Below are 144179 nucleotides of genomic sequence, written 5' to 3'. Positions count from 1 at the left end.
CAGAGCACCTTCTTCCACATGTTTGGTGTGTCTCCCAGGTGGCTTGTGGCAAACTTTAAACGAGACTTTTTATGGATATCTTTGAGAAATGGCTTTCTTCTTGCCACTCTTCCATAAAGGCCAGATTTGTGCAGTGTACGACTGATTGTTGTCCTATGGACAGACTCTCCCACCTCAGCTGTAGATCTCTGCAGTTCATCCAGAGTGATCATGGGCCTCTTGGCTGCATCTCTGATCAGTCTTCTCCTTGTTCGAGATGAAAGTTTAGAGGGACGGCCGGGTCTTGGTAGATTTACAGTGGTCTGATACTCCTTCCATTTCAATATGATTGCTTGCACAGTGCTCCTTGGGATATTTAAAGCTTGGGAAATCTTTTTGTATCCAAATCTGGCTTTAAACTTCTCCACAACAGTATCTTGGACCTGCCTGGTGTGTTCCTTGGTCTTCATGATGCTCTGCGCTTTGAACAGAACCCCGAGACTATCACAGAGCAGGTGCATTTATACGGACACTTGATTACACACAGGTGGATTCTGTTTATCATCATCAGTCATTTTGGACAACATTGGATCATTCAGAGATCCTCACCGAACTTCTGGAGTGAGTTTGCTCCACTGAAAGTAAAGGGGCCGAATAATATTGCACGCCCCACTTTTCAGTTTTTTATTTGTTAAAAAAGTTTGACACATCCAATAAATTTCATTCCACTTCACAATTGTGTCCCACTTGTTGATTCTTCACAAAAAATTTGAATTTTATATCTTTATGTTTGAAGCCTGAAATGTGTCAAAAGGTTGAAAAGTTCAAGGGGGCCGAATACTTTCGCAAGGCACTGTACATGAATTGCAAAAGACTTTATTAAAAAAGTCACTTTGATTTGTATTATTACCCCTGCATAATTTTCAGATGGCTCTTGTTTTTTTGTTGATTTAGTTAATTTATAACAGAGTGAAACAAGGGGCTGTGAAGATCCTAAAGGTTAATCCCGCTGTTTTACCCACAGTAAATAATTGTGCATGGTTTTTATTTTTCCCTTTACATATTCCTGATGGCTTATTATCATTTCTTTAAAATGTACTTGTTTATTATCTTTTTATTTTATTCTCAGCCATTAAATGTTCAAAATAATGTTTGTGTTCATAGATATAAAAGTATAACACTGTACATAAAATACACTGAAGGGAAATGCCATTTGTTTGATTCATTTTTTAACAACTTAACCACTAACATATGACCTTTTTGAACAAAGTTAAATCATTTTTGGTAGCGAAAAATAATAAATAAACCAAATATCAACATTACATATCATCTGACTGAATTATATCTGTGTTTACATTCCACCCAATGTGGAAACCCAGCGGCAGTTTAAAGATGATGTGCCGGGAGTCGGCTGTTCTCTCCAGGTTTAACGCACTTCAACCACCCGGTCAGCTGCGAGGGGAACAGGCTGTTGGTACAGTGGGAGCTGACATGTCTGAACACGTCAGAGCACTTTTGCAATGAATCCCTATATTGATAAGCTGGTCATATTCTTTAGGTTTACACAGCTACATTCTCGTCTAAAAACATTGTAAAAGTTAATTTCATTTTACAGAAAGCCTATTGTGTATAACGTTTTTCACAGCTTTTCTGTCTCCTCCACCATTGCTACTTCCGTTTGATCAATCCACTTCGACCCACAATGAATTATGTCATCTTCCCACAAATACGGCCTTCAAAGGTTGCAGCCCATAGACATTAATACGTAGACACCCTATCGAACCCTGAATGGCGTTCCGATGTCGTCGCCATATTTGTGGAGTCCAGTTGGAGAGCCAAAATGCCTCTTACATGTGCAAATTCTTACTTTATTCTTGTAATCTGAAAAAAAAATTCTCTTAGCCTTTCCCTAATTCTCTGTTGTACCTACGAACATAAGTGTGTGTGAATAAACAAGGTGGGGCATTAACGTAAATCTCTGTTAAATGTGCTTTATGAAATAAAGTCCCTTTATTTGTGTTAGTTCATATCACAGCTTTGCCTTGAACAGTATGGCGGACACACGGTTACTTGTCAGCAGCGGGCAAACCCAGTCAAAGAGACGTCTACGTTTTAATGTCTATGGTTGCAGCTCCTAAGTCTCCATTGTCCTCAACATGGCGGTGCTTGTATTTCCAGTTGTTGCAGATTAAGTCTACTGAGTCTGGAGCAGGCAGCACCCTCTGGTGTACAAGCATATGAATTACCCACAAGTCGCAGATTGTTTTGGTAGTACGTTTAATAACAATTGGAGCAAAACTGTGAATGTAAGAAGTTTTTGATGTGTAACTCAAATTTGTGCACTTGTACTGAAGAATCTGAAGAGGTGTAACTGCTGTTTTGTATTTGTGAATCAGCCTTTTTATTTTCCTCCTCTCTCCTCTTCTATTAGACATTCACTATTCTAAAAGAGACAATATAATCACAATCCTCTCAAAAAACATTAGCACGTATAACATACTGAAAATTACAATTTAACAAATAAAATAGGATTTTTGTTTCAGATACCCTTTAGTAGTTGGATATTTGTAGATACCACGAAACTAGGATAATCCTTTAAATGTTAACTTTTCTTTAATTATTTAACTATTTTCCTCAGTTGATAAAATACCAAAATTGCCGTATTTAGCAAAGAGAAAAAACAACTATTTTTACTTGGAGCTACAGGCTCATACAACAGAAGAAATGTACATTTAACAAGGTGATTCACTCTGCCTTCTCATCATTCTCAGTTCATGCAGTTCTTGCCTCATTCACTTTCCCTGTTACTGACTCCTTTGGTCATGGCAGATGGCCGCTCACACTGAGCCTTGTTCTGCTGGAGCTTTCTTCCTGTCAAAAGGGAGTTTTTCCTCTCCACTGTCGCTACATGCATGCTCAGTATGAGGGATTGCTGCAAAGTCAACACCAGTGAATGTCCACTGTCTCTACATGCTCATCCGGGAGAAGTGAATGCTGCAAGTCACTGACTGGATACAATCTGCTGGGTTTCCTTAGACAGAAAAACTTTTTATCCAATTTGAATAAATAACTAACCCTGACTGCACTGTTCAATGGTTAGGATTAATTGGAATGTATGTACCTGACTGTTGTGAAGTGCCTTGAGACAACATGTGTTGTGAATTGGTGCTATACAAATAAAACTGAATTGAATTGAATGTCCAAACTGAGGGGAAAACACCGCTCAGCCTAAGTTCACAAATCACTATAATAAATTTGCAAAACAGCTAATAACTAACTCGGGAAAAACAAACTAAAGGTCACCAATCAATTCTAAATCATCCTACTTTGGACTAATCCTTGTTGACATTGTAGCTCCATATTCCCAAATCAGGGAGTTGTGCTCTTGCCTTCCTATTTGCTGTTCTGTTAATTCATTAAAACTTGGTTTATTAGCATCCTCACCTTTAATAATAAAAAAACACATCCAAGCCATTTGTTTCTTTTTTACCTTTTTTTTATGTTGACAACACTAGTAACGTTTCCTACCACGAAACAAACCATCACGGCCAGAATCAGCCCAGTCCAAGGCGGCACACTCATCTCTTCTTCTTCTACTCTGTCTGTAACGTTAACAGCAGCGCAAACCAGCTACCGTCACAGTTCTTGTTGCGCGCAACATGATCACTCGCGCTTTCTACCCCTGGCTACTGTAGTAAATCTACACATAACATTTCTCATTCACAAAACTCTAAAATCGGGGACATTTCCGGGGACAGCTTTAGCAGAGGACAGGTTGTCTAAATCTGCTCAGCCTACACTACAAGACACTTGGTTTTATCCAAAACGCAGTCATTTTCAAAGTAATCCCTATTTGGCGATTTATCCCAAGTTTTGCTGACATGACGCTAGGTGTGGATGGACAGCTCTGATGACTTGACTGACTCACCCGCCATCTGCTGGCGTCATGCAGCACAGCAAGAAAAAAAAAAAACTAAGACTAGACTTCATACTTATGCATGAGACACACAAAGGAAAACTAAGCACATTATCTCTATAAATTCAGTTGATTTTAGTTAGTTTTGTGAACACTCATTACAGTTTCAGTTAATTTTTGTTTTTTGCAAAGTCTTGTTTTTATTTTTATTTTAGGTAATAAAAATGTTTTTTTTACTTTAAGTTTTCGCTATTTCGTTAGTTGTAGTTAACGATAGGTTCAAAAGTGGTTGATATTTGGCTTGGTTTTTATTGTGGTGGGCAGGTTTTATGTTGTGTTTGGGCTGGAAACCGTGAGTGAAATCTAACTTAGACGAAAAGGCCGCTTTCCCCTTTGTTTTAATTAGAGCAAGGGGCAGCTCAAGTTTGTTGTCTTACTGTGCCTATGATTGTGATTTTCTTATTTAGGAGCTCCTGACAAAGTTCATGAGAGGAGAAGATGTTGTAACATGTCACATTGTCTCTTAGCCCTTCTGTTTATCACCAAGAAAGCTCATTTGCCATGTTTCCTGTGTTTTTCTGTCTTCCATTTCTGTGTGTAAGTCAATGAACTCAAGTTATAATTCATCTGAAACCTAGAAAAATTTGCATTTCCTGCAAAAATGCAGTGTGAATGCAGTTTGCTGAATTTTTTAGCTGAAAGCTGGCAGAAACAAGCTGAAATTGACTAAAGTAAATCTGCTGAAATCTGATAAATTAGTAGAAATAGCAGAAACTTTAGCAAAGAAAAACTGTCATCTGATCTGTTTAAGCAGGAAGACTATAAGCTATAAAACAGCTTAACAATGTAAAGTCACCTCAAAACTACTTGTTGAAACAGTTGTTGAAATGCAAGAACTGACAAAAACTAAAAAAGCAGGAAAGAGCTGCCCATAGATGAGCTGAAAAAGCATAGACTGAAGCAAAAATATAGCCCAAGAAGTTGAAGTCAGTGCTAAATTACGTAAACAATAGCAGAAAATTCAGAAAAAAAATGAACTAACAACAAATACGCTGAAGAAACACAAAAACAAACAAGAAATTGCCTAAAAAAGGCAAAACTATTCTTCAGTTAAGAGAGAAGACAGGAGAAAGAGAAGCTAAAATGCTAAAATTAGCATATTGGCTATCATGTGCATGAAGGCTGATATTAATTTAACCCATCTACTATGCAAAAAGCAATGTATAAGCTAAAATTAGCTAAAATGCTAATGCTTACTACAGCCTATATTCAAAAGTCTATTAAATTGTCCTTTAAATTATTCACTCCTGTTCAGGTATTGGAAGAACAGTAGAAGCTGTTTCAGTAACTGACATCAAATGGTCGCTGTTTTGATGCTCCACTGGGACCGATGGAGATGGTCTTATGGCATCATAAGTCACAGAGTAGTGGTTTCATTCTGGTTCTGATAGAGATTGGAAGTGGTTCTGATGGGAGCTGGTTCCTGATTCTGACAGAGGGTTCCTCCTGGATCTGGTGAAGATTTGTAACTGATTCTGATAGTTTGGACTTGTTTCTGATGGATGCTTGTACATGGTTCTGGTGTAGATTTGTTTAAGGTTTTTATGGAGATTTTTGCTAGGTTCTGGTGGAGTTTGGACCTGATTTTGATTAAGATTTCTTCCTGGTTCTGATGACGATTTGTAAAAGGTTCTGACGGATGTTTCTTCCTGGTTCTGATAGGTTTGACCTGGTTCTGATAGACTTTGGACCTGGTTGGGATGGAAGTTTGTACATGGTTCTGATGAAGATTTGTACCAGGTTCTGATGGAGTTTGGGTCTGGTTCTTATAGAGGTTTATTCCTGTTTCTGATGGAATTTGTACCTGGTTCTGATGCAGGTTTGTACCTAGTTCTGATACTGGTTTGTACGTGGTTCTGATGAAGATTTTTTCCTGGTTCTGGTGGAGAGTCCCTAACTGGTTCTGATGGAAATTTTCTCTTTTACTGATGGAGTTTGGATCCGGTTCTGATAGTGGGTGACTAAATGGTCCTGATAGAGAATTCCTCCTGGTTCTGATGGAGTTTGGGTTTGGTCCTGATGGAAATATGTATCTGGTTCTGATGGAAGTCTGTATCTGGTTCTGATGGATGTTTCTCCTTTGACAGAGTTGGAACCTGGTTCAGATACAGGTTTGTACCTGGTTCTGATGGAGTTTTATTTTCCTGGTACTGATGGAACTTTTTGCCAGGTTCTGAAGGAGTTTGGACCTGGTTCTGATAGTAGGTTCCTCCTGGTTCTGATTGAGTTTGGACTTGGTTCTGATAGTGGGTGACTAACTGGTCCAGATACAGAATTCCTCCTGGTTCTGATGGAGTTTGGGTCTGGTTCTGATGGAGGGTTCCTAACTGGTTCTGATGGAGTTTGTGTCCGGTTCTGATGGAGGGTTCCTAACTGGTTCTGATGGAGATTGGATCTGGTTCTGATGGAGTTTGTGTCCGGTTCTGATGGAAGGTTCCTAACTGGTTCTGATGGAGATTGGATCTGGTTCTGATAGAAGGTTCCTCCTGGTTCTGATTGAGTTTGGACTTGGTTCTGATAGTGGGTGACTAACTGGTCCTGATACAGAATTCCTCCTGGTTCTGATGGAGTTTTGGGTATGGTTCTGATGGAGGGTTCCTAACTAGCTCTGATGGAGTTTGTGTCCGGTTCTGATGGAGATTTGTTCTTGGTTCTTCTGGAGTTTGGACCTGGTTCTGATGAATGTTTCTCCTTGGCTCTTATAGAATTTGGACCTATTTCAGATGGAGGTTTGTACATGGTTCTGATGAAGATTTGTACCTTGATCTGATAGAGTTTCCATCTGATTCTGATGGATTTTGGATAAGGTGCTGATGGAGTTTGGGTCTGGTTCTGATCTAGATTTGTTCCAGGTTCTGATGCGCTAACAGCCTATATGCCAAAGTCTATGAAATTGCCTTTTAAATTTAATCACTGTTGTCCAGCTGTTAGAACAGCAGTACATGCTGTTTAAGTACTCAACACAAAATGGCCGCCAGTAGTTGCCTCCTATGAAGATGATCAAAGGGTTAGGGGGTCGGGTCAGGTTTAGGCCATAGAAACGAATGAAAATGAATGGAAGTCAATGAAAAGTCCTCACAAAGATGGTAATCCATGAATGTGGGTGTGTGTGAGCGTGTGTGTGTGTGTCCGAGTATCAGACACGGAGTGAATGGAGGCAGACACAAAGACAGAATCATATACAGACATAGACAGTAGGAGATACACAAAGCTATAAATAGAACAATGAGGAATGAATCAGCCAATCAGCAAAGAGTGTCAGTGTAACTTGACACCTGCAGCATTTCTAATGCAGCACCTCACTATTGTCTCCCCCTGGCCTGGGCTTTTAACATGGAGGCGCATGCTCCCGAACTACCGCCCATAACTCGGAAACCGTAAGGGCTATCGACGTCATTCTTGGACCGTTTTTCTCAGAACGGACAGGGGAACGGGAATATTAACACGTTTTTGCTGAAAATATAATATTAAAGGCAAAACACAAGGTGAAAAGAAAGGGAAAAATGGAGAAAAATAGAAAAATGCCTGAACATGATCTCAAACAACGTCTAATAACTCGGAAACTATAAGGGCTATCGATTTGATTCATGCACCGTATGAATCAGCAGGCCTTGCTGAACAATCATGGAGCTTCTTAAGTTTCTACAAAAATCTGTCTGAGAGTTGTGACCCTGTGAAAAAGTGGATCATTTTGACCATTTTTAACCCGAGTGAAGGTGAATTTTTCACTCTCACACAAACCTACTTCACGCAAAAACGATAAAAGGTATCCAAAAAATGTTTGGACCGTAGGTATCAGCAGGGATCGGTGAACAATCCTGGAGATTTTCGTGTGTCTACATGAATCCATGTAGGAGCTATGACAGTGTAGAAATATGGATAATTTTGAAATTTTGAAATTTTAAGCGATTTTGGGAAGGATAGATTTGGTACTCCTAAACAAACCTTCTTTATGACAAAACGATAAAACTTATCAAAAAAATTCCTTCACTGTGAGTGCCAGCAAGGTCTGAAGATAAATCTGCACAAAGCTCATATCTCTACCTCGAACGGTTTACGAGAGGCGGCGATTCGAAAACATGTGACTTTAAGGATTTTTGCTCTGATTTTTTCTGAAATCCCTATAGATTTCCTATAGAGGGTGTGTTGACTTTGTGTTGCTTCGGGGCGTGTTGCCGGAAAACTATGTGTCCCACATCAATGAGGGTGACATTTTCTTAATCGCGAAAGAGATTCCTACGTTTTGATGTATAATTTGTATAGGTAGATTGAAAATTGAGCGAGTGAAGAGAGTTTGTTCGTTCTTTTTCAAGTTATTCAAAAACCTAGAGCATACACTCTAGCGACACGAACATTCCGTCATAGGATTACATTATAAAACTGAAAATCTGAAAAAATTGTAATAAAGTTTGAAACCAAATTGTAGAAAAACTGTAAAAGATATCACAAAGTTGAATTAAACAGTAATAGCAGAAGGTTGTGAAAGCATTTTAAAAGTTGAATGGTGTTTCTAGCTGAAAGTATGCGGAAGAAGTTAAATGGCAAAAACAGTGAAGTTTTAGCAGAATTTTTCCCATTTTCCATTCATTCCTATGGGAGCAAAAAATTCATAAAAAGCTGAATATTTTAAAAAGTATAAAAGATATAAATACCAAAAGATATAGCCGGATTGTCCTGAAAGGGCTGAATATTGTGAAATTTGAATGGTTAAAATAGCACAAAGTATGCAGAAGGAGAAGCGGTTCAAAAAGTGTACGGAAGCAACCAGAATAAGAACTAGAAAAATTTGCATTTCCTACGAAAATGCAGTGTGAATGCTGTAAGCTGAATTTTTTAGCTGAAAGCTGGCAGAAAAAAGCTGAAATTGACTGCAGAAAATCTGCTGAAATCTGATAAATTAGTAGAAATAGCAGAAACAGCAAAGAAAAACTCATCTGATCTGTTTAAGCAGGAAGACTATTACCTATAAAACAGCTTAACAATTTAAAGTTACCTCAAAACTACTTGTTGAAAGAGTTGTTGAAATGCAAGAACTGACAAAAACTTTGAAAAAGCAGGAAAGAGCTGCCATAGATGAGCTGAAAAAGCATAGACTGAAGCAAAAATATAGACTAAGAAGTTCAAGTCAGTGCTAAAACACATAAGAAAATAGGAGAAATTTCAGAAAAAAGGAAATAACAACAAATACGCTGAAGAAACACAAAAACAAACAGGAAATTGCCTAAAAAACGCAAAAGTGTTCTTTAGCTAAGAGAGGAGAAAGAGAAGCTACAATCCTAACGTTAGCATATTCTTTCTGGTTCTGATTGAGTTTGGACCTGGTTCTGATAATGGGTGCCTAACTGGTCCTGATGGAGAATTCCTCCTGGTTCTGATGGAGTTTGGGTCTGGTTTTGATGGAGATTTGTTCCTGGTTCTGATGGAGTTTGGGTCTTGTTCTGATGGATGCTTGTACATGGTTCAGGTATAGAATTGTTCAAGGTTCTTATGGAGTTTTTTGCCAGGTTCTGGTGGAGTTGGGACCTGGTTCTGATGGCTGTTTCTTCCTGGTTCTGATAGACGTTTGTACCTGGATCTGATGAAGAATTGTACAAGGTTCCGATGGAAATTTTTTCCTGGTTCTGATAGAAGTTTCCTCCTGGTTCTGATGGAGTTTGGGTCCAGTTCTTGTGGAGATTTATTACAGGTTCTGATTCTTCTTGGAACTGGTTCTGATACAGGTATCTTTCTGGTTCTGACTGAGTTTGGACCTGGTTCTGATAGTGGGTGACTAACTGGTCCTGATACAGAATTCCTCCTGGTTCTGATGGAGTTTGGGTCTGGTTCTGATGGAGGGTTCCTAACTGGTTCTGATGGAGTTTGTGTCCGGTTCTGATGGAGATTTGTTTCTGGTTCTGATAGTAGTTTCCTCCTGGTTCTGATTGAGTTTGGACTTGGTTCTGATGGAGGGTCCCTAACTGGTTCTGATGGAGTTTGGGTCCAGTTCTTGTGGAGATTTATTCCAGGTTCTGAAGGAGTTTGGACCTGGTTCTGATAGAAGGTTCCTCCTGGTTCTGATGGAGATTGGATCTGGTTCTGATAGAGGTTTCCTCCTGGTTCTGATTGAGTTTGGACTTGGTTCTGATGGAGGGTCCCTAACTGGTTCTGATGGAGTTTGGGTCCAGTTCTTGTGGAGATTTATTCCAGGTTCTGAAGGAGTTTGGACCTGGTTCTGATAGAAGGTTCCTCCTGGTTCTGATTGAATTTGGACCTGGTTCTGATAGTGGGTGAATAACTTGTCCTGATACAGAATTCCTCTTGGTTCTGATGGAGTTTGGGTCTGGTTTTGATGGAGATTTGTTCCTGGTTATGATGGAGTTTGGGTCTTGTTCTGATGGATGCTTGTACATGGTTCAGGTATAGAATTGTTCAAGGTTCTTATGGAGTTTTTTGCCAGGTTCTGGTGGAGTTGGGACCTGGTTCTGATAGAAGGTTCCTCCTGGTTCTGATTGAGTTTGGACCTGATTCTGATAGTGGGTGACTAACTGGTCCTGATACAGAATTCCTCCTGGTTCTGATGGAGTTTGGATCTGGTTCTAATGGAGGGTTCCTAACTGGTTCTGATGGAGTTGGTGTCCGGTTCTGATGGAGGGTTCCTAACTGGTTCTGATGGAGATTGGATCTGGTTCTGATGGAGTTTTTCTTTCCTTGTACTGATGGAGCTTTTTGCCAGGTTCTGAAGGGTTTGGACCTGGTTCTGATAGAAGGTTCCTCCTGGTTCTGATTGAGTTTGGACTTGGTTTTGATAGTGGGTGACCAACCGGTCATGATACAGAATTCCTCCTGATTCTGATGGAGTTTGGGTCTGGTTCTGATGGAGGGTTCCTAACTGGTTCTGATGGAGTTTGTGTCCGGTTCTGATGGAAGGTTCCTAACTGGTTCTGATGGAGATTGGATCTGGTTCTGATGGAGTTTTTCTTTCCTTGTAGTGATGGAGCTTTTTGCCAGGTTCTGAAGGAGTTTGGACCTGGTTCTGATAAAAGGTTCCTCCTGGTTCTGATTGAGTTTGGACTTGGTTCTGATAGTGGGTGACTAACTGGTCCTGATACCGAATTCCTCCTGGTTCTGATGGAGTTTGGGTATGGTTCTGATGGAGGGTTCCTAACTAGCTCTGATGGAGTTTGTGTCCGGTTCTGATGGAGATCTGTTCCTGGTTCTGCTGGAGTTTGGACCTGGTTCTGATGAATGTTTCTCCTTGGCTCTTATAGAATTTGGACCTATTTCAGATGGAGGTTTGTACATGGTTCTGATGAAGATTTGTACCCTGTTCTGATAGAGTTTCCATCTGATTCTGATGGATTTTGGATAAGGTTCTGATGGAGTTTGGGTCTGGTTCTGATGGAGATTTGTTCCAGGTTCTGATGCGCTAACAGCCTATATGCCAAAGTCTATGAAATTGCCTTTTAAATTTAATCACTGTTGTCCAGCTGTTAGAACAGCAGTACATGCTGTTTAAGTACTCAACACAAAATGGCCGCCAGTAGTTGCCTCCTATGAAGATGATCAAAGGGTTAGGGGGTCGGGTCAGGTTTAGGCCATAGAAACGAATGAAAATGAATGGAAGTCAATGAAAAGTCCTCACAAAGATGGTAATCCATGAATGTGTGTGTGGGTGTGTGTGAGCGTGTGTGTGTGTGTCCGAGTATCAGACACGGAGTGAATGGAGGCAGAAACAAAGACAGAATCATATACAGACATAGACAGTAGGAGATACACAGAGCTATAAATAGAACAGTGAGGAATGAATCAGCCAATCAGCAAAGAGCGTCAGTGTAACTTGACACCTGCTGTTTCTCACTCACGCAGCACCTCACTCTCTGTCTCCCCTGGTCTAGGCATTATAACATGGAGGCGCATGCTCCCGAACTACCGCCCGTAACTCGGAAACCGTAAGGGCTATCGACATCATTCTTGGACCGTTTTTCTCAGAACGGACAGGGGAACGAGAATATTAACACGTTTTTGCTGAAAATATAATATTAAAGGCACAACACCAGGTGAAAAAAAGGGAAAAATGGAGAAAAACAGAAAAATGCCTGAACATGCTCTCGAACAACGTCTAATAACTCGGAAACTATAAGGGCTATCGATTTGATTCATGCACCGTATGAATCAGCAGGCCTTGCTGAACAATCATGGAGCTTCTTAAGTTTCTACAAAAATCTGTCTGAGAGTTGTGACCCTTTGAAAAAGTGGATCATTTTGACCATTTTTAACCCGAGTGAAGGTGAAGTTTTTCACTCTCAAACAAACCTACTTCACGCGAAAACGATAAATGGTATGCAAATAATTTTTGGACCGTAGGTATCAGCAGGGATCGGTGAACAATCCTGGAGATTTTCGTGTGTCTACATAAATCCGTGTAGGAGATATGACAGTGTAGAAAAGTGGATAATTTTGAAATTTTTCAATTTTAAGCGATTTTGGGAAGGACAGATTTGGTACTCCTAAACAAACCTTTTTTATGACAAAACAATAAAAGTTATCAAAAAAATTCCTTCACTGTGAGTGCCAGCAAGGTCTGAAGATAACTCTGCACAAGGCTCATATCTCTACCTCGAACGGTTTACGAGAGGCGGCGATTCGAAAACATGTGACTTTAAGGATTTTTGCTCTGATTTTTTCTGAAATCCCTATAGATTTCCTATAGAGGGTGTGTTGACTTTGTGTTGCTTCGGGGCGTGTTGCCGGAAAACTATGTGTCCCACATCAATGAGGGTGACATTTTCTACATCGTGAAAGAGATTCCTACGTTTTGATGTATAATTTGTATAGGTAGATTGAAAATTGAGCGAGTGAAGAGAGTTTGTTCGTTCTTTTTCAAGTTATTAAAAAACCTAGAGCATACACTCTAGCGACACGAACATTCCGTCATAGGATTACATTATAAAACTAAAAATCTGAAAAAATTGTAATAAAGTTTGAAACCAAATTGTAGAAAAACTGTAAAAGATATCACAAAGTTGAATTAAACAGTAATAGCAGAAGGTTGTGAAAGCATTTTAAAAGTTGAATGGTGTTTCTAGCTGAAAGTATGCGGAAGTAGTTAAATGGCAAAAACAGTGAAGTTTTAGCAGAATTTTTCCCATTTTCCATTCATTCTTATGGGAGCAAAAAATTCATAAAAAGCTGAATATTTTAAAAAGTATAAAAGATATAAATACCAAAAGATATAGCCGGAATGTCCTGAAAGGGCTGAATATTGTGAAATTTGAATGGTTAAAATAGCACAAAGTATGCAGAAGGAGAAGCGGTTCAAAAAGTGTACGGAAGCAACCAGAATAAGAACTAGAAAAATTTGCATTTCCTACGAAAATGCAGTGTGAATGCTGTAAGCTGAATTTTTTAGCTGAAAGCTGGCAGAAAAAAGCTGAAATTGACTGCAGAAAATCTGCTGAAATCTGATAAATTAGTAGAAATAGCAGAAACAGCAAAGAAAAACTCATCTGATCTGTTTAAGCAGGAAGACTATTACCTATAAAACAGCTTAACAATTTAAAGTTACCTCAAAACTACTTGTTGAAAGAGTTGTTGAAATGCAAGAACTGACAAAAACTTTGAAAAAGCAGGAAAGAGCTGCCATAGATGAGCTGAAAAAGCATAGACTGAAGCAAAAATATAGACTAAGAAGTTCAAGTCAGTGCTAAAACACATAAGAAAATAGGAGAAATTTCAGAAAAAAGGAAATAACAACAAATACGCTGAAGAAACACAAAAACAAACAGGAAATTGCCTAAAAAACGCAAAAGTGTTCTTTAGCTAAGAGAGGAGAAAGAGAAGCTACAATCCTAACGTTAGCATATTCTTTCTGGTTCTGATTGAGTTTGGACCTGGTTCTGATAATGGGTGCCTAACTGGTCCTGATGGAGAATTCCTCCTGGTTCTGATGGAGTTTGGGTCTGGTTTTGATGGAGATTTGTTCCTGGTTCTGATGGAGTTTGGGTCTTGTTCTGATGGATGCTTGTACATGGTTCAGGTATAGAATTGTTCAAGGTTCTTATGGAGTTTTTTGCCAGGTTCTGGTGGAGTTGGGACCTGGTTCTGATGGCTGTTTCTTCCTGGTTCTGATAGACGTTTGTACCTGGATCTGATGAAGAATTGTACAAGGTTCCGATGGAAATTTTTTCCTGGTTCTGATAGAAGTTTCCTCCTGGTTCTGATGGAGTTTGGGTCCAGTTCTTGTGGAGATTTATTACAGGTTCTGATTCTTCTTGGAACTGGTTCTGATACAGGTATCTTTCTGGTTCTGACTGAGTTTGGACCTGGTTCTGATAGTGGGTGACTAACTGGTCCTGATACAGAATTCCTCCTGGTTCTGATGGAGTTTGGGTCTGGTTCTGATGGAGGGTTCCTAACTGGTTCTGATGGAGTTTGTGTCCGGTTCTGATGGAGATTTGTTTCTGGTTCTGATAGTAGTTTCCTCCTGGTTCTGATTGAGTTTGGACTTGGTTCTGATGGAGGGTCCCTAACTGGTTCTGATGGAGTTTGGGTCCAGTTCTTGTGGAGATTTATTCCAGGTTCTGAAGGAGTTTGGACCTGGTTCTGATAGAAGGTTCCTCCTGGTTCTGATGGAGATTGGATCTGGTTCTGATAGGGGTTTCCTCCTGGTTCTGATTGAGTTTGGACTTGGTTCTGATGGAGGGTCCCTAACTGGTTCTGATGGAGTTTGGGTCCAGTTCTTGTGGAGATTTATTCCAGGTTCGGAAGGAGTTTGGACCTGGTTCTGATAGAAGGTTCCTCCTGGTTCTGATTGAATTTGGACCTGGTTCTGATAGTGGGTGAATAACTTGTCCTGATACAGAATTCCTCTTGGTTCTGATGGAGTTTGGGTCTGGTTTTGATGGAGATTTGTTCCTGGTTATGATGGAGTTTGGGTCTTGTTCTGATGGATGCTTGTACATGGTTCAGGTATAGAATTGTTCAAGGTTCTTATGGAGTTTTTTGCCAGGTTCTGGTGGAGTTGGGACCTGGTTCTGATAGAAGGTTCCTCCTGGTTCTGATTGAGTTTGGACCTGGTTCTGATAGTGGGTGACTAACTGGTCCTGATACAGAATTCCTCCTGGTTCTGATGGAGTTTGGATCTGGTTCTAATGGAGGGTTCCTAACTGGTTCTGATGGAGTTGGTGTCCGGTTCTGATGGAGGGTTCCTAACTGGTTCTGATGGAGATTGGATCTGGTTCTGATGGAGTTTTTCTTTCCTTGTACTGATGGAGCTTTTTGCCAGGTTCTGAAGGGTTTGGACCTGGTTCTGATAGAAGGTTCCTCCTGGTTCTGATTGAGTTTGGACTTGGTTTTGATAGTGGGTGACCAACCGGTCATGATACAGAATTCCTCCTGATTCTGATGGAGTTTGGGTCTGGTTCTGATGGAGGGTTCCTAACTGGTTCTGATGGAGTTTGTGTCCGGTTCTGATGGAAGGTTCCTAACTGGTTCTGATGGAGATTGGATCTGGTTCTGATGGAGTTTTTCTTTCCTTGTAGTGATGGAGCTTTTTGCCAGGTTCTGAAGGAGTTTGGACCTGGTTCTGATAAAAGGTTCCTCCTGGTTCTGATTGAGTTTGGACTTGGTTCTGATAGTGGGTGACTAACTGGTCCTGATACCGAATTCCTCCTGGTTCTGATGGAGTTTGGGTATGGTTCTGATGGAGGGTTCCTAACTAGCTCTGATGGAGTTTGTGTCCGGTTCTGATGGAGATCTGTTCCTGGTTCTGCTGGAGTTTGGACCTGGTTCTGATGAATGTTTCTCCTTGGCTCTTATAGAATTTGGACCTATTTCAGATGGAGGTTTGTACATGGTTCTGATGAAGATTTGTACCCTGTTCTGATAGAGTTTCCATCTGATTCTGATGGATTTTGGATAAGGTTCTGATGGAGTTTGGGTCTGGTTCTGATGGAGATTTGTTCCAGGTTCTGATGCGCTAACAGCCTATATGCCAAAGTCTATGAAATTGCCTTTTAAATTTAATCACTGTTGTCCAGCTGTTAGAACAGCAGTACATGCTGTTTAAGTACTCAACACAAAATGGCCGCCAGTAGTTGCCTCCTATGAAGATGATCAAAGGGTTAGGGGGTCGGGTCAGGTTTAGGCCATAGAAACGAATGAAAATGAATGGAAGTCAATGAAAAGTCCTCACAAAGATGGTCATCCATGAATGTGTGTGTGGGTGTGTGTGAGCGTGTGTGTGTGTGTCCGAGTATCAGACACGGAGTGAATGGAGGCAGAAACAAAGACAGAATCATATACAGACATAGACAGTAGGAGATACACAGAGCTATAAATAGAACAGTGAGGAATGAATCAGCCAATCAGCAAAGAGCGTCAGTGTAACTTGACACCTGCTGTTTCTCACTCACGCAGCACCTCACTCTCTGTCTCCCCTGGTCTAGGCATTATAACATGGAGGCGCATGCTCCCGAACTACCGCCCGTAACTCGGAAACCGTAAGGGCTATCGACGTCATTCTTGGACCGTTTTTCTCAGAACGGACAGGAGAACGAGAATATTAACACGTTTTTGCTGAAAATATAATATTAAAGGCACAACACCAGGTGAAAAAAAGGGAAAAATGGAGAAAAACAGAAAAATGCCTGAACATGCTCTCGAACAACGTCTAATAACTCGGAAACTATAAGGGCTATCGATTTGATTCATGCACCGTATGAATCAGCAGGCCTTGCCGAACAATCATGGAGCTTCTTAAGTTTCTACAAAAATCTGTCTGAGAGTTGTGACCCTTTGAAAAAGTGGATCATTTTGACCATTTTAAACCCGAGTGAAGGTGAAGTTTTTCACTCTCAAACAAACCTACTTCACGTGAAAACGATAAATGGTATGCAAATAATTTTTGGACCGTAGGTATCAGCAGGGATCGGTGAACAATCCTGGAGATTTTCGTGTGTCTACATAAATCCGTGTAGGAGATATGACAGTGTAGAAAAGTTGATAATTTTGAAATTTTTCAATTTTAAGCGATTTTGGGAAGGACAGATTTGGTACTCCTAAACAAACCTTTTTTATGACAAAACAATAAAAGTTATCAAAAAAATTCCTTCACTGTGAGTGCCAGCAAGGTCTGAAGATAACTCTGCACAAGGCTCATATCTCTACCTCGAACGGTTTACGAGAGGCGGCGATTCGAAAACATGTGACTTTAAGGATTTTTGCTCTGATTTTTTCTGAAATCCCTATAGATTTCCTATAGAGGGTGTGTTGACTTTGTGTTGCTTCGGGGCGTGTTGCCGGAAAACTATGTGTCCCACATCAATGAGGGTGACATTTTCTACATCGTGAAAGAGATTCCTACGTTTTGATGTATAATTTGTATAGGTAGATTGAAAATTGAGCGAGTGAAGAGAGTTTGTTCGTTCTTTTTCAAGTTATTAAAAAACCTAGAGCATACACTCTAGCGACACGAACATTCCGTCATAGGATTACATTATAAAACTAAAAATCTGAAAAAATTGTAATAAAGTTTGAAACCAAATTGTAGAAAAACTGTAAAAGATATCACAAAGTTGAATTAAACAGTAATAGCAGAAGGTTGTGAAAGCATTTTAAAAGTTGAATGGTGTTTCTAGCTGAAAGTATGCGGAAGTAGTTAAATGGCAAAAACAGTGAAGTTTTAGCAGAATTTTTCCCATTTTCCATTCATTCTTATGGGAGCAAAAAATTCATAAAAAGCTGAATATTTTAAAAAGTATAAAAGATATAAATACCAAAAGATATAGCCGGAATGTCCTGAAAGGGCTGAATATTGTGAAATTTGAATGGTTAAAATAGCACAAAGTATGCAGAAGGAGAAGCGGTTCAAAAAGTGTACGGAAGCAACCAGAATAAGAACTAGAAAAATTTGCATTTCCTACGAAAATGCAGTGTGAATGCTGTAAGCTGAATTTTTTAGCTGAAAGCTGGCAGAAAAAAGCTGAAATTGACTGCAGAAAATCTGCTGAAATCTGATAAATTAGTAGAAATAGCAGAAACAGCAAAGAAAAACTCATCTGATCTGTTTAAGCAGGAAGACTATTACCTATAAAACAGCTTAACAATTTAAAGTTACCTCAAAACTACTTGTTGAAAGAGTTGTTGAAATGCAAGAACTGACAAAAACTTTGAAAAAGCAGGAAAGAGCTGCCATAGATGAGCTGAAAAAGCATAGACTGAAGCAAAAATATAGACTAAGAAGTTCAAGTCAGTGCTAAAACACATAAGAAAATAGGAGAAATTTCAGAAAAAAGGAAATAACAACAAATACGCTGAAGAAACACAAAAACAAACAGGAAATTGCCTAAAAAACGCAAAAGTGTTCTTTAGCTAAGAGAGGAGAAAGAGAAGCTACAATCCTAACGTTAGCATATTCTTTCTGGTTCTGATTGAGTTTGGACCTGGTTCTGATAATGGGTGCCTAACTGGTCCTGATGGAGAATTCCTCCTGGTTCTGATGGAGTTTGGGTCTGGTTTTGATGGAGATTTGTTCCTGGTTCTGATGGAGTTTGGGTACAGTTCTTGTGGAGATTTATTACAGGTTCTGATTCTTCTTGGAACTGGTTCTGATAGAGTTATCTTTCTGGTTCTGACTGAGTTTGGACCTGGTTCTGATAGTGGGTGACTAACTGGTCCTGATACAGAATTCGTCCTGGTTCTGATGGAGTTTGGGTCTGGTTCTGATGGAGGGTTCCTAACTGGTTCTGATGGAGTTTGTGTCCGGTTCTGATGGAGATTTGTTCCTGGTTCTGATAGTAGTTTCCTCCTGGTTCTGATTGAGTTTGGACTTGGTTCTGATGGAGGGTCCCTAACTGGTTCTGATGGAGTTTGGGTCCAGTTCTTGTGGAGATTTATTCCAGGTTCTGAAGGAGTTTGGACCTGGTTCTGATAGAAGGTTCCTCCTGGTTCTGATTGAGTTTGGGTCTGGTTCTGATGGAGGGTTCCTAACTGGTTCTGATGGAGATTGGATCTGGTTCTGATGGAGGGTTCCTAACTGGTTCTGATGTAAATTGGATCTGGTTCTGATGGAGTTTTTCTTTCCTTGTACTGATGGAGCTTTTTGCCAGGTTCTGAAGGAGTTTGGACCTGGTTCTGATAGAAGGTTCCTCCTGGTTCTGATTGAGTTTGGACTTGGTTCTGATAGTGGGTGACTAACTGGTCCTGATACAGAATTCCTCCTGGTTCCGATGGAGTTTGGGTCTGGTTCTGATGGAGGGTTCTTAACTGCTTCTGATGGAGTTTGTGTCCGGTTATTATGGAGATTTGTTCCTGGTTCTGCTGGAGTTTGGGTCTGGTTCTGATGGAGGGTTCCTAACTGGTTCTGATGGAGATTGGATCTGGTTCTGATTGAGTGTGGGTCTGGTTCTGAGGAATGTTGGACCATGGTTCTGATAGAAGGGACCTCCTGATTCTGAAGGAGGTTTGTACATGGCTCTGTTGAAGATTTGTACCTGGTTCTGATAGTTTCCATCTGATTCTGATGGATTTTGGACAAGGTTCTGATGGAGTTTGGGTCTGGTTCTGATGGAGATTTGTTCCAGGTTCTGATGCGCCAACAGCCTATATACAAAAGTCTATGAAATTGCCTTTTAAATTTAATCACTGTTGTCCAGCTGTTAGAACAGCAGTACATGCTGTTTAAGTACTCCACACAAAATGGCCGCCAGTAGTTGCCTCCTATAAAGATGATCAAAGGATTAGGGGGTCGGGTCAGGTTTAGGCCATAGAAACGAATGAAAATGAATGGAAGTCAATGAAAGGTCCTCACAAAGATAGTAATCCGTAAATGTGTGTGTGGGTGTGTGTGAGCATGTGTGTGTGTCCGAGTGTGAGACACGGAGAGAATAGAGGCAGAAACATAGACAGAATCATAAACAGACATAGACATTAGGAGATACACAGAGCTATAAATAGAACAATGAGGAATGAATCAGCCAATCAGCAAAGAGTGTCAGTGTAACTTGACACCTGCAGCATTTCTAATGCAGCACCTCACTATCGTCTCCCCCTGGCCTGGGCTTTTAACATGGAGGCGCATGCTCCCGAACTACCGCCTATAACTCGGAAACCGTAAGGGCTATCGACGTCATTCTTGGACCGTTTTTCTCAGAACGGATAGGGGAACGAGAATATTAACACGTTTTTGCTGAAAATATAATATTAAAGGCACAAAACCAGGTGAAAAAAAGGGAAAAATGGAGAAAAACAGAAAAATGCCTGAACATGCTCTCGAACAACGTCTAATAACTCGGAAACTATAATGGCTATCGATTTGATTCATACACCGTATGAATCAGCAGGCCTTGCTGAACAATCATGGAGCTTCTTAAGTTTCTACAAAAATCTGTCTGAGAGTTGTGACCCTGTGAAAAAGTGGATAATTTTGACCATTTTTAACCCGAGTGAAGGTGAATTTTTCACTCTCAAACAAACCTACTTCACGCGAAAACGATAAATGGTATCCAAATAATTTTTGGACCGTAGGTATCAGCAGGGATCGGTGAACAATCCTGGAGATTTTCGTGTGTCTACATGAATCCATGTAGGAGCTATGACAGTGTAGAAATATGGATAATTTTGAAATTTTTCAATTTTAAGCGATTTTGGGAAGGACAGATTTGGTACTCCTAAACAAACCTTTTTTATGACAAAACGATAAACGTTATCAAAAAAATTCCTTCACTGTGAGTGCCAGCAAGGTCTGAAGATAAATCTGCACAAGGCTCATGTCTCTACCTCAAACGGTTTACGAGAGGCGGCCATTCGAAAACATGTGACTTTAAGGATTTTTTGCTCTGATTTTTTCTGAAATCCCTATAGATTTCCTATAGAGGGTGTGTTGACTTTGTGTTGCTTCGGGGCGTGTTGCCGGAAAACTATGTGTCCCACATCAATGAGGGTGACATTTTCTTAATCGCGAAAGAGATTCCTACGTTTTGATGTATAATTTGTATAGGTAGATTGAAAATTGAGCGAGTGAAGAGAGTTTGTTCGTTCTTTTTCAAGTTATTCAAAAACCTAGAGCATACACTCTAGCGACACGAACATTCCGTCATAGGATTACATTATAAAACTGAAAATCTGAAAAAATGTTTAAAAAGTTTGAAACCAAATTGTAGAAAAACTGTAAAAGATATCAAAAAGTTGAATTAAACAGTAATAGCAGAAGGCTGTGAAAGTATTTTAAAAGTTGAATGGTGTTTCTAGCTGAAAGTATGCAGAAGTAGTTAAATGGCGAAAACAGTGAAGTTTTAGCAGAATATTTGTGGTTTCCCATTCATTCCTATGGGAGCAAAAAATTCATGAAAAGCTGAATATTTTAAAAAGTATAAAAGGTATAAATACCAAGAGATATAGCTGGAATGTCCTTAATGAGCAGAATATTTTAAAACTTGAATGGTAAAAATAGCACAAAGTATGCAGAAGAAGTAGCGAATCAAAAAAGCGGAGAGCAACTAGAAGAATAATAATAATAACTAGAAAAATTTGCATTTCCTACGAAAATGCAGTGTGAATGCTGTAAGCTGAATTTTTTAGCTGAAAGCTGGCAGAAAAAAGCTGAAATTGACTGCAGAAAATCTGCTGAAATCTGATAAATTAGTAGAAATAGCAGAAACAGCAAAGAAAAACTAATCTGATCTGTTTAAGCAGGAAGACTATTACCTATAAAACAGCTTAACAATTTAAAGTTACCTCAAAACTACTTGTTGAAAGAGTTGTTGAAATGCAAGGACTGACAAAAACTTTAAAAAAGCAGGAAAGAGCTGCCATAGATGAGCTGAAAAAGCATAGACTGAAGCAAAAATATAGACTAAGAAGTTCAAGTCAGTGCTAAAACACATAAGAAAATAGGAGAAATTTCAGAAAAAAGGAAATAACAACAAATACGCTGAAGAAACACAAAAACAAACAGGAAATTGCCTAAAAAACGCAAAAGTGTTCTGTAGCTAAGAGAGGAGAAAGAGAAGCTACAATCCTAACGTTAGCATATTCTTTCTGGTTCTGATTGAGTTTGGACCTGGTTCTGATAATGGGTGCCTAACTGGTCCTGATGGAGAATTCCTCCTGGTTCTGATGGAGTTTGGGTCTGGTTTTGATGGAGATTTATTCCTGGTTCTGATGGAGTTTGGGTCTTGTTCTGATGGATGCTTGTACATGGTTCAGGTATAGAATTGTTCAAGGTTCTTATGGAGTTTTTTGCCAGGTTCTGGTGGAGTTGGGACCTGGTTCTGATGGCTGTTTCTTCCTGGTTCTGATAGACGTTTGTACCTGGATCTGATGAAGAATTGTACAAGGTTCCGATGGAAATTTTTTCCTGGTTCTGATAGAAGTTTCCTCCTGGTTCTGATGGAGTTTGGGTCCAGTTCTTGTGGAGATTTATTACAGGTTCTGATTCTTCTTGGAACTGGTTCTGATAGAGGTATCTTTCTGGTTCTGACTGAGTTTGGACCTGGTTCTGATAGTGGGTGACTAACTGGTCCTGATACAGAATTCCTCCTGGTTCTGATGGAGTTTGGGTCTGGTTCTGATGGAGGGTTCCTAACTGGTTCTGATGGAGTTTGTATCCGGTTCTGATGGAGATTTGTTTCTGGTTCTGATAGTAGTTTCCTCCTGGTTCTGATTGAGTTTGGACTTGGTTCTGATGGAGGGTCCCTAACTGGTTCTGATGGAGTTTGGGTCCAGTTCTTGTGGAGATTTATTCCAGGTTCTGAAGGAGTTTGGACCTGGTTCTGATAGAAGGTTCCTCCTGGTTCTGATTGAGTTTGGGTCTGGTTCTGATGGAGGGTTCCTAACTGGTTCTGATGGAGATTGGATCTGGTTCTGATGGAGGTTTCCTAACTGGTTCTGATGTAAATTGGATCTGGTTCTGATGGAGTTTTTCTTTCCTTGTACTGATGGAGCTTTTTGCCAGGTTCTGAAGGAGTTTGGACCTGGTTCTGATAGAAGGTTCCTCCTGGTTCTGATTGAGTTTGGACTTGGTTCTGATAGTGGGTGACTAACTGGTCCTGATACAGAATTCCTCCTGGTTCTGATGGAGTTTGGGTCTGGTTCTGATGGAGGGTTCCTAACTGGTTCTGATGGAGTTTGTGTCCGGTTCTGATGGAGATCTGTTCCTGGTTCTGCTGGAGTTTGGACCTGGTTCTGATGAATGTTTCTCCTTGGCTCTTATAGAATTTGGACCTATTTCAGATGGAGGTTTGTACATGGTTCTGATGAAGATTTGTACCCTGTTCTGATAGAGTTTCCATCTGATTCTGATGGATTTTGGATAAGGTTCTGATGGAGTTTGGGTCTGGTTCTGATGGAGATTTGTTCCAGGTTCTGATGCGCTAACAGCCTATATGCCAAAGTCTATGAAATTGCCTTTTAAATTTAATCACTGTTGTCCAGCTGTTAGAACAGCAGCACATGCTGTTTAAGTACTCAACACAAAATGGCCGCCAGTAGTTGCCTCCTATTAAGATGGTCAAAGGGTTAGGGGGTCGGGTCAGGTTTACGCCATAGAAACGAAGGAAAATGAATGGAAGTCAATGAAAAGTCCTCACAAAGATAGTAATCCATGAATGTGTGTGTGGGTGTGTGTGAGCGTGTGTGTGTGTCCGAGTGTCAGACACGGAGAGAATAGAGGCAGAAACAAAGACAGAATCATATACAGACATAGACAATAGGAGATACACAGAGCTATAAATAGAACAGTGAGGAATGAATCAGCCAATCAGCAAAGAGTGTTAGTGTAACTTGACACCTGCAGCATTTCTAATGCAGCACCTCACTATTGTCTCCCCCTGGCCTGGGTGTTTAACATGGAGGCCATGATATAAGTATCTGTGGTGCTGATTATAGAAGAAATGTGAATGTTAAGTGTTTTTGCTGATATTAAACGGGATTGACTGTGAGGAACGCAGACTGACTGACTGTGGGTGTGTGTGTGTGTGTGTGTGTGTGTGTGTGTGTGAGTGTGTGTGTGTCTGGTTGGAAGCCAGGCCCACCATTGCGTTGAGTAAAAGCACTGTGTTGTTAACAAAGGACAATACAGTGATAAGTGGGTTTTATATGCATATTGTGAAACGTGAATTGAACATTAATTTCACAGGATTTTAAACAACATGAAAGAGGAATTTCTGGAAAAACCAGGATGGTTAGATTTAAACACACAAGTAACTAACATGCAAGCACTGGTTTTCCAAACGAGAGGTAAGGAGGACGGTGATAACATGAAAAACAAAATCGAAAAAAAAGGTAAGACAAACAATGAAGGCGGATGGAATTAATTTGACGGACAAGTGGAATTTAGGTGATTGGTTTAGAAAGAAAATGAACACAGCTAAGAAAAACAGATAGGACGCACAAGGAAAGTTGAATGAAGCTACTGTTTGGTCCAAAGGTAGGTACAAGACCAACATACATAAATATGAAAAAGAGGAACGCTTCTAGGGAGACATAATTTTGATTTACCAAGGAGGACTTCACACAATGCAGCGGAAACAACCCAGGGGAGGAGACAAGAAGGAGGGGTCAAAATCAGCTCAGGGGACGAGCCCAGAGGAACCGCCCCCATATAGAGCCTCCTCCCCATGCAGCTCCCTCACTGGTGCACCCTCACCGCCCCCTGGTGGATTGTACCCGATATTGGAAGTAAAAAATGGAACACTTGTACTGCATGGCTTAGAGATTCCAGAAGAGGGGAATGAATCTGTCAATGGAACTTCAGGATTATCTATGTCAGCATCTGCTAGGTCATTTCTGCATACAGAAAGAGCAGCCTTTCAGGACAGAGAGGTAAGAGAAAGAAAACAACAGCAACAACAAAGAAGCCTGAGCAAAACAAATCCCTTTCGCTCACCCCCGCAACAATCCTCCCAACCTGCTTCTCTAATTTCAGAGGCTGGGGCATAGGGGCCACCCGGGACACCCGGCCCAAGCTCTGGCTTACAAGTAGCAGGGACTGATCCGGTGGGATCAGTAGGTTTACTGCTTAGTGGATCCTGGAGGCCAGATAGGGTTTTGTGTCCCAATCCTTTTCTCACACCCACACCTTGTTACACCTCTACCCCAGCTGTAGAGCTGCTGAAGAACAGGCATTGCATACCACAGGAAGATGGAGAAGACAGAGCTGATCCGCAGCAAAACCATCCTGAGGACGGATCCCCAATACGAAGGCAGACAGTTGGACAGTTATGGGAACATTTAACCCGCAAAGCTGCAGCTAAACCAGAATTCTTTAGTTATGCCCCAAAAACCAATTATCCCCTTTTACAGCAACAAGGCTCTGGAGCCCCCCCTAAGTATAAATCTTTCTCTCTGGGCGACATTACGGCTCTCTGTGACAAACTGCCCCCCATAACTGAAGGAGCAGCAGTGTGGCTCCAGACTTTAGACACCCTGACGGCAGGCACCACACTAGGATTGGGAGATTATAGAGCAGTGGCAGCACGTTGCATGCCACACCACACATGTAGAGCTAATGAGGGGGCACAGCGAGACCGGTTCAGAGATGCTGTCCTTAAGGGACTGCCTCAACAGGTGAAGGCCAGTATGGACGACAATCCTGACATGCTTGGAGCGGACACTGGAACTTGGGATCGCCATCTGATTCACCTCCTGTCCAAAATAAGAGAGGACCATAAGAAAGATGAGGAGGAACTTAAGACCCTGCAGACCAAATTGTTAAAGATGCAGTTAGCTGAAGCAAAGCAGAAAGTAGGAGAAAAGAAAAAAGACAGTAAAACCCCCAAAATAATGTATGAAGGTGGGGTTTCTCAGGTTCCCCAGACTCCTCCCTTTCCTGGCCATCAGGACACGATTGCACCGAGGTCTGCAACCTCTGGTCCTTATCATGCCCAACCAGGCCGGTTCAGGGGCGGGCCGAGGGGCCGTGGATTCCGTGGAGGACCACCAAGGCGATGGGGGGTTGCTGACATTTGCTACTACTGTGAGGAGCAGGGTCATTGGAGCCGAGAATGTCCGTACAACCTTGAGGCATATGGGCGTATGTATGGACCCAGAGGAGGCCCAGGGTGACGCCCGTATCGAGGACGGGGTGGTCCACCACGTGGAGGTCAACAGCAGCAACCTCCACTTCAGCTGCCAGCCTGGGATGAACCCAACTTCGGGCCAGACCACTACTGAGAGCCCCAACAGAACCCCCCGGACAGAGGGACTGAGGACCCCTTACTGTCCGTGACAGTGTATGGACAAACTCTTCCTTTCTTGGTGGACACTGGGGCCACATGCTAAACTTTTCAACGAGCCCCTCCTACCACCCTCTCCACAAGGACTACCACTGTCATGGGGTTTTCTGGGGCTAAACACCAAACCCCTAAAAACCGAGATAGGGGGACAGACTTTGAACCACAGCTATTTGGTGTCAGCGGACACCCCTGTCAACTTATTGGGCAGAGACATGTTGATTAAAATGGGAGCCACCATTTTATGTGGACCTGATGGACTGTCTGTGCATCTGCCCAATGGAACTCAACTAGCCTGTGGCAACAATTCCCGCCTCTCTCACGGACAGTATCTCATACAACCCCTGGCTGACCCTATGGCTGACATATATTGGGCCCTCCTGCATCCAGAAACCACAGCGGGCGGAGGCATCCTCTCGTCCTTCCTTCAGTGGAAATCCGGGATCTCAACCCTGGTGCCCTTCGTCTCTCCCCCTGACCCGCCACATGTCACCCTCTTCTATGACAGGAATAACTGTGAGTGTTATCAGGAAAGCTTTGCTGAGGAGCTGGAGGGGACTTCCTGGGAGATCGCCACCGTAGACATTTATGTAGCCCCTGAAGGTGTCGTAGCCTCCGTGCAGCTGTCTACAGAACAGGAAAACTGGTTTAAAATGTGGTCTGATGGTGTACCCCATGTTTCACTGGCGCTCCACCCTGCTCACGAAGCCCGCAAGCTGGGAGGAGTGTTAAAACGCTCCCTAGCTCTCACTGACTGGCATTCTTTATCCACACCCAATCTATCTTATTCGCCCTCACGTAACACCTACCGCATTACTAACATGTCCACAGACGTTAGCACCTTGGAACATGTGCAACTTGAAAGACATCATGGGAGAGAAAAAACAGATCATCCAATGGCTGCAGCTGTAGTTCAGAGCATGACATCTTCACTTTGGGCTGAGGGCCCCACGGATGTGGGACTCATTCAGTGTTCTCCCATCACTTTCCAGCTTAACACTGACCGACCCATTTGGAAATCCCAGTACCCTCACAAACCAGCAGCCAAAATTGGAATTTCTGACACCATAGAAGGGCTGTGGAATGCTGGGGTGCTGGAACCAGCTGACTGCTCTTCTTGGAACACACCCATCTTACCAGTAGAAAAGAAGGGCACTGGGAAATGGAGAATGGCCCACGACTTGAGAGCTGTAAATGCAGCACTTTCCACTCCTACAGTTCCAGTGCCCAATCCTTATGTTGCTCTTACCAATCTAAACCCTGAACATGCATGGTTCACCTGCATCGATCTGGCCAACGCTTTCTTCTGCCTGCCTCTAGCTGAGGAGTGCAGAGACATTTTTGCATTCACATATAAGTCAAACAGGTACCGCTACACTCGTTTGCCGCAGGGTTTTGCTCTGTCACCCGGGATATTTAATCAGGTCCTTAAGGACTCCCTCCAAGACTGCCCCCTCCCACCGAACACCACATTCATTCAATATGTGGATGACATTCTTTTGGCGACACCAACTGTTTCTGAATGCTTGGAGGCCACGGCTGTGGTGCTCTCACACCTAGCTAAAGCTGGGTACAAGGTCAGCAAAGCCAAACTACAAATTTGCCGGAAACAGGTGGATTTCTTGGGCAGGGTAATCTCTCAGCCCGGGACAGGAATGTCCCCTTCACATCAATCTGCTGTCCTTTCTCATCCAAAACCGGTGCTGGTGAAGGACATGCTTTCCTTCTTGGGACTCACCGGATACAGCAGGTCATTTATTCCAGGATACACTGACCTAACTGCCCCACTCCGCGACTTAGTGAAGAAACAGGGCATGCACCATTTGACAGCGCCTCTAGAATGGACAACAGAAGCAGAGGAAGCATTTATTGCTCTTAAAACCAGCCTTTCCCAAGCTGCTCACTTGGCACATCCAGACTACACATTGCCCTTTCACCTGGATGTTTCTGTAACAGCACACACCGCGAACGGAGTGCTGTTCCAGAAAAAAGGGGGAGTAAGAACAGTGCTAATGTATATTAGCGTGATGCTTGACAACATGGAACAAAGACACCATGAATGTACCAGACATGCAGCAGGGTTGGCAAAAATAATTCAAAAAACAGTCCACGTAGTGATGGGACATCCACTACATATTTTAACATCACATGGGGTAGGGGCATTTGTCAATTCCAAAACTTTCACACTCACCATTGAGACAACAGAGATTGAGTAAGGTGCTGGAGGCGCCAAATATCATCTACAGCCATGAAGGGATCAACATGGCAGACAGAATGACAGAAGGAGAGCCCCATGTATGCGCCAAAAAAGTTGAGGTAAGTGAGAAAATCAGACCAGACCTACAAGGAGAACCACTGACAGAAGCAAGAAACTTGTACACAGATGGCTGTTGTTTTAGACATGACACAGAGGGTCTGAAAGCAGCCTATGCGGTGGTGGAAGACACAGGAACGAACTTTGTGACTCTTAAGGCAGAAGGGCTGACAGACACCCAATCAGCACAGAGAGCAGAGGTGCTAGCAGTAATAGCAGCCCTAGAACTAGGGGAAGGACTAAAAGTGAACATCTACACAGACTCAGCTTATATCACGGGAGCAGCGCACGTGGAACTAAAGCAATGGATGAGAACAGGGTTTAGAACAGCAGGACAAAAACCCATTAAACATGAGCCAGAAATGAGAAGATTAGCTGAGGCTTCCCCAAGACTTCCCCAAGAAGTAGCGGTCATAAAATGCAAAGGACATGATAACAGCTACACTAGGGTGGCTCAAGGAAATCAAGCTGCAGACCAAGCAGCCAAAACCAAAGCTGGATATCTGCCCATACACATCTTGATGAACTCTGAAGTTGAATGGAGACCAGAACCGACTCTGGAGGAGGTGAGTAGACTGCAAAAGGGGGCCTCACCGGAAGAGAAATCAGTCTGGAAGGCAAGAGGGGGAAGAAAAGACCAGGATGAACTATGGAGAAGTCCAGACGGACGTCCCATCCTACCCCCAGGGCTGACCACAGCAGCGCTGGAAGAAGCACATGGACCAGGACATGCAGGAACTGCACAAATGATGAAGAGTCTTGAGCACTGGTGGCATCCATACCTGAAACAGATGGTAGGTCATTGGATAAGCTCGTGTAGCACCTGCCAACAATTCAATGTGAGACCCACTCTGAAGCCTGCACCAGGTAAGTTCCCTGTGGACCCGGTAGCAGGTAAGGAAATCATCATAGACTACACAGACATGACTGAGAGAGTGAATGGGTTCAGATATCTTTTGGTGTGTGTGGATGCTTTCACCGGTTGGCCAGAGGCTTGGCCAGCAAAAAAGGAAGACAGCAAAACAGTGGTGAAGTGTCTGATTAATCACTACATCCCCAGGCACGGGTTTCCTGCGAAAATCAGGTCAGATAGCGGCACACACTTCAAAAATTAAGAACTTAGAGAGGTTGAAAAGTTCTTGGGACTGAGACATTCCTTTGGAACAGTGTACCACCCCCAATCCCAAGGGAAGGAAGAAAGGATGAACCAGACAATCAAAACCAAATTGGCTAAAATCTGTGCACAGACCAAAATGAATTGGGTGACAGCATTACCTTTAGCTTTGATGTCAGTAAGGAGCTCAGTGAGCCAGAGACATGGGTTGACGCCCCATGAACTACAGACCTTTTCCAGGCCCAAAAACCAGGTTACCTTTTCTGACTGAATGTGAACAATCTATGTCTCACCGTGATTACTATAGATCTCTCCACAGCTTGGTTGCAACATTCTCAAAACAGGTGGCCGCCCAACCATCCGAGGCTCGAGCCACCACCTCAGACGCGGAGTGGATCCTTCTGAAAGTCATCAAACGGAAGTGGTCAGAGCCCAGGTGGACGGATCCATTCCAGGTCACAGAGAGAACCTCACTTGCTGTGAGGGTCAAAGGCAAAGGAGACACGTGGTATCATTGGAGCCAGTGTGCAGCAGCAGAGGCACCACAGAGATCGCTGTCAGAGGTCCAGCAGAACCTGAGGGACAACACCAGCACACCAGAAGACCTTCCTCACCCAATTCAAGGGGCAGAATAATCCCCTAGGGTGAGAAAGCGTTCATTTACACCTAAAGGTTAGTCTACACCTTAGGTGCACCGTCAGATCAGTGGTCCCACCATTAGGGGCAGAAAAATCCCCTGGTGAGACCACTTAGCTCCAGGTCAGTCTACACCTGTGAGTGAAGACCAGGACATCACACAGAAGAGGCGGATGTGATTGAGCTTTCCTCTCTTTCACTGGTGGTCGTAGCTGCTCTCCCACCGAAGAACTGAACTGAACACTCTGAACTTTTCAAAAAAAAAAAAAAAAAGAAGTATTTTGTGTTTCACCATATTGTTAATCCTTATCTTCCTTTGCAGGTACCTTTGAAAAGAATGGGAGGTAAAAATCTAGGACCCAGGCCCCTTAAGGGTTGGGTCACGGGAGGTATAGGTGTTTTATCATTTTTTATTGTCACATTGATTCTAGGTTTGTATTGTGAACTTCTATTCCAGACAGGCTCTGACAGCCGCCAAACTGAGCAAATGTTCAAATGCGCAACCAATAAGGGAAAAGCGGACTGGTGCATGGCTAAATACGAGGGGATAGAGCTCAATTATGTTTGTGGGGCCACCACCACCTTTTCTTTTTACCTCTGTCTGGTGGTGGATTGCGGGAATGGCAGAACCGGGTGGGAAGGTTATGCCATTTATTTATGCATGGACGAAAGATGGTCTAAGTACTGTAAACAATGGGGGGACTCCTGGCCCATACCCCTACCATGTGGCTCTTGGAACGGGGTGACTAGTTGGACGGGCTCTGGATGGACTCCTGATAAAAAGGCAGTACCCGGTAATTTGACAAATATCCAGCACGGCACTCTAGGTGGAGCCATTACCAACGGACGTAACCCCCTTATGCTCTCCATGAACGTTAACTGCACTCAACCCTTTGTAGAGTATTTTACTCTTGCAGTATGGCAGTCAGGAACAGACACATGGGGACCAATAAAATTCATTTTCAAACACCGTCTGTGCACCAAGACAACACAATTACCGTCCCACCGACAGTCAGGCCAAAAAATAAACCCCAGGTGATGGAACTTGATTACTCCAAATTGAAACCTATAGAGGTAATCCAAATGGCCACAGGATATACCGAAGATAACCTTTGGCTTCAGTGGATAACACAAACAGCAAAAGAACAAAGTAAAGCTGAGTGTGTGGCCTGTGCCTCGGCCCGACCACATCTTACCACAGATCCCGCCCCTCTGTATCCAGAGGACACGTGGGGTTACAATTGTATGATACAACTAACCAAGGAGGCCACACCAGCTAACTGCACCATACTAGCCAGCATTTTTCCTCCCATCCCCAATAACACCAAAACAGGACAATTTACCCCTCAAAAGGGGAATGGCACTTATACTTGTTTTAATTTTACTGCTCAAAACCCTAAAATCAATGTGGGACAGATCCCCTTAGATTGGTGTAATAGGACCGCTTCAGGTGCGGGCATTGGACGTTGGGCAAGATCAGGACTCTACTATTATTGCGGACACCATAGACTGCTCACTAATATCCCACAAAAGACCATAGGATTGTGTGCCATGGTTAGGCTACAGGCACCACTGATCCTGATAGGACCTAATCTAACATCTGCCACGACCACTCATGATAAGACCAGGGCGTTAGCACGTAGAAGAAGAAGGCACGTCATAAAAAGGAGCGCAGGAACCTTTGACCTGAGTCTAGGCTCCCCCACTTACATTGATGCCATAGGAGTACCTCGGGGAGTGCCAAATGAATATAAAATCGCGGATCAAATCTCAGCAGGTTTTGAAAATATCCCAATAATTGCAGCCTTTTTTCCGGTGACCCCAAATAAAAACGTAGACCGCATCAACTACATCCATTACAATGTTTTACATCTAGCTAACCTAACTAGGGATGCAGTAGAAGGCCTGTCCGAACAATTGGCACCAACCTCCCTCATGGCTGTGCAAAACCGAATGGCATTAGATATGTTGTTAGCAGAAAAATGGGGCGTCTGTTCGATGTTTGGGGATATGTGTTGCACTTTTATTCCCAACAACACTGCACCTGATGACGGGAATGTTTGGACACTGGAAAGGGTTGATTATGTCATTGTTTATATCCATTGCTGTTTTTGTAGCTATTATGGTTACCTGTGGATGTTGCTGTGTACCATGTATAAGATCTTTGATTGTTCGCTTTATTACTACAACCATTGAAGGGAAAACCGCACCTCCACCTTCCCATATGATGCCTTTGCTTGCGGTTGATGCTAACGAGGAGGAGGACGAAGATTAACCCGTAAGACTAATTGACAGGGCGCCTGATGTGTATTACTGTCCAGGGAGCAGAAGGATGGTACATTACATTGGCATATTTGACAGACTATGGAATAAAGCACGGATAGACACCCTCCAGTTAGAGGGGTCAATACTCCCTGTCAAGACTTAGAAGGTTGTAAGCATCCTTGGGACTACAAAGGCCAGACAGGCAATAGTCCTTGGGCACATGGCAAGGCATTGGAGGCAGGGTCAAAAAGCATGATGACAGACATTTCCTTCTGCTCCACAGGTTGTAGTGATTGTTCAACTCTTTTATGAAGCATCTTCAAGTAGTGGTGAAGTCTTAGGAGACTTCAAAAGGGGGAAATTGTGGAGATATATTATGTGTGTGCATCATTATTATTATCATGTTCATAACCATTGTGTGGCCTGCAGAATTGTTATTGCACAAACTTGGCCTTGAGTGTGATGAAGCAGAAAAATACTGAGAACTGTAGGGATGTTAAAAGATTAACTAGCAGAATACTCCCTTCTCATATCAGTAGAAAACAGGGTGCAGGTGCAGGACAATGACTGTCTAAATATGGTAAGCCGGAAAAGTGTGTACGTGACTACATGTGAGAAAAAACTGTAAACAGGGCGCTGCCCATTTTAATGTGTGTTTTAATAAAAGCAATGAGCCCAGTGAGAAGCTCCGTAGTCGTCTTGGTGTGTGTCCTGATCACATGAGAGCTTCCACTGGGTCCAGGTACTTTGAATGACATACAGCTGTCTCCGTGTGATTTATTCTAATGTGTTGTGAATATCTCCAGGTTACGGTGAATAAACGAACGCGCAGAAGGCCCCTTTAAAGGAGAACTTCAACAATGCCTAATTCTCAATGGTGTCTAATTAGCTGCCTTCATTTATTGAAATAATATTTGAAGAAATATTATTAAGGGGATATTTTGGAAATGAGCCAAATCTTTCTGGAGAAATGGGCTTAATGGTGTTTACTTAGTTATCAAATCTAGTAAATGATGTTTGGGGACTATTATTTACTAGCTTCAAAACTAACAACCTTTCTGTTAAATACTCTTTAGTAGCAAGCACGCGTTCTTACCGGTTAGCAGTTGAGCTAACAAAGAAGCGGATAGCTTAGCACCAGAAACAAACACATACCTTTAAAATACCTCGGTTAATATAAGGGTTAAAATGCATAAGCGCGGACGGCGCATTATGATTAATGTTCTGTTTAAAAATCACCCTTTAAATAACGTTTGTCTTAACTTTCAAAATATACAAAGAACAAAAACTGGCACATGTGCTGCAGATAGCCTGCTAGCACTAAGGTAGCCGAGTTTCACACAAACAAAACTTCATAAAATGAAAAACGTTTATATCATTTCATTCTAAATCTGTCTCTGCCCAAAACACTTAACCTCATGAACCGTGGTGAGGAAACATTGTCCAAGGGCGAAGTGTGAAGAAGGTATCCACAGTCAACTAGCGGTTAGCTCGGTAGCTTCGCGGGGGGTTGAAGGTGCGTTCTCTCTGTCTTCCTTCCAGACTGGGAGACCGCGACTTTGCAGGGGGGTTCTCTCGAACACCGGTTGCTCCTACAGGGCTCGGAGAGACAGTCAAGCAATGCTTGTACCTTAATTACCCCCTTTCATGAGTGAAAATACCGGATACACAGACAGTATTTCATTCGTACTTAACTTTGCATATGATCGATGATTGTATGACATCCTTGGATCCAGTTGAAGAGTTTATGTCTGTTTGCCAGCAAAGAGACATCAGCGCGCTTTGTTCCCCTCCTATCCCAATGAACACCGGTGTGGAAAGAGGGCGGATGTAGCAACAGCTGTGCTTTTATTTGGGTCGTGGCATCACAGGAAGTCCGCAGTTATCCCGTTTCCTGGCTGTGCCGGAAGAAGGTCAATGCACTTTATTTTGAAAGTTCCAGAAACGTCCGTACCGGAGTTTAATGTTGAAATCCATGGCTGTGGGTCCCAACAGTTTTATATGTAAGGATGAGAATTTTAAATTCTATTCTGGATTTAACAGGGAGCCAATAAAGGGAAGCTAAAGTAGGAGAAATATCTTTTTAATTTTCATCAGAACTCTTGCTGCAGCATTTGGAATCAGCTGAAGGCTTTTAACTGCATTTTGTGGACATCCCGATAGTAAAGAATTACAATAATCCAGTCTTGAAGTAACAAATGCATGGACTAGTTTTTCGGCGTCACTCCTGGATAGGATATTTCTAATTTTGGCAATGTTCCGGAGGTGAAAGAAGGAAAATCCTAGAAACCTGTTTAATATGGGATTTAAGTGACATGTCCTGGTCAACAATAACACCAAGGTTTTTTACGTTATTACAGGAGGTCAGTTTAATGCCACCCAGGTTAAGTGATTGAGTAAGCAGTTTCTTTTTTAAAGATGGCAACTTCTGTCTTGTCTGAATTTAGAAGCAGAAAATTTTAATTCATCCAAGTTTCTATGTCTTCAAGACATGCTTGTAGTCTATCTATAATAAACTAAGTTGAAAGTAGTGTCATACATGGCATGATTAATGTCAGATTTTTAGGGGTTATGTGACGAACTTAAATGAGAAGTGTCTACCAAAACCCATGGTTGATTTGCATTAAATGCATTCAGTTACAATTATATCCAGCAGATGTCACCAGGACACAACACATCATGAATTACAAACATCAGAAACATGGTTTAAAAATCACCTTAATGCCATTTTCTAATTAAAAAAAAAACAAAAAAACAGAAGTTTATATTTTTCCTCCATTTTTATTTTAAGTTAAAACCAATCGGACCTTTATGTCTGATATGCTTAAACTTAGAAAGTTGTAAATTGCTTTTGTCATAATCAGCAAATGAAACGATCAAAAGAAAAAAATTAAAACTGAGGAGGCAGAAAGTTTGCACAAAAACTCCTGACCAAATTGTTTGCACATGTCAGATCAAGATCATGCCTATGAATTTGTGTTGTTGGGTTCTAATAATGCCTCAAACATCCAAACCATACAGAAGCACAAATGCTGTCTGGTGTATTTTTGCAGGAGTCGAGAAGCAGTGTGTCTGTGTGTGTACAGCTTAAGTGGGTTCCACAATGGTCAAACAAGACTCTGATGTCTTATTTAGTCTAACAAAATAAGTAATCAAGCCCAAATTGTTATTTTAATAGACATTTTTACAGCTTACTTTTGTAGATGTTTGTGGTTTTACTATTGTAATCACTGAAATTATAATCTATAAGGTATATTTTGATTTACGAGAAGGAAAAAATTTGTTTTTGCTTTTATTTCATTACTGATAATTAAAATGTTTCTGGTTGGATGTGTGTAAATTCTTAAATTTCTTATGAGAAAGTTGAGGTGTAGATGTGTGAGCGTGTTTGTCACAGTTATGGTGACGCAGTTTGGACAGGTCTAAGGCCTTGGCATTCTGATTGTGAGACAAGCTTGTCAGCATTCCAGACAGCAGTGTTTTGACTGCATGGAATGTAGAAGCTGATGTTGTTGAGTTTTGAATTGCAAACTGTTGTGTGTTTAACCTTGGTTAAACACAATTTTTATTCATGACATGTTCTCACTTATTTTCTTGTAGTTGTCCCAACATTAAAATAAATCATATTTATTCTACGTTTTTGGAGAGTATCTTAAATACAAAGGCATTGTACTGTTATAGTTCATCTAACCTAAAATCACATGAAATTAGGAGGTTTTCAGCCATACGACGAGATCATTAGCAAGCAAAAACTGAGTTTGTTTTACTGTCCTCTTCAGTTGGAACGTGATGGAAATGCCATGCTGCTGGATACAATCTGAAAAACAATGAACAAATTAATGTGGTGCATGATTAAATGAAAAACAAGAAGAATAAAATATAATATACAACATAAATTGCAATATACACACTTATATATGTTGTGTTCATTTCCAGCTGAAACATCTGGACATATGAAACAGTGGGAATGCATGAATTCAAGCACATTTCGGTTGTACATAATAGTCAACATCCCCCGTTCACACCCTCTCTTTTAAATATAAAAATAGATGTAAATATGCCCTATATGTGATTCTCTTCTCTGAAAAAACAAATCATAAATTATGTCTGCCTGCTGGAAGAAGAGAATCCTAACTACTACAAATGTAGAGACAATCTTGGTAGAACACTCTGAAACTATTTAACCAGCAAGAACATGTAGTCACTCACTTGAAAGACTGACAAGTAATGATGTCATGGAGACAAGTTGAGTTCTTAAGCATCCTCCTGATAGTCCCTCTAAAAGGAGGATTTTAACGCTATATTCTCCCTGCTCCAGAGCAGGTTAGACATTAATTATAGTATTTTAACAAGTCACCTTTTATCTGGGCTCTATTTGTATAATCAAGCTGAGTGGTTTAAAGTATTTCTATAAAGCAGGCAAGATACTAACTATTCACGACGTCTATACGGATCCCTTCTTCCAAACTATTCTAACAATTCTAACAATTCTAACTATCCCTATAAGTTGGTTATTTACTGGCTCTTTCCCCTCTTATCCTAAATACAAACAGGTAAAATGCAATGGAAGTCCCGGAAAGTCATGTAAGAGACAAAAACCAGTCCTTCAGCAACGCCACACCCACTCAAGTACCTAACCTGCCCAATAGCTGGGACATACCACATAGTAGACACGTTGAATGGACCTGAGATCACACACCTCACAGAAAGGGACATGTGACTTATAAAACACTATTCTTTTTTATTATTTTACTCTCTCAAGACTTTTTAATAAACATTCTGTTACAACTTGTTTCAGGAAACTCAAAGATAACTGGAGAGGAAAAGACAAAGAGGCAAAGTGAGTGGCTCAGAAACACATATAAATGATTATACTAAAATATATAAATGATTGTACTAAAATGGTTTTGGTTATGTTGCCATTTCTTTCGGTCAGTGGGGATCTATAAAATGCTACATTAACCCCACCCACACATCCACCATCCAGATGATGATACTGGTCTGTCTTGTTTCTGTCATGACCAGTTCAGGAACAGCTTTTGGATCACAAGAACCATTTTGAAGTACTTATTTTTATTAGACTCGGTTCCCTTTCGGTTTTGCTTTTGTTTTAGAGGAACTATGATTGGTATTATTTTACATACCTGCTTTTGTAGGATTCATTAGTTTCTACATCATAGGAGTTTTCATCTCTTAAACAAAATCCAGCAATTAGCAAATGTTGATTGGTCAAGCAAGTTCCAACCTCTATCACAACACACTATCAACAAGCATATTTAAAAGTGTATTTGCACTGAGAATAACAGCTTCTTGCTGTGAATGAAGATTTGCTTTTAAACAAAAACTATTAAAATCCAAAGTAACTGACTGAGAAGTCATGTAAATTGACTGAACTGATATTGTGCTTTTCTAGTCAAACTGATCACTCAAAGTGCTTTCACTAGAGCCACATTAACCCAATTGCACTCACAAACACACACACATTCATACACTGAGACACAGATCAGAGTTTAGCTGCCTTGCCCAGGAGCACATTGACAATTGGCAGGAGGAAGCTGGAATTGAACCCACAACATTTTGGATTTCAAGACAACTACTTTTCCCAATGAGCCACTGTTGCCTCTTGTCCATACATAGCTTACAGTTTTATTTTTGATAAAACAAGCAAAACTCCTATAAACAAGTAATAAATTAAAATGTAAATAATTAAAGTGAACTGGGCAACTGGGTTTAGGTTTTAATGAATCTGACCCTGAGGTAACAGAGGCCCTGTTTGCAAATAACACAAGCAGATCACAATTAAAGCTCATTGATTTGATGGTTTCAACATAGATAAATTACAAGATTTTAAATGGTTGAAATTTAAGATGTAAATTAATTGACAAGTTTACTTTGTAAAAGTGCAAAAAATAATCTTGCAACAGCTTTAATCTTTTGTTTGAGCTTTAGTTTGTTCACAAATACATCTCAGCAAATAATAACCAATTGTCTGTGATTGCTTTAAAGCTCAGCCAGTTAAACATAATCCCCTCTCCTAGATTCCACCGAATCTGTATTAAAACACTGTTAGTGGTGATAAACAGGAGCCCCAAATCAAATTTTGTTTAAGGCCCCATGGAGCCTTGGTCGAGTCCTGGTCATTGGTTAAACTTAACAACAGTTTTTAGGGCCACACCCCTTTTTTGGCAGTCTATAAAACTAGGTAAAACTCCACCAATTTTTTTTTCTTAAACATATCGCAAGAGGAGGCTTTAATTTTCACAAAACAATACCCCAATTGAGCTTTGAACAAAGACCTTTTAGTTTTACAGCAACTTAAACAGAGGCAATGACATTTTAAGGTCCCTCAGACATTGCTGACTCTGTAAACAAAACAGTACAAAAAGCACCTTTCTCTTTGCAACACCCCCACGTCTCATATCATAACAAACTAGGGACACACCTTTCTAACAAGGCATAAATAGTCTTTCTAGAAGCTTCCCTGGTTATGTGGTTTGCTTGCACATTACAGTCTGCTGGTTGCTGTCCACCAGCTGCTAGCTTGCACACTATTCCGTCAGCTTCCAGTTATGTTTGCAACTGTACATTTTGATGATACACAGGGTAAATGTCATAACCAAAGGCTACATCATATGCAGAAGGACTCCTACAATGGAAATCAGTACTTTTATTTGACCAGATTCCCTTTTATTTCCCTTTTATGAGGTGAAAACCACATTTTGGGAAGGTTTTGGGGCACCTTTTGCCTAACTGCCATTTCCACCTGGCACATTACTCTCTAAAACTTTTGTGGAACATATATGCTTCAACTAAGTCAGTCCAAATTTGTTGCAGTTATAGTGACGATGTGGTTGTATGCAACCTGTAGGTTCTATAAAATCCAAAGGATTTCCATAGTGTTTTGCAATGTTCATTCAGAAAAAACTTTTGTCAAGGCTCAAGTGTTTATTTTTTCTTTGTTTAATCACAAATAAATCTGACATAGTAACAGTTACAATAGTGGTTTCACTGGAAAAAGTATTCTTTTACGTCTTACCTTTACACAGGTACCAAACGTTTGCATGAAGGCCTTATAACTGTGGAGCTATACTTGATGTATTTAAGGTATGTAATTTCAGGTGGAAATAGTTCTAAAACCCCCTAGGGCTTAGCAGCTTAATGAGGAATCAAAAGGCAAGGTCAGCAGCAATGACTACTACTACTACTACTCGCCTACTGTGGAACTTAAGATTTTATCTCAGTTGCTTCTATGCATTTGATACCTATAGTGTGAAGTAGTGAAATTAGATTTTTATCCAAAAACAACCAGGATAAGCAGGTTAAACAAACCAGTGGATGAATTGTGAATGATTACAAAGAACAGTTTACTGTGAAATCTGAAAATACAGGGGTTGGACAATGAAACTGAAACACCTGTCATTTTAGTGTGGGAGGTTTCATGGCTAAATTGGACAAGCCTGGTAGCCAGTCTTCATTGATTGCACATTGCACCAGTAAGAGCAGAGTTGAAGGTTCAATTAGCAGAGTAAGAGCACAGTTTTGCTCAAAATATTGAAATGCACACATTATGGGTGACATACCAGAGTTCAAAAGAGGATAAATTGTTGGTGCACGTCTTGCTGGCACATCTGTGACCAAGACAGCAAGTCTTTGTGATGGATCAAGAGCCAAGGTATCCTGGGTAATGTCAGCATACCACCAAGAAGGACGAACCACATCCAACAGGATTAACTGTGGACGCAAGAGGAAGCTGTCTGAAAGGGATGTTCAGGTGCTAACCCAGATTGTATCCAAAAAACATAAAACCATGGCTGCCCAAATCACGGCAGAATTAAATGTGCACCTCAACTCTCCTGTTTCCACCAGAACTGTCCGTCGGGAGCTCCACAGGGTCAATATACACGGCCGGGCTGCTATAGCCAAACCTTTGGTCACTCATGCCAATGCCAAACGTCGATTTCAATGGTGCAAGGAGCACAAATCTTGGGCTGTGGACAATGTGAAACATGTATTGTTCTCTGATGAGTCCACCGTTACTGTTTTCCCCACATCCGGGAGAGTTACAGTGTGGAGAAGCCCCAAAGAAGCGTACCACCCAGACTGTTGCATGCCCAGAGTGAAGCATGGGGGTGGATCAGTGATGGTTTGGGCTGACATTTCATGGCATTCCCTTGGCCCAATACTTGGGCTAGATGGGCACGTCACTGCCAAGGACTACCGAACCATTCTTGAAGACCATGTGCATCCAATGGTTCAAACATTGTATCCTGAAGGCAGTGTCGTGTATCAGGATGACAATGCACCAATACACACAGCAAGCAAGACTGGTGAAAGATTGGTTTGATGAACATGAAAGTGAAGTTGAACATCTCCCATGGCCTGCACAGTCACCAGATCTAAATATTATTGAGCTACTTTGGGGTGTTTTGGATTAGCGAGCCAGGAAATGTTTTCCTCCACCAGTATCACGTAGTGACATGGCCACTATCCTGCAAGAAGAATGACTTAAAATCCCTCTGACCACTGTGCAGGACTTGTATATGTCGTTCCCAAGATAAATTGATGCTGTATTTGCCGCAAAAGGAGGCCCTACACCATACTAATAAATTATTGTGGTCTAAAACCAGGTGTTTCATTTTCATTGTCCAACCTCTGTATATATATACAATAATCGATAGGATGGTCAAGTCCATGCATTCTGATGCATTGGTTCCATGCGTTTCATGATTAAGTAATTTCATTTTTCCAGTTCTAACTAAAGTTCACCCTTTAGTTTAAAATTTTGTGTTTTAAATATTATTTGTAACTCTCAAAAACAATCTTTACAGTAGATTTTCCATTAAATAAATAAGCAACAGGGTTTTAATAAATTATAAGATAAAGAAAACAATTTTTTCAGTTTCCCTCCCTTGAATAAAGGGAAATCCGTGTCTTACATAAGGTGTTGAGCTCTTTTTATGGTACACCCGTGCCCTGGTGTTGACTGGTACCGAGATGATTAGTACCAAGAGTGCGCTGCAAATATGGAGAAAGCAAACTGAGCAGGGAAAGAAAAGAGAGAGGCAAGCAACTTACACACCTCCTTTATTCAGTACACTCTGCTAATATTGGGTTGGACCCCCTTTTGGCTTCAGAACCTCCTTAATTCTTCAATGCATAGATTCAAAAAGGTGCAGGAAACATTCCTCAGAGATTTTGGTCTACGTTTGCCACAGATTTTTCAGCTACACATCCATGATGCCACTCTATCAAGGCTTAAAGGTGCTCTGTTGTTGTGGTTCCCAGAGGAGGGTCCAAATAAGCAAGTGTGTTTTGGATAAAAAGTGTATTGGTTAAAAAAAATAAATCCATCATTCATCTAGGCAAAACGATACATTTATACTTTCCCCTCCATTGTACCAACAAACAGACACAGCTGTCGTATCTGAGGAGCAGAGGAGCTGTGTCTACAAAGCTCAAATAACTGACCTCCTGTAAGTACCTTCTTAAAACAGAACACATAACACAATTTATTTACTTCCACTTCCTAAAAAATTAATTAGACCCCATATATATATATATATATATAAAATATTTAACCCTTCAAGTGATAGGTTTTCAAGAAAGAAAGAAAGAAAGAAATGCCAATTATGATTCAGATGGTAATAATTACCCTTTGGTGACTTGCAGTTTTTTAATTAGAGAATTCTAATATTTAATATTACTATTAATATGATTGTTAAATACATTCAGCCATGTCACTTCAACTACTGCAATTGCCAATTATTTACTATATTGTATACAAAACTAATAAAGGTTCCATCTATACATTTTACAACATTACATTTCTCTGTAACTTTGGCACCCCCCAAATTGCTTGAGAAAACTGTTTATTGTTCCTCCCAGCAATAAAATGGAATTCCTGCCCCTGTGTGGAGCACATTTTAGCTGCAGTGTTGCTGTTGTGTTCAAGAAACCAGTTTTACATTATTATAACTTTGTGACTTCGTTATTATCTTGTCGGAAATAGCCATAAGAAGATTGGTACACTGAAGTCATAAAGGGATGGACATAGTCAGCAACAATATCATGCAGGTTTTGATGTTTCAGCTACTGTTGCTTTCTATCATCTCCTACCAGTCTATGCATTCCTCTGACATCATCAAGGTGTTGTCATTCACAGAACTACGCCTCACTAGAGATTCTCTTTTTCTGTCTATTCTCTGTAAAGCCAAGAGATACTATATTCAAAGTCATGTATATTGCGTTTCCCATCCTTCCCCCTAGCTCAATAAAATGAGTTAGATAAAAAGTATTTAACTTATCCATAGGTCAGCATACCAAATTCTATGTATTATGTTGTCCTTGTTGCTGGGATCAGCCCTAGCAGTTTCCTCCTCTGACGTGATGCTTGTGGGACAAAGTAGAAACTCAGGTCTTTCAGGTATGTTTAACAACAGGCTCCAAATGGTTTTAATTCTTGTCATGCCTGTAGTAAATGAACAAATGTCACCAGGTTAGAGTGAGAATGACAAGTGCAGGTGAGCTATAATTGTGACATAGTTGTAGAGCTCCACATTGTCTTCACTTGGGTGGTGGTGGAGAGGGTTGCGATTTTTTATAATTAGAACACCAAAAAACATAGGCTAACATTAGCAATGATGTGTGTAGTAATGCAGCCAGCACTGCAGCTGACATTTATGGGATAGTAGGGCTGGCTGGTATTTTGTTATTACCCTGATACCATGTCCCTCCCCCTCTGCTGCCTCCTTCTGTCTGGCCTTGGGTGGGGGTTGGAGGTATGGGGCAACTGGCGACTCGCGTCCCCTACCGGATCCACTAGACTCCACCTGTCAGGATGGCTGCTCTCTTTTCTTTTGCATACGCGTGCACGTTGGTGTGTGCGTGTGTGTGGTTAGAGAATAACACTGGCGTGTGCTGACTCAGGACGAAGAGCAATGCAGCAGCTAACCGCAGCTGATTTCTGCTTCTCTTTTTAACCTGGACCAACAGGAATACGAAACACGACCTTGCAGGTGAAAGGACCGTTTTGGCTCTCGGACTCCACTCTATGCTCTGCTTTCATTTTTTCTACTCACAGGCAGACAGGAAGAAACAAATATCCCCAAGTCCAGTAGATGTTTTTATCCGCAGTGCCTCAGTCGAGCGGAGAACCAAGAAGCAGGATGTCAAGACAGCCACAACAGCAGCACCAGACGCCCATAAAACACATTGATAACACGGTGGAGGTCAAGAGCAAAGTGAGTGCTGTCTTCTATCGTTTTTTACTGTACGGTAAGGTGAGGGAGCAACGCCGTTTTTGTCGTGGCTCCGTCAGCGGCAGAACCCTGTGGTGTCGTATAGGTGAAATTCATGACGTCTCCTTGGTGCCTTGGTTGAAACCGGCCGTTGTTGTAGCGCTGGAAGGATAAAAATAGTCGAACATTGCCGCTTCCTGGGGTAAACGTGTGAAACATCATGGCAGATAGATGGCGTATTCAGGCACCAGGCCGACCGGGTGGCTGTAGTCTGTCGTTTTGAAGCTGCTATTACCACATCGTCGCCGCTTTAAACACCCGGTTGTTACCGTCCATTCGGACTCCCTCCGTAGTGTTTTTAACTCGCTACCGTTTCAAGCAGATCCTCAAAGTGTAAACCTGTCGATTCGATTTCTGACCCAACTCAACACAACACAAGGTTTGCGCCCCTAGAGCGGTCAGATAACTGGGATACACTGGACTCTTTAAATAAACTTTAATAAGGTGGATTGAGATCGAAAACACTTTTGGATTTTATTTGAAGTTTAATTTTTTAGGTTATAATTAAAAGCGCAGTTAAAACACAGCTTTTACTGTGAACAGACATTTAGTCTCTGTTTCAAAAGCAAACTAAACTTTTCCTAATTAAGTTTAAATGTTTGGTAAGAATAAAAATATATTTATGATATAATTGCTTTGTACACGTTGTGGAGTTTACATGCCCTACAATTACTAACGTTTTAAACAAATTACTTGAATTTGGATTGATTAGTTTATAGTAGGACCCAAGAGCAGGCAACACAGAGGCAGAGGAGTGAAGTGAAAAATTGTTTCTTAAATAACAAAAGACAGAAGAACAGGGCATTGGCATTGTGCAGTGTAACAAAAGAAACCAGCAAGGAAAGATGACAACCAGACAGCTTAAATACAGGGAGGAAGTGATGAGAAGGCATGGTAAGCAGTTGAGATTCAATAGGTGGAAACAACGAACAACTGAGACCAATGAAGCTGGGAGTTGAGGGAGAAAAATTAACAGGCTGAGCAGAGAAACACTGGAAGGACCTAACAGAGAAATCTACATGTAAAACACAAGAATGAACTAAGAAATAGGTAAACAAAGTGATGAAGTAAAATAGCAAAGCTAAGAGAATATAAACAGGGAAATAAAGAGAAACAGACATTAAGGAAACAAACACCTAAAACCTGAGGATTGTGACTGTCAGCCTTGTCAGCTTATATATAGCTTAATTCACAACATTTGAGATAAAGGCACCACATTGCTTTGAATGAAAATGCATAATCTTTACCTGAAGCAGTTTGATTTCAGCCTAAACAGTAGGGGAAATTTATCAACTGTGAACTTCACAGATTGACACCTTTTGGAAAGGAGCATTTCCCTCTAAAAGATGTAGGATCTACCAAACCATTCAGTGAAAACATTCACACCACGTCAGCGGTCTCTTGTTTAAATCCACAATAACACTTTAACTGTTTGATAAATGCTTAAAAAAAAAAAATTGTGTTTTTGTCAGCTAAAAGCCAGAGCTTACATTCTCTGCTCTTTCTGGTTTTCTTTCAGGCTAAAGTGCACTTTAAAAACTCCTTGGTTGAAATACAATTTTTTTTTTTTTTTGCTAGCCCATTCTGGGGTCATATGTTAACGAGTCTTGCCCTGGGTTGTTTTAGCACTGCAAGGTTGGGTCATAGGTTTGGCCCAGCATACTTGGTCAGGTTTTTCATTCCAAAGAAATAGGGTAAAAGTGACAAATGTCTGACATTAAGGCTACCAGGGTCATTGTTTTCGTAATAGCTCTGACCCACATACAGAGAACACTCCGGAGAGAGAATGTAAAGTTATAAGGTTGTTTATTTGGAAAACAAAATGAACAGGGAATGTAAACAGGCAAAAACTCCAACTGTTGGGGAAGAGGGGAAGAGAACTGGTAAATACAGTGAACACACATAGAGGGCAAAAACCAAGAAATTTCAGGAAGGAAACAAACGGCTTACTGAATGGATGTGGTCAGGTCGCCAGGGATAGAGGGATTTGGGACTCGGGTTGTTGAAGTCCAGTCTACTTAGTTGATCATTAGGCAGTGACTTAATTGTGCTTGGAGAAAGGTGAGGCTGTTTCCTTGTGCTGATGCTTGCAGTGGAGGGTGGACAGGTAGAGCTTAGTTCTCGGTCCAGGAGATGAGAGTTGCAGGAGACTGCCAGCTTGGTCAAAGATCCAGACGAAAACGAAGTAGAGAACAAAATCCACAAAACGAAGTTAAACCAGAAAACACTTAGCTCACAGAGTCTGTGGCTCAGAGAACACAAAAACACAAGAACAAAGTTACTCCACGAAACAAGAGACGAAGCATAGACTTTGCATTGGCTGAGCTTGTTACCACAGAAGGCAAACACTCTGGCGTCAAAGTACTGGCAGCCTCCTGCTTAAAAACTCCACCAAGCAATCAGCAGCATAAGTCACACCTGTCACCCAGCACACCTGGGAAGTTCAGCACAGTCTGGAAAACACTGAGACACAAGTTGCAAGCACAAAATACACAAACACAACCCAGATCCGGACAACCAGAGAGTTGGCTGAAAAAAGGAGCACAATAAGACTTCCAAAAAGTAATTCTGCACTTAAATGATCAGATAAAAAAAAGAACAACCTCATAATCCCTAATTCAACATTTTTAGCACAAATTGAATTTGAAAAACAAAATTCACACTCCCCGTTTATATTGACTTTATACCTCATAGTTAATGCCATTTTTGCCCCGTTTTAGTTGCACTGGTAATTTTAATGTGGAAACCTTTCAAACAGACAACATATGGTTTAAAAACAACCTAATAGTGCAATAGAACAGGAAATCTAGTGTTGTGCCAGCCCATGCTTCAGAATAAATGGTTCTAAATTTAGTTCAGCTCCAGAATAAGCTCTTATTCATTTATCATATCTTGCCTGAAATAAAGTTTAAACAAAATATATGTCATGACCAGTGTTGGGAACGTCGAAGTGCTGGCAGCCTCCTGCTTAAGTACTCCTCAAAGTAATCAGTAGAATAAGTCGCACTTGTCACCCAGCACACCTGAGAACTCCAGCACCGTCTGAAAACACTGAACACATGTAGCAAGCACACAAACACAACCCAGATCCTGACAGTTACTTTAAAAAAAGTAACTAGTAATAGATATACTAGTTACTTCTCCCAAAAAGTAACTGTTAGTAATTCAGTTAATGCACTATCAAAGTAACTAGTTACTAGGCAAAGTAACCATTCAGTTACTTTTTAGAATTTAAAAGGATTTTACAAGTTGCTGGCCAGAAAATCAAGTATTTTTCTGTTTGCACGGTGTAGGATGGTAGGAGCTGGCGCTGGCCGCGGCAGGGCTCGGGTTTCTCGCTGTGGGAGAAAAACAGATCGCTCCGCAGCAGCAGACTGTGCTCTTATTAAACCCTGCTTATTGAGTTGTAGAATTGTGTCGTGTTACATTGTAAACATCATAACGGCGTTACGGAAATGAGAAAAGTAATTAGTTAGATTACTTCGTTACCAAAAAGTACCGCAGTTACTGACGCTGCTATTTTGCAACGCTGGTCATGACCTCATTCACATAACACCATCTAGATTATACAGTTGCCTAGCATGTTTTATTCTTTCCTGTTGTCTTTACTCACGTAAACTGTTTTTTATAATAGCAGAATTTGCCAAACAGCCAATCTCACTCACAAATTGAAATGCTTTTGTGTATGTAAATGAAAACTGAAATTATGCCGCTGTGCAACGCAGATTGGATTTGGCATTGTGTTTCTTTTGCCCTTTTGCCTTTTAAACTATTATTAAACGTACAGTAATACTGAATAACTCCTAAATACTGAAAGTAGAAGTTGTCTTGGATGAAGCATTCACCCATTTCACATTTTCTTCAGAAGTGTACAACCATAAAATTTAAGAAATTTTGGTCGTCTTTGAATACTTTTGGTCATAAGGAAGTCTTGATTCTGTTTAAACATATTAGCTGTTAGAATCTTCAGTCGTGTGAATGATAAACATCTCTGTTGTTCTTTCAGTTATTTACCTGCTAAATTAGAAAGATGTGCATCTTCAAACAGCCCCCATCCATGACAAAAATAAATAGGGCAGCAAAAAAACCTTCAGTGTAACCGCATATTTTTAAGGGTTGGAGCTTGAGCTTCAGGTAATATTTTTACATATGAAGCAAAATCAAAAGCAGCATAGTCAACCTTTAAGCTGGGAGAAGAAGCATGGGCTTAAATTACCAATATGTATCCTTACAAAGTTGATTTGGATCTCTTCTGCCTGCGTGAGCACACAGACACATTCGTTTAATAATAAAATCTCAAAATTTTTCAATTTAACATATTTATTTCTCAATGTATAAACTTTAATGAATATAACACAACAACATCCAGGTGTTTGTATTGTAACATCTCAGTTGTGTCAAACATTTCTTCAACATTAAAACCTTTAACTGACTATGGAGTATTTTTTCTTATTAATGCACAAATTAAAACCCAGCCATATTGCTGGCTGCAGATGACTAGTCGCTAATGGATGCCGGCGTGCTAGCGGTGCTAAATGCAGGAGTTGTAGCTGTAGATCTGAAGCTGACGAAAACTGTGCACTCTTCAGCTTTGGGAAAAATCTTGTGCTTAACCAGGTGCTTCCTCAGAGTAGAAGTATTCCCGCCACTGGCCTTGCACTTCGCGTCACAAATATTGCAGCGAGCGTAATCTGCATCGCATTTTGAAAAGTAAAGCCATACTTTGAGCCCCTTTCTATTAGCCATGCTCTATTGACGGTACCATCAGCTACTGACGTTATTACACTCTTGTGCATGCAATGCTGTGTTCATGATGTGGAAAATCGCTCACTCTTCCCCTCTCTCGGTGTCATAATGATGCTTTTAGGTACTGACACATGGTACCGTTTGATTTTATGTGAGTCGGTACTCTGTAGTACCGACGGAATTCGGTCAATACCTATAAAAGTACCAAATTCGGTACCCATCCCTACACGCAGAGCTCTGTTAAATGTCGTCAAAAACTAATTACAGCTCAGATTTAAGGGATATCAATGTTCTATGTTCATGGAACTTGGGCTCCTAAGCTCCATTAGTCATGCTTTGGGATAGGCTTCAGATATTAGCGAAATAAGACTTCTCAGGAAAGAGAAATTAGTGATACATATATGAGAAAGACAAAAAAGATGATTATATAGTGAAAAGAAAAGCAATCTCTGTTAATCAGCCAATAACAATAGGATATGATGTTTAATCAACAGTCAACACCTCAGTGGCAAAAAAAAACAACAAATGCCATATTAATATTAAACATATTTATTCTGTAATCCATTTTGGAAACAGATTTTATTTGATTGGTGTTAAATTATAATGTTGGAATATACACTGCTCAAAAAAATAAAGGGAACACTTAAACAACACAATATACAGGGGTTGGACAATGAAACTGAAACACCTGTCATTTTAGTGTGGGAGGTTTCATGGCTAAATTGGACAAGCCTGGTAGCCATTCTTCATTGATTGCACATTGCACCAGTAAGAGCAGAGTGCGAAGGTTCAATTAGCAGAGTAAGAGCACAGTTTTGCTCAAAATATTAAAATGCACACAACATTATGGGTGACATACCAGAGTTCAAAAGAGGAGAAATTGTAGGTGCACGTCTTGCTGGCGCATCTGTGATCAAGACAGCAAGTTTTTGTGATGTATCAAGAGCCACGGTATCCAGGGTAATGTCAGCATACCAAGAAAGACGAACCACATCCAACAGGATTAACTGTGGACCCATGCCAACGTCGGTTTCATTGGTGCAAGGAGCACAAATCTTGGGCTGTGGACAATGTGAAACATGTATTGTTCTCTGATGAGTCCACCTTTACTGTTTCCCCACATCCGGGAGAGTTACGGTGTGGAGAAGCCCCAAAGAAGCGTACCACCCAGACTGTTGCATGCCCAGAGTGAAGCATGGGATTAGATCAGTGATGGTTTGGGCTGACATATCATTGCATTCCCTTGGCCCAATACTTGTGCTAGATGGGCGCGTCACTGCCAAGGACTACCGAACCATTCTTGAGGACCATGTGCATCCAATGGTTCAAACATTGTATCCTGAAGGTGGTGCTGTGTATCAGGATGACAATGCACCAATACACACAGCAAGACTGGTGAAAGATTGGTTTGATGAACATGAAAGTGAAGTTGAACATCTCCCATGGCCTGCACAGTCACCAGATCTAAATATTATTGAGCCACTTTGGGGTGTTTTGGAGGAGCAAGTCAGGAAACGTTTTCCTCCACCAGTATCACGTAGTGACCTGGCCACTATCCTGCAAGAAGAATGGCTTAAAATCCCTCTGACCACTGTGCAGGACTTGTATATGTCATTCCCAAGACGAATTGACGCTGTATTGGCCGCAAGGAGGCCCTACACCATACTAATAAATTATTGTGGTCTAAAACCAGGTGTTTCAGTTTCATTGTCAACCCCTGTAACTCCAAGTAAATCAAACTTCTGTGAAATCAAACTGTCCAATTAAGAAGCAACACTGATTGACAATCAATTTCACATGCTGTTGTGCAAATGGAATAGACAACACCGGAAAATCTTTGGTGATTAGCAAGACACACTCAATAAAGGACTGGTTCTGCAGGTGGGGACCACAGACCACTTCTCAGTACCTATGCTTTCTGGCTGATGTTTTGGTCACTTTTGAATGTTGGTGGTGCTTTCACACTCATGGTAGCATGAGACGGACTCTACAACCCACACAAGGGGCTCAGGTAGTGCAGCTCAACCAGGATGGCACATCAATGCGAGCTGTTGCAAGAAGGTTTGCTGTGTCTGTCAGCGTAGTGTCCAGAGCCTGGAGGCACTACCAGGAGACAGGCCAGTACACCAGAAGACATGGAGGAGGCCGTTGGAGGGCAACAACCCAGCAGCAGGACCGCTACCTCTGCCTTCTTTGTGCAAGGAGGAACAGGTGGAGCACTGCCAGAGCCCTGCAAATTGACCTCCAGCTGGCAACAAATGTGCATGTGTCTGCACAAACGGTTATAAACTGACTACATGAGCATGGTATGAGGGCCCGAAGTCCACAAATGGGGGTTGTGCTCACAGCCTGACACCGTGCAGGACGCTTGACATTTTCCAGAGAACACCAGGATTGGCAAATTTGCCACTGGCACCCTGTGCTCTTCACAGATGAAAGCAGGTTCACACTGAGCACATGTGACAGACGTGACAGAGTGTGGATACACCGTGGAGAGCTATCTGCTGCATGCAACTTCCTTCAGCATGACCGGTTTTTCAGTGGGTCTGTAATGGTGTGGGGTGGCATTTCTTTGTGCTTGCCAGAGGTAGCATGACTGCCATTAAGTACTGAGATGAGATCCTCAGACCCCTTCTGAGACCATATGCTGGTGCGGTTGGCCCTGGGTTCCTCCTAATGCAGAACAATGCTAGACCTCATGTGGCTGGAATGTGTCAGCAGTCCCTGCAAGATGAAGACATTGAAACTATGGACTGGCCCGCCCGTTCCCCAGATTTGAATCCGATTGAGCACATCTGGGACATCATGTCTCGCTCCACCCACCAACAACAAGTTGCACCACTGACTGTCCAGGAGCTGGCGGATGCTTTAGTCAAGGTCTGGGAGGAGATCTCTCAGGAGACCATCTGCCGTCTCATCAGGAGCATGACCAGGCATTGTAGGGAGGTCATACAGGCACGTGGAGGCCACACACAACACTGAGCCTCATTTTGACTTGTTTTAAGGACATTACATCAAAGTTGGATCAGCCTGTAGTGTGTTTTTCCACTTAAATTTTGTGCGTGACTCCAAATCCAGGCCTCCATTGGTTAATAAATTTGATTTCCATTGATGATTTTTGTGTGATTTTGTTGTCAGCACATTCAACTTTTTATAGAACAAAGTACTCAATGAGAATATTTTATTCATTCAGATCTAGGATGTGTTATTTGAGTGTTCCCTTTATTTTTTTGAGCAGTTTATGAAGCTAAGGGTGTATTCACACCAGGAATGTCCTTTGGTCCACTTGTTTGGTCCAGACCAAAAGTGAACTTTATTTTTTTCATTTGGTGCGGTTTGTTTTCACATTGTACTTTTTGCAACTGAACTATTACTTGTAAACAAAGCCAAGCGGGTGACGATCATTGCTACCATTGGACAGAAATGACAGGAGCGGGACAGAGCATAGACCCAGAAATTTAGGAAAACAGCTGTAGACTTGCTGCGTGCAGCACCTTTGTTCTGCATATTTGTGCTGTTATTACAGCTGCAATATTATTGTGGGAGTGAAGAGCAGCTTACAGCTGCAATATTATTGTGGGAGTGAAGAGCAGCTCATTCAACACAGACTTCGAGACGTTCCATTTATAATTTTGGAACCCCGTTGGAGAATGCGTGCTGAACGCCGACGTTCTCTACGTGCCTTGTCCCACAACAAGCCAGTAGCGTTGCTAAGCAACTCACAACTTGTCAGGTATGATTACCTTACAACACACACCTTTGCTACCGGCTACGGTGGGTTTTATGTCCAAAGAAATGTACGCTTTTTGTAGTGGGTTCGGATCGGGGCTGGTTTGTATTCGGACCATAAGCGAACAGCACAAGAGTCCGTTTGGAAGCGGACCCAGATCACCTCAAAAAGTGGGTCTCGGTCCATTTGTTTGGTCCGGACCAGGGTTCACTTGAGTGTATTCACACCTGCACAAAAGGTCCAGACCAAGGGGGGAAACGAACTCTGGTCCCTTTAAAGCGAACCAAAAGTGGCAAGTGTGAATACACCCTTAGGTGGAGCATAAAACTGATATGTCTGTGGAAGAGAGACGTTAACACTTTCTAATGATGTAATGATGTTTGGAGTTTTTAGTGTTTTTTATGTATAGTAGTTTTTAACAATACTAGATGGGAATTAAATTTAGACAAAGTTAACAAGTGAAACATGTTGCAAAGATCTTCAGTACAATAAATCCAAACGATATGTAACATAATTTTTGTTTTCAGCAGTAAAACTATAACATTCCTGGACCAGTCTATTGAGCAGGGCTGTGATTTGTTGATGTTTGCTTGGAAAAGATTTTCAAAAAATAGTTTCTTATACAAAATATTTAGGGCTGCACGGTGGTGCAGTTGATAGCACTGTTGCCTTGCAGCAAGAAGGTCCTGGGTTCAATTCCCAACCGGGGGTCTTTCTGCATGGAGTTTGCATGTTCTCCCTGTGCATGCGTGAGTTACCAGGTACTCCAGCCTCCTCCCACAGTCCAAGATCATGACTGTTAGGTTAATTGGTTTCTCTACATTGCCCTTAGGTGTGAATGAGTGTGTGGATGGTTGCTTGTCCTGTGTGTGTCTGTGTTGTCCTGTGATGGACTGGTGACCCCACCTCCAGCCTATAGACTGCTGGAGATAGACACCATCTTCCCCGCTTTCCACTATGGAAGAAAATGACTGTCTGACTGATGACTAACTAAAAAAATGTAACAGAATGAAAAGACAGGAATATAGCTGGATAAAACAGCAATTGGACAAACATGGCTATTTGTGATTGGATATTACCCTCCATATACTGATGGAAGAAAAAAATCCCCCTTTGCCACATTTAGACTAAATCTATGGAGCTAAGCCAAAGTTTAGAAAGACTGGTTAGGACTGGAAAATAGTTTTCCAATCTTACGAGTTCCGTAATGCATTTACTCTGATTGTTGCTATGCATTAAGCCAAAGATGGGTGTCCTCCTTGTAAAGTATTTCTCCAACAAACTGGTTCCATGTCAAAAGCATGCGGAGTAACCTGCCTATGTGAAGTCACATTTTTTAACCGAGTGACTGCAGCTACTTAACATGGTCAGAACGTTTGTCCCAATTTTACATCTCTTATGTCTTCTTTTTGCTTCAGAATTTGAAATATGTTCAAAGTCTATCTGTTCGGCAGCAGAGTGGTGTAGTAGTAGAGTGGCAGCCCCATAAACCTATGCTATTCATCTATGACGCAGTCATCCAGGATTTGACTCCCTACCTCAGTGCCTTTGCTCTTCTCTCTCTGCCTCCTTTTTTGTCTGATCGCTGCAAAGAACTACCACTAGTTCCACAGATTCTTAGAAAATGCTTTCAGTAAAAAAAAAAACGATGTTTAAAACTATATTTTAAAGTTACTCAGACTCATCCAACAAGACTTAATAAGTGAGACGGATAAATTCAGTCTAACTACTCATATTGAAGCAATTATTGGTGGTTCCTAATATACAACTAATTGGGTATGTCTGAAAGAAATTGATATTTAAATTAAAGCACAACTTTATACGTCTGAAGAGTTATTTTGGAAAGATACTTTTTGACTTATGTACTGTTCCTTCTGCAGTTTGAGGCAGAGTACCGTCGTTTTGGTCTGAAGAAGAATGGCTTTGGTGGCTTCCAAGAGTTCTGCCACCTCCTCCAAAACATCCATCACATCCATGGGGTTGATGTGTTTCTGGAATATGCTGATATCCATGGAGATCTCCTTCCAATCAACAATGATGAAAACTTCCACAAAGCTGTCTCTTCAGCAAATCCAATACTGCGAATTATTATAACCAAAAAAGGTAAGCGCCATAAAGGAGAGAGAAATTATAGTGAACGTTGGCAGCAGAAGAGTTAAGGTTTTGCTCTCATTCACCTGAGCTGCATTTGGATTAAACTTTTAAAAGCACTTAGGTATTGCCTTCAAGTACTTGTTCTTGCTGTACCCCTGTGTCTATCACAAATAATAATGTAATGATGTTAATCCACTGCCAGCAGGCGAGTATTGTTTCAAATTGCACTCAGCTGCCAGTTTAATCAGATTTAGTCCGAGATCTGGAAGAGGAAGAATGCAACAGAAAGTAAGATGGAGGCTCAAGACAAAGAGAACAAGAGAACATAAAATATACACTTGGCAAACTATGCTTCAGGATTACCCACTGAACATAAAGAAGTGTGTCAGGTCTAACAGAGGGATCACTCTAGATTTATAAACCTTATTTCAGTCCTCATTTAGAAGGTTGGCTTCGAATCAAACTCACCTAATCACCTTATCTTTCATCCCAACTAAAATCCTTGCAACGCACGCATCACAACCCAATGAGACTGTCAGTAGGTTCTACTTTTTGCACTTCAGTAAAAATAATAACAGAGTGAAAGACCTGTGTGAAAAAATCTGTGTGAAACTTTATTTGCATTCAACTCTGCTGCTAAACAAGGAAGTGCCTTTTCGAAGTGTTTTTATGGAATTAAAAGTATTCAAATAAGTACATAATATAACGAGACCGTCAGAGCTTCAGATGGTGCATTTTCAGTTTTAACAGCATTCCCTCTCATGTAATGTGTTTGTGTGGTTGTGGGGGTCGTGGTGGGGGACGCTGGCTGGGGACCTCTTGCCGGGTGAGTTTGTCCCATCTTGGTGTGGGCTCGGGGTTCCGTTGTGGGCACGGTGTTCGGTGGTGTCTGCCCTGTTGCGCCTGTGGGTTGGAGGCTGGGGTGGCATTCCGTGGGGCCCTTGGCTTGCCGTCACGTCCCACTGTGTGGTGGGGGCAGGATGTGGCAGGAGTGCTTGGAGCGGGGCAGTGTGGAGCTTGTGTTGTGTGGGTGTGTCTTTCTCGGCTTTTCGGGGATGGAGCTCACCTGTGGAGGTGTTCCCCTGTGGGGAGGGGATTCATGGAGTTTGGGGTCAGGGGCATGTGTTCAATACCTGTGTCCTGGTTTGGGGTGGCCCTGTGGGGGAATTCATGTTAGGGATCATGGGGGTTGGGGGGCTCATGAGGTTCAGATCAGGATTCATTGGGGGGTTGGGACCGTTTCATCCTGTGGCGGCTATGGTTGGCGGGCTTGTTTGGATCAGGTAAGCCCCTCTTTTGTACATGGCCCCTCCATGGCCCCTCTCCCGATGAGGATTAGGGTCGTTGGGGAGTGGGGTCGGAGCGGTGAGTCGGGGTCCGGGGGGCAACATGTGTTGTAAATTTGCTCCTCGCACTTGCTATTGTGTATTTTTATGGAGAAACCGTTGTATACACAAGCAAGCATGCACTCAAACCCACAGTTGTTTAGGTTCAGGTGTTAACAGATACGCAAATGTTCTATATTGAGCTGTAGTTACCACTAAATACATCTTGCATTCATAAGTACCTTGCACGTTTTGGTAACAATGCTGTTATTATATATGTTTCTGCAGGTGTAGAAGCAAGCAGGCTGTTATCTTGTAATCTCTACATCCTTCTTTCTCTCCGCCATTCTTTTCTCCTTCTTTGCCTATTTCTTTTTTGCCTCCTCTCTCTTTTTCGTGCTTCTTATTTTTTGTTTCTGTGTCTGTAACAATTGAAATAATCCCAAAGCAGTTTCTAATAAAGTTTCTTTTATAACTATCAAGCAGTGATTTAAAGCGTCAGCTGTAATGCTCCACTTGTGGAAGTAAATCTGTTGGGCTTTTTATTGGCACTCAGACAACAACTCTGCCTGACAGGACGAAGTAAAAAAAAAAAAAAGCATTCCCTCTGAACGTTTTCACCCTCTACAATAAGACCAACAGGTAGATGGTGCATTCTGAATCAAAGATTAGATGCAATTGGGTACAGGGCAAAAAGTCATCCAGGGAGCAACAAGGTAGAAGGAAAGGTCTCAGTTCTGCATGTAGGACTTCACGCCAGACATTTGTAACATTCTATGGAAGGATTTGAACCTTTTTATCTAACAGTTAGCAGGGTAATCTCTTCTCTCACAAATTAAGCTCCTTGACACAACGGAAACAATCTTATAACAGCTACTTACATACTGATATTTGAGCCTTGTATAGAAGCATGAAAAGACTGAAAATGATACTGACGACATGACCTACTTTCTCAATAATTTGGATAAATATTTTATAAACACTTTGGGCCCCCCATAGGACATTAAAATGTCATTCTAGATAATCTTTGACTTTGGAAAAACACACTGAGCCTGGTTCTGCTGGAGGTTTCTTCCTGTTAAAAGGGAGTTTTTCCTCTCCACTGTCACTACATGCATGCTCAGTATGAGGGATTGCTGCAAAGTCAACATCAGTGACTGTCTGCTGTCGCTACATGCTCATCCAGGAGGAGTGACTGCTACAAGTCTCTGACTCGATGCAATCTGCTGGGTTTCCTTAGATAGAAAAACGTTTTGTCCAATTTGAATAAATAACTGAATCTGACTGCACTGTTCAATGGTTAGGATTAATTGGAATGTATGTACCTCACTTTTGTAAAGTGCCTTGAGACAACATGTGTTGTGAATTGGCGCTATATAAATAAACTGAATTGAATTGAATTTTTATACAGATATTTAAAGTAAAACAGGTGGGATATAACTCTAGAGCACAAAACACAGCTGCAGATGTTGAAATGAACCACCAAAAGTCACTCAGCTATCATACTATAGCATATATGTATATATATATATATATATATATATATATATATACACACACACACATATATATATATATATATATATATCAGTAAAGCACACTCTTTCCCTTTTCTGTACCTGAGAGAGTCTTCCGCTTTATCCGGGTCGCGGGGGCTGCAGACTCAGCAGCGACGCCCAGACATCCATCTCCCCAGACACCTCCTCCAGCTCCTCCGGGGGGAGCCCAAGGCGTTCCCAGGCCAGCCGAGAGACATAGTCCCTCCAGCGTGTCCTGGGCCAACCCCTGGGCCTCCTCCCGGTGGGACTTGCCTGGAACACCTCCCGAGGAAGGCGTCCAGGAGGCATCCGGTATAGATGCCCGAGCCACCTCAACTGGCTCCTCTCGATGTGGAGGAGCAGCGGCTCTACTCCGAGCCCCTCCCGGATGGCTAAGCTCCTCACCCTATCTCTAAGGGAGTGCCCGGCCACCCTACGGAGGAAGCTCATTTCAGCCGCTTGTATCCGGGATCTCGTTCTTTCGGTCATTACCCAAAGTTCATGGCCATAGGTGAGGGTAGGAACGTAGACCGACCGGTAAATCAAGAGCTTCGCTTTTCGGCTCAGCTCTCTCTTCACCACAACGGACCGGCACAGTGCCCCCATTACTGTGGCAGCCGCACCGATCCGTCTGTCGATCTCCCGCTCCATTCTTCCCTCACTCGTGAACAAGACCCCGAGATACTTAAACTCCTCCACTTGAGGCAGGAACTCCCCTCCAACCTGAAGAGGACAAGCCACTATTTTCCGGTCGAGAACCATTGCCTCAGACTTGGAGGAGCTGATTTTCATCCCTGCCGCTTCACATTCGGCTGCGAACCGGCCCAGTGCGTGCTGTAGGTCTTGGCTAGAGGGGGCCAGCAGGACCACATCATCTGCAAAAAGAAGAGACGAAATCCTCTGGTCCCCTAACCAGACCCCCTCCGACCCTTGGCTGCGCCTAGAAATCCTGTCCATAAAAGTTATGAACAGGACAGGTGACAAAGGGCAGCCCTGCCGGAGTCCAACAGGTCCGACTTAGTACCGGCAATGCGAACCAAACTCCTGCTCCGCTTGTACAGAGACCGGATGGCCCCTAGTAAAGGGCCCCCGATTCCATACTCGTGGAGCACCCACCACAGGGCATCAAGAGGGACACAGTCGAATGCTTTCTCCAGGTCCACAAAACACATGTGGACCGGTTGGGCAAACTCCCACGAACCCTCGAGTACCCTGTAGAGGGTATAGAGCTGGTCCAGTGTTCCACGGCTGGGACTAAAACCACAATGCTCCTCCTGAAGCCGGGGTTCGACTATCGGCCGGACTCTCCTCTCCAATACCCTGGCGTAGGCCTTACCAGGGAGGCTGAGGAGTGTGATCCCCCTGTAGTTGGAACACACCCTCCGGTCACCCTTCTTATGTAGGGGGACCACCACCCCAGTCTGCCAATCCAGAGGCACTGTCCCCGTCCGCCACGCAATGTTGAAGAGGCGTGTCAACCATGACAGCCCCACAATATCCAAAGACTTGAGGTACTCAGGGCGGATCTCATCCAACCCCGAAGCCCTGCCACCGCGGAGCTTTTTAACCACCTCGGTGACTTCAGCCTGGGTGATGAAAGAGTCCAACCCCGAGTCCCCAGCCTCTGTTTCCACCAGGGAATGCGTGATGGCAGGATTGAGGAGATCCTCAAAGTACTCCTTCCACCGCCCGATAATGTCCCCAGTCGAGGTCAGCAGTTCCCCACCCCCACTGTAAACAGTGTTGGCGAGACACTGCTTCCCCCTCCTGAGGCGCCAGACGGTTTGCCAGTATCGCTTCGGGGCCAACCGTTAGTCCTTCTCCATGGCCTCACCGAACTCCTCCAAGGTCCGAGTTTTTGCCTCTGCCACCGCCTGGGCCGCGGCACGCTTGGCCCCACGGTACCCGTCAGCCGCCTCAGGAGTCCCACAAGCCAACCACATCCAATAGGACTCCTTCTTCAGCTTGACAGCGTCCCTTACTGCCGGTGTCCACCACCGGGTTCGGGGATTGCCGCCGCGACAGGCACCGCGGACCTTACGGCCGCAGCTACGTGCGGCAGCATCGACAATAGATGCGGAGAACATGGTCCACTCGGACTCTATGTCTCCAACATCCCTCGGAATCTGGTCAAAGCTCTCCCGGAGGTGAGAGTTGAATACATCCCTGGACAAGGGGTCCGCCAGACATTCCCAGCAGACCCTCACTATGCGCTTGGGCCTGCCAAGTCTGTCCGGCTGTCTCCTCCCCCAGCGGATCCAACTCACCACCAGGTGGTGATCAGTGGACAGCTCAGCCCCTCTCTTCACCCGAGTGTCCAAAACATGCCAACAAAGTCGGATCATTGACCTCCTGCCTAGGTTGTCCTGGTGCCAAGTGCACTGATGGACACCCTTATGTATGAACATGGTGTTCATTATGGACAATCCGTGACTAGCACAGAAGTCCAATAACACAACACTGCTCGGATTCAGATCGGGGAGGCCATTCCTCCCGATCACGCCTCTCCAGGTGTCACTGTCGTTTCCCACGTGGGCGTTGAAGTCCCCCAGCGACAAGCAAACCCACCCCAGCCCGCCGCCTCTCCCCGTGGGCCACTCCAGAGTAGAAGAGAGTCCAGCCCCTCTCGAGGAGATGGGTTCCAGAGCCCACGCTGTGCGTGGAGGCGAGCCCGACTATTTCTAGTCGATATCTCTCGACCTCCCGCACAAGCTCCAGCTCCTTCCCCCCCACCTCGCTGGGGGGGAAGGAGCATTCCACGTCCCTAGAGCCAGCCTAAGCATCCGGGGATCGGGCCGTCGAGGTCTACACCTTCGTCCGCCGCCACACCCCTCACAGTTCCCCCTGCAGGTGGTGGGCCCACTGGGGGATGGTCTCGCGTCTCTCTTTCGGGCTTGGCCCGGCCGGGTCCCGCGAGGAGCAAACTAGCCACCAGGTGCTCTCCGACGAGTCCCGACCCCAGGCCTGGCTCCAGGGTGGGACCCCGGCTCCGCCGTACCGGGCAACGTCACATGCCTCGATTTCGTAGTCGTCATGAGGGGTTCTTGAACCGCTCTTTGTCTAGAGGCTCCGTCACCTAGAGCCTGTTTGCCATTGGAGACCATACCAGGGGCATTTAAGCCCCAGACAACATTGCCTCTAGGATCATTCGAGCACTCAAACCCCTCCACCACGTTAAGGTGGTGGTTCAATAAGATATTTTTTACCAAAAAGGACTTTTGCGTTCAATGCGGTCAACAGTAGTTTTTATCTGGGAACTCTTCTATAGATGCCATTTCTGCCCAGACTCTTTCTCATTGTTAGATCATGAACACTAGGGATAGGTGATATGGACTAGAAAGTTAATTACGATATTTTGTGACCATTTCCAGACTAATGTCAGTGACCATGCTATCTGTTACGGAATTTCCTTAGATTAGACCATAATGTGTTACTTTTTGAGGCCCTTTAGCCTGTTGATAGACATGTTCTATTTAGGGTAACTCTGGAATCTACAGGTCTGGCAACAATCCAGGGTGTAACTAATGAATCTGAATTCAGCTTTTCCAAAAATTTGCACAGTTAATTTATGATTTAACAAGGTGCAGTTACTTTTTCCCAAAAGGTCAGGTTGGTTTGTATACAATTTCTTCCTTTAGTAATTAATCATTTTAAAGTTGCTTTTTTTGTATTTACTCAGATTATTTTTTCCCAGTTTTAACATTTGGGAACAAAAGCATAAACAAAAAAGGTAAATCAGAAGAAAGATGTAAAGAGGCAAATATATTTTTGAAGCCTTGTTAAATATATTAAAAGTTAAACATGTGGTTGTTGTCTAATCCTAATTCTCCTCTTTCTTGTGTGTGTTTTCGTCTAGAGGGTGATTCTAACATTTACACCACCAACTCTCTCCAGAGACGCAGAAAAGGACTGGGTTTAACAGGACTGCGCCCAGCAGGTTCTGGCTCTATTCACTCAAAGAGCAAATCAGGCCTCATGATTGGCCCGCCACAGGACTTCAGACAGATCTCATCCATTATTGATGTAGACATTTTACCTGAGACACATAGGCGTGTACGACTTCACAAGTATGGCTCCAAAAAACCTTTGGGCTTCTACATCCGGGACGGGGTGAGCGTGCGGGTGACAGCACAGGGTGTAGAGAAGGTGAGACTCCAATTGTCTATTAGCATAATGACCTCTGAGCACCATAAATGGTGTTGAAATGATTTCAGTTCACAAATACTGGCTTATCTGTTATTTATTTGTTTCCTCTGTTCTATATTAACTAGATATATTTAAATGATTTGTAAAAATTTTGTCTTTTTACCAATTTTATACCTTTTTACCAATGCATGAAATACTGTTATACATAGAGAGCCCATTTTATCCATTCTGGAAATGTTTTGAGACTAATAATTATTTTTCTCTGTTTAAAAGCAGGAGTTCCTGATAATGCCTAAAATGCTCTTGACATTTACGATTCTCCCAAAACGATTATAGTTTGTGTTTTTGGTACAATTCCATCTTTCACGCTGTTTAAATGGCTATATTCTGATTTTAGAAAATACTTTCTGTCATCCTGCCTGTTTTTCTTAATGAGCAAACTTTTGAGAGAGAGAGCTACAGGTTAAACACCTGGGGTCAGTGGTTGACAGTAAACTGTGCCTAAACATTTATTTGACATATAGAGACATTAGAAAATGCACTTTTATCAGAATGATATTCTCATCTGTGAGAGGCCGTTATGTCTTTTTTTTATATATTGGTACTGGACACTTTGTGCTAAACACAAAACTTATATGAAGAATATTGTGAGCATGTTGGGCTCAGTTGCTGAACCTTCCTTCTAGAAGCTCAATTACTTTTTGATGAGATCAGATTGATTTTAGCAGGTCGTCCACTGAGGAGAGCTCTCACTATACCTTATAAATAAAACATCCCTTCTGTGTTGGAACAAAATGGTTCAAAATCATTTTTCCTAGACACTCCATATGGTGTCCAGTATGTGTGTTGCATAATCATGTTTTTAAATGTCATGCTTCACTGTTAGCTGCAATAACATTTCCCATCTGTGCTTAATAAGGATCCTTAGAGCATATTATTGCTTTCTGAAATCAACCAGAATTGGCAGTTTCATACTGCACCTATAGCTGGTGATCAGATATTAGGATATACTCTTTATCTGTTGCATAATATTTGCACTTTTTTTGTCTTTGTATAGGTTCCAGGGGTCTTCATATCTCGTTTGGTGAGGGGTGGGCTCGCAGAGAGCACAGGATTACTAGCTGTTAATGATGAAATCCTCGAAGTCAATGGCATCGATGTAGCAGGAAAATCTTTAGATCAGGTAAGCTCAGTGAAGACATTAAAACTTTAGCTTAAGGCTCATACATAAAGAGAACAATTACACAGGATGATAACATGTTCTAGAAGGGCTAAAATGTAAAGATTGGTAATGAAAAAGGTCAATGGTTTTAAATAGTTTGCACTCTATAGTTCATTAAAGAAATTGCACAAATACACCATATTTCAAAATAAAGCATTTAGTGCCCAGCATGGTAAGCAGGACATTGAAATAGACAGTGAAAATAATTTTCCTGTTTGGAGGTTTAAGAGCATTCCTGCAAAATGTGCCTGTTTGTTGAAGGAAAAAGTCTGCATTTTTTGTTCAGTAGTAATTGATGGAAAATCGGAAGTTTTTAACTGCATTTTAGTAACACCTAAAAGATAGCCTGGTAAGATAATCTGCATTTATGTTGAGCCACCATATCTTCAAGTCCACCTTAAATAAGTCGGTGCTTACTTTGAACAAATGAAAACCCCTAGTGCAGAAAACCTGCATCCTGGTATTCACACAGATGTTGCTCTGTCGCTTGCCACCTATCGGTCTACTGGACGTATGAGATCCGAAATGGCAAGCAAACCCACAGGGACACCAAAATCCCCCCAGAGGTTTCCAGAAGGTTCCTTATTAATCAGTTCAGATGAAAAAAAGGTATACATCAGTTCTTTTACATATAAAACTAGACTCCTGTGTTCCTGAATAGCAACAAGGGCAGTTAAGAGCTAGAAACTTTTACTGTAGTTGTACAAAATTTATTGTCTTTTTTATGAAAAGAGCCCCTTTATTTTTAAAGCTATCACTAACATCAAGTTCCATCTAAGGCTAGAGTGTGTTCAGAGTCACAGGAAACAGGGTTTTATTTCTAGCAGACAGTGGGTAGAAGGGGGGTTAAATAAACCAACATTGTCGCATTTTGGACCATTGGAAAGGCCTGGAAAGCTTAGAGAAAAACTTCATATGAGTTGTGTTTCCAGTTAGGACAGGTAGTTTCTGCTACAAAATTAAAACAAGAAATAGATACTGCCACCCTGGGGCTGCACTATGTAGTTTGTTTTTTAAAGTTTTTTTGTTCCTGTTTTCTTTTCATTGAAAAAAGGTTATTTTTCCCCTTTGGCAAAGACTCTTTGGCCTTTTATACCTTTCCAGTTTTGGTCAAATTTCATTCTTAATCAAAGGTACAAGCAGCATTGTAGGCCCTTGCAACTCAGCACCACTCGGCCTGTGCAGCGACTGCGGGAGTCTGACATTGCCACCTGTACGCCACCGACATGGCTGCCATTCGATTCCACACATCCCCACTAGGTGGCACTGTGAGCGACCTGTCATATGATCTTTGGTCATGTAGAGTTCAGCTCCAGCGAGAAGTGTTCAAAATTTGGTCGAAATCCGACCTTCCAGATGCCCACTCACTTGTTTATTGTCACCATCTGATCAGTGAATATTAAGTCCCAGAGGCAGATCTATCTTAGAAGGTTTCAGGTCTCTGTGACTTTCCTTGTAGGAGCTATATCAATTTAGTCTTATATAGTGAGAAGTCATATTTTAAAGCTAGGCCACGCAAACACGCTTTCATGTATCCAAAAGCTTTTGATAACTTTTGATCCCCAGTGCCTTAAGTGTATACTGAGTGATTTTCAAGTCTCTAAGTCAAACGCTGTAGGAGGAGTTTGCTAAGATATGCGGGCTAGAAATGGCAAAACTGGGGTCAAAATTGCAACTTCAATCCGAATTGGCCAACTTCCTGTGTGGTTTGTACCAACTCTCCAAGATACTTTTTTGTAGGTCCTGAGAAATTACATATGTGAACCAAATTTCATAATCCTCGGTCAACGCATGGCTTGGGGCTGATTGTTCAAAGTCTTCTAGGGGGCACTGAGGAAAAATTAGGCCACACTCACCAAATATCTCATCAGATCTCTTTTGGGGACTGGACTAGGATCAATCATATTAAGTTTGGTGCTGTTCAGATGATCTATGTCAAAATTAGAGCCAAACATGTGGATATGGCATGACTTCTGCACTCCACGGCAATGCCCTTCAATGAAAAGTCACTGTGCTTCAAACGCAGTTAGACCCACTAGTTATCAGTCACCTGACATAGTTTGAAGCGGTTTGAGTGTAGACAGCCAGATAGCAACCTTTCCCAGTAAAAAAGTGACTTCCTGGTCTAAGGGGGCGGGGCTTTGATGATGTCAGCATATGACCCCATAGGATTGTTGGGAACCAGAAGGTCTTCCTTCATGCCACCTTTGGTGTGATTTGTCATTTCTTTAGGAAAGTTTTTGCATTTTTTTCACTTTGGGTGCAAACACCAAGTTCGTGCCCTGGCCACGCCCCCTAAACATGGTCGAAAACTCACGATTTTTAAAACTTTGAATCCCCCTGCCTTAACTTCATATTAACCAAATATGAAGCTGAGTTTGTTAAAGTTCGAGGTTAGTAAAAGTGAAAAACTGGCAAAAATTTGCCTTTGATCCAAAATGGCCGACTTCCTGTGCATTTTAGGGCATACCCCCAACAGACTTTTATTTCTTGGTTTGAGGAGCTCTACCATTGTGCCAAATTTCAGATCTCTACGAGTTACGGTTTGGCCTATCTCACATTTAGGGTTTGGCTAAGAGGTTTGGGCCGCGCCACTGACGACAACATTAAAGAACGAAAATTTCATGTGGGGGACAATTATGGGTAAAATCGTGTGCATCTAGGGCCTTGGCAAAGTCCCCTAATTGCCCGGCAAAGATGCAACAAAATAATAACAAACAATTAAAAAATAAACAAGAAACACTACGATAACAATAGGCCCATGCAGCCTTCCTTCCCGGGTCTAATAATAAGAAACAGTACGATTACAATAGGCCCTTGCAGGCTTCCAGCTCGGGCCTAATAAGAAATCCTACTATTACAATAGGCTCTTGCAGGCTTCCTGCTCGGGCCTAAAAAGAAATACTGATTACAATTTGCAGCCTTCCTGCTCGGGCCTTATAATAAGAAATCCTACGATTAAAATAGGCCTCTGCAGGCTTCCTACTCGGGGCTAATAAGAAACACTACGATTACAATAGGCCCTTACAGGCTTCCTGCTCGGGCCTAAAAATGCAGATATATCTACATGGTGCTGTCTACTACTAACCATGAGACAGTTCATAACGACCAGTGGGATGTTTTGTATCTGTTTTGAAAACCAACTTTTTCAAGTCATTTGCCATATTCTACTCTTCTATACAATTCTAGTATACTGCTAATCTGTGTAGTCATGTCACTTCATGGATCAGAATCTGTTATGAGTTCAGAACCAAAATAAATGGAAATGCAGTACAATACAAAGTTTTATCAATACCATACAATTCAAATAAATTAATCTATGAGAATGGAAAATGTTTATTATTATTAAATTAAATTATTCCTAAAACATATGTAAAAAAAAACCTGATAAGCCATAGTTTAGCTAAATGAAATAAGCATGGTATGATATTTCTAGGGTATGATAACCTTGAGTGAGGATACCCCGCTTTACCACAAAATTACCATTACCACATTAATTTAAAATAAAACTGTTTAACATGACCTAATTTCTTTTAAAACACAAGTAGCATGAGGGATTCTTGAACCACTCTTTGTCTGACCCGTCACCTAGAGCCTGTTTGCCATGACCCTACCAGGGGCATTTAGGCCCCAGACAACATAGCCTCTAGGATCATTTGAGCACTCAAACCCCTCCACCACGTTAAGGTGGTGGTTCAAGAATCCCTCATGAAGAATAAAATATTGAGGCACGTGACGTCGCCCGGTACGGCGGAGCCGGGGTCCCACCCTGGAGCCAGGCCTGGGGTCGGGACTCGTCGGAGAGCGCCTGGTGGCCGGGTTGCTCCTCGCGGGACCCGGCCGGGCCAAGCCCGAACGAGAGACGCGAGGCCATCCCCCAGTGGGCCCACCACCTGCAGGGGGAACCATGAGGGACCGGTGCAAAGAGGATTGGGTGGCGGACGAAGGTGGAGACCTCAGCGGCCCGATCCCCGGATGCTTAGGCTGGCTCTAGGGACGTGGAATGTCACCTCGCTGGGGAGGAAGGAGCCTGAGCTTGTGCGGGAGGTCGAGAGATATCGACTAGAAATAGTTGGGCTCGCCTCTACGCACAGCGTGGGCTCTGGAACCCATTTCCTTGAGAGGGGTTGGACTCTGTTCTACTCTGGAGTGGCCCACGGGGAGAGGCGGCGGGCTGGTGTGGGTTTGCTTGTTGCCCCCCAGCTCAGCCGTCTCGTGTTGGGGTTTACCCCAGTGGATGAGAGGGTCGTTTCCCTGCGCCTTCGGGTTGGGGAGAAGTCTCTGACTATCATTTCAGCCTACGGGCCGAGTGGCAGTGCAGAGTACCCGGCCTTCTTGGCGTCCCTGTCGGGGGTGCTGGATAGTGCCCCTCCCGGGGACTCCATTATTCTGCTGGGGGACTTCAACGCCCACGTGGGGAACGACAGTGACACCTGGAGAGGTGTGATCGGGAGGAATGGCCTCCCCGATCTGAATCCGAGTGGTGTTTTGTTATTGGACTTCTGTGCTAGTCATGGATTGTCCATAACGAACACCATGTTCAAACATAAGGGTGTCCATCAGTGGACTTGGCACCAGGACACCCTAGGCAGGAGGTCGATGATCGACTTTGTTGTCGTATCATCAGACCTTCGGCCGCATGTTTTGGACACTCGGGTGAAGAGAGGGGCTGAGCTGTCCACTGATCATCACCTGGTGGTTAGTTGGATCCGCTGGAGGAGGAGAAAGCCGGACAGACTTGGCAGGCCCAAGCGCATAGTGAGGGTCTGCTGGGAACGCCTGGCAGAGCCCTCGGCCAGGGATGTATTCAACTCCCACCTCCGGGAGAGCTTCGACCAGATCCCGGGGGATGTTGGAGACATAGAGTCCGAGTGGACCATGTTCTCCGCATCTATTGTCGATGCTGCTGCCCGTAGCTGTGGCCGTAAGGTCTGCGGTGCCTGTCGCGGCGGCAATCCCAGAACCCGGTGGTGGACACCGGCAGTAAGGGATGCTGTTAAGCTGAAGAAGGAGTCCTATCGGCTGTGGTTGGCTTGTGGGACTCCTGAGGCGGCTGACAGGTACCGTGAGGCCAAGCGTGCTGCGGCCCGGGCTGTGGCAGAGGCAAAAACTCGGACCTGGGAGGAGTTCGGTGAGGCCATGGAGAAGGACTACCGGTTGGCCTCAAAGCGATTCTGGCAAACCGTCCGTCGCCTCAGGAGGGGGAAGCAGTGCTTCGCCAACACTGTTTATAGTGGGGGCGGGAGACTGCTGACCTCGACTGAGGACATTATCGGGCGGTGGAAGGAGTACTTCGAGGATCTCCTCAATCCTGCCATCACGCATTCCGTGGTGGAAACAGAGGCTGGGGACTCGGGGTTGAACTCTTTCATCACCCAGGCTGAAGTCACCGAGGTGGTTAAAAAGCTCCGTGGTGGCAGGGCTTCGGGGGTGGATGAGATCCGCCCTGAGTACCTCAAGTCTCTGGATGTTATAGGGCTGTCATGGTTGACACGTCTCTTCAACATTGCGTGGCGGTCGGGGACAGTACCTCTGGAATGGCAGACTGGGGTGGTGGGGGACCGGAGGGTGTGTTCCAACTACAGGGGGGATCACACTCCTCAGCCTCCCTGGTAAGGCCTACGCCAGGGTATTGGAGAGGAGAGTCCGACCGATAATCGAACCTCGGCTTCAGGAGGAGCAGCGTGGTTTTCGTCCCGGCTGTGGAACACTGGACCAGCTCTATACCCTCTACAGGGTACTCGAGGGTTTGTGGGAGTTTGCTCAACCGGTCCACATGTGTTTTGTGGACCTGGAGAAAGCATTCGACTGTTCCTACCCTCACCTATGGCCATGAACTTTGGGTCATGACCGAAAGAACGAGATCCCGGATACAAGCGGCTGAAATGAGTTTCCTCCGTAGGGTGGCCGGACACTCCCTTAGAGAGGAGCCAGTTGAGGTGGCTCGGGCATCTATACCGGATGCCTCCTGGACGCCTTCCTCGGGAGGTGTTCCAGGCACGTCCCACTGGGAGGAGGCCCAGGGGACGGCCCAGGACACGCTGGAGGGACTATGTCTCTAGGCTGGCCTGGGAACGCCTTGGGCTCCCCCTGGAGGAGCTGGAGGAGGTGTCTGGAGAGAGGGACGTCTGGGCGTCTCTGTTGAGTCTGCTGCCCCCGCGGCGACGAGTACGAGTACGAGTACACAAGTAGCATCATTACCGATATAATATTCTTGTCTGTGACATTTATTTGTTGTTATTGAGAAAATAATCTCTTTTTAACTAAATAAAGAGCACCACCTCTAAATACAAGTTTAATATGTTCCAACAGGGGTTTTGCATCTTAGAAAATTGTATTTGAAAACACATTTCCCCTTTGAAAACAAGGGATACTGAATTCCTATGTGGGGCTAAATGGTGATGCATTTGGTACCACAGCAGAAGGTCCTGGGTTCAATACCCAGCCTGGGCTCATTCTGCATGGAGTTTACATGAGTGGGTTCTCTCCACATAGGAGTGGGGGAACATTACATCCCATGTGATGTCTTGAGCTAGCCCCAGGGAGGTCAATAGGGAGGGATGCCCATCAGAGCCCAGCTAAGTCCCTTTGACCCTCAACCGGCCCCACACATCCAGCCCCTGCCAGACCAGCATAGGTGCAGGGGCAGAAACAGAAGACGAATGCCCCTAATGCCCATGTAGCACTCCATGGTACTCCACCCGTGCCTGCAAGGTCCAGCATTCCACACATCAAGACCACCTTACTGATGTGTGATGTCACATATTTAATAGCAAACAATTCAGTAAAATAATATAGTCAAATGGTGGGTCATTTTAAAGGGTTCTGCGTTGACGTCTTACCGGTATGCTCCCCTTGGAGTAACAAATAAAGCTAAGATTAGCTGCCAAATCAGCTGAGCTCAGTTAGCTAGCCTGCACTCTGATTAACAGATTTTAGCTCTCTAGCTATTAGCATACCAACTTTACTTTCAAAAGTAGAAAGGAGGGTTTGTGTTGCTTAGTCATAACAGATAATTTCACTGTTATATTTCTACTCTTTTAAACAGCCTTTCTGTCATTTCAGGTCACAGACATGATGGTGGCTAACAGTCACAACTTGATTGTGACTGTGAAACCAGCTAACCAGAGGAACAACGTTTTACCTCGTGGGAGTAAAAACTCAATGGGTCACTCTGGTTCTGTGGGCTCTGGTGGATCCATAGGCTCTGCTCTGTCACATGACTCCACAAGTCCTGCCTCTCAGAGCAACCCTATTACTGCAAGGTAGGACCTCACCACAACATATTTATTCCATTAATGCTGGTAATGTGATATACTTACATATACCATTTGTTTAAAGAAACCTAAAATGGTCCAGTAATATGGTGCAGTATCATTGCCAAAATTAAGACTATTGCACACCCAGCGGTGGCTACTTCCTTGTTGCAGGAGGCTATATCCATTCCGAAGCCAGCTACTGATCTGATTAATAACAGGCCAGCACCGGTAACTGAGCCGCTGGTGCCGGAGTGATAGATTAACTGGTGGCGAAATTATCTTGTGGCGCCAGCTAGGAGAGGCAGATGTTTTTGTGGATGTGGCTTTTTAGGACCCCTTTACCGAACCAGGAAATAAACAATGTGAGTTCAACTTAAAGAACTACAAATTTTTGCAAAATACTATCTGATTCCATAAATTATCCATAAAGATCTAAAGAATAACTAATTAAAATGACTTTTTATTGCTTTAATATTGTATGTTGCTTTTTTTTAAATAATATCTGCAAAATCGCTGACAGACCTTGTAAATTACGCAGAACTTGTACTGGTTTTATGCGTCGTTTGAGAATTTGAAAATCATCAAAGGAAGATCGAAATAGGTTATCCCAAAGTACTACTTAATCCCTGAAAGCCAATATAAGTGTGAAACCATGGCAAATAAAATACAAGGTTTTAAAAGGATTGGGTTTTTTCTTTCTCATATCTCCCTCATATGGTATATTCAAATTACATACTGACTGAAACAATAGCAATAAAAATCTTTTTTTTTTTTTCAAACCACTGTTTATGTCACTTGTTACAGTTCACCATACAGGCTTATGTTCGTGTCAGAATGACAAAATCAAGGAAAATGAAACCTAGAATTGAATAACAAGAAAATGGGGAGGAAAAAGAACTTCAACTCGAAATTTAAAAAATCTGAAAAATAAAGTGGGAATAGTTTGAAGAAAGGATGAGAACCTTAAACAGCTCTGTTCGCAGTCAGTGATATGTCGGGATAGCTCCTTTGCTGATTAAAGTGTTTCCACAGGATTATGTAATAATAATTTCTTTAATACCAAAGTTCCTAACTCTTTTACAGCAGACACTGCTACTTTAGGTTTTGTGCCAGTTTAATCTTCAACTATTGATATTTTGTTCTCATCCTTTTACTTAAAACGAAGTTCATCTTTATTCAAGTGACCCTAATACTCCGTCGTAAGAGACACCAGGAGGAAAAAACAGCCCGTATATAGCCTTTTCCATCCAAATTACGTCAAAAATGTTCTTGTAACTGTTTCAAACTGACCAGTTGATCTAAGTCTGTTCTCAAAAGCGTCAACAGTTAATATCGAACTGATTAAAAGCAAGGATGGTTGTCGAGTTCGCGACATGATAGTCTAGTGGTGAAGTTAGTGCCTGCTCAACTGGTAGTTGATGCTGGCATCAGTTCGAATCTAGATACAATTTTTTGGAAGTTGATTTTATGGAATAGAAAAATACTTGCTGTCCACATTTGACATATTTAATAGGCTTGCCAGTGATGGTTATACCTTATTCACATGCTTTAAACAAAAGCAGAGTACCACACCAAACATCCTTACAGTGAAACTGACAATAACATAAGTAACCAACCATATGTATAAATTGCGCAGCCTTCTAATTTCTATGACGAGTGCAGCAATATGTCTTTAGTAGCGTGAAGGCGCAATTGCAGGGCTCCCCTTACATAAGCAAGGCTTTGTTTGCATGATAAAAAATTTACAGAACCATTTGTGACGTTAGCTGGGTTTTGAACAGGCAACAGCATAGCCACCTAACGTTTACAAACATCTGCATGCGGACCCCGACTGTCACAAGTTACATTTGGTCAGATCTACTAAATATACAGGGGTTGGACAATGAAACTGAAACACCTGGTTTTAGACCACAATAATTTATTAGTAGGGTGTAGGGCCTCCTTTTGCGGCCAATACAGCGTCAATTCGTCTTGGGAATGACATATACAAGTCCTGCACAGTGGTCAGAGGGATTTTAAACCATTCTTCTTACAGGATAGTGGACAGGTCACTACGTGATACTGGTGGAGGAAAACGTTTCCTGACTCGCTCCTCCAAAACGCCCCAAAGTGGCTCAATAATATTTAGATCTGGTGACTGTGCAGGCCATGGGAGATGTTCAACTTCACCTTCATGTTCATCAAACCACTCTTTCACCAGTCTTGCTGTATGTATTGGTGCATTGTCATCCTGATACACGGCACCGCCTTCAGGATACAATGTTTGAACCATTGGATGCACATGGTCCTCAAGAATGGTTCGGTAGTCCTTGGCAGTGACGTGCCCATCTAGCACAAGTATTGGGCCAAGGGAATGCCATAATATGTCAGCCCAAACCATCACTGATCCACCCCCATGCTTCACTCTGGGCATGCAACAGTCTGGGTGGTACGCTTCTTTGGGGCTTCTCCACACCGTAACTCTCCCGGATGTGGGGAAAACAGTAAAGGTGGACTCATCAGAGAACAATACAAGTTTCACATTGTCCACAGCCCAAGATTTGCACTCCTTGCACCAATGAAACCGACGTTTGGCATTGGCATGAGTGACCAAAGGTTTGGCTATAGCAGCCCGGCCATGCTTATTGACCCTGTGGAGCTCCCGACGGACAGTTCTGGTGAAAACAGGAGAGTTGAGGTGCACATTTAATTCTGCCGTGATTTGGGCAGCCGTGGTTTTATGTTTTTTGGATACAATCCGGGTTAGCACCCGAACATCCCTTTCAGACAGCTTCCTCTTGCGTCCACAGTTAATCCTGTTGGATGTGGTTCGTCTTTCTTGGTATGCTGACATTGCCCTGGATCCTGCTCTTGATACATCACAAAAACTTGCTGTCTTGATCACAGATGCGCCAGCAAGGCGTGCACCAACAATTTGTCCTCTTTTGAACTCTGGTATGTCACCCATGTATGCATTTTAATATTTTGAACAAAACTGTGCTCTTACCCTGCTAATTGAACCTTCACACTCTGCTCTTACTGGTGCAATGTGCAATCAATGAAGAATGGCTACCAGGCTGGTCCAATTTAGCCATGAAACCTCCCACACTAAAACTGGTGTTTCAGTTTCATTGTCCAACCCCTGTAGTTCCACTGTCATTCTCGGCAGAAATGTGAGCATAATTCAAGAATTGCAGATATGATAAAGAATCTAGCTATATACACAGCTGAGTTGCGATTGAAAGACGCACCATCAAACCGTATTTCCACGTCCTAATTGTTGCATGATGTGTAGCTGTCTGGGTTGTCCCTGCAGGGGGTCATGCAGAACTCAGTGTCTGAATTAGTTCCATGGTGGTCATATTTGCACTTGTGTGCAAATATAAGCGGTACGTCTTGAATAATACATTGTGTTATATTTGCAATTAGGAATTTACATAATGGGAGGACTTGTTGCTCAAAGATGTCTGTTTCGCTTTACAGCATAAGTATTTTTTTTATTCACAAGTACGTTTGTCACTAAACGAAGAGAATGTCCACTTTCAGTTACCATTACTGCTTATAGATGCGTGCCAGCAGTTTGATTCTTGTATGTCTATATTCAATTCATTTCAGTTGTATTTATATAGCGCCAATTCACAACACATGTCTCAAGGCACTTCACAAAAGTCAGGTACATACATTCCAATTAGTCCTAACCATTGAACAGTGGAGTCAGAGTTAGTTATTTATTCAAATTGGATAAAAAGTTTTTCTGTCTAAGGAAACCCAGCAGATTGCATCCAGTCAGTGACTTGTAGCATTCACTCATCCCAGATGAGTATGTAAAGACAGTGGACAGTCACTGGGGTTGAGTTTGCAGCAATCCCTCATACTGAGCATGCATGTAGCGACAGTCGAGAGGAAAAACTCCCCTTTAACAGGAAGAAACCTCCAGCAGAACCAGGCTCAGTGTGAGCTGCCATCTGTCACGACCAACTGGGGGTTTGAGAGAACAGAGCAGCTATTCCTACTTTTCCATTTATTTTTGATGCATCTGTATATATTTGAATATATCTATAATAATTATTTAAATGTATCTGTACTGAATAACTATCTACTATGGAAGATTTATCTTGCTTCTTTTCCATTATTGACATATCTACTGTTGCTTCTGGTAGAATCCATGGTGGTATAATTGATATTGGTGATGTTTGACTAATTTCTAAATCAATCATTTTAAATTATTTTACTTTATTTTCAATTGTCCATCCAAAACTCTTCATTTCTTTCTTTTCTTTTTCCCAACATGGATTTAGAATTTCCCAAATTGGATGATCCAAGTTATTACCTTGTAAATTTAACCAATAATTTATTTCTAGTTTTATTCTTCTTAACTCTAACGGCATTTCTCCCATTTCTATTTCTATTGCTGCTGTTGGTGTAGTTTTAAATGCTCCAGTACATAATCTTAATGCCTGATGTTGGATAATATCTAATTTAACCAGATGTGTTTTAGCTGCTGAACCGTAAACTATACAACCAAAGTCTATGTTAGATCTTATCATTCCTGTGTAAATCTGTTTTAGTGATTTCCTATCTGCTCCCCAGTCACTGCCAGCCAAGCATCTCATAATATTTAAAATTTTCTTACATTTATCAACAACTTTTTGAATATGTATATTCCATTTTAGTTTTTCATCAAACCATAATCCTAAAAATTTTATATACTTTACTTGCTCTAATTCTTGGTTATATAATTTTAATTTTATTTCCTTGTTTATTTTTTTCTGATTAAATATCATTACTTTGGTTTTTTCAACTGAAAATTTAAATCCCCATTGTAACGCCCATTTCTCTATTTCAATAATAACCTCTTGTAATTTATTTACAATGAAATCTACATTTTTTCCTCTTTTCCAAACAGCTCCATCATCTGCAAAAAGTGAACATCCCATTACTTTTCCAATATCTTTAAATACATCATTTATCATAATTGAAAACAATAACGGACTTACAATACTCCCCTGTGGAGTTCCATTTTCTACTATATATTTTCCTGAGATCACTTCCCCAATTCTAAATTTTCCACCAAGTTGCCTTATCATTCTGTACCAAATTTGATCTTTACCTGGTGCTGTATTTTTTGTCTTCCTAAGTGCATAATTTAATTCAGCTTTTGTAAATTCAACATTTAACAGATTATTTGTTTCTTCAACACTCTGTAATACATCTTTATATATAAGTTTTGTATTTTCTCTTCCTTTTCTTCCCTCTTCACTAATATTATTTGAACTGTTAATTTTACTAAATATTATTGCCAATATTTCAACTTTATCTTCATCTTTTACTATATTTATATTATTTATTTTTAATATAGGATATTCAAACTCTCTCTTTATGCCATTCATTCTTTTAACTATTTTCCAAATTTTTTCTATTTTTGTTTTTTTCCCTATTGTGCTACAGAACTTTCTCCAATATTCTCTTTTTACCTTCTTAATAGTTCTCCTTACTATTGCTTGCTTTCTTTTATAATCAATAAAATTCTTATAAATTGGATTTCCTTTTAGTACCTTAAATGCTTTATTTTTTAACTTTATTGCTTCTTTACATTCATTTGTCCACCATGGTACCATTTTCTTATTACTTTTACACCCTACTTTCTTTATAGAATTATCTGCTGCTTCCATGATTACCTTACAAATTTTTAAATTTACATCATTTATATCCATTCTCATATCTACTTTCTCTAAGTTTATTTGACTCAAGTATCTAAATTTAGTCCAGTCTGCCTTATTAAAATTTAGTTTTTTATTGACATTTATATTCCTATTATTTAAAGTTAATCCTACTCTTATTGTAATGGGATAATGATCACTACCTATTGTTGATTTTTTATCAATGCCCCACTCACAACTACCAGCTAAACCATTTGAAACCATTGTTAAATCAATAACTGATTCCATCGCTGTTCTTACATTGATTCTTGTTCCCCTCCCATCATTAATACATATTAGATTTTTTATTTCCATTAATTCTTCTATAACTTGTCCATTTTTATCATTACAATTACCCCACAATGTACTATTTGCATTAAAATCTCCACACCAAATTACTTTCCCTTCCAAATATTCATTTAACTCCTCCATTATTTCAATTGACAATGTTTTACATGGATTATAAAAATTTATTATTTTAAATTTACCTTCTTGTTCCCATATCTCAATTACTATATATTCAAGTTCTTTCCCTTTCCTTAATACCTGATATTGTATCCCTTGCTTAATAAATATTCCACATCCTCCTCCACTTCTCTCCTGTCGATCTCTTCTTACACTATCATATCCTTTTATCACAAAATCCAATGTTGTTTTTAACCATGTTTCCTGAACACAAATAATTTCTGGTTGTTCTTCAAGACTATCAATATAACCTTTAAGTTCTTGTCCGTTAGCAATTAAACTTCTTGCATTCCATTGTAATATTAACATGTACTTTCACCAGATGTTCCTTGTCTCCCATCTACCTCCAACTTTTTATTTATGTTCTCCCACAATCCCTCCTTAAACCCCAAAAACTTTTCAGCTCCTCTCACTATTATTTTAATCTTCTCAGTTTTATGCTTAGCTTGGTCAGTACAGTTGATAACATATGCTACGAATAATATTAGTTTTTCTACTGATATTGGAACATTTTCTTCTGACTGTACTTTGCTTTGCTGTGGAATTTGATTCGCTATTTGTTCAATCTTTCTTGTTTTCTGTTCCTTCACATTTTTAACTGCTTCTGCATAGCTTATGTTTTTAGTCATTTTAATCTGTATGATTTCTTTTGCCTTCTTCCTTACTTCACATCCTCCATATGTAACTCTATGTTGCCCTCCACAGTTACAACATTTTTCTTGTACTTCTTCTTTACATTCTTCAAACTTGTGATCTTCACCACATTTTGGACATCTCTGCTTCCCTTTACAAACTGCTGCTATGTGTCCATACCTTTGACATTTGAAACAACGAAGTGGTGGAGGGATATAAGGTCTAACCTGAAAGCTAAGATAACCTATTTTGATGTTTTGTGGCAACTCTTTTTTGTCAAATTCAATGAAGATTGACATACTTCCTACTTTTTCTCCATTTATTGTTTTTGACAATCTCTTCAAGTTATTCACTTTTGCACCAATAATACTTCTCTTAATTTTATCAAGATCTTCATCTAGAGGGATCCCATAAATCACTCCTCTAATTTTTTTATTTTCTCCCATGATTTTTTTCTCCAACACCGTTTTCTTGCAGATATTATCCACCTTTAAAGCCTTGTTCTTTTGTTCTTCATTTTTACAAACTACCAATAAGTTTCCATCTCTCAAAATCTTTACCATTTCAACATCTCCAATTTTCTTTTTTATCTTTCTTGACACCACAATGGGGCTGATGTTATCCTGTTCTTCCTTGTTCTTAAGTTTCAATATTATTTTAAATTCCTCCCTCATAACTTTTCTCCTAACTATCCTTTCTTCTTCTGAACTGCTTCCTTCCAATTCTCACTTGCTACCTTGGATATCACCAATTCCCTTTCCTTCATCTATTTTATTTCTTCCACGTCCTTTCCCTCTTCCTCTCCCAGCTGGCGTCCACCCTTCAAAATCCATGTCTTCCTCATTTCCTGTCTCCATTTCCAACCGAACCATTCACATATCAGTTTATGCCCAAATCCACCTTTTCCGAATCCGATATATTTCTATTTTTGTTTTTCCTGCGCCGCACCAAAACCGTTCTTCTTCGACGTAGTCTCACCACCGACAACCCTAGTCCGGCCCATTCACCCTGGCACCGTCTGCTTGTCAGAGTCAGTATATATCAGGGAAGACACAGGTGCTTGGCATTCCACAGATTGCACTACACTGCAGCAGCCACCAGGTGCATCTAATCTGCTGATTGCAGCCAGGGAGACAGGGTAGAGCAGACGTGCCAGAATCATAACATGTGAGAATGTAGCAAAGAGGATGAAAGTGGTCATTATGTCCTCCAGCCGCCTAAGCCTATAGCCGCATTACTGCACAGATAGTTTCAGTTGAGATTATTTAGTTATTACATTATATATGAGGGAAATGTATCACAAATCAATCTGGTCTTGTGAACGACACTGTTCTTTGTGAAAAATTCTTTTCACTGATTGTTTTTCTGTGGATATTTGTTGTTTGCCACGTCGTTGTAGCCTGCAAAAACAGAAATGTACTCATCAGATATGATGTCTGATTAACTTTTTGCGAACAGTTTGGTTACGTTGGCAGTATTTTCATTAGGCTTCAACACAGCCACCTACGCTTTAGAAACATCTGCGGTGTGCATAGCATTTCGTCTTGAGGCACTTCACAAAAGTCAGGTTCATACATTCCAATTATTCCTAACCATTGAACAGTGCAGTCAGATTCAGTTATTTATTCAAATTGGATAAAATGTTTTTCTGTCTAAGGAAACCCAGCAGATTGCATCGGGTCAGTGACTTGCAGCATTCACTCCTCCTGGATGAGCATGTAGCGACAGTGGACAGTCCCTGGCATTGACTTTGCAGCAATCCCTCATACAGAGCATGCATGTAGCAACAGTGGAGAGGACAAACTACCTTTTAACAGGAAGAAACCTCCAGCAGAACCAGGCTCAGTGTGAGCGGCCATCTGCCACGACCGACTGGGGGTTTGAGAGAACAGAGCAGAGACACAAAGAGAACAAAGAAGCACTGATCCAGAAGTACTTTCTATGGGAAGGAAAAGTAAATGTTAATGGATGTAGCTCCTTTAGTCGTTTCACCTAGAAAGAAAGAACAGATAAACTCTGAGCCAGTTTTCAAGGTTAGAGTCTGAAAGAGAGCACATATAATTAGTTACAGTAAAAGCTCAGTCAATCGCCATGCCTAGGAGAGAGAAAGGGTTAAACACTGAAAGACAGGGCCATGTGGATCATCAGTAGAGGGTGAGCATTAAGTTGTTGCCAGCAGAAGCTTGGACGATGCCCCTCTCCAGAAAGGTGTCACAGGTAGACACATAGTCAGGCCAGGTGTAGCTTCTAGGAACAGAAAAGAGGGAGAACATAAAGTTAAAAACTGAAATAACAGCAAATAATGCAGAATTAGAGAGTTGTGTGAGAATGTAGCAAAGAGGGTGAAAGTGGTCATTATGTCTTCCAGCAGCATAACTACAGAGATAGCTCAGGATAACCTAAGCCACTCTAACTATAAGCTTTATCAAAAAGGAAAGTTTTAAGCCTAGCCTTAAAAGTAGACAGTTTGTCCATCTAGAGCCCACTGATGGCCATTGTTATACTAAAAACCACAACGATTGGGATACCTATCTCTGTCAGATTGACCATAATCATTGGAAAAGAGAGGAGTCATACAGGTAGCAGAAATGGAGGGTGTGTTTGCAACTCAACCATAACTGAGCCGGTTTAGGCTAAACCTGACTCCCCCTCACTCCATCCAACAGGGAGGGAAGAAGATGGAGGTAAAAAATAAGGAAGATAGCTCAGGATAACCTAAGCCACTCTAACTATAAGCTTTATCAAAAAGGAAAGTGTTAAACCTAGCCTTAAAAGTAGACAGGTTGTCTGCCTCACGGACTAAAACTGGGAGCTGGTTATACAGGAGAGGAGCCTGATAACTAAAGGATCTGCCTCCCATTCTACTTCTAGAGACTCTAGGAACCACCAGTAAACCTGCACTCTGAGAATGAAGTGCCCTGTTAGGAACATATGGAACAATCAGATCCCTGATATATGATGGAGCTAGATCATTAAGGGCTTTATATGTGAGGAGGAGAATTTTAAATTCTATTCTGGATTTAACAGGGACCCAATGAAGGGAAGCTAAAGTAGGAGAAAACGCTTACACAATTTTAAGGACACAATTTGCCAAATATAAAAACACTTGGAACCCACTTTTTTGACATTTGTATAGTTCACCAATTTTGTCAGTAACTCTGACAAAATTTAATCCTCTGCAATTTAAACACTTGGAGAATATAAAAGCACTTAGAAAATCTAAACCCCTTCAAAATGTAAACATCGCACAATTCAAAACACATTTGCAGAATTTACAGCATGCAGAATTTTAAAACACTTATAGAAAAAATTATCATGTGCATGGAATGTGGCATGTAGTATTTGGTATTTACATAAGGTGTAGCTTGTGCTGAAACAGTTTATAAGATGGGCTGGTGGTTTGTTTGATTGCCACCAGGGATGTTTAGTGTCTGCCTGCAGGGGGGACAACTGCCTTCACTGCTTCTGGAAACTATTTCTGAGCCTATTTGTTTTTGCTGTGATGTTCCTCAATCATTTTCCTGACTGAAATGGGACAAACAGTGCATTGCACAAGTGGATGTGGTCTCTAGCAATGTGTCTGGTTCTTTTGTGGATTTATGCTGCATAAATCGAGTCCAGATCTAGTAAACGCCATCCCACAATCCCTTGTGCTGTCTTCACAACGCGTGTTGAGTCCTTTTTCTCCCATGCCATGCAGCACCTATACTACACTGTCACAGTAAGGCACAGGATGCTTTCAGTTGTGACCCGGTAAAGGTTTGTGAGCAGCTGAGTAGAGAGTCCAGTTCCTTTCAGCTTCCTGAGAAAGTTGTGGGTCCTGCTTTACCAGGTGGGAGGTGTTCTCAATCCAGGAGAGGTCACAGGAAATGTGAATGCCCAGGAACTTTATGCTGTCCACATGCTCCACCACCTCCCCCTGTGTGCAGAGAGGAGCTTGTCCAGTCCTCCTGGACCTCCTGTAATCCACTATAGTACCTGAGTCTCAGGTGAGGGTTGGAAAACGAATCACAAATGGTTTGTCTGTATATACATGAGAAATGTTAGCAGTTTTGTTAGCAGTACAGTGGATGGAGGACATTAGACCATTAAAAACAATAATTTGTTCAGATTCAAGAGTCTAAAATATGATCATTCAGATAGCAGGTCAGATATTTTATTAGAAATCCAACTAACATTATTCAGAATACAAAGGATGGTTTACAATAGCATTTTTATGGATACCAGCACATATTGGATTAAAGGGAAATGAAATGGCAGATAGGATGGCTAAGAAGACAACTCATACCCATATAAGTTTTACAGTTCATATTAGGAAATCAGTTGCAATTAGCATTATCAAACAAAAACTGAAGAAATAATAGCAGAAAAGGTGGGATAGGGAGAGTAAAGTAAGATGGTTTTATAGGATCAAAAAGTCAGTCGAAGAAATGAGAACTGGAAAAAGGAGCAGAGAAAAGAAAAGGGCAATAAAATTAAGAATTGACACACGGGACTGAACAGTACACTTTCTTAGAGACAAAGGCAAAATACAGGTGACCATTGTGGGGAAAATGAAATAATAGAATATGTTATATTAGATTGTCAGAAATATGAAATAGAAAGAAGATTTATTAGTACAGAATTTGAGAAAATTAAAGAAACGTTTAATATGATAGATATATTACTAAGGAATTTAGGAAGCAAACCGATACAAATTATTATGGGATTTTTGAAAAGACCTCAATTATAGGGGTGCACCGTGGCCCAGTTGGTAGCACTGTTGCCTTGCAGCAAGAAGGTCCTGGGTTCAATTCCCACCCGGTGGTTTTCTGCATGAAGTTTGCATGATCTCCTCGTGCATGCGTGAGTTCTCACCGGGTACTCCGGCTTCCTCCCACAGTCCAAAGACATGCCTGTTAGGTTAATTGGTCTCTCTAAATTGCCCTCAGGTGTATGAAACAGCATGTACATGGTTGTTTGTGTGTTGCAATGGACTGCATGAAGTTTGCATGATCTCCTCGTGCATGCGTGGGTTCTCACCAGGTACTCCGGCTTCCTCCCACAGTCCAAAGACATGCCTGTTAGGTTAATTGGTCTCTCTAAATTGCCCTCAGGTGTATGAAACAGCATGTACATGGTTGTTTGTGTGTTGCGATGGACTGAAGACCTGTCCAGGGTGTACCCCGCCTCTCGCCCGTAGACTGCTGGAGATAGCCACCAACTTTCCTGTGTTCCCACTATGGAATAAGCAGTAGAAAATGACTGACTAAATTATTTAATAGAATTTGATTATATATTATGTTATATAGATATGAATCCATCACAAATCACACTCCATACCCATTGGTGGCAGCTGCCTATAAACACCAGAAGAAGCATGCTAGTCACCAGTAGCTGAGGGGTTTCTGTGTGGTATTTTTGAAAGGACAGGAGTTTGCGCTTTCGAACTGATTGATTATTGACCCACTCTTTTTGACTTGTTAGAGAAACGTTATTTTGATATTGGAAAAGGCGGTGTACGGCATAAACTGGTATGTGAATGGTTCGGATGGAAGTACAGGTAGGAGAAGGGGAAGATATGGGTTTTGAGGGATAGACATCGGTAAGTAGGGGGACAGGAAGAGGACGTGGAAAACGTAAAATGGATGAAGGAGGGATGTTTGAAAGTCAAGGTAGCAAGCAAGAGTTGGAAAGAAGCAGTGCTGATGAAGAAAGAATAGTCAGAAGGAAAATACTGAGGGAGGAATTTAAAATAATATTAAAATTAAGGAATGAGGAGGAACACAATAACATAAGCCCGATAGTGATATCTAGAGAAATCAAAAAGAAAATAGGATATGCAGAAAGGGTGAAAGTGTTAAGAGACAGAAATTTGTTAATGACGTGTAAAATCTGTGAGGTTTAACCAACCTAACAATACAGGTCCTTCTCAAAATATTAGCATATTGTGATAAAGTTCATTATTTTCCATAATGTCATGATGAAAATGTAACATTCATATATTTTAGATTCATTGCACACTAACTGAAATATTTCAGGTCTTTTATTGTCTTAATACGGATGATTTTAGCATACAGCTCATGAAAACCCAAAATTCCTATCTCACAAAATTAGCATATCATTAAAAGGGTCTCTAAACGAGCTATGAACCTAATCATCTGAATCAACGAGTTATCTCTAAACACCTGCAAAAGATTCCTGAGGCCTTTAAAACTCCCAGCCTGGTTCATCACTCAAAACCCCAATCATGGGTAAGACTGCCGACCTGACTGCTGTCCAGAAGGCCACTATTGACACCCTCAAGCAAGAGGGTAAGACACAGAAAGAAATTTCTGAACAAATAGGCTGTTCCCAGAGTGCTGTATCAAGGCACCTCAGTGGGAAGTCTGTGGGAAGGAAAAAGTGTGGCAGAAAACGCTGCACAACGAGAAGAGGTGACCGGACCCTGAGGAAGATTGTGGAGAAGGGCCGATTCCAGACCTTGGGGGACCTGCGGAAGCAGTGGACTGAGTCTGGAGTAGAAACATCCAGAGCCACCGTGCACAGGCGTGTGCAGGAAATGGGCTACAGGTGCCGCATTCCCCAGGTCAAGCCACTTTTGAACCAGACACAGCAGCAGAAGCGCCTGACCTGGGCTACAGAGAAGCAGCACTGGACTGTTGCTCAGTGGTCCAAAGTACTTTTTCGGATGAAAGCAAATTTTGCATGTCATTCGGAAATCAAGGTGCCAGAGTCTGGAGGAAGACTGGGGAGAAGGAAATGCCAAAATGCCAGAAGTCCAGTGTCAAGTACCCACAGTCAGTGATGGTCTGGGGTGCCATGTCAGCTGCTGGTGTTGGTCCACTGTGTTTTATCAAGGGCAGGGTCAATGCAGCTAGCAATCAGGAGATTTTGGAGCACTTCATGCTTCCATCGGCTGAAAAGCTTTATGGAGATGAAGATTTCATTTTTCAGCACGCCCTGGCACCTGCTCACAGTGCCAAAACCACTGATAAATGGTTTACTGACCATGGTATCACTGTGCTCAATTGGCCTGCCAACTCTCCTGACCTGAACCCCATAGAGAATCTGTGGGATATTGTAAAGAGAACGTTGAGAGACTCAAGACCCAACACTCTGGATGAGCTAAAGGCCGCTATCGAAGCATCCTGGGCCTCCATAAGACCTCAGCAGTGCCACAGGCTGATTGCCTCCATGCCACGCCGCATTGAAGCAGTCATTTCTGCCAAAGGATTCCCGACCAAGTATTGAGTGCATAACTGTACATGATTATTTGAAGGTTGACGTTTTTTGTATTAAAAACACTTTTCTTTATTGGTCGGATGAAATATGCTAATTTTGTGAGATAGGAATTTTGGGTTTTCATGAGCTGTATGCCAAAATCATCCGTATTAAGACAATAAAAGACCTGAAATATTTCAGTTAGTGTGCAATGAATCTAAAATATATGAATATTAAAGTTTCATCATGACATTATGGAACATAATGAACTTTATCACAATATGCTAATATTTTGAGAAGGACCTGTACTTATAACAACACAAAAAGAAAAGAGAGACAAAGTATTAGGTACTTTTACTCGCTTTGCGAGGAGAAACGGTCAAGATATGCTCTGTTACAGATCTCGCACCGCTCTGAAGCCTATCCGACCGCTTCCTCTTTTTATTATCTTTCAGGGGTCCCTAGTTTACAAAAACATTGTTCTCTAAAGGATGGGGGAAAACAACAACTGCATCGTAAACAGGTCATAAACAGCTTTATCTTTTAACAACAAATTTCCCACAACTTGTAGGGTCAGTTGTGCCTTTTGTTGAGTGTAATCAGCCTTCATCTTTATGACCTCCTCAACTGGACTGCTTCCTTCTCTGCTAGTTCAGCACCATTTATGACCTTTGCCTGCAGACAAACTCACACATCCTTTACTCACACAAACATCATGAAAGGTTATGAGATCAAATAGTCAAGTTAAAGAATAGGAGAAAATATAAGACAAATCTATATTCAATTATTCCAACATTTCCCCCCTGTTTGTCTTATATGTGCTCATATTTTCCTATTATTGTCAGATGTTTTAACTGTAAGATTATTTTCATGAGTACAAAGACAATTATACTCAGAGGTACTTACTGACATTTAAATCACAGAATCTTATAGAAATGGATCTGCATACAGGTCAGAAAAGTGGTCAGTCCCATCCTCGTCATCTTCATCATCCTGATGTTTAAATAACGGATAGAGTTGTGTAACTCTGTTTTCCATAGGAGAAATAGCTGTGGTGATAAGATGGTTAACAGAGTACAAAAGCAGGGAATTCAACAATATCCACACAATGTCAAAATTGTCAAAATAAACACTGCAAATAAATTATTACTCATGATACTAAAATTTTATACTTCCCAAACATATCCAGCCAGGAGTCCCACATCGAGGCATCTACTCCATAATGCTCTTTCATTTTGCCATTTAGAGATCTCAAACCTTCTATGGCTTTCATTTGGCTGCCATCAGCCAGCAGCAGTGTTGTTAGGTGTGAATGTGCAACATTTTTCTCCGAAAATAGCACAAACTTCTCCTTTTTCAGCTAACAACATGTCCAAAGCAATTCTATTCTGGAATGCCATCAGGGAAGTTGAAGCCAATCGGTCATGGACAGTTCAAACCCGCTTTGTGTCCAATTTCCTAGTTTTTGTACATTGTAATGGATATAATTGATCCTGTCTACGTTTCTGTTCAACGTACACCACCAACAGATACTTGATTCATATCTTGCAGCTACTTGATCAGTTAATTTATCTTAATCTATAGCATCTATGTATGTAGAGTCTCCCTCAGTCTGCCAAGCTACTTCTCTGCACTTCCTATCACGCCAATCATGTGGATTTAACACTAGATAGTCCATCTGTTACTTCATCTACTAACATAGGATATAACCATAAAGTAATTAAGCACAGAGTCCTGTTACTTTTGAAGGTAATCAATCAAACAACCACCACCAAATGTCTCCTCTAGAGACTGGTTTAAAACACTTATTTACTTTTACAATTGTAATACACCATACTGCAATGAGATTTCCCAATTTATTACCTCTCTCTGTCATATTTATACATGTATAGTTTCCAGTGGTGACTCGCTTATGGAAAACTGATTTATCCTTATCTGCTCTAATTACAGAAAAAACAGAATCCTTGTGCTAACACATTTCATTAGGATTAGCTTGATTCATTACTTCCATCACACAGAGTTGTGGTATCACAGCTGGAATTACTTATAATAAAGGCCGGGGACCCATACATACAACACAGTCTCTTTTAGTCATGTTAGCAGCTTGCTCTACCATCAATAACCAGTTATTATTTGTTCCTGATACTCCTGTAATAACCTGGAACTTAGTCATCTGTGGTTAACTTTCCTAACATAATTTTCACTCTCCTCGCTTTGTTACCTGGATTGCATTATCAGCTTTATGGCGCTTAAACAACTTCTTTTAATAACTAGCATAAGCAGTGGTGCACCACTCTGGTGTCCAATTATTTCCTTCATCAGCTACCATCATGGACCATGAGGTGTCTCTTCTTGTCATTAGTTAAGTACCATTTATAACTTCTATAATCCTGTCCTTTCCTTCCTCATTTGGTCAAGCTAATGAGTGGGATCAGCACCACAGCTATGGTTTTAGATTTCACGCACACTTGAATACCATAAGTATAAGAAGTTTGTTTAGTACACATAGTTAGGTTATCTTTCCTACCTTGATTTAGCGCTACTTGTTTCATATAACTCATAACAGATGTTGTTACATTCTAATTCATCTTGACTGGTTCCCAGAAATACCAGAAAAATAAAAATCAATATAAGGAAAAAAAATATATATATAACCACCCAGCATCGGAAAGCATTGTTCATCCATCTAGAAATCATTTTGGCTGAAATTTTCACTCCTCTAAATGGTTCCAGTGTCTTAATTGTCTTCACTGACTTTCGGGTCTCTCCAACCTCTAAATGTCTGGGTCCACCCTATTATCAGTCTATAAATCACTTCCCCTGACGGAGCTTTCAACCGAAATGATCTTTTTAAAATTTGTAAGGTGAATCCAGGTTGATCTCTCAGTTATTTTACTGCCCTTGCAGTGGTTAATAATACCTAATATTGATCCTCCCACTTAGGGAATACCAATGCTTCTTCTTTACACTCCTTATTAACACCCAGTCTCCTGGTTTCACTAGTTAGTTTTCCTGCTGGGAAATAGAACATTTCTCATTAGTTTAAATTTATTTCTGTTGCTTTTCTAACATACTCCTCATATAATCAACTAGGTTAGCTTCTTCATCTAACTCCCACTTATTTTTGAACTGTGGTAATCTGTATGGTCTTCCAAATAACATTTCATAGGGTGTTAACCCTGAGGTGCTTGTAATGTTTAGTTGGAAATAGTTCTATCCGTTTAGAAAATGCATCTATAATGACTAAACAGAACTTTTTTCACTTCACTGTGATTTAACTCAATAAAATCCATATGAATTGTTTGAAAAGGGTATCTTAGTTTTGAAAATTGTCCCTTTCGTTGTCTTAAATTCCCTTGTGGATAATGTTTTACACATGCTAAACATGTTTTACAAAAATTGTTTTAAATAAGAATTTTTAGAATTTAATCAATATGTTATATAATATTAATATATCTGTCCTACTATTCCCCCCTGTTGAGACATTGTGAAACACGATGGCTCAAATATTGCTTCCATTTATAGGTTCTTTGGTAGGACAGGTTTATTATCTGGTCAAATATAGTTTTCATCTTTTAATGCAGCCCCATGTTTTTTCCACATTGCTATCTCCTGTAGTGAGCTTTGTTGTTGCATCTTTTCTAACACTATATCCATTGTCACCAATGCATATCCTGTTTGTGTCTTCTCCCTCTCATCTTTTTAGAGAAATCATTCACATAAACTATTTCGTGATCCTGCAAATCACTTCTAATTTTTTCTTTCTTCTTTTTTTTCCTAATTCTGCAGTATTAATGCTGAAACTGCATGGGAAACTCTTAAGGTTAAAAGGTGAAACAACACTATTGCAGCACTGCAACTGTCATTTTAGGCTGCAATTACAGCTCTCACATAATATGGTTACACACCGGCAACACTATCTAGTTTTGAAAAGAAATAGGCTATTATCTTCATTTTATCTCCATGTTGTTGAACCAGAACTGAAGTCATAAAAAGTCCCTTGCAATGTACCATCTGAACAAACGGTTTACTATAATCTGGTAATGCTAAAGCAGTACTGGAAACTAGAACTTGTTTTTATGTTAGTAAATGCTTCTTTAGCTTCTACACTCCATTTCAGTTCAGACGTCATTTTCAGCTCTTCCTCATACATTAATTTGTTTAATGGAGCTACTATTTCTGCATAATTTGGCACCCAGTTTCTACAATAATTAGTTAGTCCAAGGAAGGACATCATTTGCTTTTTTGTTACTGGTTTTGGAACTTGTAATATTGCAGTCTTTCTTTCTTCTACAATTGTGCGTCCCCCTGCGCTAAAATTATGACCTAAGTATTTAACCTCATTTTTACACAATTGAAGTTTCTTTTTACTGACTTCGTGTCCCTCTTCTGCTAAATGTTTTAACAATGCTATTGTATCATTTTTACAAATCTCCTCATCAGGAGAGGCTAGTAGCACATCATCAACATATAATCAACCCTGACTTCCTCCTGGAGGGTCAAACTTGGCCATACTTTCACTCATTACCTGAAAGTATATAGTTGGACTTTCACAGTAGGCTTGAGGTAGTCTGGTATAAGTATATCTTTGTCCCTCAAAGGTTAATGCAAACCAGAACTGCCTATCTTTCCTGTTGATGGAGCTTGTTTTTTTTAACTGGAAAAATGGGGGTGTTACATGGTGAATCCTCACATTTCATTATCACCCCTGCAGTTATTAAATCCTTTATTACTGGTTTTATTCCTTCACGAGCATCATATTTCAAAGGGTATTGTTTTACTCTGGGCCTGTATTCTGTTTTTGCTCTAATCTGAACAGGTAATGCTCCTTTACTAAACCCACATCAGTAGGGTCTGTTGACCATAATTTATCAGGGACTTCAAAAAACTGTTCCTACTGTTCAGTAAGGAATATTTCTCATTATTGTTTTGTATGCAAATGTATCCCTTCCTGCACTGTCACTGTCCAAAATAATAATTTTCTAATTAATCCTGTGGATGCACTAGTTTCTGTATTCGTTGTTGTTGCAAACCAGTCTGTGACATCTTTTCCCCTCTGCACTATTCTTCCCATCCTGCCACTTGAGTTCTTTATCCTTGAATAAAGATATTTGTGGAGGTGACCACATGTTGCAGAGCTTCCTAGTGTCTTCCTCTACTTCCACTACTTCAGCAACTGACGTACTCTTCCTTTCTGTATAAACATAAGTTACCATGACTTTTATAGGGGTTACTTTATTTAATACTTCTTCATAAATTTTATCTTGTACAGGAGTATTTTTATACCACATGGTAATATGTAGATCATCTGGTGTCATTTGATCTTGTAGTTGAGTAATGACATTTCTTCCTTCTGTTAGTAAAGCTGTCCCTACATCTAGGGGTGGCTTATTCAGAACATCCAGTTAATAGTGGTAATAAGGTGGTCCTACTCCTTTTTAACATCAACACCCTGATGTTATTTGTCTGTAATCTCCTCTGCTCACTCCTCTCTGACCCCTGCGGTTTTTTGTCCTCTACCTCTAAATGTTTCTCTTCCTCTGTTGTTTTAATAATAAATCTGCTCTTCTTCTTCTTCTTCTTGCTGAAAAAAGGTGTTGCCTATTTAATTATTTATTTTTTTATTTACTTCCTTTTGTTTTTTTGTTTTTTTATCCTTCATAACTTTTCCTGCATGGAGGGCATGATTTACATAGTCTTCTAGATTTGCTGTGGGGAACCCTATAAAATATCTCCTTACCCAGGTATTAATTGCATCCCTGGAACCAGCATGTAGTGCATTTTTTTAACTGCTGTCAATAAGCTCCTTGCTCATCTTCTTGTAGACCACTATGTATTTTAAACACTTTTGTCAGTCTAATCCTATATTCTTCAAAAGGTTGTTCCTCTTTTTGTTTCACTCTGGCTATTAAAAAGAGTAAAATATTTTCTAAGGTTACACAGAAAAAAAAACCATGTCATGCCATGAACCTCCGTGACACGCTGTATCAACAGCCTTCAGCGTCTCAAAACAATAATAATAAAAAATAAACACAAATAAAACATACATGAGGTACAGCCATGGTGGGGATGGATTTATTCACCAAAGGGACTCATTTTAGCCCATCTTATCCTGTCGAACCTCATCAGATCTTTGGTACAAAACAAAAACTTTCCACCTACTCTTTTACTCCCTTTCTTCTGTCCTGCTATTCCACTTTGCAAGTCTATCAAAAATTACTTCTTAGCCCTCTGACCTTTTCTGCTTTCCACAAAAATGTCCATTCTTGTCTCCTGCATCACATTTCTCTCTTTTTAGTTATTTTTAAGCAATAATCTACATCCTCATAACCTTCTTTGTCCATTTTTCTTAAATCACGTTTACTTTTAATGTACTTTTAATTATTGCATCCTATAGATCACCTAATTTTTTAGAGTTTAAACGACCATCATAATGATATGTGGTTATCCATTTATCTAAATATTTTAATTTTAATATTTTAATTTGATCCTGTGCTTCCATAAATTTCCAATCTTTACATTATTATTCATTTTAGTGTATTTAAATCACCCTTTTCCCATTTCTTTTATTTAAATTTGGTCCAGCATATAAATACCTAGGGTATTCTAAATACTGGATTATTCTGCTCAGTAGGGTGACAGAAAAATCTCCTTTTGTGGTAATTCTCACTTCAACTCTTTCGAGTGGAGAATTCTTGCCTTTGCATCCACAAAAGTTAGTCACTTACAATCCCACCGCTTTGGTATGAGGCAAAACCTAGTGGTTTAAATCCTCCATTTATTTCTCACATGCACACATTTAAATCGCGGACTTTTCTTAGTTTTTTTTTTTTTTTTTTTTTAAATACTCACAGAATCACGGATCACGGAATTTTCAGTATTTTTACTAATACTTCAAGCAGAACTCCGGCGCATTGCTGTTAACCTCGGAATTTTTAGTATTTTCCCCAATACTTTAAGCAGAACTCCGGCGCACTCTGTTCACCTCGGAATTTTCAGTATTTTCCCCAATACTTTAAGCAGAACTCCGGCGCACTGCTGTTAACCTCGGAATTTTCAGTATTTTCCCCAATACTTTAAGCAGAACTCCGGCGCACTGCTGTTAACCTCGGAATTTTCAGTATTTTCCCCAATACTTTAAGCAGAACTCCGGCGCACTGTTGTTAACCTCGGAATTTTCAGTATTGTCACTAATACTTTAAGCAGAACTCCGGCGCACTGCTGTTACCCTCAGAATTTTCAGTATTTTCACTAATACTTTAAGCAAAACTCCGGCGCACTGCTGTTACCCTCGGAATTTTCAGTATTTTCCCCAATACTTTAAGCAGGACTCCGGCGCACTGCTGTTACCTGTTAGTGCCTAGGTTTACAGGGTTTGTTTCTTATTTCACGCAATGACCCCCAGTCATTCGTCACACTTTTGTTTTAAATCCAGATTCAACTCGCCACTTTGTCCTCTCCTCTCTCTCAGAGTTCCGTCAGCCGTCAGATCCCAGCGGGCGGGCCGAAATCCAGTCCCGCAAAGGGTCTGTGTTTCTTCCTGATGAAAACAGCTGTGCGCACGGTCTTTTCCTGGAGTCTACCGACCCGCTGGAATCATCAGGCGTAGTTGGAATCCGGCTCGAAGGACCAAATTAATGTCAGGTTTAACCAACCTAACAATACTTATAACAACACAAAAAGAAAAGAGAGACAAAGTATTAGGTACTTTTACTCGCTTTGCGAGGAGAAACGGTCAAGATATGCTCTGTTACAGATCTCGCACCGCTCTGAAGCCTATCCGACCGCTTCCTCTTTTTATTGTCTTTCGGGGGTCCCTAGTTTACAAAAACATTGTTCTCTAAAGGATGGGGGAAAACAACAACTGCATCGTAAACAGGTCATAAACAGCTTTATCTTTTAACAACAAATTTCCCACAGTCTCCTCCAACTTGTAGGGTCAGTTGTGCCTTTTGTTGAGTGTAATCAGCCTTCATCTTTATGACCTCCTCAACTGGACTGCTTCCTTCTCTGCTAGTTCAGCACCATTTATGACCTTTGCCTGCAGACAAACTCACACATCCTTTACTCACACAAACATCATGAAAGGTTATGAGATCAAATAGTCAAGTTAAAGAATAGGAGAAAATATAAGACAAATCTATATTCAATTATTCCAACAAAAACGAAGAACAAAAAATGAAGGCTTTACATGTAGAGAGCATTAGGAAAAAAACTGTTGTAGAAAGAAAGATCTTGGGAGGAAATAAATCATTCCGTGGGGTGGTTTTGGGTATACCACTGGACGAAGATTTAGACAAAATAAAAAGAAACATTGCTGGTGCAAATGTGAACTTGTTGAAAATATGATCAAAAACTGTCAATGGAGAAAGAGTTGGAAGTCTGTCAGTTCTGATTGAATTTGCGCAAACAATCTTGACGGGAAACATAAAAATAGGATTCTTGAGCTTCCAAGTGAGACCATACATCCCTATACCACTTCACTATTACAAATGCCAGAAATATGGATATAGAGCAGCAGTTTGCAAAGGAAAGCAGGGGTATGCAAAGTGTGGAGAAGACCATAAGATAGAAGACTGTAAATAAGTGCAAGAAAAATTTAACAGGGACCCAATGAAGGGAAGCTAAAATAGGAGAAATATGATCTCTCTTTTTAATTTTCATCAGAACTCTTGCTGCAGCATTCTGAATCAGCTGAAGGCTTTTAACTGCATTTTGTGGACATCCTGATAGTAAAGAATTACAATAGTCCAGCCTTGAAGTAACAAATACATGGACTAGTTTTTCAGCGTCACTCCCGGATAAGATATTTCTAATTTTGGCAATGTTCCGGAGGTGAAAGAAGGAAATCCTAGAAACCTGTTTAATATAGTATTTAAATGACATGTCCTGGTCAAAAACAACACCAAGGTTTTTAACTTTATCACCAGAGGTCAATTTAATGCCATCCAGGTTAAGTGATTGACTAAGCAGTTTCTTTTTTAAAGACTCCGGTCCAAAGATGACAACTTCTGTCTTGTCTGAATTTAGAAGCAAAACATTTAAAGTCATCCAAGTTTTTATATCTTCAAGACATGCTTGTAGTCTATCTAACTGGTTGGGCTCATCTGGATTTATGGATAAGTAAAGCTGAGTATCATCAGCGTAACAGTGAAAATCTATCCCATGCTGCCTGATAATTTGACCTATTGGAAGCATATATATAGTAAAGAGAATTGGCCCAAGTACTGAACCCTGTGGTACTCCACAATTAACCCTGGAATTTAAAGATGATTTATCATTTATATGAACAAACTGGAATCTGTCAGACAGATAAGATTTAAACCAGCCTAGAGCTGTGCCCCTGATCCCTACAGCATATTCCAGCCTTTTTAAGAGAATATTATGGTCGACTGTATCAAATGCAGCACTGAGATCTAACAGAACCAGTACAGACACAAGTCCATTATCTGAGGCCATAAGAATTTCATTAGTGACTTTCAGCAGAGCTGTTTCAGTACTATGATGAGCTCTGAAACCTGACTGAAACTCTTCAAACAGGTCATTGCTGTGTAAATGCTCACACATTTGATTAGAAGATATGGAGTATATAGTTGTTGAAATTTGGGAAAAAGAAGGAAAATGTGAGATAATTGATTTTTATAACCCATGTAAAACTTTATCAATGGAGTTGGACTAAGTTAGAGGAGTTGTTGGAATATCTGGAGGAAAAAGTAATATGGTGTGGGGACTTGCTAATGCTAATAGCACAATATGGGGACAGTGTAATGATAAAAACGGAGAAGTTATAGAAGAAGTGACAGAAACAAAAAATGTGTGTGTCTTAATGACGGAATGGGTACAAGAATTAATGTCAGAACAAAGTCAGCAATTTATTTAACCTTGGTATCAAGTTGATTAGCTGGTATACAGGTCCTTCTCAAAATATTAGCATATTGTGATAAAGTTCATTATTTTTCCATAATGTCATGATGAAAATTTAACATTAATATATTTTAGATTAATTGCACACTAACTGAAATATTTCAGGTCTTTTATTGTCTTAATACGGATGATTTTGGCATACAGCTCATGAAAACCCAAAATTCCTATCTCACAAAATTAGCATATCATTAAAAGGGTCTCTAAACGAGCTATGAACCTAATCATCTAAATCAACGAGTTAACTCTAAACACCTGCAAAAGATTCCTGAGGCCTTTAAAACTCCCAGCCTGGTTCATCACTCAAAACCCCAATCATGGGTAAGACTGCCGACCTGACTGCTGTCCAGAAGGCCACTATTGACACCCTCAAGCAAGAGGGTTAGACACAGAAAGAAATTTCTGAACGAATAGGCTGTTCCCAGAGTGCTGTATCAAGGCACCTCAGTGGGAAGTCTGTGGGAAGGAAAAAGTGTGGCAGAAAACGCTGCACAACGAGAAGAGGTGACCGGACCCTGAGGAAGATTGTGGAGAAGGGCCGATTCCAGACCTTGGGGGACCTGCGGAAGCAGTGGACTGAGTCTGGAGTAGAAACATCCAGAGCCACCGTGCACAGGCGTGTGCAGGAAATGGGCTACAGGTGCCGCATTCCCCAGGTCAAGCCACTTTTGAACCAGACACAGCGGCAGAAGCGCCTGACCTGGGCTACAGAGAAGCAGCACTGGACTGTTGCTCAGTGGTCCAAAGTACTTTTTTCAGATGAAAGCAAATTCTGCATGTCATTCGGAAATCAAGGTGCCAGAGTCTGGAGGAAGACTGGGGAGAAGGAAATGCCAGAGGTCCAGTGTCAAGTACCCACAGTCAGTGATGGTCTGGGGTGCCGTGTCAGCTGCTGGTGTTGGGCTACAGGTGCCGCATTCCCCAGGTCAAGCCACTTTTGAACCAGAAACAGCGGCAGAAGCGCCTGACCTGAGCTACAGAGAAGCAGCACTGGACTGTTGCTCAGTGGTCCGAAGTACTTTTTTCAGATGAAAGCAAATTCTGCATGTCATTCGGAAATCAAGGTGCCAGAGTCTGGAGGAAGACTGGGGAGAAGGAAATGCCAAAATGCCAGAAGTCCAGTGTCAAGTACCCACAGTCAGTGATGGTCTGGGGTGCCGTGTCAGCTGCTGGTGTTGGTCCACTGTGTTTTATCAAGGGCAGGGTCAATGCAGCTAGCTATCAGGAGATTTTGGAGCACTTCATGCTTCCATCTGCTGAAAAGCTTTATGGAGATGAAGATTTCATTTTTCAGCACGACCTGGCACCTGCTCACAGTGCCAAAACCACTGGTGAATGGTTTACTGACAATGGTATCACTGTGCTCCATTGGCCTGCCAACTCTCCTGACCTGAACCCCATAGAGAATCTGTGGGATATTGTGAAGAGAACGTTGAGAGACTCAAGACCCAACACTCTGGATGAGCTAAAGGCCTCTATTGAAGCATCCTGGGCCTCCATACGACCTCAGCAGTGCCACAGGGTGATTGCCTCCATGCCACGCCGCATTGAAGCAGTCATTTCTGCAAAAGGATTCCCGACCAAGTATTGAGTGCATAAATGTACATGATTATTTGAAGGTTGACGTTTTTTGTATTCAAAACACTTTTCTTTTATTGGTCGGATGAAATATGCTAATTTTGTGAGATAGGAATTTTGGGTTTTCATGAGCTGTATGCCACAATCATCCGTATTAAGACAATAAAAGACCTGAGATATTTCAGTTAGTGTGCAATGAATCTAAAATATATGAATGTTAAATTTTCATCATGACATTATGGAACATAATGAACTTTATCACAATATGCTAACATTTTGAGAAGGACCTGTATGTGAGTGGGATATTGATAAAAACACATCTATAGGTAGTGATCATTATCCCATTAAGATTAGAACAAGATTAACATTAAATATGAAGAATATAAAAATAAATAAATGGAATTTTAATAAGGCAGACTGGATTACATTTCAATATTTGAGTGAAAAGAATCTAGAAAAAAATAGATGACTATGTATGTAAATAATGTGTTTGTATGTGTTTGTAAAACAATTATAGGAGCTGCAGAAAAGCTGCCGAAAATTCAGTTAAGAAAGGAGGAAGACAGTGTGATAAGAGAATGGTACCATAGTGGACCAGTGAATGTAGAGAAGTAATAAAGTTAAGAAATAAAGCAATTAAAGCACTTAAAAGAAACCCAGTGTTTCAGAACTGAAGCTGAAGAATTGAATATAAAAGGAAACAAGTAATGGTGAGGAAAATTATTAAGAATGCAAAAAGAGAATATTGGAGGAACTTTTGTAGTACAGTAGGGAGAGAAACAGACATTAATAAAATATGAAAAATAATAAGAATGAATGATATTAAGAATACATATATCCAATATTGAAAGTGGATAACACAACTATAATAAAAGATGAAGAAAAAGCTGAAAGACTAGCTAAAACATTTGGTAAAATTCATACTTCAAGTAACATTAGTGATGAGGGAAGGAAAGGGAGGGAAGCCATAAAACTGAAATACAAAGATTTACTACAGAAGACTAAAGAAACAAATAACTTAATAAATGAAATGTTTACAAAAGCTGAACTGAACTCTGTACTCAGGAACATAAAGAACACAGCACCTGGCAAAGATCAGACCTAGTACACAACGATTTAACATCTCAGTAAAATATCTAAAGACATCATATTAGAGCTTTATAAAAAAGTCTTGGAGAAGGGGGAGCTACCTCAGAGTCAATCATCAAACCAATTGCTAAACCAGGGAAAAGAATACAAAACTAGAAAATTATAAACCCATTTCATTAACATCAAATATATGCAAAATAATTGAAAAAATTATTAATAATGGATTAACATATTATTTGAATATCAACGGGTACATGACAAAGTTGCAAAGTGTTATGCTTAGAACATGAAAACAGAAGAGCACAAGTGAATAAAGAAAGTGTAGTTTCTGTATTCTTTGATATACAGTAAGTCCAATATCGTTCACTATGATAAACAACATATTTCCAGACATTGGAAAATAAATAGGTTGTTCACTTTTTGCTGATTATGGAGCTACATGGAAAAGGGGGAGAAATATAGAGATAACTGTAAAGTAAATACAGGAGATAAGAAGGATAGAGGAATGGGCATCTCGATGAGGATTCAAATTCTGAGTTGAGAAAAGAAAATTTATGGTATTTACATGGAAAAAAGTTAGAGGAAATAAAATTAGAACAAGTAAAAAGTATAAGTTTCTAGGAATATGGTTTGATGAGAAAATCCTATGGAATATAAATATTCAGAAAGTGATAGATAAATGTAAGAAAGTATTAAATATGAGATGTTTGGCTGGCAGTGACTGGGAAGCAGATAGGGAAGCGTTAAAACACATTTACACAGGATTGCTTTGATCAAATATAGAGTATTATATAGTATTATTTATGGTTCAGCAGCAAAGACACATCTGGAAAAATTAGACATTATACAACATCAAGAATTAATGTTTCCAACCTTTTATTGAATTAATTTGTACAGGTGCATTCAAAACAACCCCAACAACAGCACTTGAAGTAGAAATGAGAGAAATGCCGTTAGATGTAAGGAGAGCACAGTTAACAATAAATTAGTGGTTAAATTTACAAGGCAATAACCCGGATCATCCAACACGAGACATCTTGAAGCCACGCTGGGAAAAAGAAAAAAAAGTTACAAGAAGCTCTGCATGGATTATTAGAAAGATAACAGAAGAATTTCAAGTACAAAATATTGTAATAGGTCCGATACTCCCTCGAGCTGTTGTACCTCTCTGGATTTTACCTGAAGTAACAGTAGATATGTCATTAATGGAAAAAAGAAAAGAGCATGGATTAGATTCAAATGCAGTACAGGAATACATCAATAACTATTATCAATACCTTCAGATATATACAGATGCATCAAAAACAAATGATAAAATAAGAATAGCATTCATAGTACCGGAAATTCAAATAAAAGTAGGAAAACTAATCACAAATGATTTATCAGTATACACAGGAGAAATGTTAGCAATACTATTAGCAGTACAGTGGGTGGAAGACATAAAACCTTTAAAAATAATAATTTGTTCAGATTCAAGCTCAGTATTATTGAGATTAAAAAATAACCATTCAGACAGTATGCCTAAGAAGGAAACACAAAATCATACAGATTTTACAGTACATTTAAGTAAATCAGAGGCAAAGAGCATCATCAAAAATTGAAGGAAGAATGGCAGAAAAGACAGGATAGAGAAAGAAAAGGAAGATGGTTTTGTAGGATCAAAAAGGCAGTAGGAGAAATAAGAACTGTAAGAAGGAGCAAAAAGAAGGAAAGAATAATAACAAAATTAAGATTAGAATATACAGGACTTAACTATACACTTTTTAAAATATGTTAACATAATACAGGAAAATGTGACCACTGCAGGACAGATGAAACAATTGAACATTAGACAAGGATTAGACAAGTTTAGCTTAAAAGATACATTGCAAATGAACATAGGGAGCAAACATATGCAAATTATTATACGATTTCTAAAAAGAACAAAATTATTTATTAATAGAATTTAATTATATAAAGGATATTAATGCATGATGAACCACACTCCATACCAATGCACACCTTCAGATTTTTGCAAACCACCATTAAACTCCAGAAGAAGAACGCCAGTAGCTTCTCCAATGCTAACGCCAGCCTCTCCAATGCTAATGCCAACCTATCCAATGCTATTGCCAGCTTCTCCAATGCTGTTGCCAGCCTCTCCAGAGCTAACGCAAGTGAGTACTCTCTTTCTCATTGACCAGCGCCGACTGCTCAGTTACCGGTGCCGGCCTATCATTAATCAGATCAATAGCTGGCTGAATGACTATAGCCTCCTGCAACAAGGAAGTAGCCACCGCTGGGTGGGCAATAGTCTTAATTTTGGCACTGATACCACAACATACAGTTAGGACATTTTCCAGCTACATCCACACAGGAGCCAGTGGTGGCTTCAGTACCACCCCATGTACGGATCAGTGTTGTGGTGCCAGTAGGTTTGCTGAAGTAATTTCTTCTCCATGTGGTTCTATCAGCTATTGATGAATAACGGTTCTTGATGCAGTCTGAGGATTGAAACATCACTGATCTCCAGTTGATACTTGCTCCACTGTACTTTGGACTAAGGTTGTGCAGTTAATCAGATTTAATGTTCAGTTTTTATTTCATACCGATTAAAGGGGAACTCCTACCACCTGTGCCACAGGTGGTAGGAGTTCTTCCTGTAACCATTGGGTTTGAACCCCTGCTCTGCACATCTTAGTCATTGTGTCCTTGGGCAAGACACTTCACCTGACTTGCCTGCTGATGGTGGTCAGAGGGCTCGGTGGCGGCCTCACTTCTGGCAGTTTTGCTTCTGTCAGTGTGCCCCAGGGCAGCTGTGGCTACAATGTAGCTCGTCATTGTGTGAATGCGTGCATGAGTGGGTGAATGACTGATTGTAGTGTAAAGCGCATTAGGGTCTCTGGGGATTGGGCCAAAAATTTAAATAATTTTGCCATTTTCCATTTCATATTCTTGAATTTGTTTATGTGTGTAAGGGGTGTGGGTTTTTCTGAATAAAGTCTAGTTTTTTTCAACATTTGGAATTATGTTTGCTCCCACATCTGAAAGAACTGAAATGCTAACTTTTTTGTATTTTAGATTGCAAGTGTAACCTTCTATTTCAATCTTAATATCTTATCTACCTGTTCACAATGTTTTTGCACTCAATCATCTACAAGGACAAAAACAAATTTAATTCTGTTCAGTTCAATAATCTAGAAGGCTAACTAAACGTAATAAATCAAACTACTCAAGTTTATTTAAAATCCCTAATAGAGGGTGATGCCTGTGGGCAAGAATGATTTCTTGTAGCAGTCTGTTGTTTTATTACAGCCTCATGAAAAGATTGCTCAGGGTTGTCCATTATATTCTTCTTCTTGTCCATGTCAGATACATCCCCGGGACTGCAGAAACATCAGACTATTTCTGCAGATGACAGGAGTCTGTTGGAAGTTGGAAATTTCTTTAAACTAGAATTTTATGTAATCATTTTTCTACGTTGTGTGTTGTTACCACAGCAGCAGCGTCGCAGAGGGAGACAGTTATGAGGAAGATGACGATGGTGATGTCATTCTGGAGAATGACTGCCTGCCAGCCTATAAAGCCCATCCAATCACTAACAACAACACTCTAAACAAGGACTCACCTTGTAAAGGGCAACAGAGCTCGATCCCACAGAGTGTCTCAATGCCAAACAGCCTCGCCACATCCCTGAGTCACAGCTCCACCATGATGTCCCATCACAACGAGGGCTCCACCCACTCATTTGGCAGCAGCCAGGAGAGCATGAAAGAAGATGGCAACGTGATAACTCTGTGACACATGTAACCATGAGAATAACATCTGACTGTGGAACATTAAAGACAGGATGTAAAAATAATAGCTGATAAGAGATTCAGTGGCACCTTTTTTTTCAAAGGTTCTCCCTTCAGAACACAGACATTGTTGACAACAGACATTGTTCTGGGCCTCTGCCATAGTGGGCTTTCGGGAGAGCATGTATCAAAATGACAGGCTACATGGACCTGGAGATCTCTGTGAAGTTTAATTATCCGAGTCTGTAAGCAAAGAGTAATTATGAATTCTTTTATTATACTTAAGAAACTTTATGGAAATTATTTTAAAGATATTTTCAACTGCTGATTATGAACTAAGAACAGAAAAACTGTAAACAAAAAACTCTTTTACCACTTTGAATGTGACCTTAAGGGGAGTCAGCAACCTTTGTAAGACTTGCTGTTTTTATAATTTTTATGTTAACTCAGATCCGGACAAATCAAAGTTATTTTCTTAGGCTGTACAACTCGGTGTTTATAATTTTATGTCCTGTCATTTTATCCTATTGTTTTTTTTTTTTTAATGCTTAAAACATTACCACAGAACACATAAAGAAAGGGGCCAGTTCTGCTGTATTAATGTTTGAACAACAGTCTGTCATTCAGTCAGTCTGCATATATTATTGACCCAATTACCTGAATGAATTGTTTTTAAAGCAGGTTTCCTTGTAGAGGTTCTAAGTAGTCAGTATCTGACTTGCATGTGTTAACTCTTTTAACAGCCTCAGTCACAAGATTCAGCAGTGAATATGAGATTGGTTTAAAATAGAGCTGGCGTTGCTTTAATAATCTATTCATCATTTGTTATATTAGTCTAAAAATTTTAATTATACATTTTTCTCTAAAAAAACATGCGTTATATGAATATGATTAAAGTGCCACTTCCTGATTATGCATTTACAAATAAAAGAGGGAGTAGATAGAATGTCAGATATTAGGAGACGGAACTGAAAAATAACTAAATTAGGCATCAGAATATGTTTCCACTAAACCAGATATTTATTTATGAAAAGCTTAACTTTCAAATGACAAATAACTTTGTATGATGTAGAAGTCTTTCTGGTTTAAATTTGGCTATCTACTCAACTTAATATGATTTAGTTGGCTGTTTAAAGTCTACGCCGCCACAGAGTTGTTCAGGGAATATGTGTATTAACATTAAACATAGAAAAAAACAACAGACAGACAACCCGGCTAACTTTAAAGAGCAATTAGCTGTTTCAAAACGTAACGTGGCGATTTAGTTGCTATAATAACCCAAAAAAGCTTTAGTGTCCGAACTGCCATTAATTGTTGCCTAGCTTTAGGTATTTCCATCATTTAGACCACCACTTTAGGAGCCGTGTTTCTTTTGAAACTGTTATTGACCACTGACCGGAACCAGCTGACATACACAGAAGGAACACATGCACACACACACGGCTGCAGACTGCAGTCAAGAGACTATTGGCACACACAGTCATATAAAAGAAAAGACTTCTGATTTTTTTTATATTAAGAACATAACAGATTCATGAAAATTAATTTTGTTTAAACAGGAATGTTGACAGATATTATATTAGATATCGTCAGTTAAGTCGTGCAGACCTAGATTAAAGGTTTATCTAATAGTAGAATTAATCTTAATGACATTTTTCAGTTTAGAATTGTTTTAACGAAACTAAATTTGTGTGAGCCTCAACATGACTAAAATAGATATGTATAAATCTGTTTTATATAGATAAACCTTTTTTACCAAAGAAGTTTCCGTTCTTAACCAGGCTTGAGCCAGTTCCTTACTGGATCTGTAAATGACCCTGTTTTCTTTTTCAGCACTAGCGTACCACGTCAGCGCCCCATCATTATGTCCTTATAAACTTCTCATTCATTTATTGTTTCATACTCCCACTAATGACTGCTTTTGTGAAGGATCATAGTGCATGCAGACAATGTAAGCACACAACTATTATGTATGCCAGGAGCCCTGCAAACAGATCTTCTAATAATAGTACCTTAAGTGTTTTAAACCACAGGCAGTGACTGAAGGCTTCACAATCCTTTTCAGGTGACCTTACATTCGGTGCAACAGTTGCAAAATACAACTTTTAGAGCATGTATTATTAACACCACCTGAAAAAATTACCAACCACATTAAAGAATTTAGTTGAAACTAATGTGTATGGATTCAGGAGTAAATAATCAGCTGTGAGCGGGCGACTGAGCTACTTAAACTGTATGACGGGTGGTTTTATAAGAACCTGCAGATATTCAGACATTCAGCTTTTGTCATTCTGATGGTAATTCAACATTTTATTATCATTGAAGCCATGTCTTTACATTGTATATTAACAATTAATAACTAAATCAAACTGTGCAGTTTCAAACATGGAACTAACAACGTTTTAATTGGCTGCATTTCTCCTTGAGTCTGCCCCTTGCTTATCTCCGTTTTTCAATGCTAGAGCTGGAGGTTTTCTCTGTGGACACACAAAGAACTGGTGCTTAGTAAGCTCTAGCACGAGTTAAGCAATGGAGCTTGTTTCATTGAAAAGGCCCCTTAGAGAGTTACCTAATGTGAGTAAGATGTTGACGGCCCATAACCTCTCAAAAAAAATTAAAAACATCTGAATCTTCCCCTTGAATAAAAATCCACTCAGCATCACATAATCAATTTGTCTTATTATGTCACGTTTGGTTTCTCTTGCAGGTTTCCATCTAACTTGTGAAATCAGAGGAGCTGTCCCACAATATTTGATCGTTTGACATACAGCTAAATTGTACAAAGGCATGTGAACTTTGTTCCTCTGAGCCTTGCGTGATGCCTGTTTGCCTAAAGTACAACTAGTGTTTGCTGTTTTACTGTTTTCATACATTATTCAGAAATAAAATTCAATCCAGAATACAACTATAGAAATGCATTTTCCATGGAATTGTTTTGTGTTTTGTCTGCTGTACCTTCTGATAGTTGAGTGTTCGTATTTCACTCTCTAAGAAACTTGGGATTTTGAATGAGGCTGTTCTCAAATAAACCTGCAGTAGTGAACTAAATGTACTTAATGAAGCTCTTGCGGAAAGAAAGTAGAGAAGACCAGAAAAGAAAAGACCAAATAAAATGACAGTTAATGTAAAACTACAAGGGAGCATTCCATTTCTCAGATGGGGATATAAAATAGAACCAATAAAAAGGAATTTTAAAATTGAAATGTCATATACTGGTCATGGCCTTGTAAAGATTATTGATTAATAAATATTTATTATTATTATTAATCATAATAAAGAAATCATAATTCAGAAAAAATAATTTCTTAACCAAAATTATACTTACAAATAGAAATCAGAGATGTCTTCTGGTGTCCTGATTATGGGCTCAAAGTATTTAATACTATAGTATTAAATACTAATTAGTAATAATAATTAGTAAATTATTATTAAGAATTGATCATTATTAACCAAAACCAATAAATGTCACTGTTTATTCAACCGCTTCACCGAAGGGGGGGGGGGGACTTTGACCTTATCTTGGCAGATAAATCACTCTTGCTCAAAATAAACACAAACACTTTCTCTTTATCTATGTTAACAGCCCTGAAACACTGCTATTCTGATTCAACAACCTTCACCTAACTAACAAGCACTATTCTACACAAAGGGGATAAAAATGACCACCTAACAATAATAATAAAAGAAAATATATGCACATTGAGTGTCTATGAAGACCAAACCAGCAGTTTTATGGACAAAATGTCCAATTTGGGTTAACTTGGAAAGAGAAGCCCTCCTGTTCTGCTGATGTCTCAATTTTTTTGATCAGCTGGTAGAACGGTGAGGCCGCGCCCTTAGCCACTAGCAGCTGACTGCCCCAAATCTCAAACAAAGAGTCATAAAACTCTTAGGCAGGAACTCAGTGGGAAAACTCCAGTAATAAACTGGGACAAAGGCGTGGTCAGGCCACGGGGCTCAGACTGCAGCTGCTTTGAATGGAAAAACTTCTAACAAACCTAACCTTGGTGATCGCATCCACGCTTCACAATTCAGCACACTTGCACAGCAAATCAAAACATCTCAGCATAAAACACTTCAATCGGTATTGCATGCAACAAGTTGATACCTTGCATTAACTTCTGGTAATTCTAAACCCCTTAACTATGCCTCATCCTGCCCAGACCTCTAAATACACCTATGCAATTTAATAATAAAAAAAAAATGAAATAACTTTGACGTTGACGTCTTCTCTCCATCAGTTGAGGATGGTTCGTAGGACTGAAGAAGAACGGGGTAGGGGGGGTCATCTAAAAAAAAAAAAAAAAAACGGTAAACTTCTCATCCGTCCAAAACGGGGAAAATATGAAGAACCATTTAGTCGACTCAATCAACAAGGGGTCTCCTTGGAAATAAAACCTTAGTGGGTTTCCACCTGCGCCGGAGTGTCGACGGGGTCTTCGATCGGTATATGAATATTCTGACCTTCTTGTATCAGACAGAATTCCAGCTTTCAAGCTTTTCCGGAAATGGGCGTGTTGAGGAAAAGTTCGCCTATGAGCTTTGTTTCTCCAGATATGCACCTCTGTTGCATTGTCCCATGAGACACGCTGGAAATGGCAACGAAAGTTTATTTTCCGCGGGTTTCATAATCATGGGTGACGTGAGAGCTGTGACATCTGTTGAGCTGCGCATGTCGAATTGCGCAGCCCAGACGGCTTAACCCCCACAATGGATGACCCCAACAGCCTATATAATCATGTGACAGATTGCTGACTTGACAGGTGTCCAACAGATGGTCATTGTCCTTAACCCTGTAACGCCAAGTGTATCATATTTAATACATGAGTTTTTGAGACCTCTACATCATCAGTGGTATTTTTTTTCTTGAAAAACCTGTTGTATAAAATCAGACACATGTAGTGCTTGGATTATCCACCAGGGGTCAATAACCAATGCACCAGATGGCTTTCATTTGAGACATCCAAAATGCCTGCCATCAATCAGTGACCCACACCAGTTTTTTCAAGGATATTTTTGTGGACTTCGAAAGGGTTAAGATGAGAAAAACCTTTAAATTGTTACTGAAACTTAAATAGGAATACTTCATGGATTAATGCAATATAAAACTGTTTTATATTTCATAACTTGATTTCTAATAAAATCGTATTGAAAATGTGTGTATCAAAATTGATCCAGCATAGATACGAGGTAATTTATTTGCAAATCTTTGAATTGTCATTTTATTGCATTTCATGCATTATGCATTCAATAAAGCAACATATATTATTTTCAGTAAACATGTTAGGTTTATTTAAAGTAAAAAGAGAATAAAATAATAAATATGTTCACTTCTACTAAAACTGACACTGAACAATGCAGAAAAGAAATACACAACACATTGTTTTATTTGTGATTTTAAATGGCAAAACAATTGAGTGTTGAAGATGCGTTGACGATGATTATGGATGGGAATTCAAGTGACATGGACCTGTTAGAGGAAGACGCGACGATAAGGAGGAGGATGAGGAATTGACTCCAACTGCAGTGCGTACAGGGGAAAACACAGATAGTTGTGATGATGAGGACGTACAAGATAAAAACCTGGAGCAGACAAGTGCAGAAGTTAAGGATCCAACACTAACACAGGACACAACAACAAACCAGTCAGCAAGAGGTAAAATGAAAAGAAAAGAGTATCAGTGGAAGAAGAAAATGTTTGAACCTCCAGATGTTGAATTTCATGAAAGTGTTGAAGAAGACTCAGAATACAGGCTTGACTGGACACCATACATGTATTTCAAACATTTTGTAACTGACAAAATACTACTGGAAGTTGCAGAACAAAACAATTTGTACAGTGTGCAGAAAGAATGAAAGTTGCTAAAGAAATTTAGCAAATTCTGGGTATGTATATGCACATGGGGTTAGTATGGATGCCCAATGTAAGAGCCTATTGGGAGCACTCCGCAGTTTGTGATGTAATGTCTCGAGATCGATTCCTGAAATTGCTGACACTTATTCACTTTCAGGACAACCTCAGTGTGTCTGATGATGCAAACAAAGATAAACTTTTGAAACTCAGGCCATGGTTACAAAAACTACGCAAACAATTTCTTTACATACCTCCTGAAGAATATCACGCTGTTGATGAAATCATGGTGCCTTTCAAGGGAAAATCACATCTATGGGTCTATATACCAGCAAAACCTCACAAATTGGGTTTCAAGATGTGGGGACATGCAGGACAAAGTGGTTTTCTTTATGACTGTGACATTTGCCAAGGGGCAGAAAATCCAGAGCAAGTGAAATCGGATGTTGGTGCTATCTGAGATGTTGTCCTAAAAATGACCTCAACCCTTCCAGCAGGAAAAAACCACAAGATTTTTGCAGACAACTACTTCACATAAGTTCCATTGGTGGAGCACTTGGCACAATCCGCATGAACAGGGCAAAAGACTGCAACGTGATGGATGAGAAAGATTTGAAAAAAAAGGAAGAGAGACTCTGGATTTTAGAGTAAACCAGGACAACACCATCATTGTGAGATGGTGTGAAAACAAAGCTGTGAACCTGCCTTCTTCTTTTGTCGGGATTGAACCACTGTGCAATGTGAAGTGCTGGGATCGAAAATCCAAAACCCACATAATGGTTCCCAGACCACCCATCGTAGAAACATACAACAAGTTCATGGGAGGAGTTGACCTTCTTGACATGCTATCTGCACTGTACAAGTTCAGCTACAGATCACGCAGATGGTATATGTACATTTGGTGGCACACTGTCACAGTGGCAGTAATCGATGCATGAACCTCTACAGAAGAGACCAGCGGAAATTAATGTCCGGGCAAGAACCCCTGCCCTGCGAAGGTTCCAAGCTTCTGTTGGCTCTTCTCTCACAAGTGCAGGAAGGGGCAAAATCAAGTGTGGCTGACCACTATCTTCTCCAGAAGCAGGAGGAACACCTCCCCCACGCAAGAGGCCAACCTCTAGGGTGCCCTCTGATGTGAGAAAGGATGGCATTGACCATTTTCCGGTATGGGAAACCAGACAAAGATGCAAGCACTGCACAGGCAATCACTTCACCCATGTCTACTATGAAAAATGTAAGGTCCATCTTTGCTTGAACAAGGACAGAAACTGTTTTCAGGCCTACCACAGTGCAAAATAAAGTTGTGAGACAAAAAATTAACCAAAATAAGTCACAAGTTACTCTTCCACTATGTCGGTTCCATTAGTAGGTTTGTTACTGTACATGATAGCTTCACTTCAGCAGGTGCAGAATATGTATGATGTTATGCAATATGTAAAAAAATGTTTAGTGTGAAGTTAAAAAAAAACTTTAATGGGTTAAAATGTTTTGTTTTATGTTTTTTTAAGAAAAAAGTAATTGTGAATAATAAACTGCACCAAAATGCTTAATGTATTACAAATGATACAAATTAAAACTCAAATATGCAAAGTTATATTTTTTTATTTTTTATTTTTTTTTCAATTCCATTCAATTCAGTTTATTTATATAGCGCCAATTCACGACACATGTTGTCTCAAGGCACTTCTCAAAGGTCAGGTACATACATTCCAATTAATCCTAACCATTGAAAAATGCAGTCAGATTCAGTTATTTATTCAAATTGGATAAAAAGTTTTTCTATCTAAGGAAACCCAGCAGATTGCATCGAGTCAGAGATTTGTAGCATTCACTCCTCCTGGATGAGCATGTAGAGACAGTGGACAGTCACTGGCGTTGACTTTGCAGCAATCCTTCATACTGAGCATGCATGTAGCGACAGTGGAATGGAAAAACTCCCTTTTAACAGGAAGAAACCTCCAGCACAACCAGGCTCAGTGTGAGCAGCCATCTGCCACGACTGACTGGGGTTTTGGGAGGACAGAGCAGAAACACACAAAGAATACAGAAGCAATGATCCAGGAGTACTTTCTATGGGAAGGAAAAGTAAATGTTAGTGGATGTAGCTCCTTTAGTCATTTCATGTAGAAAGAAAGATCAGATAAACTTTGAGCCAGTTTTCAAGTCTGAAAGAGAGCACATACAGGTCCTTCTCAAAATATTAGCATATTGTGATAAAGTTAATTATTTTCCATAACGTCATGATGAAAATTTAACATTCATATATTTTAGATTCATTCCACACTAACTGAAATATTTCAGGTCTTTTATTGTCTTAATACGGATGATTTTGGCATACAGCTCATGAAAACCCAAACTTCCTATCCCACAAAATTAGCATATTTCATCCGACCAATAAAAGAAAAGTGTTTTTAATACAAAAAACGTCAACCTTCAAATAATCATGTACAGTTATGCACTCAATACGTGGTCGGGAATCCTTTTGCAGAAATGACTGCTTCAATGCGGCGTGGCATGGAGGCAATCAGCCTGTGGCACTGCTGAGGTCTTACGGAGGCCCAGGATGCTTCAATAGAGGCCTTTAGCTCATCCAGAGTGTTGGGTCTTGAGTCTCTCAACGTTCTCTTCACAATATCCCACAGATTCTCTATGGGGTTCAGGTCAGGAGAGTTGGCATGCCAATTGAGCACAGTGATACCATGGTCAGTAAACCATTTACCAGTGGTTGTGGCACTGTGAGCAGGTGCCAGGTCGTGCTGAAAAATGAAATCTTCATCTCCATAAAGCTTTTCAGCAGATGGAAGCATGAAGTGCTCCAAAATCTCCTGATAGCTAGCTGCATTGACCCTGCCCTTGATAAAACACAGTGGACCAACACCAGCAGCTGACACGGCATCCCAGACCATCACTGACTGTGGATACTTGACACTGGACTTCTGGCATATGGCATTTCCTTCTCCCCAGTCTTCCTCCAGACTCTGGCACCTTGATTTCCGAATGACATGCAGAATTTGCTTTCATCCGAAAAAAGTACTTTGGACCACTGAGCAACAGTCCAGTGCTGCTTCTCTGTAGCCCAGGTCAGGCGCTTCTGCCGCTGTTTCTGGTTCAAAAGTGGCTTGACCTGGGGAATGCGGCACCTGTAGCCCATTTCCTGCACACGCCTGTGCACGGTGGCTCTGGATGTTTCTACTCCAGACTCAGTCCACTGCTTCCGCAGGTCCCCCAAGGTCTGGAATCGGCATTATGGAAAATAATGAACTTTATCACAATATGCTAATATTTTGAGAAGGACCTGTATAATTAGTTACAGGAAAAGCTCAGTCAATTGCTATATCTAGAAGAGAAAAGGGGTTAAACACTGAAAGACAGGGTCAAGTGGATCATCGGTAGAAGGTGAGCCTTAAGTTGTTGCCAGCAGAAGCTTGGACAATGTCCTTCTCCAGAAAAGTGTCACAGGTAAACACAGAGTCAGGCCAGGTGTAGCTTCTAGGAAGAGAAAAGAGAGAGAACATTACGTTAAAAACTGAAATAACAGCAAATAATGCAGAAATGGAGAGTGGTGTGAGAATTTATTTTGTCAGAATGTTTAATAAACATACCAGTTTCAAAAAACTTGAATTTTCTGATAATTATTTCATGGTTCAGGGTTTACAAGGTTAAGGACTGTAACAAAAGTTCATTGCTAAAGAAGCAGTTCAAATATTACTGTATCAAAGCATTCTTAGTGGGAAGTTAGATGAAAGTCCTTTTAAGAGTTTGGGGAGATTCAGAAGGTGTGGACTGCAGCTCTAGTCAGAGCTTCAAGAGCCACCATACACAGTCGTATCTAAGACAGGGGCTACAACTGTCACATTTCTTGTCCTAAGCCACTCCTGTACCGGAATCAAACAGAAGCATGGGAAGAAACTTGTTCCATCAGAAACTGAATTTGAATTGCTCAGAATGAATCTGTATTTGCCTAATTTGAAATTAAATGCATTGGTTTGAAAATGAATTTCACAAAATTGAAACTGAATTTAATTGTTTGAAACTGCATTCATTTGCTTTTAAAATGTATTTTGTTGTATTAAAAATTCAGTTTGACTACTTTCACTTTCAGGTCTGAAATTCAGTTTCAGTTCCAAAATTCTTTTTTTTGTGTCACACATTCAGGTCCTTGAGGATAGCCACAGTTTAATTAAACACAGATACATCGATTTGAGTTACACATCAGGTTAAACTTTCTTTACGACATTTTGAGCTGGAGCAGTGCAACGTACATGAGCTTGGCTGGGGTCAATCATCAAGTCAAATGAGCATCTATAAAAACATGTAAACAAATGATGGTCAAACAGCAACACTTATGCTACCAGTAGCTATTAGGGGCTTCCGGGGGAAGATGGCGTACTAATCAGTCGGTCTGCTTGGCTCGGCAAGCTCAGTCCCGAGGAAACTTTTAATGAGGAAATTCCACCTTTTAAATGCTAGAATCTGATTACTCAACCACAAAAAAACGAACAAGACGAAGAAATCCCCAGCTACAAAGTCTCACTTTTAAGCAGGAAAACCATGGTGTACATAGTTATTCTACACCAATGGAAGCTACGGCTAACTTCAAACAAAACAGAGATAATGAGACACCGGCTAGTACTCCAGAAAAAAACAATTAGACAAAACATCAAAAGCACCTCCTCAGATGAAGCAAGTAAGGTAACTACAGATGTGATTTTAAATTCCATCGATTCACCCGGAAAACGGGTGGACAACCGTATGAAAGAAATACACATGCAGCTGAGACAGCATAGCACTATGCTAGCCACTACTGCCAGGTCAATGCAGCTTAATTCAGAGGAGATAAAAGAATGTAAAACAAAAGTAAACTCTCTGGAAAAACAAGTAGAACTTTTAAAAAAAGAAAAAATGTCCATGAAAGATCGTAGCCATGAGTTGAAGATACAAGAGGAGATGGTGCCTTTGTATCAAGAGGAAAAAAGAAGCAGCCAACAAAAATATAAGGGCAGACATCGTCAAACTTCTATGCCAAATCGCACCCGACCTGAAGAGAGAGGTGTGTAAAGCAGAAGGAATCCGCTTCGCAGGGGATCTGACGAGGGAGGTCTGGCTGGCGAGACAGGCGATGTGACCACGGATTGAGCAGGCAAGGAAGGAGGGCAAAGCGGCGGGTTTCAGAAGTCCATACAGCTACATCTCAGGTAAAGGCATTGTTGAGGGACCAGGAGAAGCAGAATCCGGATGTTAAATTCTGGACTCAGCTGTGGGGACATAAAATCCTATTTAGCCATGGAGATAGGCACCACTATGGAATAAGCGGCAGAAAATGACTGACTAATAGAACAGCAGGAACAGTCATATGTTTAAACAGATGTCCAGGTGAGGTTGTGACTCATGAAAGACACGATGGTGGACATTGGATTACATGTGTATTGAAACCTGGAAATGTTTTCTTAATTCTGGTAAATCTTTACGGGTTAAAAAATGAACAAAAAAAATAAGAAATTGTTAGATAAATTAACAATGATTATTAAGAAGCTCCAAATTAAGTTTGTGACTGAGTATGCTGTGGTATACCTCTCCTGTTCATTACGGTTGCGGAAATGTTAGCAATCATGTGTTGAGTGATTGGACGTAAATGGACAGAAGTTGGTTGTTATCGAATTAGTAGACAATACAACCTTGTTCCTTAAACAAAGAGCAAATCTCTGTTGCATTACAAAATGTAGACTGGAAAAATGTGAACTTGTTAGTATCCATGGCTGCCCCTATACATCAATATCGAACATCCCTGTAACAGAAGAAGTCAAGTATAGGAATCAAAATATCAAAAGATTTGGAAGCGAGAATTAAAAATATTAATGGAAAATGCGATTGAAAAATCCAAAAATAAACTAGAAACCTGCAAGCAGCTTTGAAGGCCCTCGCACCCCTCAGTGCAACTCAGGCTGTTGAGCGACCGCAGGAGCCTGGCATCACCTCATACACGCCACCAACGATGACACCACGTCACTTCAACACGTCGCCAGTAGGTGGCACTTTGAGCAACATGTCATATGATCTTCGGTCATGCAGAGTTTCAGTCTGGCAAAAAGCATTCAAAATTTGGAGTAAATCGGACCTTCCAGATGGAAGCTGCACTCACTTGTTTGTTTGTGGGTGGGGCTAAAACGACATCATCAATTGACTGTGTCAACATGTCCATCATTAAGTCATGATCATGTATACTACATTTGAAATGGATCCGAGGATGTATGAGGGAGATATAGCCCTTGAAGTGTCCTTGGGGGCGCTGTTGATCCAAATTTAAATGTAATCCAATAGAGCTGTTTGGGGGCTGACAAAGATCAAGCATATTCAGTTTTGAGTGAATCGGACCATGCATGTGTAATTTAGATCCAAACGTATGCCCGTGGCGTGACATCAGAATTCGCCACGCCATCATATTCACACCCTCCAGCTAAAGCAGTAAGTACTGTCGACTGTCTAAGAGCATCATGTTATCTGTTACTTGGGACAGTTTCACATTGATTAGGTGAAGAACATCAAACATTGAGTCTGTAAAGGAAAACGTGATACTTCCTGTTCTGAGGAGGCGGGGCATCAATGATGTCAGTATCTGATCAGTGAATATTGTTGAGGCCTAAAGGCAGATCAATCCCAGAAGGTTTCATTTGTCTGTGACTTTCCTTGTAGGAGCTATATCAATTTAGTGTTTTATGGCGAGAAGTCATATTTTGAGGCGTGGCCACGCCCACACGCTGTCATGTATGAAAAAGATTTTGATAACTTTTGATCCCCAATCCCTTAAGAGTATACTGAGTGATTTTGAAGTCTCTAAGTCAAAAGCTGTAGGAGGAGTTTGCTCAGATATGCGGGTTAGAAACGGCCAAAACAGGGTCAAAATGGCAACGTTAATCCAAGATGGCCAACTTCCTGTGGTGTTTGGACCAATGCTCCAAGAGACTTTTTTGTAGGTCCCAAGAAGATACATAAGTGTACCAAATTTCAGAATCCTCGGTCATAGCATGGCTTGGGGCTGATTTTCTTAAATATTCTAGGGGGCTCTGTGTACGAATTAGGCCACGCCCACCGAATATGTCATCAGATCTCTGTTGGGGACTGGACTAGGTTCAATAACATGGAATTTGGTGCAGCTCAGATGATGTATGGGAAAATTAAAGGCAAATGTATGGCCATGGCGTGACGTCTGACTTCGCCGCGCTGCCATAGCCACGGCATTTTATGAAAAGTCACTGTGCTTCAAACGAAGTTAGACCCGCTAGTTATCTGTCTTCTGACACACTTTCAAGTTGATTGTGTTAAGTAGGTCATAGAGGCACCTTTCCAAGTGAAAAAAGTGACTTCCGGTTCTGAGGGGGCGTGGCTTTGATGATGTCAGCATATTACCCCATAGGATCGTCGGGAAGACGAAGGCCCTCCTTCATGCCAACTTTGGTGTGATTTGTATTTTTTTTGGGAACGTTATTGCAATGTTTCACTTTCGGCGCGAACGCCAAGTTTGTGCCCCGGCCACGCCCCCTAAACATGGCCGAAAACTCAGGATTTTGATAACTTTTAATCCCCCTTGCCTTATTAGCATGTAGACCAAATATGAAGTCGATAGGTCAAAATCCCTAGGAGGAGTTCGTTAAAGTTCGAGGTGAGTAAAAGTGAAAAACGGGCACAAATTGGCCTTTGACCCAAAATGGCCGACTTCCTGTGCATTTTAGGGCATACCCCCAAGAGACTTTTTTTCTTGTTTTGAGGAGTTCTAGCATTGTGTCGAATTTCAGATCTCTACGACTTATGGTTCGGGCTATCTCACGTTAGGGGGCGTGGCTAAGTGGTTTGGCCACGCCCAGTGACGACGACATTAAGGATCAAAAATTTTAGTCGGGGGACAATTTTGGGTAAAAGCGTGTGCATCTAAAAAAAAAAAAAAAGGAAAAGGAAAAGGAAAGGAAGGAGAAGGAAGGAAAGGAAGGAAAAAGATCTAGGGGCTTTGCAAAGTCCCCATATTGGCCCGCCAAAAGTCTCCGGAATAATAATAAATAATAAGAAACATAGCAATTACAATAGGCCCTTGCAGTTTTCTTGCTCGGGCCTAACTAGAAACCTGCAAGCAGCTTTGAAGGCCCTCGCACCCCTCAGCGCAACTCGGGCTGTTGAGCGACCGCAGGAGCCTGGCATCACCTCATACACGACACCGACGATGACACCGTTTCACTTCAACACGTCGTCACTAAGTGGTACTGTGAGCAACATGTCATATGATCTTCGGTCATGCAGAGTTTCGGTCTGGCAAAAGCATTCAAAAAGTCCAGTAAATCGGACATTCCAGAAGGACGCTGCAGTCGCTTGTTTGTTTGTGGGCGGGGCTAAAAGAACATCATCAATTGACAGTTTCAAAATGTCCATCATTAACTCATGATCATGTATACTACATTTCAAGTGGATCCGATGATGAATGAGGGAGATATAGCCCTTGAAGTGTCCTAGGGGGCGCTATTGATCCAAATTTAAATGTAATCCAATAGAGCTGTTTGGGGGCTGACAAAGATCAAGCATATTCAGTTTGGAGTGAATCGGACCTTCCATATGGAAGCTACAGTCATTTGTTTATTAGTGGGCGGGGCTAGAGTGATGTAATGTTTTGACTGTGTCAACATGTCCAGCTTTGATACATGATGATGTACAGTAAGTTTGAAGTGGATCCGATCAGGCATGAGGGAGCTAGAGCACTTGAAGTGTCGTAGGGGGCGCCATTGAGCCAAATTCATATGTAATCTAATAGAGGTGTTTAGGGACTGACAAGGATCAACCATATTGAGTTTGGAGTAAATCGGACCCTGCATGTGTAATTTAGAGGCAAACGTTTCGCCATGGCGTCACATCAGATTTCGCCACACCGCCACACCCTCCAGCCAAACCTGTCAGTACTGGAGATGAGGTTAGACCAGCGTGTTATCTGTCATTGGAGACACTTTCATGTTGATTAGTTGAAGGAGATCAAATATGGCCCACACTAAGTGAAACATGACACTTCCTGTTCTGAGGGGGCGGGGCTTCGATGATGTCAGCATCTGATCAGTGAATATTGTTCAGGGCCAGAGGTAGATCAATCCCAAAAGGTTTCATGTGTCTGTGACTTTCTTTGTAGAAACTATAAGAGTTTTGTGTTTCATGGCGAGAAGTCAGATTTTGAGGCTTAGCCACGCCCACATACTTTAATGTAGCAAAAAGCTTTTGATAACTTTTGATCTCCAGTGCATTAAGACTATACTCATTGATTTCGATTTCTGTAAGTCAAAAGCTGTAGGAGGAGTTCGCTCAGATTTGACTTGTGTAAATGAGACAAAATGGCGGCTTTGATCCAAAATGGCCGACTTCCTGTGGGGTTTGGAAAATGGGTCCAAGAGACTTTTTTGTAGGTGTGTGGCCATGGCGGCGTGGCGAGGACAGACGTCACGCCATGACCTTACGTTTGCCTGTGATTTTCACATTTCTTAGCCAATAGCCACCAAACTCATATGATTGATACTGGTCCAGCCCCCTAAAGATTTCCAGTGATAAAATTGGTGGGCGTGGCCCCCTAGAAAATAAAAAAAAAACAGCCCAAAGCCATGCTATGACAGAGGATTCTGAAATTTGGTACACATATGTAAAGTCGCAGGACCTACAAAAAAGTCTCATGGAGCATTGGTCCAAACACCACAGGAAGTCGGCCATCTTGGATTAAAGTTGCCATTTTGAGTCTGTTTTGGCCGTTTCTAACCCGCATATCTGAGCAAACTCCTCCTACAGCTTTTTACTTAGAGACTTGAAAATCACTCACTATACTCTTAAGGGATTGGGGATCAAAAGTTATCAAAAGCTTTTTCATACATGAAAGCGTGTGGGCGTGGCCACGCCTCAAAATATGACTTCTCGCCATAAAACACTAAATTGATATAGCTCCTACAAGGAAAGTCACAGACAAATGAAACCTTCTGGGATTGATCGGCCTCTAGGCCTAAACAATATTCACTGATCAGATGCTGACATCATCGAAGCCACGCCCCCTGAGAACAGGAACTATCACGTTTTCCTGTACAGAGTCAATGTTTGATGTTCTTCACCTAATCAATGTGAAACTGTCCCAAGTAACAGATAACATGATGGTCTTAGACAGTCACCAGTACTTACTGCTTTAGCTGGAGAGTGTGGCTATGATGGCGTGGCGTATTATGTTGTCACGCCACGGCCATACGTTTGCCTCTAAATTACACATGCATGGTCCGATTCACTCCAAACTGAATATTCTTGATCTTTGTCAGCCCCCAAACAGCTCTATTGGATTACATTTAAATTTGGATCAATAGCACCCCCTAGGACACTTCAAGGTCTATATCTCCCTCATACATCATCGGATCCACTTGAAATGTAGTATACATGATCATGACTTAATGATGGACATGTTGACACAGTCAATTGATGATGTTGTTTTAGCCCCACCCACAAAAAAACAAGTGAGTGCAGCTTCCATCTGGAAGGTCAGATTTACTCGAAATTTTTAATGCTTTTTGCCAGACCGAAACTCTGCATGACCGAAGACAATATGACATGTTGCTCAAAGTGCCACCTACTGCCGACGTGTTGAAGTGACGCAAATGTATCTTCTCAGGACCTACAAAAAAGTCTCTTGGAGCATTGGTCCAAACACCACAGGAAGTCGGCCATCTTGGATTAAAGTTGCCATTTTGACCCTGTTTTGGCCGTTTCTAACCCGCATATCTGAGCGAACTCCTCCTACAGCCCTGAACAATATTCACTGATCAGATGCTTACATCATCGAAGCCCCGCCCCCTCAGAACAGGAAGTGTCATGTTTCACTTAGTGTGGGCCATATTTGATCTCCTTCAACTAATCAACATGAAACTGTCTCCAATGACAGATAATACGATGGTCTAACTTCATCTCCAGTACTGACAGGTTTGGCTGGAGGGTGTGGCCGTGGCGGCGTGGTGAAATTTGATGTGACGCCATGGCGATACGTTTGCCTCTAAATTACACATGCAGGGTCCCATTTACTCCAAACTCAATATGGTTGATCCTTGTCAGCCCCTAAACAGCTCTATTAGATTACATATGAATTTGGCTCAACGGCGCCCCCTACGACACTTCAAGTGCTCTAGCTCCCTCATGCCCGATCGGATCCACTTCAAACTTACTGTACATCATCATGTATCAAAGCTGGACATGTTGACACAGTCAATACATTACATCACTCTAGCCCCGCCCACTAATAAACACATGACTGTAGCTTCCATATGGAAGGTCCAATTCACTCCAAACTGAATATGCTTGATGTTTCTCACCCCCTAAACAGCTCTACTGGGTTACATTTAAATTTGGATCAATAGCGCCCCCTAGGACACTTCAAGGGCTATATCTCCCTCATTCATCATCGGATCCACTTGAAATGTAGTATACATGATCATCAGTTAATGATGAACATTTTGACACAGTCAATTGATGATGTTGCTTTAGCCCCTCCCACAAACAAACAAGCGAATGCAGCGTCCTTCTGGAAGGTCCGATTTATTCGAAAGTTTGAATTCTTTTTGCCAGACCGAAACTCTGCATGACCGAAAATCATATGACATGTTGCTCACAGTACCACTTAGTGACAACGTGTTGAAGTGAAGCGGTGTCATCGTATGTGGCGTGTATGAGGCGATGCCAGGCTCCTGCGGTCGCTCAACATCCCGAGTTGCGCTGAGGGGTGCGAGGGCCTTCAAAGCTGCTTGCAGGTTTCTAGTTAGGCCCGAGCAGCAAAGCAGCTGCGAAGGCCTATTGTAATTCAAACGTTTATTATTATTATTATTATTATTATTATTATTATTATTATTATTATTATTCAGGCAAGAAATGAATCGCCTTTTTCGCGGCTTTAACATATTCAAAAAGTCAGCAAATTTGGCGGAGCCATCAGTCGTGGTGAAAATTTACGTATTTTAAGGGTTTCACGAAAGTCGCAATATAAATGGCTCAACAGTGCCCCCCCTGAAATTTTCAATAAAGCCTCCGCATTGACCTTAGTTTATCGTACAGTTATGAAATTTGGAACACTTGTAGAACTCCCCAAGAACTACCTAAAACTCTCTTGCACCCACGTCCTACAAGAAACAGGAAGTCGGCCATCTTGGATTGAAGTTTGGATTTTCACCCCATTTTTGCCGTTTATAGACTCCGTATTTGATCGAACTCCTCCTAGAGATTTTGATTGATCGCCTTGAAATTTGGTCAGCTTGCTCAGAAGGGATGGGGGATCTAAAGTTATCAAAATTGTGAGTTTTTGAGCATGCTGAGGGGGCGGAGCCAGGCCCCAAAGTTTGACGACTCGCCAAAAAAATTGAAATTGTTATAGCTCTTACTAGGAAAGTCGCAGACACACAAAACTTTCGGGTATTGATCCACATCTGGCCCCAAACAATATTCAATGGTCACATCCTGCCATCATCTAAGCCCCGCCCCCTGAGAACAGGAAGTACCATGTTTTACTATGAAAGGTCCAAATTTCACCCCTGTTACCTAATCAACACGAAACTGTCCCTAGTGACAGATAACAAGATGGTCTAAGTTGGTTTGGAACACAGAGACTTTAGGCAGGAGGGTGTGGCCATGGCGGCGTGGCGATGACAGACGTCACGCCATGGCCTTACGTTTGCCTGTTATTTCCACATTTCTAAGCCGATCGCCACCAAACTCAATAGGATTGATACTGGTCCAGCCCCCTAAAGATTTCCAGTGATAAAATTGGTGGGCGTGGCCTAATTGCTCAACAGCCCCCTCTAGGAGCACTAAAACAACCAGCCCCAAGCCATGCTGTGGCCGAGGTGTATGAAATTCAGTACACTTATTTACCTTCTCAGGACCTACAAAAAAGTCTCTTGGACCCATTGTCCAAACCCCACAGGAAGTCGGCCATTTTGGATCAAAGCCGCCATTTTGTCTCATTTACACACGTGGAATCTGAGCGAACTCCTCCTACAGCTTTTGACTTACAGAAATCGAAATCAATCAGTATGGTCTTAAGGCACTGGGGATCAAAAGTTATCAAAAGCTTTTTGCTACATGAAAGTATGTGGGCGTGGCTAAGCCTCAAAATCTGACTTCTTGCCATGAAACACAAAACCCTTATAGTTTCTACAAAGAAAGTCACAGACAAATTAAACCTTCTGGGATTGATCTATCTCTGGCCCTGAACAATATTGACTGATCAGATGCTGACATCATCGAAGCCCCGCCCCCTCAGAACAGGAAGTGTCATGTTTCACTTAGTGTGGGCCATATTTGATCTCCTTCAACTAATCAACATGAAACTGTCTCCAATGACAGATAACACGATGGTCTAACTTCATCTCCAGTACTGACAGGTTTGGCTGGAGGGTGTGACCGTGATGGCGTGGCGAAATCTGATGTGACGCCATGGCGATACGTTTGCCTCTAAATTACACATGCAGGGTCCGATTTACTCCAAACTCAATATGGTTGATCCTTGTCAGCCCCTAAACAGCTCTATTAGATTACATATGAATTTGGCTCAACAGCGCCCCGTACGACACTTCAAGTGCTCTAGCTCCCTCATGCCCGATCGGATCCACTTCAAACTTCCTGTACATCATCATGTATCAATGCTGGACATGTTGACACAGTCAATACATTACATCACTCTAGCCCCGCCCACTAATAAACAAATGACTGTAGCTTCCAGATGGAAGGTCCGATTCACTCCAAACTGAATATTCTTGATCTTTGTCAGCCCCCAAACAGCTCTATTGGATTACATTTAAATTTGGATCAATAGCGTCCCCTAGGACACTTCAAGGGCTATATCTCCCTCATACATCATCGGATACACTTGAAATGTATAATACATGATCATGACTTAATGATGGACATGTTGACACAGTCAATTGATGATGTTCTTTTAGCCCCGCCCACAAACAAACAAGCGAATGCAGCGTCCTTCTAGAAGGTCCGATTTACTTTAAATTTTGAACGCTTTTGGCCAGACCGAAACTCTGCATGACCGAAGATCATATGACATGTTGCTCACAGTACCACCTAGTGACAACGTGTTGAAGTGACGCGGTGTCATCGTATGCGGCGTGTATGAGGCGATGCCAGGCTCCCGCAGTCGCTCAACAGCCCGAGTTGCGCTGAGGGGTGCGAGGGCCTTCAAAGCTGCTTGCAGGTTTCTAGTTATTATTATTATTATTCAGGCAAGAAATGAATCGCCTTTTTCGCGGCTTTAACATATTCAAAAACTCAGCAAATTTGGCGGAGCCATCAGTCGTGGTGAAAATTTACGTATTTTAAGTGTTTCACGAAATTCGCAATAACAATGGCTCAACATCGCCCCCCTGAAATTTTCAAAAAAGCCTCCGCATTGACCTTAGTTTATCCAACAGTTATGAAATTTGGAACACTTGTAGAACTCCCCAAGACTTAGCTAAAACTCTCTTGCACCCACGTCCTTTAATAAACAGGAAGTCGCCCATCTTGAATTGAGTTTTTAATTTTGACCCCATTTTTGTCGTTTATAGCCTCCGTATTTGATCGAACTCCTCTTACAGATTTTGAATGATCGCCTTGAAATTTGGTCAGTTTGCGCAGAAGGGATGGGGGATCTAAAGTTATCAAAATTGTGACTTTTTGAGCATGCTGAGGGGGCGGAGCCAGGCCTCAAAGTTTGACGACTCGCCAAAAAAATTGCAATTGTTATAGCTCTTACTAGGAAAGTCGCAGACACACAAAACTTTCTGGTATTGATCCACATCTGGCCCCAAACAATATTCAATGGTCACATCCTGCCATCATCTAAGCCCCTAAACAGCTCTATTACATTACATATGAATTTACCTCAACGGCGCCCCCTATGACACTTCAAGTGCTCTAGCTCCCTCATGCCCGATCGGATCCACTTCAAACTTCCTATACATCATGTATCAATGCTGGACATGTTGACACAGTCAATACATTACATCACTCTAGCCCCACCCACAAACAAACAAGTGAGTGCAGCTTCCATCTGAAAGGTCAGATTTACTCGAAATTTTGAATGCTTTTTGCCAGACTGAAACTCTGCATGACCGAAGATAATATGACATGTTGCTCAAAGGGCCACCTACTGGCGACGTGTTGAAGTGACGCGGTGTCATCGTATGTGGCGTGTAGGAGGCGATGCCAGGCTACTGCGGTCGCTCAACAGCCCGAGTTGTGCTGAGGGGTGCGAGGGCCTTCAAAGCTGCTTGCAGGTTTCTAGTTCTTTATTCCGTTTGGTCATTGCGGGGCAATACGGGGACTTTGCCATACCCCAAATGTCACCAAACTTCACCCAAAATTGTCCCCCAACGAAAATTCTTGATCCTTAATGTCGTCATCAGTGGACATGGCCTAACCACTTAGCCACGCCCCCAAACGTGAGATAGCCCGAACTGTAAGGCGTAGACATCTGAAATTTGGCCAAATACTTGTTTTCAATTAATACGCTTTCTTTGTCTGGAACTTTCCAAAACATAATTGACTCTACTATACCATCATTCGTAGCTTCTTCTAGCCTCAACTCATATGTTTTCTCTATTCTAAGAGCTATCACGTCCATTTCCACAGTCTATGCAAGGGTTACAACTTGTAAACCACATTTTACATTTTCCTGATTTTTTACTGTAATCTGATAATTGTAATCCTTGTACCAACTGCACATTCGCCGTTTGTCATTTGTGAAACCTAATCTAGTATAGTTATGCTTCTACCCAACAAGTTATCTCGTTTCTTGGGGTGAGATAACCTGATCCTTCCTCCTATCATTTCTACTTTAGCATTTAACGCTGTATCGACTATACGCTCCAAATCCCCTTCGCCTCTTACTGCTGCGGTTGTGTCTGGATTTTGTATGATATGTTGTATCCATAATTACTATCTTCACTCCAATGGGTGACTAATCTCATTTCCACGTCAAAACCGTCCTCCCTCATGTTTATTGTAATTGAACATTGATCTGCACCATATTCTGTATTCTTTTCTTTGACATTTCTGCCACATAATTTTCTTCCATCCCAGCTTACGTTCACTTCATATTCTGTTGCTAACCCTGTTTTGAATTCAGTATCTGTAATGTTAGCTCTCCATTTCCAATCTGCATGCACGTGTCTAACCTTACGAAGTTTTCCAATTTTCGATGTTGACTTATTTTTAACATTCAAATGGTTTACTAATTCTACTTCTGCTGGCAAGGACAGTGGTGTGTACTGGTCTGGGTAATAATAAGTTGTTTTGTACTCATCTTTGTTGGAGATGGATCTTTTGCCTTTAACTGATGCCATTGGGTCACCGTTCGTCTCCTTGGGATGATGGTCTCGTTCTTTCACGCTGCTGCTCCTCTCTGCGCTTGACTGCGCTTCTCGTTGCAATGGTGTGTCTTTTAGTGCCGGGTGCAGATTGTAAGAGGCCATTTCCAATTTTGCTGCTGCTTGGTACACCACCTCTGTCAACATCCATAGTTGAACACTTATTTGTATCAGTTTCTATCATTGCAACTCTTGTGTTCATTCTCCGTAGAATTGAATTCTGCTTTCTTTTTTTTATAAATCTTTGTGCAATAAGTCAGATGATCCCAAGTGTCACTTCCCTCTAACTGAACGGCCGTTGACGTGGTTCTTTTGACCTTGCACGGCCCTTCCCATCTTGGTTTGTGCCACTTGCGTCTGTACACCTTCACGTACACCAGATCTCCAGGCTCCACTGGTTTGTTCACCACTGTCTCTGGACTGGAACTTTTAGCTTTTTCCTGCAAATAGATGGCTCTATGGATAGCAGTTAGTTGTTCCATATAAGCTTTCAACTCTGTTTGCAACTGGTCAAGGGCTGGTCCCTTGAATGGTAGCCTCCACTGAGGCACAGGCATTGGTCTGCCAGTCAGCATTTCATGCAGTGTTAGATGCATGCTCCTTTGCATTTGCATGCGATAGCTTATTAGTGCAAGCGGCAAAGCGTCTACCCAGTTTAGCTTAGTTGAAGCACATATTTTGTTCAGCTTAGCTTTCAAGGTTCCATTTATTCTCTCAATCATTCCCTGGCTCTGGGGATGGTAGACTGCACCAAACCTTTGTTTGATCCGTAACTGCTGCAAAACACCTCTGACTGTTTTCTGCACAAATGCTGCGCCATTCTCCGAACTTATTTTAGAGGGGATCCCAAATCTGGGAATCACTTCTCTTGTTAAGAATTTGATAACGGTATCTGATCCCAGTGTTTTTGATGGGACGGCTTCAACCCATCGACTGAAACGATCAATCTACGAGCATGTATCGTTTACCCTGAACAGGTTTGATCGTGTCTACAAAATCTATCAAAAGATGTTTGAATGGTCCCTCAGGGACTGGAATGTGTCCAATGGGTGATTTTATGCCTTTGCGAACATTATTTTGAGCACATATGTCACATTGACTGAGATTTTCATCTACCATGGCTCGCGAGTGTGGGGACCAAAAACCTTGATTTCTCAATTTCTCAAACACCTTAGTTCTGTCACAGTGATCTGCTCCATGTGCTTCTGAAATCAACATTGTTTACAATGCCACTGGGGCCACCAGTAGGCCTTCCTGCGATCTCCACTAACCATTTTCACTCATTGTTGCACCTCTTCTTGCCCAGAGGTCACGCTCACTGCTGTTTGCTTCTTGTTGAATCAGTATCTTCTGGCGTAACCAAAGGTACCAATGACACTACAGGTGCCAAGATAGCCATCTGGCATTGGGATGCCATTTTTGCTGCTTCGTCTGCTGCGTTGTTACATCTTATCACTACGTCATTACCTTTGCGGTGTGCCTGACACGTCTGTGAAAATGTTTACCACCTTTCCTTTTGCCAGTCTACATGCCTCATCAATGTTTTGCTTACAATCTTAATCATTAATGCATCCTTGTTATTGGAAAATTAATGGATTGTTTGTTTCTTCCCATTTTGCTGTGGTTGCAACTTTCATCATTGGTCCAAAGTCTTTTGCATGAAAATTTTTATTTACAAACAAGGTTATGTGTGGCACCGATTCTGGAACGTTATACCATTTGGAAATGAAATGGTTTGTTTCCACATTTATTATGTCTTTGGTTGCCAGGTTGACATTTAATCCCTGTGTTTCGCTGTCCCATTTTCCCTCAAAACTCTTTGCTTTTAGAAAAATCGTAGTACATTGTACAATGGTAGTCCAAACGAGGGTTTTTAGCTTTTGGAAGTTGGAGTTGAATGTACTGGCCCCACTCATAAATTACATTTCCAACTGGACTGTCAATGTCTCCTAGTCAATAAACCTTTGCCTCATGCACCTGCATGAACATTTGGAGATCCAGACCTTCTTTTTGAACATATACTCCTTGAGGGGTACACCAAATTTTTTGTTTCAATTTACACAGAGCATCTCTGCCCAACAAATTAATTGGGGTTTGATCAGAGACTAAAATTGATATTTTTATTTCATCATCATCTGCTACCAGTCGTACAGGAGCTGTCATTTGAATTAGTTGTCGTGTTCCTTAGAACCCTACCGTCGATACAAATTTATCAGACATGGGGAGATGAGTTGCATAGTTTGGGCTCACACATGTGTAAGCTGCTCCTGTATTAACTAACATTGGTGTTTCTTTATTTTCTATTTGAATGTTTAGCATTGGCTCATTTTCATCACCCATGCTTACAACTGGGTACTGATTCTCCCCTGTAGAGCTCTCTGGGCACCCCTAGTAGCCAAAATTTGGCGTGTTAGTTGGACCTCTGGGAGGACCCGGCCTGGCCCTGCCACGTGCTCGCCCCATGTATGGATGCTGCCTTTGGAAACATTGTTCAGCACGATCTCCAGGTTCATTACATGTCCAGCATCTCCCAGGTATTCCGGGTGCAGCATATCGTCCCGTTTGCCCACCGGGATCCTCTTTGCTGTCTTCCTCGTGCTCCAAATGGTCGTGAATCCCACGCCGTAGGGTAGACACTTACTACTGGATGAGTTGTTGGAAAGTTTGGAGGACCCACCTGTGATGAATGCACCACACCAGAAAAAGGTGCCGTAGGTGTTGTAGATGAGGCGTTGGGGCGTTCTTCTTCCCCTTTCAACATTACAGCTTGTGTTTTAGCTATACCCTTTCCCTGGAGCTCTCCGAGTTGCAGTTAGGCCAACTTTCTTTGTATATTTTTGTCTTGTTCATCTAGTTTTTCCTCCTTTTTTCTGTATTTTCCGACGTTGTGTACCACATGATCTATAAACTCCTTGTGTGGCATTGATGTCAGACCAACAACATCTTCGAGTCTGCTCCGCAAAGGGGCTGGTTTACTCTCTACAATGGTATTCCGAAATATGGTTGTGAGTAGAGGACTCTTGTCAATGTCCTGTTCTGCATCCTGTTTCCATCTCTCCAATTGTTTAGAGATGTATGTTGCTGGGTTCTCGTTGTCACCCAGTGGTTCCCATTTCAGTGCGCTGGGGTATACCCTTACTGGGTATTCTGCTCGCAGTTCTCTCCAGAGCACGTTTCGAAATGCATTGAATTCAACTCCATCTGCTCGATGAAGCATCCAAGCATAGTTTTGTTTCAAAATGTTCTCCATGGTTGGAGTCCCAAGACACTGTGCCCAAACTGCTTTAATGTCTCCCAATGTGTGTGTGTGTGTGTTGCCAAGCTGGAAATCTCTTTTCCTTCTCTCTTTTGTTTTGTATCCAATAACACTTTGGCAAAACGTGTGATCAAACCAGTCCAAGATGTAACACCTGGATTTAAAAGTTTACTAGAAGGGGTCTCACTGTTTAATAAAAATGTTGTCTTGTCTTAGTGGCTGATGTTGACTCATAAATTCAACATAGGACATTTGGTAACTGAAGCATCTAAAAATCACCAAACAGATCGAAGAAAAAGGAAAACACACTTAATTTAGACATTCACAGTTATCATTCTGAACAGAACAATGGAACCCCGAAAGCAATGCACACATTCAGTATGGCCAACACATGCACGTTTTCATACGCTTTTCATGCATCACACACAAAATACCAGTCGACATACTGCCTTTCACTCAATCAGCGCTGATCAAAGCCATTCATAAACCCCTCCAACTTCATACGTTCTTCACACTCTCATACTCTCACCTGATGTTCTTCCCCAGGGAGTTCAAACTTAATTTATAGTATTGTTGATGTCCCAATTGATCAATTCTCTTACTTTGTGTAAGCTCACAAGTTAATTGTTTGCTTAACTCAATTTAATCTTTTTAACAAGATCACATTACTACTTCTGCAGAACACAGATCACCACTGCTCACCATAGAGATCTCAAATGAAAAAAAAAAACGCTGCAATCAACATTGTAACCTCCAAATTGTGTACATGTAAAATTTCAACATCTGTGGCCTTTTCCAGTGCTTTTTTGCCCTCCAGGCACTCTCTTACCTCAACTTAAATCCACCGGCTATTTTTATCTCAAGGTCTCTTACGTACCTTCTCTTACAAGTTTTTTATATATATATATATATAAATTAGGTGTCTCTTACACAAGAAGGCTTAATTCTCGGAGAGGTTTCAGTATTTCACCAAGTACTATATAAAGACTTATGTTTGCCTTGGCACCACGATAAAGTCGGGGGTGCGCACTACTCTTTTTAAGACTGCCTTTAGCCAATTCCAACTTTATGTTTTTTGGCAGTCTTCCTGCATGCAGGAAACCGTGGAGACTGTGAGAAGAGAGAAAAAAAGAGAGACCAAAGTCTCTATCTACACCCCCTCAGTTGAGGGTCCAGGCAGCTGAAATTCTTTCAACAAGAAAAGAGACAAGAAAGCTGCCCAGGCTCCTCTCCGGAGGGGGGAAACTGCAAACCTCTCCCTGTAGATTGAATCACGTCGGGGTCACCAATATTTAGGAGCAGGCAGTCTTATCACTGAGCTAAAATAATTAAAACAGAACTCAGAAATCTTTCTCTCAAGCAGTCCCCACGGGGGGGGAACTTTCATTCTTCAAAAAGCGCACAGAATCATCTTCATCAAAAATTCCAGAAGTCTCCCTCCTTCAGTCCTTAAAGGGCGGTTTTTATACAGATAAAAAGCATTGGTGTGTATTGTATTGCATCTTGACCAATTGACATCATCATTCTCGTTTACATAACACTTCTTGGCACCTACAACATTACTTCTCTCTACGTCAGCCCAACATTTGGAAAACATCAAGTTGGCCTACGTGACAGTTTACAATAACAATTTCATCGCTTATCTGGATGCTGAATTCCAATGTCACAGTGACCTGGTTGCAGTCATGAGATTTCCTGGCTGAACTGCACTAACAAGACCATTAGTCTTTCCTCTTGCCAAGACCTTTTCCCTAATGTAATCTATTATCAGAAGGCTTGCATGTCTTACAAAGAGTGAACAATTCTTCACAGAATTCATCTTATAATGGCAAAAACAATAATAACACTTTTTAATCTAATCATACACAGTTTTATGCTTCCACACTCCTGAGCAGGTACGACCGGGGCTGAGTAGGGATTACATGTGACATGACCAGACTGTTTTTCACTGATTGGCCGTGGGAGGAGGAGAAATAAGAAGGTTTGGTTGAGACAGTGCGGATCACACATAAAATCAGCTGTTCAGAGGCACAAACATTTCCCCGAAAACACACAAAAGAAAACCGCCATAAAACAACGTGTTTGGTTCGGAAATTTATTTACGGTCCTTTAGCGAACCAGCGTCTGCAGGAGGAGGGAGCAAGCAGAGAGCAGCTGCCCGTAATCAGACTGCCTGCCTCAGATAAAACGGGAGAAAAGCCCCGGTGAATCCGCGGAGCACAAATATGCAATACCCGGCCTAAAACTAACTGCTCTTTAAAGTCCTTGTGGTCGTTATTGCCATGGCTGAAACAAAAACGTCCTCATAAAGCCCAAAATTGTAACTTCTTCAGACAAACTTTGGAGCTTCACCATCCAGACTTCATTGTATGTCCTCTCTGCTCCTCCTGCCACAGCCCCATCACATCAGAACCTCTGAGCCTTATTTTATAAGTTCTGGGTGGGCTGTGGTCAAGGTAACTATCCCAGTGGATCATTTTAGACTTAAAAAACATAAATAAGACATTCTTGCATTTACATTAATTGCTATGAATCAGAAAAAGGCGGACCCAAGATTCAGCCAGACACAGTACTGAAAGTTTAAAAGGTTTATTCAGCCACAGGAAAACGTCACACAGGTAACACTCCTCACAGCTTCCAGGAATCACTGAGGAAGAAAGAGGGATTAGTGACTTGTAGTCTCTCCAGATTTTGCAGGGATCAGAAAAGTCACTAACCTGCTTTTGTCTTGAGTGGAACTTGAAACCCAGAGGGGAAATCTCAGTGGGCGGCAGGCGGTGATCTCCACAGCACAGGTAAGAAGTGACTCCAGGCTCAATAATCCGAGGGCTAGGCTGGCTCAATAATCCAAGGACAGAAACAGGGTCAACGATTGGAACAAGAGGCGTCAGGCAAGGGGCAAGCAGAGGCATAAACCAGATGCAGGAAACAAGGTCGACAACCAAAATCCAAATAGTCCGACAGGGAGCAGGCAGAGGCATAAATCCAAAAAGGCAAGGCAAGGTCAAGAACAATGATCAGACAGGAAGGAACGCTGGATATCTATTCACACAATGGCTTTCAAAAATCTGGCACCGTCTGCTTGTCAGAGTCAGTATATATCAGGGAAGACACAGGTGCTTGGCATTCCACAGATTGCACTACACTGCAGCAGCCACCAGGTGCATCTAATCTGCTGATTGCAGCCAGGGAGACAAGGTAGAGCAGACGTGCCAGAATCATAACATTAATACAAATGTTATTAGTGTTTATGTTTTTGTTTTTTATTTATTTTTTATCATTTCACGCAGATTATTTTAATGTGACAATGTAACACAGCAACGTTAATAGCAGCACAGCGCTCTACACTCATGGCTGGAGGCGAGGTTTCAGTCGCCATAGCTTCAGCCATTGAGGGGTCAGTGGAAACACAACAGTTACCGTACCGAGTAGAGCAAAACCGAGTGGTGCAGAGGCGCGCCGGCTAAAACGAGCCAGTGGAAAAGGGGCATTACAGGCAGGCAGACAAAGTACTAGGCGTAAACAGGAATCCTCATTGACAAAGTCCAGGAGGCAAACAATTTTGAAAATGCCACCCCTGACAAGCTAGTCTGGTGTCCCAGATATTGCACGATGGAGAGGAATTTCAGGTATATGAGATTTACTTCAGGAGCTAAACCAGGTAAGTGAAGCTAGAAAAAAGAATTGGGCATGGGGATAGTGGAGGATAGTGAACACTAAGTGACAATTTTGGCTCTCCGACTTGACTCCACAAAAATGCCGGCGACATCGAAACACCGTTCAGTGATAGGGCATTTACTTATTAATGCCTATGATTGGAAATGCCACGCTGTGCTCGCGCCACAGGGGAAGTACGGTAACAGTTGCCGTATAAGTTTGTGGTGCGTGTGACGTCTCTCACTGATGCTCTCGTTCATGTAAGTCGTTTGGCTGCAGTTGGTATCACTAAAGAACCATTATGTGAGACTTCCCTCAGTTGTTAATTTTGTTTAATCACAATACTACCATAGAGAAAGCATTTACTTGGTGTCAGAAGACGGATTGCGGACCTGCCACCCTTAAAAATATGTTTTCCTCTCTCTTCCTGCGTCCCCAATTTACACATACCGGTTTGAACGCACCCGCCTTGGACCCAAACCCGTGGCTTTCAATAATAATGTGGCAGAAAGCTGGTGCATTTTTGAACTGGAGTACAAAATTTTTATTGCTGCTGCACACCATTACAAGCCTGCCAAAAAGAGAGCTTATATTTTTCTCAATATCGCGGGCCTGGACGCCATTGAGTGGGAGCGCTTCTTTGTTTATGCTGCTGCTGTGCGGGATGAGAATTGAGTCATAACTACACCAGCAGAGTCAAGGGAGGATCCGGATTGTTTGAAGCGGAAATTCTGTGAACTTTGTAACTCCAGGTGCAACAGAACACTGGAGCAGCACAAATTTCATTCAAGAAATCAGAGAGAGGGTGAGAGCACTGAATCTTTCTTCAGCGATTTGAAAACAAAAACTAAGAGCTGCAATTTTGGCGAGCTTACTGGCAAACTCATCTGCGACAGAATAGTTTGTGGCATTACACGTGGCTCTCTCAGAAAGGCTTTATTAAGAGAGTGAGTTGTCTCTAGTAAAACCATTTTTATCTGCAAAATGACAGAGGGAAGTAAAACATTAGCCTGCCAAGCCAACACAGTTGATGCCATAAAATACTCCTCCAGCAAACAACAACAACGTGAGGGATGGATGGACAGATAAATGTAAAAATAACGAAACATATACATATTTATATACACACATAGATATATAGATAGATAGATAGATAGATAGATAGATAGATAGATAGATAGATAGATAGATAGATAGATAGATAGATAGATAGATAGATAGATAGATAGATAGATAGATAGATAGATAGATAGATAGATAGATAGATAGATAGATAGATAGATAGATAGATAGATAGATAGATAGATAGATAGATAGATAGATAGATAGATAGATAGATAGATAGATAGATAGATAGATATACAGTTGACAGACTTCCTGATAGGTCTATGCGCCACATGAAAAACTTCCTCTCAAAAAAAGAGGTAATGAATCCTAATGGGTCTATACACCCTGTCAGATTTGGTTCCCCCTATATTAAACGGGAAACAGTATCTGATGGTCCTGTAAACCCTGCAATGAATCATGGGATGGAAATTGAAATATAGAACTGAAAGTGAAAGTAATCACACTGATTTTTCAGTACAAAGCATTTTCAAAGCAAATGAATTCAGTTCAGATTCTCTCGATTTACCGGTCGGTCTGCATTCCTACCCTCACCTGTAGCCATGAAATTTGGGTCATGACAGAAAGAACAAGATCCCGGATACAAGCAGCTGAAATGCGCTTCCTCTGTAGGGTGGCTGGGCACTCCCTTAGACATAGGATGAGGAGCTCCGGCATCCGGGAGGGGCTTGGGGTAGAGCCGCTGCTCCTCCACATCGAGATGAGCCAGTTGAGGTGGCTTGGGCATCTATACCGGATGCCTCCTGGACGCCTCCCTCTGGAGGTGTTCCAGGCATGTCCCACTGGGAGGGACCCAGAGAACGGCCCAGACATGCTGGAGGGACTAATACTCTTAGCTTCCACCGGAGGACCTGGAGGGGGTGTCTGGGGAGAGTCTGAGTCTGCTGCTCCCGCGACCTGGTCCGGAATGAAGTGGAAGACGACGACGATGACAAATTCAGTTTTAAACCAAATAATTTCAGTTTCAAACCATTAAATTCAGTTTCAGTTCAGTGAAATTAGTTTTTAAACCAATGCAAATACAGATTTAGTCTGAGCAATTTAAATTCAGTTTCTAAAGGCACAAGTTCCTTCCCATACCTGGGTTAAGCAGAAAAATGACTGGACTGTTGGTCAGAGACCAAAGTAAATTTTTTAAATGAAAGTAAATTCAGCATTTTATTCTGAAGTTAAAGTCCCAAACACCAGAGGAAGAGAGGAGAGGCTCAGCATCCAAGATGCTTGAGGTATAATATTAATTTTTCAGTCAGTGATGATTTGTGGAGTCATGTCAACTGCATGGTAACAAATATAGTACACAGAAATATCAATACCACTCTCCAATCTTTATTAACAGACTTTTTTTATTTATTCACAGCAAGACAAAACAAGAGCTAATACACGAAAAACAGCAGGAATCACCCAACATTTCACAGACAAACCCAGAGCTTTTATTCAGAAAGGCTGATGCAGCACCTCTTCATTATAAGGTTAGTGCTGAAATGTGAAGTTGGTGAAATTCCCCTAAAGGTAGACAGAGTGACTCATCTCTCCTGGAGATTCTTGATAAATATCTTCTCCAAGCTCAGAATTTTAGTTTTTTTTTTTAATTCCAATGACTGCAGCCTCTGGATACCTACAAAATGCAACACACACAAGAGGGGGGCTGGGGTGTGATTCTGTATATATGAAACCATAGCCCTTTGCATAATTTTACAAAACCAAAGATTGATATTCTGACACCAGCTAAATGATGGTTTATATCGCTTCAGAAAGACACTGCTGACACTCTACAATGCTGCAACAATAAAATGATAAAAGCAGGGATATTTCAGTAATCTGTCAGGTAAGATGCTTTTAACTTCAACCCATCAGCTGGGCTGTTGTAAATAGTAAATAAACAGTTAGCACACTCTATGTCCCTTCAGTATTACTTCAGTTTACTTTGAAATCAATTGGGTACTGCACTATATGAAGTAATAGCTGCAGAAAAAAAGTTTATTTTCACTTTGGCAATTTGTAATATATACTGTGCAACCTCTGTCAGTAAACATGTTTCTTTAATGTCTGAATGTATACAGTTCTGAGATATATTATTTTTAGTTTGTATTGCTAATGATGGTTAAGGGTTAACAATTAGCAGACACCAATGGTTTTCCAACTTGCAACTAGAACATGGATAACTTGAGCTTTGCATCATTGACATCCAAGTCAAATGGCACACACCATAACCTGAATCAAATTCATAATTCAGAGTTTCCCAGCCTACTGCTAGTCAACGTTGAGACAAAAGTAGAATTTTACCTTTTACACAACCCATGGGATTACAATTTCATAAATCTTTGAGCTGCCTTGTCATATTTACAGTAGACGGTTATTTACACTACCAGTCAGAGGTTCGAATATTGGCCAGACTCTCCTCTCTAATACCCTGGCATAGGCCTTACCAGGGATGCTGAGGAGTGTGATCCCCCTGTAGTTGGAAAACACCCTCCGCTCACCCTTCTTATGAAGGGGGACCACCACCCCAGTCCGCCAGTCCAGAGGCACTGTCCCCGACCGCCATGCAATGTTGAAGAGGCATGTCAACCATGACAGTCCCACAACATCCAGAGACTTGAGGTACTCAGGGCGGATCTCATCTACCCCCGAAGCCCTGCCACCGTGGAGCTTTTTAACCATCTCGGTGACTTCAGCCTGGGTGATGAAAGAGTCCAACCCCGAGTCCCCACCCTCTGCTTCCACCAGGGAATGTGTGATGGTAGGATTGAGAAGATCCTCGAAGTACTCCTTCCACCACCTGATAATGTCCCCAGTCGAGGTCAGCAGCTTCCCACCCCCACTGTAAACATGGTTGGCGAAGCACTGCTTCCCCCTCCTGAGGCAGACTGGTAGTCCTTCTCCATTGCCTCACCGAACTCCTCCCAGTCCCTGGTTTTTGCCTCTGCCACAGCCCGGGCCACGGTATGCTTGGCCTCATGGTACCCGTCTGCCATCTCAGGAGTCTCACAAGCCAACCACAACTGATAGGACTCCTTCAGCTTGACAGTGTCCCTTAGTGCCGGTGTCCACCACCGGGTTCGGGGATTGCCTCTGCGACAGGCATCGCAGACCTTACGGCCACAGCTAGGGGCAGCGGCATTGACAACAGATGTGGAGAACATGGTCCACTCGGAGTCTATGTCTCCAACATCCCCCGGAATCTGGTCAAAGCTCTCCTGGTGGTGGGAGTTGAATACATCCCTGGTCGAGGGCTCTGCCAGACGTTCCTAGCAGACCCTCACTATGCGTTTGGGCCTGCCAAGTCTGTCCGGCTTTTTCCTCTTCCAACGGATCTAACTCACCACCAGGTGGTGATCAGTGGACAGCTCAGCCCCTTTCTTCACCAGAGTGTCAAAACATGTGGCTGAAGGTCTATCGACATGACAACAAAGTCGATCATCGACCTCCTGCCTAGGGTGTCCTGGTGCAAAGTGCACTGATGAACACCCTTATGCTTGAACATGGTGTTCATTATGGACAATCCATGACTAGCACAGAAGTCCATTAACGAAACACCATTTGGATTCAGATTGGGGAGGCACGTCCATTCCTCCAGATTATGCCTCTCCAGGTATCATTGACGTTTCCCACATGGGCATTGAAGTCCCCCAGCAGAATAATGGAGTCCCCGGGAGGGGCCCTATCCAGCACCCCCGACAGGGACGCCAAGAAGGCTGGGTACTCCGCACTACCTCTCGGCCCATAGGCCGAAATGACAGTCAGAGACCTGTCCCAAAGTTGCACGGATGCGACCCTCTCATCCAGTGGGGTAAACCCCAACAGGAGACGTCTGAGCTGGGGGGCAACAAGCAAACCCACCCCAGCTCGCCGCCTCTCCCCGTGGGCCACTCCAGAGGAGATGGGTTCCAGAGCCCACGCTGTGCATGGAGGCGAGCCCGACTCTTTCTAGTCGCTATCTCTTTACCTCGCGCACAAGCTCAGGCTCCCTCCCCTCCAGCGAGGTGACATTCCACGTCCCTAGAGCCAGCCTAAGCAACCGGGGATTGGGCCGCGGAGGTCTCCACCTTGGTCTGCCGCCCAATTCACAGCAAGACAAAACATCAAAACTGTGAATTAAGATATATGGAAATATGTAGCACTGTTGCCTTGCAGCAAGAAGGTCCTTGGTTCGATTCCCATCCGAGGATCATTCTGCATGTAGTTTGCATGTTCTCCCCGTGCATGCGTGGGTTCTCACCGGGTACTCCGGCTTCCTCCCACAGTCCAAAGACATTCCTGTTAGGTTAATTGGTCTCTCTAAATTGCCCTCAGGTGTATGAAGGAGTGTGTGCATGGTTGTTTGCGTGTTGCCCTGCGATGGACTGGCGACCTGTCCAAGGTGTACCCCGCCTCTCGCCCATAGACTGCTGGAGATAGGCACCAGCTTCCCCACGACCCACTATGGAATAAGCGGTAGAAAATGACTGACTGACTGACTTTAAATATTTTTATATTGTAGATGCCTTAAAGTAGCCGAACTTTGCTGTGATGACTGAAATATTAACCTTTGGCCGTCTCTCACTGCACCTCTGGGAAGTTCTTTCAAGACTCTTTGGAACCCCATTTCAGGTGACCACCCCATGAAGCTCATGGAGAGAATGTCAAGAGAGCAAAGCAGAGCAACGGGTGGCCATTTTGAAGAATCTAAAATATAAAAATGTTTAGAGCTATTTTACACCTTTTGTATGCTACATCCTCTCCGTGGGCTGCCACCTTACCATGGTGGAGGGGTTTGAGTGTCCCAATGATCCTAGGAGCTATGTTGTCAGGGGCTTTATGCCCCTGGTAGGGTGACCCAAGGCAAATAGGTCCTAGGTGAGGGATCAGACAAAGTGCAGCCCACAGACCCCTTATTATTAAGGCCACAAATGGAAACAGGGTTCCCTTGCCTGGATGCGGGTCACTGGGGCCCCAGTCTGAAGTAGGTGGGGCAGCTGGCGAGCGCCTGGTGGCTTTTACCCATGGAGCCCGGCCAGGCACAGCCCGAAGAGGAAGCGTGGGTCCCCTTTTCCGATGGGCTCACCACCCGTGGGAGGGGCCAAAGGATTCGGGTGCAATGTGTTGTGGGTGGTGGCCGAAGGCGGAGACCTTGGCGGTCTGATCCTCAGCTGTAAAAGCTGGCTTTTGGGATGAGGAATGTCACCTCTCTGGTGGGGAAGGAGCCTGAGTTGGTGTGCGAGGTAGAGAGGTTCCAGCTAGATATAGTCGTGCTCACCTCGGCACACGGCTCTCGCTCTGAAACCAGTCTCCTTGAGAGGGGTTGGACACTCTTCCATGCTGGAGTTGCCCCTGGTGAGAGGCGCTGAGATGAGGGGCACCAAGTATGCCAACCCCAGCTCGGCGCCTCTCACCAGTTCGTACGTTGGGGTTCACCCTGGTGAACGAGAGGGTAGCCTCCCTCCGCCTATGGGTGGGGGGACGGGTTCTGACTGTTTGTGCTTATGCACCAAGCAGTAGTTCAGACTACCCACCCTTTTTGGTGTCCTTGGAGGGGGTGTTGGAGAGCGCCCCTCCGGGGGACTCCCTTGTTCTGCTGGGGGACTTCAACGCTCACGTTGGCAATGACAGTGGCTGGCTCCAATGGTGGGGGAGGATGCCGGTCAGACCTGGCAGATCCAAACGAAACTTTAGGGACTGCCTGGTGGAGTCTCCCATGATGCAGATCTCAACTCCCATCTCCAGGAGTACTTCAAACATGTTCCGGCGGAGGTGGGGGACATTGAGTCCGAGTGGTTCATATTCCGCGTCTCCATGCCGAGGTGGCTTACCGGAGCCATGGTCACAAGGTTGTTGGTGCCTGTCGCGGTGGCAATCCTCGTACTGCTCATGGACACTGATGGTTGAGGGATGCTGTCAGGCTGAGAAGGAGTCCTATCAGGTCTTTTCGGCCTGTGGGACTCGGCCGTCAAAGCGGCATGTTCGGAGTGGTGCACCACAGTCGGCCGCCGCCGGGTCTTCCGAGTCACAGCCGGCCGCCGCCAGACTGCCACGCTATGTTCCGGAGGAGCCCGTGGGCGGGCTTTCTCCACGGCCACGCCATGTTCCGGGGGAGCCCATGGGCGGGCTGCCTCCATGTCCAGGTCCAGAGCACCTCCTTGGTTTTCTCTGGGGGGTGCTCATGGAACTCATGCCTGACTCCAGACCACAGTCTCAGTATGACTCCAAGCCTCTAGAACCTCTGTTCCAGGTCACAGACTTTCCAGAGGGGCCCAAGGAGGGACCGCTTCCACTGCCAGTTCCAGAGTGGTCAGAGGCTGTACTGCCTCTGATTCTGGCTCCTGGACTGACTAACTTGGTTTCTGGCCTCGCTGACATTGTTTCTGGCCTGACGAATGCTCAGCCTGACAGATAGCCTTTGTCCGGAGGAGTCTAGTGACCAGCCCTTATGGCTTATTTTTGTTTTGGACTTTAGTTTCTTCTCATCAGGTTGTTTTTTGTGGTTTCTGGATCCTAGTTTTTACCCTATTGGGTCAGGTTTTGTTTGTGTTCGCTGTTGCCTCGACCTGTTTTGAATGGTTTTTGTACTGGACTCCGAGGTCCCCTCCGCCCACCTTGTTTGGGTTGTTTGGGGGGGGGGGGTGTTTTGCTGTTCCATGTATGGTTAGTTTTTGAGTTCCCGTTTCTGGTGTTTTATTTCCTAGGTTCTATTCTGTTGGCTGCGTTATTTATTTTATTATTAGATCTGTTATCTTCCTGTAATTTGGTCCCTTGGGTTTGTTTACTGTTTTTCTTGACGGGCTCCTCGTGTTCTCGTTATCCCTATTTGGTTCACCTGCCCCTCTGTCTTTCCGCATGCCTGTTCCACACATGTGACTGTTTTCCCTGATTACCTGCGCTATTGTTTCATGTCCACCTTCATCTGTATTTAAGTTCATCTTTGTCCTTTGTTCCACGCGGTGTCGTGATGTCTTGGATTTTGTCCTTGCTCCGGATCTTGTCTTGTTAGATTTTTGAGATACCCTGTAACAGGATTATCTTGTCACCTTACGCCCCACCTGTATGAAAGTGGACTCCTTAAATTAGAGAAGGAGTTTCAAACACTGCTTTTCTCTATGCTTGTCTGCCTTTGGTCCAACACCAAATTGAACAATGATAGAAATAACCAGACTTTTATCTGATGCAAACATAACTTCTGCTAAAGAACATGGCTCTTGTACAAATCTCTGAAATATTTTAGATTGGCGTTGTTTTAACAAGGAAGCTCCATTTTTGATTTGATCCTGCTCTAATATCCTCTAATATCTCTAATATCAGGTACCTGCTAAGTGCAAAACTCACTTCTGTTTCACCTAAGTAAAGACACAAAGTAAGTTATGTACTGTTGGCAAGATAAAGACTACTCATAACCTTTCAACAGAACCCACCTCAAAAACTCTAAACCATCCTTTTAATATGTGGTAGACAGTCTATCTCTGAGAGCTATGTGTAACTCTTTTTCTTGTTTTTAACTCCAGCTGGTGAATGAGCAGGTGATCAACAAACCATAGTCATTAAAAAATTAGAATATTAAGGAAAAGTTAATTTATTTCAGTAACTAAATTCACTAAGTGAAACGTGATGTTTTTGAAAAATTATTATGATCTTCCGCATACACAAAAACATTGAAAACACGACATTTCAAATTAAAATATTACATCAGACAAATAAAAAAGTATGTTTAATACCTGCTTAAAAGTTACTTTTAAAAGGTACTTTTAATATGACAAACATGCCTCATCAGAATAGATATTCTAATTTACTGAATATTAATGAATATAACAAATATTTTCAGTGCAAGAAATGCTGCAATTGAACTCCCTGACAATTCTGAATGTGCAAAAATAATGTAATAGAAGTCTTTCATAAACCAAATTAGACAACCTGAAGTGTTACTATACCTTTGATCAATGTGTTAAGGCCCTGAAGACTCTGCTTCAAAACACTGGTGTCATCTTCCAAAACAAACCTCTTCCCATCTAAGGACAAAAACAACAAAAAAGACTGATGGTATGATATTCACCTTTTGAAATCTGATTTTGAGAATTCTTTAATTAGTTTAATGCTAAAGTTGTGTGTTTTAAAAAAAATTATTAATTCATTTACTGTTTACAATTTCAAACCAAGACTTCTTGGATAACCTAACTGGCCAGATGGGGGTGCTATATATCTTGAATATCTAGGGTGCTTTTTATGAAAATTTCAGATTCATCCAACAGTCAGTTAAAGCGGTGACTGAAGGTCAGGGGACAAAGAGAATTCCTCGTAGATGCATTAGACAGCATCAGCAGCACTTGATGGGGGTCAGATTGTGGGCTCACTTGCTACTAAATGGTCCTTTGAGCCATTTCCATGGAATGCAAAACAATAAAAACATTTGCACTGTACATTATAATTAATAAATATGTAAAGTAAAAGAGCAAGTGTTGGTCAGGACAAACATATTTATTTTAAAATATTTTTGCTTATGATATTAGTGTATAATGTAAGCTTATCTGTACTCACACTTGCCCTTTAAGTACATCATGGACTGAGGACCCCAGTGAATATTGAGCTGAAAGAAAACAGATAACATTTTGCTGATAAGAAAGTGTGTTAGAAAAACTGATGGTAGGTGTGGAAGCTAGACATTGTTACCTTTTGAGCATGATAGGACTCGACAATCAGTGAAATGACCAAGCTGCATGTGCAGATTACTGTGGCTTTTGTATTCTGAAATAGGAGTAAACAAAAGGAAAAGTGGAAAACAAGTCAGGGAACTACAGCTGGCATGCATTTAAATAGTTTGTAAGGTACATGTGCCAGGGGATGTAGGTGATAAAAGATTGTCAACTATCCAATATAAGGAAAAAGTGGATGTCCCTCATTCCTCTCTCAAAAACACTCAGGGATCCCTCAGGCATGTGCACCAAGTCCTTTTCATCTTTACTTTGTGACAGTGGCGGCAGTGGTAGGGGTTTGTCCTGTAACCGGTGGGTTGCCGTTTTGAATCCCCGCTCTGTCTGTCTCAGTTGTTGTGTCCTTCACCCGCCTTGCCTGCTGATTGTGGTCATAGGGCTCGGTGGCGCCTTTGTATGGCAGCCTCACGTCTCTCACTCTGCCCCAGGGGAACAGCTACAATGTAGCTTACCACTGTCAGTGTGTGAATGGGTGGATGACTCATTGTAGTGTTAAGCTCTTTGGGGTCTCTCTTTCTTAATCTAAAGCATTTATAAAGCATGTCACAGACCATAGGTGGACATGATGTCAGGAGAACTAAAGAGCTGCTTTGGACCTTTGAGAAACAACTTGTAAGTTACATCACATCTTTATTAAAGATGGCTTACAGGAAGACTTTGTGGCATTGGAGAGACAATAGCTACGACAGTTACATGAAAGCTACCTCCGTCAGATCATTTTCTAAGACAGATCTCATCTTCAATCTTAACTGTCTGAGAAATGTTTTAAGCTTCTGGTGCCCCAAAGATTATACTGCTCCTGTGACTTATTAATAAGTCACAGGAGCTGGGCTGGGCTGAAGCATAATTTCCCTAAAATGAGCACATTTGGCTGCCAGTTCATTAGGGGAGTTTTACGTGTGACCATATTAAGGGCTGATCTAAAGGTCATTCTAAATAAGTACTAAAGAAAAAGAGGAGTTTTAATAGTTTGCAGGAAGAACATAAAGTGAAAGGTAAATAGGTCAATAAAAGCACAGAAGAACAAGTTCCAGCTAAATATCATTCTTTAAGATGATCTATCGCTTCAAACACGACAGGTTATTGCGGTGTCTTAACACATTCAGGTCATCCTGGAGGTACTTCAGTGCCATTAAGAGTACACATTCAATTAAAGAACAGGATTATTTTGTATTACCAACCAGAAAGTTTAGTGCTCTAGCTGTAATGCCATCAAGAATGTATTTGCATATGCTCTGCTTCCACTCTCAGATGAATCCCACTTTAACAAAAGGTCCTTTGTCCTATTTGAATCATTCTTCTTACACTATAAATTAGGTTACGCAGGAATGAAAATTATTCTAAACTCTGCTTGTTCCTGGATTCGAAATACACAAAGATTCCCCGGAAAAAGGAATGCAGACACTAGCCACCACAAACTGCCACCACCATCTTATAAGAGTGCCTCTTTTACTGGAGATCACTATGGATGGTAGCAAGTCAACTGGTAGGGTTAAATATTACAGTATGTTATGTTTGCTTGTTCTGCTACAAAACATCCATACAAAAACTTTTTTATGATAGTGGGACAATAAATAATAAAATGTGCTTATATTTCTCTTTAGTGCAAAATCTGTCTGAAGTAGTATCCAGTTGTATTTAGCATGAGTTTGTCTGGTGAACTAAAAATTTGACATGGCCACACCATTTTACATTGTTTGTGTGGCAACAGTTTTGGTAGCAAGTAAAAAAAATCATCTGTGAAATAGTGACAGATACAACTGAAATAAAATCACTGTAAGAAATGTATTGTGACTTACTCTGCAGGGGAACAAGAATGCAACATGAGGGTACAAAATAAGGGAATGAACAGATGAAGCACCGTGAAAATCATTACTGAGTAAGTCAGTATAAAAAACAATGACAATACTGTAGACCATATAATACTGATGAAATGTAGTATGAAGTTTAAGTCAATGTTATAAAGGTTTTTTTTTTCTTTTACATTAAAGACATGAGTATATGTTTTTACATAAAATACATTTTATCACATAACGGATTTGACATTTTTGTACTGAGATGTACTTGACATATTAAAATAACTAGACATTTTAAGGTGAAAAAAATTATTATACTGAAAACATGCAGGAACAAAAAATGGCATTGGGGAAAACAATGACATTTTCGGGGATAAAATAATTCTTTAGGTTTTTCAATATTTTATTTAAAAAAACCTCTTCAATGCTTCTATTGGTTTAGAAATCCATCACTAATTAGAGGATTTGTAACATACAGATTGTGATTTTTTTTAAACATTAACTATTTCTATAAATAAAGAGTAGGGTTTTTAGTTTTCTTAATATTAAAATCTTTACTCAATCTCATGAGCTTAATATCATGTAACATCTCATCTCATGATCTAAATTTGTTGTTAAATTCCTTATGTTAATAATATATTCAGTTTGATATCTGTATTTCTTCCTTAAATTATTAGGTAAGCGTGTGACATTTTTGGCATGTCTGTTTTTTCAGGTGCTACATGACATGGCATACAGACATGTATTTATTAACCTATATAGTTTTTCAATCAAAGTGCATGCAGTGCTAAAAACCAACTGGTGCAACAGCTGATTATTAACTGGTGCTAACAAGGTAGAACCAGTTTGAACAGGCTGAAAAAGCCAGCATTAGCCAAATTATTATGTCAAAAAAACACCTTTTGCTGTTTGATCCTTCCTCTGCTGCTGTCTGTAGAATATTTTAATGCAGGGACACATATCTTTAGGCATTTATTTTGCTATGCTAGCTAAACAGATGTTCTAACATCAGCAGCTTATTTTTTTAATTATTCAAGTTAGTTTTTAAATGCTAACCAGCAGTTCTGATTTCTGATTGACATTTAAAACACAGCACTGCAATCAAGAGTTGTTTTAAGCAGGATTTATTATCACCTCACCACCTGGTAATTTGATTTTCAACAGTCTCTAGTCAGAGTGGTGATAAATGTTGCCTTTCGCAATTTCACACTTTTGCATTTGTGATATTAGTGTGGCAGACCAACTATATATATATATATATATATGATAAAAACGTTCTCTAGTCATACTATGTATTTGACTTGCATCCTTGCATAATTTATTTGACTATGCACAGCAAATTTTAGGCATCTTTAGATTTATATATTCCCCCAAATCAATGGTGAAATTATAAAAAAAACACAAGGTGTTAAATTTTATTTTAGATTTTTAAAGATTACTTTCACTATTATTCATAAAACAGCACAAAATCGATCTTAATACATTTTCTTTATTGAGCTTGAAAGTTTAACACACAAAATAAACTAACAGAAATTTACATATTTACATACTTTACTGAAACTACTATTAGAAAAAACTTACATTAAAGCAGTACTTTAAACTGCACTCACCATTTCTGCTGCAGCAAGAGTATGTGGCCAAGTCACAGCATGTGTTTGTGGATTGAGCAATGTTCCAGGCTACTTATATCCTCTATAAGGAGCGCTAGAAGCAGGGGCGGGTTCGATCCTGCTCCCCATGGGACCTGGCAGGGCTCCTGTTTACTCAAAGGTTAAAAAAGCAGTACAAAAACAGGCTGATGTCATGGCCATAATCTACACGTCAATAGTATGCCTCTGTTTGAGTTGCAAGTGTAAGTCATACTGTCCTAGTCAGAGTATGTTTTGAGTTTGTGTACTATTTATTTTTATCTGTTATCATATTTACATCACTATGTGAATCCACAGACTTCACCACTCACTTTTTAATGCAATACTTATCCAGGTGAGTCAAAGAAGAACCAGTTCTCAGTTTTTGGGAAACTGGCTAGATCAACCAGACACCCAAAGATTTTGATATTGTCGCTGCTATGCTTCCTTGTTGAATTAAACTGCATGTGTAGGCTCAGCTTTGAAAAAAGTACGGCATTTTTACACAATGAACTGTTTTTTGTGGGGATGTCAACCACTTTTTTTGGACAGTTTTACAAGTTCCTCATACATTCTTTAATGTAGCTGGTGAAAGGCCTACATCTCTGTGTAGCATTTGCATAAGATTGGTATTTCTAGAACCCTCTGTGTGTAAGTGGAACAGGTCAGTCTTAGATAATACCATTTATATTGGAAGAGTGCAAATCAAAACTAAACTCTGACAATGGACCTAGACTCTAAACCATGTTTATCAAGAAGAGGGTTACAACAGCAAGAAGTGATTTTAATTGCAAAGCTCTTGGTCTGGAGGAAAGAGAAATTGCTGGGTCAAAATTGGATCTGTATAATATGACCTGTTGGATGAGAGGGTCTTATCTCTGTACCTTCTGGTCAGGGAAAGGTCTCTATCTGTTGTTTTGGCCTATGGGCCGAGCAGAATGTAGAGTTCCCGGCCTCCTTGGCGTCCTTATTGGGGGTGCTGGATGGTGCCCCTCTCAGAGACTCCGTCATTCTGCTGGGGAACTACAACGCCCATGTGGGGAAGAATGTGGAAGAGAAAATGTTAATTCCTAAATGGCACACAAGCCCAGTTCAAGAACAGTTCAGATAACGAAATGTTCTTGGCGTGTCAAAACCTTAATAAAGTTGTTATTGTACAACAGCCACCTAGACCTGTTTAGAAATGGTCCAGCTATGGCAATAATCATTACATCCTGCAGCCATCTTGGTCAAGCTGACATAAAGTACTGAGTGCCAGAAAGACTTCCTTAAAAACACCTACTTTGATTGGATTGGTAAAAGATTGAACTCTGGTATGTCACCCATAATGTTGTGTGCATTTCAATATTTTGAGCAAAACTGTACTCTTATGCTGCTAAGTGCACTTTCACACTCTGCTCTTACTGGTGCAATGTGCAATCAATGAAGATTGGCTACCAGGCTGGTCCAATTTAGCCATGAAACCTCCCACACTAAAATGACAGGTGTTTCAGTTTCATTGTCCAACCCCTGTATATATATATATAATGTATGTATGTGTGTGTCAGTTAAGGCAGCTAAGGTACCTACATGAAACCTATATAGTTAGAGGTACGTGCAAACTGGCAA

At 41.4% G+C, this 144179-nt stretch overlaps 1 protein-coding gene and 3 long non-coding RNA genes across 6 annotated transcripts in view; 1 reads left to right on the top strand and 3 right to left on the bottom strand.

The window, feature by feature from the left end:
- Window positions 1-41559: 41559 nt before the first annotated feature.
- LOC124884684 lies at window positions 41560-43703 on the bottom strand. 2 transcript variants are annotated; one of them, XR_007042488.1, is made up of 2 exons: window positions 43571-43703; window positions 41560-42960 (listed from the first exon to the last, which is right to left on the bottom strand). It is a non-coding gene; the product is annotated as an uncharacterized LOC124884684 (long non-coding RNA). The 2 variants fall into 2 exon arrangements; XR_007042489.1 differs by lacking the exon at window positions 43571-43703 and adding an exon at window positions 43208-43336.
- pard6a (par-6 family cell polarity regulator alpha) lies at window positions 42969-103110 on the top strand. 2 transcript variants are annotated; one of them, XM_047392732.1, is made up of 6 exons: window positions 42969-43732; window positions 54146-54368; window positions 61079-61368; window positions 62426-62551; window positions 69656-69855; window positions 99899-103110. In XM_047392732.1, exons 1-6 carry the CDS (start codon window positions 43610-43612, stop codon window positions 100194-100196), a joined length of 1260 nt encoding a protein of 419 aa, XP_047248688.1. In that variant the 5' UTR covers window positions 42969-43609; the 3' UTR covers window positions 100197-103110. The 2 variants fall into 2 exon arrangements, with proteins under 2 accessions (XP_047248688.1, XP_047248682.1); XM_047392726.1 differs by having other exon boundaries at window positions 99896-103110.
- Window positions 45579-46773, bottom strand: LOC124884696. The gene is made up of 2 exons (XR_007042490.1): window positions 45740-46773; window positions 45579-45645 (listed from the first exon to the last, which is right to left on the bottom strand). It is a non-coding gene; the product is annotated as an uncharacterized LOC124884696 (long non-coding RNA).
- Window positions 103111-142559: 39449 nt separating the features above from the next.
- Window positions 142560-144179, bottom strand: part of LOC124858092 — a 4149-nt gene continuing 2529 nt past the window's right edge. Inside the window, exons 2-3 of the long non-coding RNA XR_007035749.1 lie at window positions 143456-143594; window positions 142560-142699 (exon numbers count right to left, since the gene is read on the bottom strand). This is a non-coding gene — a long non-coding RNA (uncharacterized LOC124858092). The remainder of the gene's footprint in view (window positions 142700-143455; window positions 143595-144179) is intronic.

The sequence above is a fragment of the Girardinichthys multiradiatus genome, chromosome 2, assembly GCF_021462225.1.
Source record: "Girardinichthys multiradiatus isolate DD_20200921_A chromosome 2, DD_fGirMul_XY1, whole genome shotgun sequence".
Lineage (NCBI taxonomy): Eukaryota > Metazoa > Chordata > Actinopteri > Cyprinodontiformes > Goodeidae > Girardinichthys > Girardinichthys multiradiatus.
The sequence above is the reverse complement of the archived record's forward strand: the minus strand, read 5'-3'. Positions and strand labels throughout refer to the sequence as shown.

Coding starts and splice junctions, on each gene's coding strand:
- pard6a (XM_047392726.1), top strand. CDS start 43,610: ATGTTTTTATCCGCAGTGCCTCAGTCGAGCGGAGAACCAAGAAGCAGG. Junction 43,733..54,145: donor CGGTGGAGGTCAAGAGCAAA/GTGAGTGCTGTC, acceptor TTCCTTCTGCAG/TTTGAGGCAGAGTACCGTCG. Junction 61,369..62,425: donor CAGCACAGGGTGTAGAGAAG/GTGAGACTCCAA, acceptor GTCTTTGTATAG/GTTCCAGGGGTCTTCATATC.